This window comes from Pelecanus crispus, chromosome 2 (genome assembly GCF_030463565.1).
Source record: "Pelecanus crispus isolate bPelCri1 chromosome 2, bPelCri1.pri, whole genome shotgun sequence".
Classification (NCBI taxonomy): domain Eukaryota; kingdom Metazoa; phylum Chordata; class Aves; order Pelecaniformes; family Pelecanidae; genus Pelecanus; species Pelecanus crispus.
Window position 1 is genome coordinate 131,253,460 of NC_134644.1, and position 132,168 is coordinate 131,385,627.

General features: G+C 40.2%; 3 protein-coding genes and 1 pseudogene across 3 annotated transcripts; 2 read left to right on the forward strand and 2 right to left on the reverse strand.

Moving 5' to 3' along the window:
* Window positions 1-31,173: 31,173 nt before the first annotated feature.
* LOC142592886 (uncharacterized) lies at window positions 31,174-69,097 on the reverse strand. The gene is given in 6 exon segments (XM_075705064.1): window positions 31,174-31,447; window positions 31,449-31,545; window positions 31,548-31,580; window positions 31,583-31,658; window positions 68,607-68,863; window positions 69,043-69,097. Coding segments are annotated over 6 exon segments (792 nt in total).
* A 3,307-nt stretch (window positions 69,098-72,404) lies between these two features.
* Window positions 72,405-73,864, forward strand: LOC142592941 (transcription factor SOX-17-like). The gene is made up of 2 exons (XM_075705643.1): window positions 72,405-72,702; window positions 72,918-73,864. The coding sequence occupies exons 1-2, from the start codon at window positions 72,405-72,407 to the stop codon at window positions 73,862-73,864; spliced, it is 1,245 nt and encodes a 414-aa protein (XP_075561758.1).
* Window positions 73,865-80,875: 7,011 nt separating this feature from the next.
* On the forward strand, window positions 80,876-82,335 carry LOC142592955 (transcription factor SOX-17-like). Its single transcript, XM_075705749.1, has 2 exons — window positions 80,876-81,179; window positions 81,395-82,335. Exons 1-2 carry the CDS (start codon window positions 80,876-80,878, stop codon window positions 82,333-82,335), a joined length of 1,245 nt encoding a protein of 414 aa, XP_075561864.1.
* Window positions 82,336-93,969: 11,634 nt separating this feature from the next.
* LOC142592887 (uncharacterized) lies at window positions 93,970-94,689 on the reverse strand (annotated as a pseudogene).
* Between the last annotated feature and the right edge of the window lie 37,479 nt (window positions 94,690-132,168).

The following is a 132,168-nucleotide window of genomic DNA, read 5'->3' on the forward strand; positions in this document are numbered from 1 at the left end:
AAGAAGGTGCGGATATGTTTGTGAGATAAGAACGAGAAAGGAGTATTATGTGAAGGACGATTGATGTCACAATGAAAACATTTGCAGTGATGTTGTTAACAGATGTAGGAAAATGTGAATAATTTTTTTTATTGTTCTCTAATTTAAATTCCTGTTGTTTTCTTTATAGTGCCAATAATTTCTTAGCCTTCCCTGTCCTTATACTACATGGGATTCTCACAGAAGAGATGCTTTGTGCTATGTCTCACTTTTATGCTGCAATACCTATGTTTGTTACACTCTGGAATGTGTTTCTGGCAGCTTGCCAGGCATGGATAGAGGGAGGCAAAGAAACCCTTTTTGGAGGGGTGAGGGTTAGGATAAGGACTGGGGCTGGTAAGCATGGGCATGGAACATTCTTTGCTACAATTTTTTGAGAGTTTGTAAACAAAATAGGGTTCCTAATTAAAGCAACCACTAAACCGTTTAACTTGCATAACTAGAACTGACTCAATAGATTAGCCCAGGTCTCACTGACCCTGGCAGAGTGACAGGGCTTGTATTTTGTGTGGATGAAACGTTCAATAATTTCTCAAGAGCATTATGTGCAAATAGGCTTTTCTTTAACAGCAGGCATGCATGTCTTCTCCTTCCACCTTCCTGCTTATTTTATCAGTCAGCAGATCTTAGGTAGACAATGTGAGAAATCATTACTTTCTCTTCATCTTTTTGTTCCTATATGTCAAAAAAAGGATTGGACATTTATACAAAAAATATGATCATGTTTCTCTATAAGGGATGCAAATCCTGCCATGTACTACCTCTAGTTTAGGGGTTTAAGTGGAAACTCTTTCTGCTCTATGCACTGTGAGCAACTGGGGGTTCTTTCACTGTTATTTAAAGCATTTGGTGCTCACTCCCTTTCAGAGGAAGGATTCTGGGTGGATCCATGCCCACATCCTATATGGCATATTTGAAAGACATTTCAGCCCCTAGTAGTCTGAATTAAATATCAGTAACTTTAAAACCTAGAAAGGGCAAGCAAAAAGTGACAACAAGCAACCACCATGTTGCTACTGAGCTTGGCAACCCATCTTTATCCTTTGTGTTTTCTGGACTTTAGTAATAGTACGTGGAGCTTAGATAGCATTTCCATGCAAGCACCTCAGAAGCACGTTGGAAGCACCACAATGAACACCTTTAGAACAATAAGAATTTCTATGTGATTTCTTCATTGATGGAGATCCGGAGACCCTATGGAAGTTCTCCAAAGCCCTACATGTTCCATTTAAAATCTTAATTCCCTTAGTCCTGCAGCTATGCTGGTATGAGTAGGGAAAGGGTGAATGAAAGGTCAGAAAGAAAGGGAGGGAGAGGACAGAAATATAAAAGCAAGCTTTTATTTTCTTCAGTAACAAGTGAAGATAAAAGATGGAAGAAAAGGAGAGAGACATCAATTAAGGGAAGTGATGGACTATTTATAATGGGAAGAAATTAATGATATTTTGGTTTGTTCATTCATTGCATTTTTATCTGTTATCTTTCTAATGTGAATCCCTAGGTCCTCTCTGTTTCACAGAAGAATTGAATGCCAGGTACTTCAGGTACACATATCCTAAACTTCAAGCCTGTGAGATTGGTCTCACTGAAATCAACAGAATTCCTTGTGGTATTTAAGATTAAACATGAGTGCATCCTCTTTTGGGGGTAGCGGAGGAGGGAAAGCTGGCTGATGGACATCACACTTTTCTTGTATGTCTAAGACTCATGGTTTAAACTAAGAGGAAGGAAGATTCACTGACTGAAGAATCTCCTATTCAGTCCTCATGACATAACATGAGAAATGCCCTACAGGGTCAGAGCACGGTCTGTGTCCACAGTCTGTCTCCAATGGGACAACAGGAGATGCTGTTTGGAGAAAGGCCTGAAAGCCCAGCCATGTTCTGTGGTTCTTCGCCCTTACACTTCCCAACAGCCATGATTGTTGCATGAAGGATGTCTGGGGGCATGTCCCTGTCTGTTCCATTCAGAACCTGTTTATGGAGCTGTTTCCTGTGAATTTGTCTAACCCCTTTTCAAACCTGCTACCACTGCCTGCTCCACTGCCTTCTATGGCAGCAAATTCCCAAAGTTTACTACCTGCTGTGCAAAGAAATATTTAACCTCTTTTAAATCCATTTTCTAATAGTTTCAGTAAGTTTCCTCTCATTCCACTGCTGCAGAACTGTTGATTAACAATTTCACCTTCACCACATGCACCTTATCCACCATCTTCATGAAGATCTCGATCACATCTCCCTCAGCCTTCTCTCTAGCCTGAAGACATTCAAACTATTAGGCCTGGTCTCCAGATGAATTTCATAACAGTATAGCAAGTGGATATTAATAAACATTATGGCAATGAAGACATTGCTTAAATGTCTCTGACCCAAGCCTGCAGTCCCACTTCCTCTGAAGGTCATATCTGGAGGTAAGAGGACTGTCTGGGCTGATGGGTTTCTGTTAGGGTTCACAGTAGCTACCAATTCCAAAACAGGGATTATTTTCATAGTTGTTCTCTACAGATTTTTGTAGGTAGAGCACAGTCAGTGCACAGACAGTGCTTTTCAGTGCTTCAAGCATGGCTTCACATTAAAAAAAAAAAAAAATCACTTTGAAATTCTAGTTAAGGAAGTAGATAGCTCAAAAGGAGGTGATAAAGATTTCATGCCAAACCCATAGCTGATATCACTGAGCATAGGAAACAGTCTTAGTTTCTCCCATTTACAATATTTGAAGGCCTTCAATATATTTGTCAGGTAGCACTGTGCTTATATGGAGTTATAAGGCTATCATTACATAGCTTATGCTCTCAGCTAGGCTATAAACTACAGAACAACCAGAGAATAATTTACTGACATTAAGGCTAGTGGTGTCTTGTGTTTTGATCATATATTAAAATTCTATCAGGTCTCAACTTAAGAAACATATTTCTCTACCCTCTCTCTCTCTCTTCAACTGCAGGCCCCTCAAATGGTCCTGTTTTCTGCAAACAAGACAAAACAAGGAAATGAGCTATCATCCCTGCCTTTCAATGAAGCACGTCCGCTGTCCTCTTGACAGGTAAATCTTGTGAATGTGTTCACCAAGGCTGTGATGTTATTGTTTCACATTCCTCTTGTAACAGCATGTGATCACAAGTGAATCTGAGATACTTCAGAGCAGTACAATAAAGACCCTGTTTGTTTGCTGCTGTACTGTCAGAGAGAATATTTTAGCACCTGATAGCACTGCATAGATTAGGTTTGAGAGGATGTCCATTCCTAACTAAAACAATAGTAATCTACATCTTTTCTATTGATGGCTTCTCCTTGCACTCGGTACCTGATTCACTTCTAATCAAGAAGGCATTGTATTGGTGCTGCATGTATAACCAGGAAGGTGAGTGGATTGTGGATTAGCTTTGCTTTCATCTCCTACACTTTTTAGAGGACTAGCAAGCTAAATTAGGGTAAGGTTGCATAATAAAGCCTTTGAAGTACTTGTTAGTAAACAGAATTTTGATGTATCGGTCCCTCACCAGAAAATGTTATGCCTTTCATTAGTGTATCACCTGAACTAAATCTACTGCTTTTTATTAACTAGGTATTTCTTGAGATATGGCCAAAAGTAATTTATTTCAAAGAAAGAAGAATTATCAATGTTATATGCATGCAGAGTCAAATGAGTTCTCTGAAATGTTACCTGGAAAATGTTTTTCAACTGTGAAACATATCTAATGCCTTTTTTTCTTTTTAAAACAAAACTATTATTCATTTCTATGGTTTATTTCTTAAAGACATAAATATGTCCATAACAGTGGCTGTTCTAGGTCAGACTAAAGTCTGCTTAGCACAGTATCCTGTTTCTGGCAGTGGCCAAGAGCAGATGCCTATGGGGAACTGTAAGAACAGGGCAAGCATATATCTTATTTTCCTGAATGCTCTCCCAGCCTTCAAACATCTGAAGCTCTGGGATTTCCTGAGCTAGACATGGTTTCTATGTAGGTAGTAACCCTTTATGAATTTCTCTTCTTCTGGCTTTCTCAGGCTCCCCTTGAACTTGCATAAGTTGCTTCCATCCAGAAAATCTTTGCAATTTCAACATACTTTAAGAGTTCATTGGCTCAAAAATTTGTCTGCTTTTCCCACAGTTATATCAGGTTATTATAAGGTTATTAAATCTCTGTGCAAACCTTGTCTATCCCATAGCTTTAATGCTGTGATGACAGCATTGGCACTACAAATTAGAATACATAATGAAATGTCTTTCCTAATGGTATTTAAAGCTGTTTATACTATCTGTTTAATAGCTGGAAGAGCATTCACACTATCCAGTTTTATTCATCTAATTAAGGTTTCTTACTAGCTAATCTCTTTAGACTTGCTTTGTATTCAGGGAGAGAGGTTCTGATACAGAATTATGTAAATTAGAAATGTAATGCAGTGCTCTGAATTGTCTGCTGGAGCAGCCAGTCTACTTCTACAAAAGGAATTTATGGAATAGCTGAAGGACTTCAGGTTGCTTGGAGTGAGTACTTCCATACATGACAAGAAGATACAATGGCTTGACTAAAAATGAACTATGTATTTTCCAACCATAAACGAAGAGACAATTTTAGATAAGCAGAAGTCTAAACAGGAGTACACCAGGATTAATATTATTTTGCTTACAAATCATAAAATAAAATTTCTGCAGAACTTAAGAGATCAAAATCTTGTCTTGATAACTGCTATATTTAGAGCTATTACATAAAATAACAAAGGGAAAAGTAAAAAAAAAAAAAATTTATGAAGAATCATATGTTTTCCCTATCTTCCCTACAGCATTCACAGATTAAGGAGGTAAGAGGAAAAATTTACAGAGGCAATATTTTTTTATTAGGACAACTAAAGAATTTGAAAAGACAGGCAATCTTTCAGACACACAAAACTTCCAAGAGAAATCCCTTATATGCCTGGTATCTTGTTTGTTTTCTGGCTACATTAATTGGTATGTTTATTGGCCTATTTTTAGTAGGGACACTGTTTATCCCTACAGAGTCGTATGCTACTGTTTCCATTTCTCCAGCCCTTTTCTCTCTCACTTGCATGTTTTCTAATTATGATGCCATCTCCCTAATGCCTAGCCTTTGTCTTGGGCTGGACCTTGAAAAAGGCCCTAACACCGTGTTGTAAGGGAAAAAGGAAATCTGCTTCATCAGAAACTTCTGAAGCTTAATAGTCCTTCTATGTCCAGAGATAATTTGTGTCTCAGGCTGAGAAGAGGGTAGGTGCCTAAATTGGGGGAAGTGGATCTCCTCTTTGCTACAAGGAAACTTGGAGTGGGTAACTATCCCCAGATAACTAAATTTTGATGAGATGAATACCACCATTTAAGAGGAGGCACCTGTCCTCAGTGACCCTAGGGGTCTGTAGTAGCCCTATGTTTCTTTGTTCCTTAGTAAAAAATTATGAAGCTAAATACTTATTTAGCCCAAGCAGAATTAGGTATCCAAACTTGAACTTTTAAGTTTTATCGTAAATGTTGAAAATTCATCCATTAAGAAAAATAAGTATTTTTTTCTTTGATAAAAATTGGTTATTTGATAAATAGAAGTTAGGGGTATTTGACAAAACTGTCTAGTCCTTTTAAAGCATATTTGAATACAGTTTTACAATTAGTGGTTGTATCAAAAAGATAAATTAAGTCAGTGCTGTTAAAACTGTGTCCTTTAGGGGCAGTCATATACCAACATTCTGTTTTAACAGAAATAATGAGGAGTATCTGCATATGCTAGCAAGGCTTTTTGAGAAAACAGCTGTGTGGAATAGATGCCAATGAATCTTGTTCAAAACAGCATGGAGATTTCTAATTGTTATTTAGATTCTCTTCTTAGTTCATCTCTGATTAACTGATGAAATTAAACATCTACGCAGTGGGGACCAGCCTTCCTTCTTAATTTCTAAAGACCATAATTTTGAAATTAAAAACCTGAAAGTTTGGCAATTAGATAATCTTTTAGAAGTTGACATCTGCTCTTCAGAAGTAATAGTTGTACATTCTTTTTAAACAGAAGTAGTGTCTGTATAGGTATTTTAAGCAGAATTTGAACCTCTAGGGTTTGAAAAAGCAACCAAAGTCATGGATATATTACTAAAAGTTATATTCCATTTTCAGTTCATCTTGGAGGAGAGTTTTTGGTGCCACTTCTTCCTTAGTTGTTCATCCTCTTTCTCTAAATGCACTAATGATTTGAGTTCAGGGATGCTGAAGGATATTACTTTTGTACCACAGACCTACCGGTCCAGGACGCATATTATTAATCCCAAATTTCAAAATATAGGAACTGCTGGTGGCGATGAATAAAGAGTGAATTTAATACCAAATGTCCAGTCATACTTGCATGCAAACTAACGTGTTGCTCTCAGCTTGGACAATGGAACATTTTTCTTCAAAGACTTAAATTTCATTATAAACTTTTGATATATTCTGATAGTCACACTAATTTTTACTAAAAGCGAGCTGTATACTGATCAGTGTTACTATCACTGTTAACACAGGAAGAAGGCCTCAGGAGGTTAAAGGTATAATTTTGTATAAAGACAGTGAACTCAACTGGGCACCTTCTGAGCCTTTTGGTTTTAAAACTGACATGCAGAACTCCACACTTCAGGTCAGACTTCTTGCTGAAGCATGAATGTCACAAGTTTTATACTCTTTTGGAAGCACAAGTTCATTTTCCTGTTATCCTGTGGCTGAATTGCCACCTGAGTCAGGAAATAAATTATTTATAGGATGGAAATACAGCTGAAGTTGTTGATAATCAAGATGTTCAGCTGTTTTACTGTGGCTGGCAGCCAAGGACTAAAAGACCTCTGCAGAAAAAAAAAAAGGTAGCAAACTTACACAGCTAGAGATAAGAAAGACCTTATAACATGCTAAGACCTTATAATGTGCTAAGATTTGACTTTTTTTACAGAATATACTGTCCAGAATTTCCTTCTATGGACTGTAATGCTTTTTGTGGAGTGGAAGCCAGAACTGGTTTCTCTAGGAGATATTCACAAAATCTACTTTCAAGCACCTGCTCTGAATGGTCCTCAGAAGGAATCTATTATATAGGGAGCCTAGGGAGGCTGTCATCAACAATCTAATTCAATGCCTGAAGTAGGTTACGTATACATATATAGGTCCCTGAAAATTGGGGCTGGCCTGTAGGCCTTACTGTAAAACGTATAATAGCAGGAAATATATCTGGCCTGCAGCAAAAATTCTGATTTTGTGCAAGAGAGGAAATTTGGACATTTCTTATTACATTTTGAGAAACAAAACAAGTATTAGTCAAGTCCTTATTTTTATTTGTATTTTATAATATTGTTAAAATCAAATATAAAACTACTTGATGAAGTATCTGAACAGAAAGGCATAAAAGTTCTCATGAGATCAAAGTAATTCACTTTTAAAAAATACAGTATTGACATTCTTGTGAAATGTTTTACTATCCATAAATCTGTATATTCTGTCACAAGTGATAGAAAATTCCTAAACAACTGTTGATAAAAGTTCCTGGCATATACCATTTTTACTGAACCACAGAACACAGCATAATTCATTAAAAAGTGTCAGTCATTCTTTATAGATAAATTAAATAATGCAGATAGTGTGATAATTAAATGAAAGCAAATCCCAGGGGCTTGAAAGATATCTGACCTCTGCTGCCTCCAAATAGAAGGCGACTTTATGCTGAAAGCAATTAGGAAGAGACTTTCCCTTGGGTATATTATTCTATAACTGGATATTTCAGGGTTTCTTAAACTGTCTGTTCAAACCGTAACACCTGCCTTTTATGAGTACTGCCATGCTGGGTTAGGTAGACTATTGATTTGATTTAGTTTGTCCCTACTGCAAATCAACAAATGCATTCTGTGATGCATTATCCAACTTGCTTTTGTTATACTTTGCATATTAGGAAAATATGGAGGAGCTAGTTGGTTTATTTTCATTAATGAAATCCTCTTACACCAGACATAAGAGCCACTGAAATACAACCTGTTCATCTTATCAACTGTTCATGTAGGATTCTGAAATGGTATTGTCAGTCTTACACCTTCATATTTTTAGTGAGGTGACCTTCCATCATATGGCCAAAGCCCACACATATGTGTTTTAAGACACAGTGAAATAAGATCCTTTAGAGTATAGAAATAAAATCCTTGTCAATCTTATCTGACAGTCATCTAAAATAAGTTATAGGAGGCCAGGTATTTATTGTCTTCATGACTTGCAGTCAAAAATACTAAAGTGATTTTATCACATTCTCATCATTTTAATGTTTGATCTTGATTTTTTTAAGCAAAGTTTCTAGTATGCTCCTTAGTTTTGCTGATAGAGAATAGTGTGACTGTACTCTTTCACTGCACCACTCTTAACAATTTCACAACTTCTGTGTTGAAGCAATTTCACAGAGAAAAACTAAGTCAGAACTAAAGCTTGGCCGACTAAGACATTGACATAGATAGCCTTTGACACTGTCTCCTACAGCGTTCTCCTAGGGAAGCTGGAGGCTCATGGCCTAGGCAGGTGTATTCTTCGCTCGGTAAAAAACTGGCTGGCTGGCTGAGCCCAGAGAGTTAGGGTTAATGGACTTAAATCCAGTTGGCGACCGGTCACAAGCGGTGTTCCCCAGTGCTCAGTTTTGGGCCCAGTCTTGTTTAATATCTTTATTAATGATCTGGATGAGGGGATTGAGTGCACCCTCAGTAAGTTTACAGATGACACCAAGTTGGGTGGGAGTGTTGATCTGCTCGAGGGTAGGATGGCCCTGCAGAGGGACCTGGACAGGCTGGACCGATGGGCCGAGGCCAACTGTATGAGGTTCAACAAGGCCAAGTGCCGGGTCCTGCACTTCGGTCACAACAACCCCATGCAACGCTACAGGCTTGGGGAAGAGTGGCTGGAAAGCTGCCTGGCCGAAAAGGACCTGGGGGTGTTGGCTGACAGCCATCTGAACATGAGCCAGCAGTGTGCCCAGGTGGCCAAGAAGGCCAACAGCATCCTGGCTTGTATCAGGAATAGTGCGGCCAGCAGGAGCAGGGAGGTGATTGTTCCCCTGTACGCGGCACCGGTGAGGCTGCACCTGGAATACTGTGTCCAGTTTTGGGCCCCTCACTCCAAGAAAGACATTGAGTTGCTGGAGCGTGTTCAGAGAAGGGCAACGAAGCTGGTGAAGGGTCTGGAGCACAGGCCTTATGAGGAGCGGCTGAGGGAACTGGGGTTGTTTAGCTTAGAGGAGGCTGAGGGGAGACCTTATCACTCTCTACAACTACCTGAAAGGAGGTTGTAGTGAGGTGGGTGTTGGTCTCTTCTCCCATGTAGTTAGCGATAGGACGAGAGGAAATGGGCTCAAGGTGCATCAGGGGAAGTTTAGATTGGATATTAGGAAAAATTTCTTTGCTGAAAGAGTGGTCAAGCATTGGAACAGGCTGCCCAGAGAGGTGGTGGAGTCACCATCCCTGGAGGCGTTCAAAAAACGGGTAGACGTGGCACTTTGGGAGATGGTTTAGTGGGCATGGTGGTGTTGGATTGATGATTGGAATGATGATCTTGGAGGTCCTTTCCAACCTTAATGATTTTATTCTAGTTTTACTTTCATTAAAAAATAATCCAGCCACCAAGCCAGGAAACATAAATTATTTATACTCTACCCTTAATTGGTTTAGTGGTGGACTTGGTAGTGTTAGGTTAATGGTTGGACTTGATGATCTTGAAGGTCTTTTCCAACCTAAACCATTCTATGATTCTATGATTCTATAGATATTTCAGTGAATCAAGGTGAAGAATTCATGGCCCCACATTACCCATTCTGACTCTTTGCGGCAGGTTACCACTTCCCCAGTGTTAAATGGGTTATATACATGTATCACACTTACTTCAGTACCAAATCAGCCAATTTTGATTAAAACCATATTTTCCAAAAGTTTAGGCTGGATAATCTATTGAAATATCTGAGGCATCCACATATATTCTGTTTCACTGGTCCCATAGCACCACTCTGGCATAAAGGCACAGCCAAACAGCAACAATATTTTGTATCAACAGTAACTTTTATTAAGTGCCAATGTGTTAGTGCTATGACAGCAGCACAATTGGTTGCTGATGTTTGAAATGCAGCCTTCAGGTATCAAGTAATAGCATCCATCTGATTACAACTGCTCCTGTAACAAAGTTTGTCTAATGAAAGTCATACAATTTAGTCATCCTGGTTGCAGTTTCTGGACTGAGATTTTTCTGTTGTTCTAACAGCTGGGTTTACACTGATGATATCCAGAAAAAAGTAGGTGAAGAAATCCTATCTGGGAGCACTGTTAGGAGAGAGGAAATAAGACAGTCCTATGGTATTTGTGTATTTTAGGGGTATACCCACAAAATTCCTGGTTTTGGACAGTTCAACTCATAAGTAGGACCTTAAAAAATATATAAGTTTTAGCAGAAAAAAAAAATTGAGGAAGTCTCAGGAAAGGTTTCCCAGAAGAGTCATGGGGGCTGGAGCCCTCACCCCCATTAGCACCACTTACTGCAGCTCGTGTCCCTGGTCGTGTGAGTTGGGAGTGGCTGCAGGACTGTGCAAACCCATCACCACTGCAGCCTCTGCCACCCCTGAAGAACTGCCTAAATATAGCTTATCTGGTCTTAATGGTGTGAAGGCATTAGTTTTCAACTATGGGTTGTTTTTTTTTTTTAATAGAGCATATTGTGCTCTATTAAAATGTGTTTTTTAATGTGCTTTTTAAGAAGGAAATGTTTTTCACTATCTATTTTAGCTCAGACTTCTATATAATGTTTCTATTCAATGTTTTCAAATGAATAAAAATGTGTTAGTAGAAGAAACCTTTATGTTTAATGGCAGGGGGTAAGAAAAGGAGAGGGTGGAAATCAATCTTTCCTGAAAACATAATACAGCAATAAAGGATACCCACTCTTGAGCACTGTTGGCTGCTTTATGATTTTTTTCTCAGTTCAAACAAAGCTGTATTCAAAACAAGGATAAACATATCAATGCTAATTTCATATAAGACTCTTCCTTGTATAGTAATTTCACCTATTCTATTCATATAGCAAAGAGCAGGATTTCTTTGATCTCTTCCTGCCATCTATGTTTTGCCGTTTAGGCTACTACTTAATGTCTTTTGTTCTGGTATATATTTGCTAAAAGTGATAGATCATTCTGTTTATAATCTACATAACTGTCTATATTTCTGCCAGATGTCAGCTACTGTTCTTTCCTGTTAAAGTTCTCAGGAATATATCACAGTAAATAACTCATTACCAAACAACAAAAAAAAGGGATGATGTCTTGGGTTCCCATGTGAAAATCTTGGTATGAATGGGGAATATTTAAGTTTCACTCATAATTATGTACTAAGAAAATAACAAAAAGAAGGTGACTGCCATGGGGTAGGATTTCTCCCAAGATGGTCACACTGGTACCGTCAGGTAGATTAGTTGGTTTTTTATACTCAGGAACATGAGACATGGTCCACATGCCTGCCTGTTATTGCTGGTTGGAATGAGGGATGATATTTCCATGACCAGCTTCCTTACTTACCTACTTGCTCAAACATCCCAAGAGGGTGTGACTGACACCTGCTTTTCTGCCAAGAGATTTCAGCTGCAGCATTCATCAGTCTTCTAAACTCAGTGCTATCTTATGGTACCCAAATCTCTATTTCTGTCTTATCAAACATAGAAAAAACAGTAACCAGCCTTTCTTTTTCTTGGGGTAAAACTAGGGGATGAATGACCAAAAGGTATCTGTGACTTCATCAAAAGGATCAGAGGAACTTTTCCAAATTAAACTGTCCTCTGCTCATTTACTCTAACAATTTTACTGTTTATCACAATACCATTCATTTCTTTTCAGCTTTTTATTAAAAAAAAAAAAAAAAACAACCAAAAAACCCCACGAAAAATAATCCCTTTTACTATTACCTGTCCCCCTAAATCACAGAAATGGTGGCCCATTCCCGACGGACAGTGATTCTGTGTATCATACCCACTGATGAACATGGGACCATGAAACATGGTCCATGTTCAACATTTGGCTAAAATTAAGTCTTCTTAGAATATAAATCTCACGCAGAATGTTGTGGCCTGTTTTGCTAAGTGTTTGTGATCGTCTGTGATCTGCACCAGGTGCTTACTGACTTCCAATTGAAATGTTAAGGTGTTAAGTTGAACAGCCTCACATGGCCTACTTGCCTAAAAGTCCTACAGTGTTCTTTTACCACAAGTTAGTTCAATGGGGGACCCTGCACTATCAGAAAGGGAGCCGTTACCATGGCCTTTTCTGTAAGAACCTCTCAGGTCAAGGTGTCCTTCTCTCACCTCCCATGGTTTGCAATATCTAAATATGATGGTCTTTGGTATGTTGTGAAAACGGCCTTTTTGAAGAGGTGTCAAAAATGTGAGTTTAGGCTGCAGACAGGAGGAGTCGTCCATAGAGTGTGTAAGAGGCTGGAAGAATTTGGTGACTCTGCTGGTGCAGTTTCTTCTGTTCTTTTCAAAAAGTAAGGTACTCCAAGCTTCCTTGCAGAAAGTTAGAGTGGTTTCTCATTGGGCACCTCACACTCCATAGTGCAGCCTTGGTCTTCATTTGAGTGGGAAGGGCAGGTAACATAGCTGATGCTGGAATAATTCGTAACAACTTCATTTTCACTTCCTCATGGAAAGTTTGTGAATGCTGTTATTTATTTTGTTACTACAGTTAGTTTCCAGTATATCAACATCCTTGCACTTTTCTCAAGCACTGAATTTCACTTCACTTCAAAACACAAAGCAGTTTGATAACAAAAACATTTAAGAACAGATTAAGGAGCCCTTTTGCTTAGAAGTAGCCAGCAGGCACAGGAGATGATGTTACTGCCTCAGGTAGTGCATAGTGGGATGAAGAAACGCCAGGAGGAATTTTGTGGCTTCAGATCATTATCTGCTAAGTCTCCTGAAAGCTCCTTAAAATTCCAAACCAAATTCTAATGGCAAACAACATATCAACTAAATCTTTCACCATACACTTTTATACCCCTCATTCAGCCAACTCTAGTCTTCAAGCAGAAGGAAAGGGGATTTAATCTTCTACAGTAAACTAGAGGAGAGTAGAAGCCACTGTGGGAATGGAAGATCATTCAGCATTTCATACTTTCTGGAAAGGTTCAGATTAATGGGCTGTGGTAGACTTATCTTCAGTGGGTTAACACCTACAGAGGTTAGCACCTGTGGCAGGGTACCGGAAGGGATGTGTGCCTGCACCTCAGCCTTTCTAATTCGTAGTAGAATACAGTGGTGCACATCATTCTTCTCAGCTGTTTCAGATAAGATTCTATAAATTGGAATTGCTAAAGGGTGGGTACATGGTCTGAGGATAGTAAACTCTAGCAGAACAACAGGAGAGGCAAACTGTTGTCATACCTTAAATTGCCACCGCTCTATCCACTATAACACCTCTGACAGAGTCTTTAACAGGAGAATTACAATGCTTAATCCAGCTGTTCAGATTTTTAAAAATTAAATTTTTAGCTGAGATTTCTTCTCGTTCTGTAAGTGAAGTAAAGCATATTTTTCAAATAATTTCTGTAACAGCGTACAAGAAGGAGCAGGTAAATAGTTATATCTGGTCTGAAAACAATTTTTAACCAAAGAATTCCAATAGCTATGATTGAAAAACTCAGCTTTTGTTTGACTTTTAGGAAGATGACAGACAAGAATGAGACCATCAGGGAACAACCCATAGTGTTTAGTCATTAGACTAAAGAATTTACGCAATGAAAACTATTTTGCACATTTCCATTTGCATAAATTTCTTTATTAAGTTATTTCTGAAGTATCCTCCAAATAGTTAACATAGTATCTTTCCTTTTTTACAAGAAGGTCACCTCATTTGTCCTCCAGCTTGGTCCCTTGAACTTCATTTCAATGTACCATTTAATCAGGTATACTCTGTATTATGGCACACATGCTAGAGTACCTGTTGCTGGATGTAATCTTATGAAAAATGTCTTTCAGCTGTCTACTTGGAAAGGTAAAAGGATGTGTTTGTGGACAAGACTGAGAAGAACTGTCTCTGCTTGGCAAGTCAGACATAGAGTAGGTTTGTACCGACTATGTCTCTCTCTGTAGCCTAGGACTCTGCTACCTGTACGCAGAGAAAAGTACCTGTAGAGGACAGGTAAAGCAGTCAGATTTAATTTAAGGAAAGAAAAATTAGGCTAAGCTTGATGCCTTTGAATATATCACTGACTGTAAACAAAATGTCATTCTTTTCATGCTGTATTAGCATTAACTTTATATAGCTGCTACATATATGGAGAGAGTTGTATGTATCACAAATGACAGCTGGCAGAGCTTTTTAAAAGCCCTGTTAGCTCTGACTTGCAGGATTTTTGGATACACTTTCAGTTCATTTATTTTGGCCTGCTCTTAAACTGTTCTTTGATGTTCAAGTTCAAGTAAGTGTAAAAATTCATTCTGAGCTTTAGGTGGACCAACCCAATTTTGCATCAGTTCCGATTTAATAAAAATCTCCAGATTGTGCCAGAAATTGTCCTAGCTTTGCTCAAAACCTGATGTAAAATTGGGCCAGATTTTGTCATGCTCCACTAACGCTCCCATTATGGAAGTGCCACATAATAATGTTGCACAAGTTTGTTGTGAATGGCAGCAACAAAGAATTACTTTTAGACAAGTGTCATGCCATGAACCAAATTCTTCTCTCTGTTACTTCTGTACAAACATGGTTAAGGTAATGGAATCACATGATTATAAAACATGTAGAATTTAGCTCTATATGTTCTCCCCTAGTGTGTTTAGCAACCTAAGAAGTAGTTTATAAGTTAAAGTTACCTCCCAGTCTGGTTCTTTTGCCCCAGCGGTACTTACTCAACCCAGGAGAGGTCTCACTGACCTTGGCAGCTCAGGTGTAGGTAATATATTTTTACAAAAGTGAACTTCTTTTCACCTTTCTCCAGCATGAATAAGCTTTGACTCTTAAAAGGGATTAAATTATACAGTGTTTGAGATGCATTTTCACTCTTCTTGAATACTGAATTTTTCTTTACATTCCTATTGAACTGATCAAGACTTTTTCTGATGAAACACATTTTTGTTTTCTAACTGAACAGAGGAAGCATTCAAAGGCTGAGAAGGGACTCAGAAAGGAATTTATCTTCCTTGTTTTGACGAGGCATGTGGACAAACACATTCGTGCTCATTAAGAAATGCCCAGGCCTCTTCCTCCACAGGAAAGTTCAAGTCTTGCCGGAGTTTTAGTTTTATCGTTAGTTCAGGTTTTGCACAGGTCAAACCCATTATTTAGGGTGCTATCACAGTATTCATAGTTCTTGTTGAGTGGAGGTTTATTCACTTCTCATTTCTTTTTCAGATATCAGTTTTCCCGTTTTGGGTACCTCCTTCATAATATAGCTATTATTTGGAGGAAAATCTCTCCTCTTGAATTTTGAGGTTTCTGATCTGGGTTCACCTTCTGAAAGTCAGGTGCTGCTTCAAAAAAAGCAGTTATTGGTGGTCTGGTGTGTGCAAAACATGAGTCAAGATCTCCCAACTTTCAGGTCAAGAAAGTGGATTTGAATTAATGAAACTTCAGAAATAACAAATTGTAGAGTTTCTTTTATTAAGGCTTCTGAGCTGTTCAAATTAATATTTTTGTTCTACTCGGCAACTATGAGTTTTGAAAACTTTTGAAAAATAATGATGTCTGAGATTTGGAAGCTTGGGGCTTTAAAAATGCATCAAATATTGAATGTTGGCTACACTCCTGAAACAAAAAAAGTCATTTAAATTGCCTCTAATCTCTTTCTAATAACTCAAAAAATTATAACTAAAATTGTTTTCCTTGTCCACCTCTTGGATCTTTTTGCTGTTTCAGTTTAATATTTCAACAATAGATATGAATTACAAAAGTAGCCTCCAAGTACCTCTTTTTTTTTATATTTGCTTATTTATATCACTGAGTGGCCCTAAGGTACTAAGATCTATATAAACATAATAAAAGAGAGCCTCTGTCTTAAAGAACGCAGTGTCAAGGTACGGGAGACAAGGCAAATAAGCAATTATGTTTTATATGGTCAGTCATAGTTTTGGAACATCACCAATAGTCATTGTTGGATAGCCACACTTCACAGGCATCCCAGCAGGGATGATACCTCCTTTACCTCCACCAGTGCATTCTAGCTTCACACTTCCCACCTCTGTTACTTGTCTCCATACCCTCTGTCTGTCATTTTGCTCCAATCCTTAGAACTCTCTTTATTTTCAAATTAAATTTCTTTTTTAAACCTGAATACTTCTCCAAATCATTTCTCAAATTTAATGCTATCCATGAAATCTTAGTGAAAATACCAATAAGCAGCTGTTATAAAAAAAATTACCAAGACCTACCAAAACCAAGCATATGCAACAAAATCTTCCTCTCCTCCTACATGCTGTCTGACTTGTGTTCTCTGCTTTGCTCAGTTGTAATCTCCTCAAAAGAAGCTACTTCTCTTCCTCTGCATTGCACTGATTTGAAAACTAGATTGACAGCGAGCAAACAATCCAGCCATCTACAATAATACTGCTGGATTTAATGGAAGAAGCAAATTGCTCAAAGTGTGCAGCCTCCTCAAGAAGGTTGGGACTCTGCATGGTCTTATTAAAAAATTCAAATGTTTTCACATTTCCTTTTAATGAATCTCTTACTCATGGAAAAGCTTTGTTTGAATTGCTCTAAAAGAGGCCCCAGAAAACAGGAAACTAATTATAGTCCTATGGTTGGGAAAAAAATTTTAAAAATTTGAAAAATTAACGAGTCAGGTTGGATTTATGTTCTTTGCTTTTCTGTTTGCTGCTGACACTGCTTTTCCTATAGAAAAAGAAATGTAATAACCAGTCTACAGTTCTCACTTTTGCTGTAGATTGGATAAGCTTCTTGGTTGTTATTCCATAATTTACAGGAGTGCAGTCCAGCAATCCCAACAGTTAATTGGGAATGAGTTCCTCTGCACCTAGTTGGGCCCAGATCCCAAAGCACGTGCACAAGTTTACTATTGTGAGTAACTGTATTTTTAGAGTTTTTTGGCACTGGTACTTTTTTTGATATCCTGCTTTCATTAAAGTCAGTGGGTACTGGATTACACCTTTTATGTTTCAGACGGCCTCGTACAATAGTAAATTGTTTGGCTTCCATTTAACTATGTATATAAAACAGTAGCAACAAAATTGAAGTCTCTCTATGCCTGAAAGTCATAGCACCGCTGGGATGTGGCAATATATTTTTACATTAACTGACTTTAAGGGTGCATAGTTAAATCTAGAGCTAGTGGGGAAAATTTGGAGGGAAACCTTTTTTTTTTAAATGCTGATTTTTAAAATCAGAGGAACATGCAAAATCCTATGAAATTCACAGTGGGACCAAGAAAGACACCAGCCCACTCTAGGCTACTTGGTAGCCCCTGAACAAGACAGTAAGAAGAATAAATGAGATCTGGGACAAATCTTCGCACTGTCCGATTCAGCATCATGATTACTGGCTCTGGTCTGGATCTGTCCTCTCCTTCATGGCTGTCCTACCAGGTATCAGCTATTCTAAGATGGTCTCTTTCAGCATCAGTTGTTTTTTAGAGATAACATCTCAAAACTACCAAAAGTCAGATTGCGAGGTTCCCTCCACCCCCCTCCCCTCCCTAATATAGGTGAGCAGCAGAGCAAGAACTTCAACCTCAGTAGGTGAAATAGTGAGTGAATGAACACCCTAGCAGGCAAGTGGCTCTCCTGCTGTTTGTCTCTCTCTCATTTTCAAAGGAAAAATGTAAAATGTCTTTATTTCATTACAGGACGGAAAAGGAAGAAAATGTAAATCCCCTCATTTCATGGGATGGGAAAACCACTTGTCAACCCAGTTTAGCTGGACTCCCTAAGCTACTTTGAAAACCTTTGGTGGTGTAATACAGAGGAACAACCCTGGACTTTTCACTGTATGTGGCTCTTTTACAAGCCAAACTTTATAAGAGCTTTCCCTTTCTCCTTAATTTGCTCTCTGACCTTATTCCCACAGGGCAGTGTATTGGGAAGCAGGTGATGTTTGGAAGCATACCAGTGCAAACTAAACCACTCGGATTCAGCTCTGACATGATGGATCAAAACCAGTATTAAAACCATTTCCTTTGGTGTGCACAGGGTCAAACTGAATTGCTATAAACAAACTGGTCTGCATCCCAGAAGAAATGTTTATGTGAAATAGTACTTTCCCTGTTGCCTTCCCCCTTCCCCTTACAAAGTTGCTAGAAGCAAAAGGCAAACACAGCAAACAAGGATTTTTTTTTTTCCCAGTAAGTTTAAAGGGACAGTAGCTGGGATTTTGCACTTGTAGCTGTTTATCTTTGGAAAATAGCGCAGTTGTTACATAGCCTAAATACGAGAGGCTCTGCTACTCCCTTTGCTGTTCGGTCCTCTCTCAGGCCTGATAGTGCTTCCTTCCTGACCTCTCATGGCTTCCTGCCTCCAGCCTTATCGCGGCAAAAAACTTGACACTGTACTGGCTGTGCCACTTGGAATGTATTTAAATTCTGTAAATGGAAATGTCCTTACCTTTACATTTACAAACAACTGCCATCTGGAGATCACTCAGTAATTTCCTACTGATACTTATTTTTTCTTTTTTTTTTTTCTTTTTCATATAGAGACCATTTTATTATCATATTTTAGGGTCAGAGATGAGGATTAATGATCGCTAATCCAAACTGTGGCATTCACAAACCTTAAACATCATCAGCTTTCAATTTGATCACAATCATAAAGAAATCAGAATATCACAATGTCATGTACTCCAAAGGGTAAATTAGGGAAGCATTCCAACTATGCTGAGTTCCATCAGTCTCCAATCATTGGAACATCTTGTGGTTTTCCTGGTACATTAAAGCACTGTCTACTATCAAAAGTGTATTCCTTTTGTACATACTTGTAGCCAAAATACTTCACTGTCTCTTGGCAAAATTCAATACATTCTTTTTTAGTCCCTTTCTCCAAAGCCTAGTTTCCAACCTCAAATTATTCCTGTACTTTTAAAAATTATATCCAAATTGTTAATGTATTTTTCTGAAGTGTAATCATCAGAACTGGACATAATATTTGAATAATTATTTCCTTAATACTGTATACAGAGGTAATATGACCACTTCATTCTTACTTAATACTCCCTGCTTATTTGTGGATTTCTGTGTTGTCTTGGAAGCTTATATTTCAGATAAAGTAGGCTCAATTTTAAGACCTTAAATGGGGAATCAATATTCAATAAAAATTAGATCTGTAGTATTATTTTGTTAATTTAATCTAGGATTTGCAATGTCAAAGGACTAATTTCTATATTTATCTATATTAGGAAAAAACCAGATTGACTCCACTAAAGTGAAATGTGTGAGTCTATGAATGTGTTAGGTATAAGTGAAAGAAGAATTTGTTCAATTAAAACTCTGCATCAACTTCTCTAAGATAATCTAATTAAATGAGTGTAAATTTTAGGGGTGTCTTAGAATATATCAACATTATTTTGAATTTAAAAGATACTTAGATTTAATTGGTTTTAGAAAATTGATTGTCTTGACATCACTCTCAGGCCAAAGAATCAGCAAATACTTAAAGGATGGTAGCACGGTTAATTACATAATCATTTTAAAATTAGCTGAATTCTTAAAATTAATTTTTCATTAAATCAATTTGATTATTTGGAAAATAAGTCTTATCAGATATTTGATAACTTCTTTTTGAGCTCTAGATTTGCTGGATAAAAATACCTATTTTTATATTCTATGTACCTCATACCATCCCACATGACATTCTGATTTTTTTTAAATTATCCTTATACAAATTCTCTATAGCCCGTATTCAGCTGAATAATATTAGTTAATTAAGAGATTTCAGTAAATTATTCTACATGAGAATCCTCCTCTTATCACATAATTTTTTGGTCTTGGTAATTTTGAATACTTAAGTTTGGTCACGTTGATTTTAATAAAAACTGTATGTCTGCATATAGACACACACATACCTGTATGTAAATGTCATTATATCCCTCTCTGCCTTCTTTCTCCATATCACTTTCTGACAGTATTAGATAACAAATATCTCCAGGAAAGAACTGTATTTTCCCACATTTGTAAAGGTGCTATGAGACTTGTGGATGCTACTGAAATACAAATATTACAAATATGGTAATAAGAGACAATGAGTGGCTTTACTTCGCAGCGTAAGCATGGGTGCAATCTACCAATGTATGCAATAAAGCAGATTGAACGGGCACCTCAAACTCCCTTCAGCTGGCAAAAGAAAGAATTCCTGAGTGGGAGTTCCCCAACCAGTCTTTCCTTAGCAGAAAAAGATAATACTTTAGAGTCATAACCTCATCCAGTTTAGGCATAGCCTCCTTCCTGATTAGTCAGTTGGAATATTGTAATCACTGACGTCATGCTAAAGATGAGAGAAGAGCATCTGTGTTAAAATACCTAGATGAATGGTCAATCCAGAGATTCAATTCTCTAAAACCAAACTCTTTTCTGAACAATATTGATTCTTTTCAACCAATTTTGCAATTAAACTACTGAGATCTTTAAAAAAAGGAATGTCCCTCACATATCAAAGAAAAATGGTATTGAGTGGCTTAAAATCTTCCATGGTCTCTTAAGTAAGCCTATCTCTAAAATGTCAAAGCTTGAAGTTTTCCAGGAACCCTTGCAAAGGCTTGAGGGATAAGGTTAGAAAGAACAACCACCATTTAAATGGAATCCCATTTATTTCCACATTTGGTAAGCATAATTCCTGAGTAATCCTTATCAATGCCACACACACTTGCTGACCAAAGTTTCTGAATTTTTATTTTGGTAATGAAACATGAATGTATTGCAAGGTTTGATCCAAAAAAAGGAGAGGGAGATAGTATGATAATCTTTTAAGACATTCTAAAGAGTAATATAAAGTGTATGCACTGTCTGCTCAGACTAGGTATTGAACATATCTGTCCCATCACTGTGCCCTGCTCTAGTTTCCAGTTGTGACTTTTAGCTGTGTAGTTGTATTGTAACCTCTGGATCCCAAGGCTGGATACAGTATGAGAGAGACTGTGTGCTTGGTCCTCCTCCTGGTTTGTGCCAGATGAATGGATAGAAAGGGATGAAAAATGAGGAATTTAAGTCTACCCATGCACTGGCCAAGGAAGATGAACATGCATCTGGGCAAATACATTGTTCTTCACAAAAAAATATTTCAACATAAGCTTAAATTAGAATGTTATGACCTTTGTATTTTGCATGCTATGTTCCTGAAAAAGTCGTGCACAGCTTTCAATGAATAGTATAAATGAGTCTTTTTGATATAGGCAATTTGTTTAATTAATGAATAGTCACTATAGTCTTCAGAGGTTATGCTGACAAAAGAACCATGCAGTTAGATTCTCTGTTCTTATCCATCCAGCTGGTTATGAAGTACCTGTCACTAAAGCTGCATAGTCATTCCTGGATTTTATTTCCATTATATTCTCATGAGGTAGGGAAATAATACCCATTTTAGAGTAAACAGACAACGATTCACTGACTTTCTGTTGAAGGTTAGTACAATGAAGTGTCATTTTTGATAAGGCAGTATTATGAGAGATTGTGAACCTAAACCACATTATGAACCATAGTAGCTGCTGAAATTAGACTACTTTACATATCTTGCTATATGGGAGAGCTTTCAAAAAATCTGGCTCCTGTTACAGATACTGAAGAATTCTGAAATTCGATAAATTTATCCTGTCATGTATGCTGTACTTTATGTATGTAAATGTAAATTTATGTATGTAAATCTAAATTTATCCTGTAATGGTATGCTGGTATGGTATCTGCTAGTATGGAAGAGTGTTTCTTGTAAGAGCTTTCTTCCAAAGCAAGACTAATGCTAATAATTAAATGACTGGTTTTGTACAAATGTCTGTGTATTAACTCATGAGACAAAATAGAATCCTATAAAACAAGGTAATTAACACATTTGCAAAAGCTAGATAAGACAAAAAGGATTTTGAACTGCTCTAAAAAGAGCACTTCAGGTGATGGTAGCTATTTAGGATAGTTTATGTCACAGGGAATGGGACTGCAATTAACATGGACTTTTATCATGTCTTACTGTACTTCCCTCTAAATACTTACTAGTAGTCTTATTCTGTGCCAGAATTCCTTGAGTTTATTAATATTTCCTACACATTGTGTTTGTTTCTGTTTTTTAAAGTTATTGCCAGATTATAGCCTGTCTGTGCCTGATAGTGGTTGTGTTTGTATATGAGCACAGGGTCATCTGATAACAAATTGTAGCACTGCGCGATAAGCAATGTTTAAAATGGGTACAAGCCAGAAACCTATGGCTCCCAGTATACTTTTAGAAAGTCCCATCAACAAAAGAAAGAGTTCAAGGCATTTCGGAAAAGGTCATTGATTACAACCAACTTCATGATCGTTCTGGATGTGTTCCTTCCTGCAGAGACATAATTACATTTGCTTTACAGTAGAACTTATTTTCAGCTTTGAGCAAGGACAATTGCTTTCAAACATGATTTTGACTCAAATGTACCAGTTTAAGAAAGCTGTTAACTCTGAGTCAGTGAAGTAACAGTAATGGCCGTGAGATCTTGTTTGGACCTCTCAAATTTAAATTTATAGCATAACATTGTGAGTAGCTGAAAAGCAGTTACCTTGCAGAATGCTGACCTTGGTTTCTTCCAGGAACTATTTATTACACTTAGAGTATCTTCCAACACAGGGACTTTTCCCTGCCTTTTACTGCAGGATTTCATGCATCTGTGTAATTTCCCTTTTTTACTTTCAGCTGAAGTACAGCATTTTCTGTGAAAATCACTATGGTTGTAACCCAAGTCAGCCTGTGTTCTCTTTGGGATCCTATGAGAATTGGATAGCCTCTTTCCTCTGCCTTCTTTTGAACTGAGTTACACATACCGGCGATAAATATTTTGAACCTAACACACAAAGGCATATGTTGTCATATTTCCTAAGTATTACAAGTCTGTACAAAAGACAAATGTTTTTCTTAAGCGAGTCTTTTATCTAAAATGTGCATTTATCAGTAAGGCTGTGGTCTTAACAGCAGGTAGTTTGTGCCTCAGGCTTGTAATATTTGGGGTTACATCCTTGTTTGTGGTTAATCTGGCATTAGCATGATATCACGACTGTTGTCCTAGATAGCAGTGAAAATAGTTTCCAATGTGAACTGGAGTAATATAAACAGTATTTCAGATGCTTTCAGAGACTTTATGCTCACCGTAAGCCTTCCTTACATTAGGTAAGTCTTCATCTACCCTGTTACAGTGCCTGTGCACAGCCTATGAGGATTGAGGCAAAGGATGTGGACTCAATACTTCATGTGCCCCAATTCCTCTTCGTTAATTGAAGACCTCAGTGTTTTGTTTTGTTTCTTCTTTTTTTTTTTTTTTTAATCCTGTACATTAGAAGTCAATCTGTTTATTAGCAACTTTACTACTCCACTGTTTGAAAGAAGGGTTGACCAATGTTTTTGATAGTCAGTGGGGAAATCCTGTCATGCTATGGGAAGTTAGTTTATCCAGAAAGAGGATATAAGACAGAGTTCTTTGCTTTTCTTTTAAAATGACAACAGTTTCCACAGGTACAAGTTTTTTCATCTTCCTTTTAGTTACATTTTACTATGACTATAGGAAAAAAAGAATTCTGATTTTATTGGGTTTCTGAATTCCCTGAAGCATGTATGAAACCTGGGTAGAGTCTTTAATAAGATTCTGTTTATTTAAATAACTCTCAGCCACCAAATCTTTTTCAGCTTTTTTTAGAAAATTATACTTCTTTCAAGACATTGGGATGGCAAGACTGCCAACAGACTCTTCTCTGACACTGTGCTGTCTGACACTGTTTAGAAATAGACCCTGCCCTGTTCTGAGTGCTGTGCAGTGTCACAAAAACTCTGATGCTTTTTTCCCTGCTCCAGCTGAGTGATGACCAAAGGAATTGCCCGGATTAGAAGAAATACAGGGAGCACAACAGATACGTTCTTTCAATAATGCAACTGCAAAGAGGAGGGGAAATGCCAGTAGAGGCACCTATGTCTATAGTGGCAAGCAGCCCTGGCCTCTGGTCTGAAGGGAATATTCTGTTCTCCTTACAAAGCAAAGGAAATTTCATCTTCCCAAAACAACCAGGAAGATCTACACATATGTTGTAATTCAGGGTCTATTAGAGTCAAGGGGAAGACTCACACTACCTTCAGGACAATAATAATACACAATCTACTTTGAAAGAATTAAACCACTAGTATTGCACGTTCATTTTTTTAACATTTAACTTGTGCGTTTTGCTTTTATGTTTCAGTGTTAAATTACTCCATATCAGGACCAGTTGCTACAGTTTCCTCTACAAACTCCTTTTTTTCTTCATTTCTTTCAAAATAACGTGCCATCCTTCCAACATAAACACTGAGGGGAAATAGATGAGTGGGTACGTAATTGCAAAACTATCTCAGGCAGCAGGCTTCTGAGATGTGTTAAAATCCCAATCACAAAAACCTTTTGCTCCTGCCAGTGTCTGATGAATATCCTTGCCATTTATGCTCTCTCCTGGCCACTTCCCTTGGAATACTTAAAATATAACTAGCTTTTTTAAACATAGTTTCCTATAAAACAGCTGCAGTCAATGTGCAGTTGTCCAAAAATAAGGTAATACATTAGACAAAATATCCAAAAGGATTTATGCTATGTTGTGCCTTAGTTAACCGAAAGCCAAGTGTGAAATAAAATAAACTTTATATCCTATCTTTTTTTTTTAATTGTATGGAAAATCTCAGGAATTTCTGTTGATGTTTTTTTCCTCCATTGAAATATTTATGACAAAAAAAGGGCACTGGGTGCCAAATTTTTAAGTACCTATCTTAACATGATTTTTTTAATAACAAAATTGAATTAAAAACTTCCCACAAGGCCGATTTTGTATTGAAATAGTAAATTTGGAGGAATGCGTGCGGAAAAAAAGAGGTCAAATGCCAGATTTAAGCGCAAAACTGAGGCACCTTCAACCCTTCCTGTGTATTAATGTTCATTTTACTTCATATGCCAGCATCGCTTTTAATCAGCCTGCACATTTTAATGCACTGGATAGAGAAGGGAACCCTTCCTGCTCTGCTCAGTGATCTGGCAGCGGCTGCTTGCCAGCGGCGGCTAGGCCTCTGGCAACGGATGGCAGCCCGCACCCCCATCCTCTCAGATTTATTTACGCGCAAGGAAGCGATATGGTCCGTTTTTTAATGGCCAAGAGGCCCAGTGTCCGCAAGCGCAGTCAGTTTTCAGTTCGGGTTGTATTTTGGAGCAGGCAGCAGGGCCCGGTCAACGGCTGGAAGTGCCTCAGCTGTCATGGCTGGTCCCTCCTTGCACCCTCCACACCCGCTGGTGGCTGGGCCACTCAGGGGCTCCTCTGAGTAACGCCTCTCTGGAAAGGTCTGTGTTGGGGGACAAAGAGGCGAAGAAAATGGAGGACGAAGATTGATCCCAAAGGGAAGCGATGGTGGGACGCTGGGGAGATGAGAGCCCCGAGCCTGGCCGGGAGGTGAGAGGAGAGAGTGGCCCTCTGTGCCTGTGTGCTGACGGGGAAGATTCAGTCGCTCTCCCCAAGATGGAAGGTTTTTGCACGTTTATGTTGTTTTTCTGGATTTGAACAGAGTTCGCTCAGGAACGAGACTACAAGCACGATTAAGCCGGTGAGGCCAGTCGTGTGGCTGGCGCCTGTGAAGAGTGGGGGAAGACTTTTGCAGAAGCTTCCAGAAGGAGGTGCGCCAGGAGGGTGAGTCTGACCCGGCTATTCAGCCGTGCCCCTTTCTGCCCTCCACAGAGAAAATGTGATTTCTAGGGAAGAGAGGATTTTGTTTATAGTCGCCTCTGTTGTAGTTGTGGAGAGGGGAAAGATAATTTCACCTTTCACGTAGCCAGACACAGGCTGTCTTTCCAAGGGCGCCATGAAATTCTCATAGCAGCACGTCCAGCCGCTCTCCGCGGGGCCTTGGTAACAAAAAATAAGCAAAGCCAAACCCACTAAAGCCGGCTTCTAAGCTGCTGAAAATTGGTATTAAGTGACTTCCATATCATTTTAGGAACATAACTATGGTTGTAAAAACATTCTTGTGTAAACAGTGTACCATAAGCATTTAGTAAAGAAAGTGGTTATTGGATATGCTCTCTTAAGAAACATTTGTTGCTGATGTTTTAAATCCTGTTGGTATGTGTGAACTGGTGTCAGATTGGCCTCTTTGTGGTGCAGATAAATGCTCTAAAAGATGCCAAAACTTTTGGTAACTTCATACAGGTTCTACTTATGCTGTCAGAAAAACTTGAAGAACATTTTTTATAACAAAGATAGTTTCATAGCCTAAATTTTCTTGTGGATTATAAAGCTAGAATGTATGATAATCAAGTTTAAATACCTATAAAACATGTTGTGGGTTTTGCTGATTTGTTTTTTTTTTTTAATTACGTTGTACTTCTAGATAAAATACTAATGAAAAATCAAATCTGTGTAATTTATGTGCTAACAAAGGATGAAAAGAAATTAACAGGATAGCAAAATTGCACAAAAAATTTTTAGAAGGTGCAAACTATTGCAGGCCCATCTGATTTTTTTCCTTCCACTCTCCTCTGTCACATTCCTCTTCCCATTGCAAACTCCTTCCTCCTCCTGACTTTTATGTTGTCTTTGCAGTTGACCCATAAAAATATTGAGCCAAGAAAAACCTTCGCATTTGTTTCTTTCAAAAGCTGAAATTGTAGTCCCTGGAACAGCTTTCACTTTCTCAAGATAGCTATAGATACTCTTTAATTTTTCTTACTATACCCTTTAATTTTTTATAAGGTTTCAAATTACTATTTGCCATAGTCTCACAACTGGTTTGTGAAACACATATATCTACTTTTAACATATATCAAAGGGAGTACTGTAAGGCTGCAAGCTAATACGTTCCTTGAATTTCTTCTCGGAAAGGCTTTTATCTCTGTCATTTGTAGCACGTACGCTTTGTAAATAAACTGGAGTTTTCACTTCCCTGCTTTGTTATTGAAAGCTATGATTTGGAACTGGAGCCATTCTGTCCCTCTGTAAAAAGACACTTGTTTATGTGTTGTCTAGAATATTGGGGCCTGCTTGCCAGAGGATGTACAGTAGATGTGTCATCTCAGCACAGTATATTTTGTCTGCTCTTGCCCTGTTTTAAACAGTTGGGTTGAGAGATTTTTTTTTCCCACAGCAGGTTTCTGCTAGCAAAGAAAGATAACATGACTTTATGCTGCTACTCCGATCCACTGCAATAAACTTTTTGGTTTCAGTTCTGGATTTTCTCCATAAAACTGATAGCCTTATTTGGAATTATGTCTTTCAAGACTAAAGTGATCAGATTGAAATTTCTCCTTATAAAGTTCATTTGATCCAAATTCTGTAATATATGGTGTATTGAAAATGCATAACGTCTAACTAGTTACTGGAAACTAATAATAGCTTGGTAGTACTTTGTTTTGGTGGGAACATCGGTTGCTTATGGGGTGATTTATAGAAAGGTGGTGTTTCAATCCTGAAGGAATATGATCATTATCTCCTTCCTACTTGAGGTTGCTTATGATTTTGGGTCTGTTAATGAAATGCTGTGATAACACAGGCCTTTCCTCTGAAAAAACATTGCTAAAGTAACACAATAAGTAAGAGAGCTATTTCAGGTGTAATAATTGTGTTTAATTTGCCCTCTTCTGTAGGCCTGACATTCATAGCATAATTAAGGTGAAAATGAAGGTTAGAAATCTTCCTCCACTCAGCTCAGGCTTCATGTGAGCCTCAGTCTGAACCTTTAGAGAACCAGCTTCAGCAACCCAGTACGCAAGTCTTCAGTAGAAGGCTCTTAGAAAATGGCCTACTACCAGCATGGTAATTGCACTCATGCAAATTCTCTATTAGATACCACATGTTCTTTATGGCACATAAGAATCTGAACTTTGAAAACAACTGTGTATTTTCTGTAAACTGTGAAAAATATATTTAAAGTTAAAGATATATTTCATCTACCCCAAGTATTCTTCAATAGAATTTGCAGGACAACTGCAAAATTGTATCTTGCAGTACAAGTCCAAATATTCATGCATCTTCATATCTTTAGAAGTGATGAGCAAAACAGCTACACCATAGGGCTTGCACAAGGGTCCTGGGTGAAAACAAAAGATTAACTAAAAAAGTGTCTTGCTATAAAGTGATTATGACCTCCTAAACTGTAAACTTTTTAAAATGAAAATTCTTTATTTTGTATTTGTACTAGTTCTCTCACTTGGCCTCTCACCAGGTCTACTAAGTGCTGCTACCTTATGACTAGAGATAATTATTTAATAAAATCCCCGTATGATTTCACTTTTTTTCACATTTTTTCTGCCTTACTGGAAAGTGATTTTCATATTAAGGTGTTTGGTTTTCCTTCATCAAGAGGAAGAGAAAACACTTTATAAGAGCTTTGTTTTCTCTTTAAAAATACATAAATAAAACCAACAAGTTTTGATGACAATTACAAATAACTATATTTCACTAAAACCACTCAGGTTCAGTTGACCTGTCATTTCAAAAGTACTGCCTTCATTTTGACATAATTTTGAAACTGGGTCTTGTGCCAGTGTTAAATCAGGAGGAGGTATATTTTAAAGTGACAGGTATAATTTCCAAACACAGCCTCATTGTTCTAAATTAAATAATTATCTGAGGACATAACCTAGCACTCTTTAACGTGATCTTGCTTGTTAAACTCTCTCAAGCTGTGAAGTCAACACCTAAGAAAAGTCTTTTTCTTAATGCCTTAAAATATGTTTCACCTGGAATAGGTATTGAGGAACACACTGAAAACCAAAAGAAGACTAATTCTAACATTTCCTCGGAAAGACAGTGCTGGTAGCATTCCAAAACCAGAAGTGAAGGAGGGTTTGCTTTTCTGTAGTTGAGAGGCAAGTAGTTTGAGACAAGTGATGGCTTGCTTTTCATGGGTCCTCTTGTGGGCACCTTTGTTAGCTCCTCATGTGAGGAACCTCTGAGATTATTTGTTCAGATACGTGATTTTCATGGTACAAAATCAGATATTTTACTCTAATATATTAATCATTCTGTTTTTACGGCTTGAAAAAGTAAGTGTTGTCCCTGTATTTCTAAATCAGTTTTCCTGTATTTCTTTTACGAAACACAGATTACTGTGACAACTCCAGTCATGGCTGTTGTGATTCGGCAGGACACTGGTGGTCCTTAATCAGTTTTGTAGAGGTAGGAGGGATTTTCTTTGCAGAGCAGATTTGCTCTCTCTTAAAGTACTCATAATTTTGCTTGAAGTTAATTCCCAGGATATCAGTACCAGTTGTTGTTTATTGAGATTTCGCCCAAGAATGCTTAACAGGAAAAAAAAGCCACACAAAAAAAGGAAATTTGTCATTATGGGAGTTTTTCTAAATGGGAACAGGTCTAATTGCATTCAAAGAACTTTGGTGTATTGTAAAGTTTCCTCATTTACACTGTGTAGGGCCATATATCCAGTCCTACAGCAGGTAATTTTGCATACGGCTAGGTTAGGAGATTCTTCAATATTTTTAATTGCCTGACTTCTTTAAGTTAACCTGGGAAACCATGTACACACTATAGAAATGAGCACCTTGTTCCAGTTGATTACTAAAAGAGGTGATTACAATGTCAACCCCCACAAAATTCAGTGTGAATTTGTTAAGTCCCTACCTTATCTACTTTGCTTTCTTAACGTTCATTATGTTTGTGAACGGTCTGAAAAGGGAGTGTTAATAGGTGAAGTACTACTTGAAGACAGTGTCCAGTGTTGCTAAGCCAGAAAAGACACTTGTCTTCTAATCCTAAAGGTGTGGGTCTGGAAAAGAACAGGCTCATCCTTAGCTAAATGATATGTGCAACAGAAAGCAGAAATACTTATTTTCCTGTGGTGTGTTAATGTCACAAAAAGGAGTAAATGGTAAGGCTTGTATTTTCTAGCCATAAAGAATAGACTTACATTGCCAATCTGCAGCAACCAGTATATGTAGTGGAACTGTTGTATTTGTCATGTAATATACCTTCCAAATGGGTGAGAGAGTTCTAGCCCAATCTCTTCTCTTTAAACCCATCCAAAGAAGAGGAATAAATCAGTCTGACTTTTTTTTTCAGTGCCTAAAGGACTTAATAACTTACATATCTAGATTTTTAGCATAGATTCTCCATGGCACATAATACTACACCTCAGTTTGTTACATTGTTGTGAGAAATGCTATTAAACATTTTGTCCCGTAACAGTTTTTATTGGTTTAAATCCCTATTTTTCTGTTGCTTAGTTAAATAAGAGGGATTCCACTGGTCTTGTATAACTCCATGTACAACTGAGAAAAATATCTATTTACAGTGGAGTTATATGACAAGGAACTAGTTTCAGCAATCATTGATTCTGAGATACTCATTTTGAAGCAAGAAAGTCCCCAGAGGAGTATATCTTCGCCAAGTACTATCCCATTTACTTCTGTCATTATATCTACATCAGTACAGAACTTTAGGGTAGGCAGTCTGTGCTATTCAGTTTAGCCTGCTTGAAATGGGAGTAAGCTACAGTGATGAAAAAAAACCAAACAAAAAACCAGTTTCTTTTCCTGTCAAAACCCAAAAATGTGATGCTGCTCTACTGATAGCTGAAAGCTGCAGCATTAAAAAAAGAATAGGATTAGGTCTTTATCATTCCAGTGAACTGCAGCTGATTGTTTCATTGAGATCCAAGACTGCTGACAGAAACTTGTGATCATTAGACATAACCTGCCAAAGTTGGCTTTTTACTAAAGCAAGGTCAGAAGAGTCTGAAAAGTAAATAAATTATTTTTGTTAAGTCTGACTAAACAGTACAGCCTGTGGAGGTATTTGTTTAACTGTTTTTCGTTGGGGTTTTTTTTAGAGTAATGCTTGTGTTTTCATGTAATGTAAACTCTAAGTCCCATTGACTTTCAGTGAAGTTTGAATTTCATAGAATAGAAAGAATCATTTATGTTGGAAAAGACCTTTAAGATCATTGAGTCCAACTGTAAACCTACCACTACCAAGTCCACCACTAAACCATGTCCCTAAGCACCACATATACATGTCTTTTAAACACCTCCAGGGATGGGGACTCAACCACTTCCCCGGACAGCCTGTTCCAACGCTTGACAACCCTTTTGGTGAAGACATTTTTCCTAATACCCCATCTAAACCTCCCCTGGCCATTGAGCCCATTTCCTCTCGTCCTATCACTTGTTACTTGGGAGAAGAGACCAACACCCACCTCACTACAACCTCCTTTCAGGTAGTTGTAGAGAGTGATAAGGTCTCCCCTCAGCCTCCTCTAAGCTAAACAATCCCAGTTCCCTCAGCCACTCCTCATAAGGCCTGTGCTCCAGACCCTTCACCAGCCTTGTTGCCCTTCTCTGAACACGCTCCAGCACCTCAATGTCTTTCTTGTATTGAGGGGCCCAAAACTGGACACAGTATTCCAGGTGCGGCCTCACCAGCACCGAGTACAGGGGGACAATCACCTCCCTGCTCCTGCTGGCCACACTATTACTGATCCAAGCCAGGATGCTCTTGGCCTTCTTGGCCACCTGAGCACACTGCTGGCTCATGTTCAGACGGCTGTCAACCAACACCCCCAGGTCCTTTTCGGCCAGGCAGCTTTCCAGCCACTCTTCCCCAAGCCTGTAGCATTGCATGGGGTTGTTGTGCCCGAAGTGCAGGACCCGGCACTTGGCCTTGTTGAACCTCATACAGTTGGCCTCGGCCCATCAGTCCAGCCTGTCCAAGTCCCTCTGCAGGGCCATCCTACCCTCAAGCAGATCGACACTGCTGCCCAGTTTGGTGCCATCTGCAAACTTACTGAGGGTGCACTTGACCCCCTTGTCAATGCCTAGGACATGGCTGAAAATGGAAGGTAGGTTACGAAATAACCCAGATATTTTTGAAAGTAAAATCACCCACAGTTTCAAAAGTGAAATTCCAGTATGTTTCCCATTGTCAGTGTTTGGGACTCAAGAATTAGGTTCTGACACCAGAGTACCAGCCAGTCAGCATCAAAGTATCTGTAAAGCAATTCAATTATTAGTTGATCATGGAATCACCAAGAACTTTTTTCTTCATGTAACACAGGAAGATAAAACATGTTTGTGTTGCTCTGTTTTTTTGCATGTGTGTTGCTCATGGTTTTTTTAATATTGGAAAGGGCTTTGTGTGACTTCAGGGTAATTATAAAAAAGAAAATACTGTATCACAAATGAAAAAAAGTGCTACATTCTCCTTATAGTTTTATAGTAAACAGGAAGCTGGTGTGGTATGGATTTCTTCATGCCTGCTGTTCCAAAGTTGAAAAACTTGCAACTCCTTTTAGGAAGGGTTGTAGTTAAGATGCTTTTCCAAATTGGCAGTTACTGAAAATTTGCTGCATTTTGTTTTTTAAACTGCTATTCTTTTTGCATTTGGCTCAGGACCGAAGGTATTCTAAGTCTTTAGAAGGTCTTTTAGAAGTTCTGCTTAATTTGAGAAGCTTTTTCTTGATCAAGCAAGCAGAATCAATATATAAGATGTTTCTAAGATCCTGGAATGTAACTTTAAGAAATTACAACAGTTACAAATCATGAGCCAAATCCCTGCCTTGCACAAAATGTACCAGTGATAAATGAAGGTCTTACTGACCTAATAAAATGCTACAGATTGATATTCCTTTTGTTGAGCAGCCTGTAATTTCATTAATTTTATTGACAATAATTATAACAAGTTGAATTTATGGTAGCCATAAAGAAAAGTTAGTCAACCACACGAAAATGTCAGCATGCTCACTTTGGTATGAGCAGGCTGAAGATTTTTTTTGGGGGTGGTGGCTGCTAATCTGTTGTCTTCTTCCTGCAGTTATGTTTGATGGCAGTTTATAAAGGCCAGGGAATGGTGCTTTCAGTGTCTCTCTCACAGTTCTGTTTGTAAAATCAAAAATAGGTTCTTGTAGCCTTGTGACTTTGGACCTGTGGTCCCATTTTTTTTTTCAAATTATTGAGACAGCAGCTGTAACTGTATGACACATCAAACTATCTATTCAGCTGGATGAAAAAGCTGAGAATATAAGAACTAAACTTTGAGTGATGATTTTCAGTTCTTCTTTCTGTATGTATTAAAGTAAGAATGTAATGAAATCACTCTCTTTTTTTTAGCCAGGCAAATTGCCAGTTCACTGATTTGTTGGAGACTTGCCTGTGCTGGGAATACAAGACCAGGCCTGCTTATATTAAACATGTGCCAAGATTTTTGTATATACCTGCACAAAAATTAGCACAGGTTGCCACTGTTGGAGGATTGTACAAACAAGTAGGGGTAATGCTACTATAAGTATCCTTGCCTAGACAGAGCAGCACCTCTTCTAAAGAATACCTCTTCTGATTATGAAAACAGCATATAGGACCGCGTGCCTACTTCTTCAAAATGAGCTGCTTTTCTTAATAAACCTATGACCTTTTTTAGCGTAAACTGGGAGGGGAGTGTGTGTTCTGTAGGCTGAAATTAAGAGTTTTGTGCCTCTTAACTAGAAAATAACTGGAGATAACAAATACAAAAATAAAAAAATAAAATTTCATAAATGTTCCAGTAGAAGATTGCCTGTGTACTAGAGATGCTATTGGGTAGTAAAATATTTCCAAATGTCACCAGACCTCAGAGACAAAACTGTAATAAGCATGTCCTGAAAAGAATGTAGGCAGGTACATGAAAGTTTGAAATAAACTCCAGCAGGTCAATGAAGTCAATAAAACATTTTTGGTGAGAAGATTTTAAAATAACATTGCTATAAGAAAAATACTTCTAAGAATAAAATATTTATAATATTTATAATTTGTAAATCTTAAATATAGGAAAAAATAAAGGATGATTACCCACCACAGCTATGTCATGGAGCTGGTTGTGCTAATGCTCAGTTATAGGATAAGAGACATGAAAATAGTGATAAAAGAGTATGAATAGGATACCAAATTTTAGGAAACCTGAAAATCACAGAATCTTTGTTCAATTTCCATACTTTTACCTCCAGTACAAAACAAGTCTTTCTTGCTAATTAAGTTGGACGAATTCAGTCATTTCTTCTGTCATTAAAACTTCCATAGTGTAGCACATCTTGTTATTTCAATGTAAATATTGGAGAGGCACAAAAAGTCCCTAAGCTTACAGCTGAGTTTTAGTGTATGGGATCAGTTGCAAGCAAGAGTCTCTTTCCTGGGAAGACTTCTGGACTTTGGTACAATCTAGTATATTCCACCAGTAAAATATTTGTGTTTCAGAAATGCTTTTTAATAGTTTACAGATATGCCATAAAGATATATAAGCCATAAATGAAAATCCAAAGGGGAAATCACCCAAAGAGCACTCTTTGTTATGACAGTAAAAGTTGATTTAAATCCCAGAGTCCTGGCTTCCAGGATTTTGAAGCCTCAGTTGAAATTGCCTGTCCCTGTACTCTTTTTCTGAATGGAAGCTGTCCCTAAAGCTCCCTGATCAGCAGCACAGAAGGAGATACTGTTCTTACCTTCCTAACATACGACAAAGTGAAGCTGGCAGTGGTTGAGCTTGTTGTTCTCTGTTCTATGCTCTTAGCTTGGAGGACTGTGCTCTAGAGGAGAATTTGGGCAAAACTATGGAGGTTATACTTGGGTCTTTCTGAAAAGACTTTTCATTTCTATTTTAACTTGATGAAGAGAAAAAAAAATTGGTTTAATGTAGTCATTGCAGTAGCCATTCTCTTCCAGCTTCACCTCTCTGAGTATGTATATATCAATGGGTCAGCTGAAATACACCAGCCTTGCACCTTCCTTAGTGCAGTAGTACAGAGGGTTGCATCAGAGGAAGTAGTAGTATACGCAAGTGCCAATTTAGTAACTGTTGTTTTATAAGCTTGGTATTATCAAATCTTAACAAGACTTTCCTAAAGCAGACTTCTTGGTCGCCTGTCTTCACCACCTCTGCAGTTTAAGAAAATGAAATTAAATTAATAGTACTAATTGTTATTAAGTAACAGGTTATCTTTAGTCCGGAGGTTTAGTGCTACGATGTAGTGGATCTGGAAACTATGAAGATGTAAGGAGGAGAGAAAATTGGATTTGCATGCATTTTAAAATTTTCTGGGAGTCCTGAGATGGACATATTTATTCAAATATACAGCTGTTACTCCTAATCAAATACTTATTATTAGCTGAATTTCAAAGATTTTATAAGATGGGTATGTCACCAATAAGGTCCGTTCTGCACAAGCCTATCCTTTGAGCTGTAAAAATCCTCTTAAGATGAAAAACTGATTGCTATTACTTTTTTTCCTAAAAAAACCCAAAACATTATCCATAGCCAAAACATTAAATGTGCTGTGTATGGTGTCCATGGGGCATTTGCATCTGAAAATAGCATTTGTAGGCATGAACTGCCGTAATGTGTGACCTGTTCATATACTGTGTGAAATGAGTGTTAATTCATACGCATCTGCAATCTATTAGTTTTTTGTTGCCTAAGGAGTTACCCCCAGTGCAACTGAAAACAGGCTTAAAGGATGGTGTGCAGTTTATGTCTGGCAAGTTAACTAATGCATATAATTCTACATGTGAACGTTGTGAAAAAAGAAATAGTTACTCCTGGACTCTTGGACCTTTAGTGTGCAAGAAGAGTAAATTGGCACTGCGACATTATAGGTGCTGTTTAGAGCAATAGGAGATTTGGAGTAGTGCCTCGAAAAAGATTTCAGTTAATCCTGCATTACTTTATTTCCTTACATTGTAGTGCTGCAAAGTCTATCAGCAAGAATGTGAGTCAGCCTCCCCCTCGCCTGATTTCATTGTACAGATAAGGTATTTGAAAGCCAATTACTATTCAGTAGAAAGCAAGTGCATGTAGTATGGCTCCTATAGCTAGATACACAAAGGATATAAAAATATACAGTGCACATAGAATGAAATTATCATCTGTTACAAATTTGATATTGTTTATCTCAGTTTACACTAAGCAAGGATATGTTATGTATACAGGGTTGTCTTGAATCATAGGAATACTGTTGAAAAGCAGAAAATACGCATCCTCTAAGTCATTATTTTTGCCTTTAGACATGCAAATATTTTTTTTCCTCACCTAAACCATCATTCAAATTTACATTCTTGCCATTCTGCTTCGTTTAAAAAGAAAGTTTATTTCCCTTGTTTCATTACCTTGTTATGGGTTTGTGCTATTCTTTTGATTTTTATTAAATAGGACACTTTTCCACTAAAAAATATCATCCTTCCCAAATGTGATAGGGATGAATTTTTATATATATATACTTTTACAAATTTAGCTTGTCCTCTGTATTAGTGAATCGGCACAATTGCATCTTTCATTGTACTGTGGGTTCCTTTTTCCAGGTACAGACTTCCTGGGAAGCATAGTTACCCTGCAAGCCCCACTCCATGCTCTGGCATTCAGAATTCACCTGTTCCTAGAGCAGCAGCATCTTCTCTGGGACTGCTCAGTTCCAGGTATCTGTCCCAGGGACCCAAAGATGACCAAGTGCAATGCAGAACTGTATGTTTTTCCCCTCTGCCATCATACTACAAACCAGCTCTTTTTCAGTTTCTTCCCCTCATCTCCTCTCTTATGTGAGGTCAAAAACCAGGGGAAAGGCAGTGTCATGGTCTGAGACTGCAGGATGGCTTTTGCTGCTATTCAGTCACCTCAAGGCTATGCCTCTTCTTAAGTATCCTTGATCTTGGGCAGCTGTAAGATTGCTAATACTTTGTTTTTATTTCTGAGGAATAAGATGTTGAGTTTTGAACAAAGATTTTCAAAACCAGCTGCATTTTCAATATGGGGTGCAGTATTAAGAGAAGAAATTACCCTGCAGGTCACATCTTTGAATGGGCAAAGAACCCTGTAATTTTATTTTCCTGCTGGAACTTTCTTCTGGAATTTCCTTCTTGGATCACATCACAGTGACCACGCTGGAACTGATCACACTTTGCACTTTCTCAGGCCCCAGCCCAGGTTCCCATACCTCCCATTTGAAGATCTTCTTTATGTTACCATAGTTAAATAGTTTGGATGGAAATTTTCCTCTGAGTTTCTGGCTCATTGGTGAGGGGGGGGATCTAATTTAATCAGAATATAATGAGTCTTCTGAAGATGAGATTTGGAAAAACACATTCTTTAGTCATGTTGTAGTGTTTTGATGTTTAATTAATACTAAATTGCAATAAACCAGCAGCTACATTATTTGGCACAGGGACTTGAAATTTCAGCTGTTTGGAGGGAGGCAGAGAATTACTATGGCTCTATACCTCTTATATTTTTCAGGAGAAAAAAATAAGAAATTTTAGTTTTCACTAAATTTTAAGCTAACATGTAGCCAGAGTGTCTGCCACTACTGAGTGTGCCACAAAATACAGTAGCAGGGTTAAGGAAGGCCTTTTTCTGCAACTAGTCTTGAGCTACTTAAGTTGGACAGAGGCAGTTCTTATGTTTTTCTTCTCCTCCTTCTGGCATCCTGGAGAAAGGAAGGCAACTTAAGATGCAGAGTTGTAAAAAAAGAGATGGCATAGGATGAGGGCAATCCTAATGTTGGGGGAGGGACAAAGGAGAGTTATGAAAAGAGGAAGAGAATAAGAAATGCTTGAAATTATTTAGGAGTAGAAAGGGAATTTGTAGGAACTGTATGCTGTGTAAGCGAAAAGTCTACAGAGTAATTAGAAAAGTCTACAGTTGCTGTAACATACCACTTTCCAGAGCCTGGAAATAAATCCAATGCTGTCAAGGTTCCACACTGTGTTCACACATGGAAGGTCAATCATTTTTTGGTTCATCCTGCTCTCCTTGCTCCCATCATAACAGTCCACAAGAGGGCTTAATAGCTTGGGCTTTCTGCTGGTGGTGCTGAACCTACTAGCGGGCAGATGTGGAAAAGGCAGTAGTACTAGAGAAAAATATGGGGCAGAGATCACTACTGAAGTGGGTGGGGATAGGTGAGGAAGCAGCAGAAAGACTGGGAGGATGGAAAAAAGTGCTGGCAAGAGGACGCAACCCAGGGAAACCTTGGGAACATGCAAAAGAAGATATAGTTGTGACACTGATGTCCAGCTACAAACAAATTGAGAAATATTAAAAAAATTCATTTGATAAACTGCCTCTTGTTTGTAATCACAAAACATATTGAAGCTTTGGCTCCCTGGCTTTGCTCTGATCCCATTCTGTCATGTGCTGTACAGGGTTTTTTGTTCTTGATGAAGAAATGTAATCTTTGTTACTTGCAGATCTGAATATTGATTTCTGCTCTGTAGCGTGTTACTTCCTGACAGTCTTGAAGCCACCAACCACTGCAAGACATTGATCACAAAATTCCTTGCCAACCACTTTGGTCTAAAATTATCCCTCAAGCTGTCACACCTGAACCCTGTAATGCTCTAACTGAGATTCGTGTGGGTGAAAGGGCAGAGATGAAAGAATTCCAGCTGCTTATTGTTCTAATCCTTCTTGAGCTCATGACAAACATTTATTTTTACACCTGTTCCCTTACTTGACTATGGCTTCTTTTTATTAAAGAACCTTCCTTCTTTCACCATTCCAGCCCTCATCTTTCTACCTATTTTGCTAAGGATTTTTTGCTTTCTTTCTGCATGTTTTGTCAAGCTGCTCTTCATAATTTCTGCAGAAGATGATAGAACAGAATCTGGCTCTCACATTCTTTTGAATTCTATACAAATATAGTCTGCATTGTCATCAGGGCTGTGTAATGCATTGTAATAAAATGGCTTTTTGGAGTTGCTCCAGTAGAGAACCAAAATTTGCCAAAAAGTACAAGGGTTTCACTGAAGTTTCACAAACCTGGGTTGTGTTCGCACTTAGCCTGGGCTAGGTTGTCTTTTTTGTCAAGCTATGAAAATCTTCATTTTACATAAATGAAATAGAGTGGGCAAGGAAAAGGATAATATTTTCTGGCCTCCCTCTGATTGTTCAGTTTCCTTTAACTTTTATTTCAAATTAAGACTAACAGTTTTAAAATGTTGATATTAAGATATTTAGCAATGTGGATCCTTGGTGAAAAGTAGTATATGAGTAGATCAATATGAAACCAGCCCAAAGTGCTTTCTGCAGGAGGCTGCAGAAAACCAGGCAATTAATAATGTTAATGCATTAAGTCTTAGTTAAGGAATTTGCAGGACCTGGGTTTGATTCTTTTTGATCTCAGATTAGTTAGATAGGTTCTTGACTCTACAAAGCCCATATTTTACAGTACAGAGCTACTTCCCTTCAGCGAAGTATTTCTTACTATTTGAGTCACGTATAATTTACTGAAACACAAGTTATGCTGCACTTGTTTGGAATGGATGGTAGAACTGTAAGGCAGACCAGGAGCTTGAGCTCAGTTAGAGAAAACATTGCCGCTATTGTTTAAATAGGATTCTTCCTGGATAGAAAAATAGGTGCACGTGGTAAAATGCTGTATTCAGGTGTTTCATTAAATTTGACTGCATTTTAATCTGTTCAGTGCCTAAGCTTATAGTGCCCCTTGCTGCCTAATTCTTCCAACTCCTACCACTAGGAGTAGTATGTGTGCAACCCTCATGTTTGTCCTTGGACTGCAGGCTGAATTTTAGAGTTGGCACATGTTTTTGAGATCAACAATTACATAGATATGTCTGATAGTTATATAGGTAGTTTCTGTCGTGTCCAGTGGTAAAGTGGTAAAAGGGATCTGGAAGAAACACGGAGAGGACGACCGACAAGATACCTTTAGGACCAGAGAGCCCACAAGGCTATGCTATGGGCAGCCACCGCCGAGTCTCTGCTTTCACAATGCAGATCGAAGCATGATAAAGTGTGTAGGTCACGGTCATGAGTACCTGAGTGCTGACTGTTGCATGAAAGTTGATGTTCTCCACTAGCAGCCACTGTTTGTTTTTCACTGTTGACACAGAGCTGAGATGTTGTGTCTTGTTACCAGCTCTACACGGAAAGTGCCACTAACTTACTCTGTGCATGCAAATATTTACTGGATCTTTGGACAACCAGTTGGATCAGTCCAAAGGAGACAATCAGAGAAGTGCATACAGCGGGGTTACTACAGGGTCATGTCCAGGCTCCTACCAGGTTTTCTATATTGTCACTGCATAGAAACAATGGCTGTGACAAGGAAGAGGTTAACCCTTTGGGACTTCATCGCTACTACAATTTTTAGAGGAATCAAGAGAAACCTGTATGTTAGTTTTCTGTTCTCAGTTGTTCAAAAATAAGCAATGGCTTTTTTGTATTAATTGAGCAATCACCTCCAAAAATGAGACTTAAGATGTGTCAAGTTGATGTCCAGAATTACTCAGCACTTTTGTTTAAATGTTGATACATCACTCTTTAAGTGAATATGTTGATATATGCAACAAAATAATTCATTTTAAATTTTACTTCTTTTATAATGAGTCACTTTTTGATGCCCATATTGGTTTGGCTGAGAAATGTGTGATAGTTTCATTGCTATTATATTATTCTGGACTATATCTGTATAAAGTGTTTTAATCAAACCAAGCTTTGAATAAGTTGTTATTTTGTTTTGCTTTGAAGCCTTTTCTTCTGAATGTAGTGTGACTTCAAAAATATTATGTGCTACTGGAGTAGTATTCTCACTTTCAGCTTGCAAATGCAAATCCTAGAGGTTCCAAATTCAAAAGACAAGTAAAAATATTTTTTTAAACATTAAATTTAAAGTTAGTGTCATTGTTTATTTTTGAGATCTGTCTCAAAATGTGAACTGTTATGAAACTGAGCCATAACAGTTTTAATTTGGGGACTTTTGCTACTTCACAATATATAGATTATACCTGTCATGAACAAAGTCTTACTCTACACAGCCCTTCTGTAGATCCAGGTTAAATGTAGTGCCTTAAATATAAGACCACCTTTGCATATGCTGTTTAGGAACAGAAGGCTTGCTGCTGTGGTGATTTTACTTGATAAACACATAAAAAGAATGTTGCAAAAATAAAGTGAACTCCAGTTATGTTGCTAGCCAGAGTTACTGCTGTATCAAATATTACTGCTATACCAATTAAACTCGTATTATTTAATACTGATAGGTTCTGTAAAATATTCTTATAAAATAAGTACAGGAAGGTAATTCGCCTGATGAAATACTTGTTATTTTATGATAAAGTTGTGAAGTACGGCATACTGTTTGAGACTTTATTTAATGTTAACTAATGTAAAAGCAGGAATAGATTTATTTAATGCTGATATAGAAATCTATTCCTAGACTAACACTAGTTTCCATCAATTTTAATAAATACCTGATATTTTTGAAAAGGCAAATATCGGCATTCTCACTAATTAGCTGTACCTATTGTTGTTCCATTTGCTACCTTTTCAACAGAATGCTTAAGGACATACTTAAATCCAGCATGATGAGCTTTTATGTATATGTGTAAATGTATGTTTGGAAGGCATATGGAGATGCTTTTGGGGAAGCTGCCTGGACTGTAAAATGTTGCTTCTCTGGAACAAAGGTAGCAGATGCTAGTTGTGCTATATTATATTTTATTTGTTGGTTGGTGGTTTTTTCCACATAGATTTTGTGAAGGGAAGGCTTTTATTCAACCTTGAATATTTTTGATTTACCATTCCTGAAACACGTAATTTAAAAATATACTCAGCACAATACTTGCACTGGGACTTGCATGTTTTTTTTCAGAGAATCTAACACCATCAGAGCAAATGGTGGGTGGGAACACACTGATGCCACATCCTTGAACTCCTTTGTGTGTTAAGAACAATGTCTCTTTTAAACAGAACATGTATCTTAAATAAACCTGGTAGAATTAAAGGGGATAGAAATTAAAAAAGATTGGAGAACTTGCCTGTTGAAATGAATCTTTTATTCTGTTTGATGGGTGGCGGTGATAGTCATTTGCCACTGTTTAAAAAGCGAGAGAAATGTAATGTGCATTTTGGGGTAGCAAAGTACGCCTTTTCCCAATAATCCTGTCATCAGCTCATGTATTGCTTGTGACTTTAAATAGTTCCCTGAGAGCCCAGCGTGAATACCACTACCAGAGCGAAGTGGAAAAAAAAAAAAAAAAAGAGGGGACTCGTAAAGAAGAAGTCATAAAGTCTGGAGCTGTGGCCAGATTTCCTTTGCAAGGTGAGGCGTGGCCCGGGCTGTGCGCGGAGCTGCCGGAGCGCCAGCCGCCCTCCCCGCAGAGCCCAGGGCCCGGCCTGGCTGGGGGCCAGGCCGCCAGACGCCAGGCCCCGGGCTCCCAGCGCTGGGAGAGGCCGCTCGGCCGCCTCATACAATGGTATTATCTCAGGCCAGCCACCGCTGCAGAAACTCTCAATGCTTCCTGTCCCTAGAGCGGCAGCACAAACTGTCCGCTTTCCAGCCGCTGGCTGACACACTCGCCAGCACTTGGTCGCCAGACTAGCTGTATAAATGTCTAAAGCTACTTCTTTCCTGGGATTTACGGACGCTGCATGCAGTCATGTATTGTATTTTTAGTGTCTCCTGTCATGATTGACAAGCTCATGAGTCACACAGGGAAAGAGAATAAGCTTCTATTTCAGGTTCTATAACACCAGCAGAGTCTCGTAGTAAAAAGAATATAAATTCTTTAATAATCTAACCCTTCTTCGCAATAAATGTCAATTTTAATTCTGTCTAAAGGGAGCAGGATATTTAAAATCAATTCTTCTGTTCTTCGGCTTCATTTTAATTATAGTAAGTATTTGAGAAGTTACGAAGAATAATTTAATGTGAACTATCTTATGGGGAGGAAAGGCAGGAAACCTACTAGAAAAGAATTTTTATTTTGCACGGCATCTTTTTCAAAAAAACTGAGAACAAGTCAGATATTGTCTGTCATGCATGCTCTTGAGGTATGTTACGTGCCCGCTGGTGATAAGGAATAACATGGTCTCAATTTCTGTAAGATGTTCATGAAATATTAACAACTTATGAATATTTAATAAACATTCCCATTAATTTTAATTTAGAAAATGCAATAGCTGTTTAGTATTTTAAAGACACAGTTGGTTTAGAAAATCTAATTCATGATTGAGATAGATATGTGTGTGTATTGTGGTATGATGGGCCACATTCTCAGCTTCATTTGAACTACGTATGTGTCTGGTAGAGTATCTTCCTGGTGGAGTGGGGGAATAGGATAGTATTGATACTATTGATAGTAGCTAAAAAGCTTAACTTTTTACTTTGATTTTTGTGCCATAACCAAATCTCATTGCAGGAAGAAGGAAATATCTTTCATGCTTACCAGTGCTTAGTCTTAAATATTCCCTTACATAAGTAAGTAAGGGAATGTCCATTATGTTTAATGAAGTGTAGAGAGAGGGGATAATTCAGGTCTTATGAAGTCCAAAATTTTTATTAAGACAGTAGTTGTAGTTTGGGTAAGGACTATAATGCCAATGCTGGGTCTTATGCAACAGTGAGATGTTAAAAAGATAAAAGCCACAAGTTTTAAAATGTTTGCCTTTCTTTAGAAAAAAGTCCATTATAACCATCATTCATACCAGTCAAGCTGGTGCAATCACCATAACGTGACATGGTTTTGTCTACATAGTTTGACTCAGATGGCATTATTTGGAGGAGGGCAGTTTTGTGTTAACACAGGAATGTTTACCAGATGACACCAAGCATCTTAATTTGACATACCAAAGAAATAGAAAGAAATTTTGCATGTAGGTGTTTCTCTATACACTGCTTAATGTCCATTAGATTTTTTAAAAAAATTTCCTCTGTACTTTTCTTTGCATATTTTATCTTAAAATGAATAAATGACTGACTGACTTATATGTCAGGGAAGTTTTAATAGAATTTCAGGTGTAGAAGGTTTCCTGATAATCAGGAAAACATTGAGTATTTGCCATATAGCTGTCATTTGATCACTGTCTAAATCCATAGCTCCCTTTACTGAAAGGAAGGCTGCAGTGCTTTTTCTATGATCCATGGGTATGACAACCTCTCCCAGTGCTGGTGCTTGTAAATAAAAATATAGGATGCAGATAATGAAATCAGCTACCTAAATGCACAGTAAAACCAGTGCACATAGAGTTAAAGCAAGACCTATAAATTGAGGTCCTGCTTGTTCTAAACTGATAGAGAAGATCCTGTGGTGTTTTATCAGTTAGTTCAATGTGACCTACCATACATTCCTTGCTCATGACTTTTATGAATGCGTTTTTTACTAATTTCTCTACTGGTCCCATAGTAGTTTATCAGATTTCAAAGAATTTTTTTAGATTTTAAAAAGGCAATTTTCCTTTAATTTTCTGCAATCCTGTTGGCTGAATTACTTAGAGTGAATAAAGTACAGAAAAGTAGTTTCTTAGCTGGATACATCTTAGTTTTGCAATTGCTTTGATACAGAAATGAAGACCCTAATTTAATAACAGATGTCTTCACATGTATTGCTGGTTTACTTAAAACTCGTTCCTGCAGTTGGATCTGTACACGTAACCCTCCCATCTGTACAAATCTAACTGTAGTTTTAGAATCATGTGCGTGCCAGTAAGATCAGATCATTAAGCTTGCTTTAAGTTAATTTTACTAATAAAAGGGAAAAAAAACCCCCACCATCATTGTCACACAAAAAGTTTATCAGGAAGTTGTTTCACATATTGTTACTGGTAGAAGTGTAGTTTCTGCACTGTTATTTCTCCATCAGACTACTTAGTCCCCCGTTCTGAAGTACCAATTTGAATGTTAATTCTTCAGTAGGTTTCGTTACAAAATGTGAAGCGTTTATAACTGCCTGTATATCAGAGATAAGCAAATATTTTCAGCAAAGAATTTATCCATACAAAAATTCCATGTGTTTCTATTTGTTTTCTGGGAAGAGTCTAAAATAAAATTTGAAAGTTGACTGGAAAACCGTTCATAAAGTCACATCCAAGGCTGCTTCCAGCTCACCAGATAACACACAGTTTTTGTATGATTCTTTCCCTAGTTATAATTTTTTAAAATGTGTAATATAAAGGATCCTCAGACTACAATATTAATGTCACTTCGAAGTGGAGAAGTAGTTCATGAACATAAGAGCTCTTACGTTTTTGTTTCTGTACTTGTACTTTAAACACATAAGTGATGGTAGTTATTTTAATGACTGTATGTCTATCTGTCTGAAAAGATAATCTCAGGAATGGATGGGTATTTAGTATGTTCATAGATTTATAGGTTTCCTGTCATAGTAGGGACCTCACAAGTTGGTCTGTTGGCCAGCTTCATACAGACGTGTCTGTAATGTTCACATGTGCAAGACTGGTGATAATGAAATAGCTTAGCTCTTTGCTGAAGCATGCTAACTGCCAAGTCTGCTCATATGAGTGAGAAACTATGGCTATGACTTTCTAGCTTCACCATCTAAATGAAAGACAGAGCTTATCCCATGGGAAGCCATGAGCATTTCTCAGGAGACAAGTTAGACCTAGAATTTATGACATCAGTAAAAGCAGTTTGGCATCATTTTGTTTTGATTTTTTTGTCAGTGTCAAGACTTATAATGCTGCTTTTCTTAAATTAAGACTTAAAGAGAGCTTTTTCACTGATCTATGAAATTCTTCCCTCTTGAATTTCTGTCAGTGTACTTAGCAGTGTTATGTATGCATAAGCCCAAACTGTAGTTCTCTAGATACTTCTTGTCTTACTGGTTGATCATATGCATGACATTCTGTAAGAATAAGTACATAGATGACTGACATCCCTATTAAGGTGTATGTCAAAATGAAAACCATATTTACAAGGTCTGTAGAGGAATACTTGTGTGGCATAAAAGGGAAGCAGTACTTACCATCTAAATAATTAATCTACATTGATCAGAATACAGAAAAATTAATTAAATTAATTAAGGGTGACAAGTTTCCTTTTGTTCCTGCTGTAGAGTCCATTTTAATATATGAATTGTGTTTGTGACTTTCCCTTCTGCCTATATGTGCCTTTAGTTCTTTCTGAAGATGTCATGTTTGTTCATTTAAATGTACTGAAGCTTATTTTCATGTTGCCAGTTTGGGAACTGGTAACACAGGATTAGCCACTGCTTACCTGGAAGCTTAGTTAGACTTAGCAGCTGATGTTGAACTTTGTGTTATCGGGCTGTACTGATACCTGGCTTAAGCTGTTTTAATCTGACTCTTGTCTGCCAACACAAGCTAGAGTTACGTGTTGGATTGTAGTGCAGATATATGTTGTGACTGCCTTTATCCCTGTATAATATTTACATACAATATTTTCTAAATATCAGTGGATTTTTAGCTATTGGTTTAAATATTTAGCTAGAAATAAAAGGGAATCAGATCCATTAGAACTGACAGCTCCATATGATATGCTAGAGCTGATCTGAGGCCTTTCAGTGGTGTATGCAAACTCAGTTTTTGCAGCACTGGATAAACGGACTTGGGGGAAAAAAGGAAGGGAGAGAAATGGATTAGGAGGCATCAGTGAAGACTTTGAAGCTCTGGACTTGGAAAATCAGAGTTTCAGATGGGAAGGGTAAGGGATCAGGTCATATTTCAGAGAATGAGGATGAAGCAGCATGAGGGAAAGTGGGTTTCAGAGGGCCATGGAAGCTTTGGGGAGACTACAGACAGGTATAGCACTCTCCTGGTCTCATTCTGCTGAGATACAGGATCTTTACTTTTTCTAGCACTTCCTGACCTTTCCTTCCAGTCTTGTATTGGCCCTGACTTCCTAGGCTGCTGGGAAGGAAGGGAAGAGAATGAATTCCTACTGTGAGGAAAAAAGGAGGTTTGGTAACACCAGAGGCAGAAGGATGGGAGAGATGGAAGCATGGACTGCAGCCACCTATGAAGTCTGTTTTCTGTCTTGCTCACAGCAGCAGACAGCAGAAGAAAATGGTAGGTGTTTGATTCTGGAAGTGATCTCTCCTGGAACAGGTGAAATATTGCAACCCTGCTGCATAGGCAGCATAAAGTTGTCCCTGGTTCAGACAGTGCCTCTGTTGTAATTGTATTTGCAAGTACCGCATTTTAACCTTCAATAAATTGAGGTCACAGCATTCTGAAATGAGGATTTCTTTTACTCATACAAGTCCACATTCACTGTGGTTCCTAGCTGCTGGACGAGTGTTTTTGAGTTATTACTTATATCTGCATAGCACACACTTTAATAACTATTATAAAAGTGATCAGACTTTGTATCCCACTCTCACATTGTCCTTGGTACAGTTGCATACAGCATTGTTTTCACAAAGACTTCCACAGAGATGTTGAAATCATAGAATCATAGGATCGTTTAGGTTGGAAAAGACCTTTAAGACCATCCATCATGACACATTAGGATGATAACTTCTGGTCTTAAAGGAAAAGCTTGTATTATGCTGCTTAAGTTAGAGATCCTCCCTTGGAATAGAATATTTTTCCAAGGGGGGAATAATAATTTCTGCTGAATTTGTGTGACTGTCAAAATCTTTATAAATCTGCGTATTACTCACCTCTAAAGTCAAGTCAGGAAGGGAAGTGGTCAGACTCATTACCTTACTATTTTCAGTCAGTTAAGAGTTGAAAGATTTTAAGAGGAAATTCCAGGAATTATATTTTTTTTAAGTTGCGGTTTAGATTTTTGTTTTAGTATAATAGTAAAACAAAAGAATGGTTATACAGTTCTTTGGAGATTTTGTAATTACAGACAATTTAGGCTGGCAATTTCATGGATGGCTTGATGTTCACTAGTGAAGCCTCCTGCTGTGGTGTTACCTCCCTACCCAGGTCAAGGACAAGTGCAAAAGACAGTCTTCATGTGCCTGATGAAGTCACTTTCGGATGGTTCCTGCTGCTTAACCAGTGTCTTTGTCACTAAGTTATTATTATAAACACATCACTATAAATGAAGATAAGAAAGAATGAGGGAATAAAAGGAAGAGGAAATGACTGAGATCTCATATTTCTGCAAAGGCTCCAATAAAACAATTTTCTATGTATGATGATGGAATACTTGAAACTACTTTAAAATCCCTACTCCAAATTTATCTCTATTGAAAATTTGAAGTCAGTAGTGTCACGTTATATGTGAATTTGACCACCAGCTTTAAACAAACCCATTCCACACCTCCACCCTTTCCTCTTAAACGTATCTCCTTAAAATACACTTCTTGCAAAAGGCTCGTAATGTCTAGTTGCCATAGACATTTATTTGCCAGTTTAATAGTTGATCACCTAAATGCAGTACATGATAAGTTTAAAAATAAACCAACATAGCACTTAGATATTGACTATAATATTTAGTCATTTCCAATCAACTTCCCAGTAAACATATGTTGATTTTATGCCTTTCTTCTTCACCTGTGCATGTAAATACATGTATTGCAAAATTATTCACAGATGAACACTTAGATGATAAGGTTTTGGGGCCAGCATTTTTCATTTTGGGGCCATTTGTTTTCATACAGTACAGCTTTATGAAGCACTAAATTGAAATTAATATTAATTGAAATTATTTGGAAGAATGGTAAAACACTTTTAAAAATGTACAAAAACTTTAACTACAAATAGGGAGTGTTTCCTCACAAATTCTGGAATTTGTATTTGTTTGTTAAAACATTCGAGCTTTTTGCATAACGTCCCAGATGGGAGTGAAGGAGCAGCTTGAAATCTTAGGCATCTCGAGAGAGTCAGCTAGATGTGACACATTTGGGTACAACTGTCCTGTGCCCATGCAAAAGGCAGAATGGAGGTCCTTTAGTGAAGAAACAGAGAACCCTCTTATCTGTCTAATGTTGTCCAGATAACATTAAAGCAAGGGTAGCTTGGTTATATGCATGAGGTTATATTGCGGAAATACAACATGCTGGGAATTATTCATGTTAAGGGTAGATATATAATTTAGGATATTTGAAGGTCTGGGAGAAGTTGTGGATGCCCCATCATTGGAAATGTTCAAGGTCAGGTTGGACGGGGCTTTGAGCAACCTGATATAATGAAAGCTGTCCCTGCCCATGGCAGGGGGGTTGGACTAGATGACCTTTAAAGATCCCTTCCAACCAAAACCACCCTATGATTCTATGATACATGGACTTCCTAGTATTTCCTAAATATGACTGCAAGCTGTTAGATCCACGATCTAGAAGTTTGACAAACATGTTATTTAGCCAGATACTAAATGAAAATTAATCTCTTTCACTCTGCCCGGATGTATTCTGTCATTTTAAAAATAACCTTCCAGTTGTAATTATTCAGCACAAATTTTGAGTTATTAAAGCTAGATTTTGTCTGTCTAGGTCTATAAACCTGTAGAAGCTAAAGCTGCTAGCTATTGTGATTGCCAGTTGACACTGTTGTCTACGTATTGTAGTGATTGCCATTTTTAAAGTGATTATTTTAGATACTCTGTTTTGTGACTGAAACCATGTAACAAACAATTACAGAAAGTCAAAAGATAACTCAAAACATGACTCCAAATTTGGATGGAAAAATATGTATTGGGGACTATGATGTACAAGGATTAATACCTCAGTCAGAGATGGAGAAGCGCTACATGATTTAGATTGCAAATCTGTGTTTTTGTTGGATGATGAACATAGAATTTTGGTCCAAATTAATACAGAGGTAAGTCTAGATCATGCAGTTACACTTGGATATGCTCTTCATGTCTTCTGTCTCCCAAATATTTTCAGAACTTGAAAGGGAGAGCAGATGACAGAGGAAAGGAAAGGGAGTTCAGAGCTGAGGCTTCTAGGCCTCCATTTTACATATGAAACAGAACATCTTAAATATTTTGTTCTATTTCTGTGGAAAAATACCTAAAAAGAGGGATATATGTCATATGAGATAGACATTTTATTCTTCTAGATGTTACCACTTTCCACATTTGTAAAATGTCAGATCTTGTACACCTTTAGTTGTTTTCTTAGTTGTTATAAGATAGTATTTTTGAATCAGTATCAGTAAGTGTTTCACTTCTATAGCAGTTTTAATGGAAGTAAACTACAAATGTTTACATTAAAATTCAATCTGTTAGGTACCTTAAGTGTTTTAAAAGAACAAAGCCTTATAAACATGCTCAACTACAACTTTAAATTAGTAACACCATTTGTATGTTTATCCAAGCAGATATATTTTCAGGTTTGTTGTGTAGCTTGTAACTGAAACCCAAAAGCCTGTGTTTGGATAATACCTATTATGTAATTGGTATCGTAGATTTTTTTTTTTTTTAAATCAAGACAATAATCAGAAGTTCAGAAGAATGAGTGTAAACCAGAACAATCTGGTAAAATTAAACGTATTAATATTTTTTGAAGATCTAGATGGAAAAATAACATTTACATACTAATGGGCAATGTCTCTTATTTCATGCACAAAATTATGGACACTTAAAATCTGGAGAGAGAACAACATTTTAATAAAGCTTTTGCTATTAATAGTAAGTTTATCTCTTCTTACATTTCGGCTTTAAATTAGAATATAGTAATAGGAAGTAATGAAAAATCTGACCAGCCTCTTTGAAGATCTTGTAGAATTGAGGTGATGATGAGGCTCAGACAGATAAGAGAATTCAGCACAAGAACGAGCCAGAGATGGACAAATGCCAAGAAAAAGAAACCAGTAACATTATACAGAGATAATATATCTTTTTTTTTTCATAGACCTACACTTATTCACCTTGGGATACTCCCAGTTATTTTAGGGACCTTACTCATTTCCTAGATGACAGATTAGAGATGTTACATTGTCAAGTCCTTGTGATTAGTGAAAGAAAGTTATGGAAAACCCCTGTGTCCTTCTGCTTTCTCTAATCTCCTAGAATATAACTGTGATGTCTTCAGACTCCAGTCTGAGGCCAAGAATTGTCCAGTATTTGGAATTGAATTAAATAGGTTTGTCCATCTGAGGAGTCATAGTTAAAAACATTAAAGATCTTGCATTAAAATATAATTTGGAAAAGGTCATGCAGATACCGTTTGCCATTCTTAGTAAGGAAGGTGATTGCATGTTTCAACTTTCAGCTTTAAGCCAGAAATTGTAACAGCCAACCTCAAACAAAGAAATGTCATCAGTAACAATACGCTACTGTAACAGCACCTTTATCTTTCATGTTGTTGTTTACAGCTAGATTAAAAGATGAAACTTCACTTTGTAATCAGATTGTATCATCTGCACCTCAGTTTCTTCACTGGAGCTAAATGAAGTTTTAACAAAGCAATTCAAATTTCTCTGCTTGTATTTGGAAAGTAGATTTCTGTAAAAATATGAATAAGAATCCAAAAGTGAAGTATCTTATTTTATTGAATAGATGTTCAGTTTGATACAATTATTTTGGAAGGAGAGTAGTGCTAATTAAGGAACATCTACTGAAAACATCAGTATGTTCTCAAAACAAAATCTCAGTCTGAATACAAAGTTTGCAGTTTAGGCTTTTTATATGGAAACTCGGAAGCCTGCAGCATTGAACTGTCTGGGTTATTTTCAGTAGCATTCATGCCAGCAACTCAATCAGCTTTTCAGAAGGGTTTTTCTCAGTATCGCAAAGCAGCCTTCAGCACACCTATCCTGCATAGGACAGATGCTTTTATTTTATGTGGTTTGTAAAGGCATTTTCCAGAAACTTACAGAGCTGGCAGTCTTAACTGACTTTAGATGTGACAAAAAAGAAAGCAGTAAACAAAAGATGCTATGGGGAAGGAAAGACGGAGGATGTGATTATACACTGTAGTAATGCAGGAAAGTTTTATCTTGGCACTGAAGTAATCAAAATGCAAATCAAAACTCATATCTGCATGAAGATAAACTCATTTTTAAATTAAAAAGCATCTTACGATTTAGGTGAAGTCACAGTTGGTCTTTTTTTTTTAAATAAAAATCCTCATTTTGACTTTTTAATTGATTTCTCTCCTGTATGCAAAATGGCAGTTTAAAAAAAGAATAAATCGAAAAACTTCTTGACAAATGGAAGTTATGTATGTTCTTTGTGAAATAATGGTCTATTTAAGGGTGGTGAGGAACACAAACATGTAATACAAGCAGGGAAAAATAGCTACTTCTACTTCACCTTCCCAGTAGCCTGCTGTAATTTATCACATATGAAGCAGATCTTGCAGGATCTTTCTCCCCAGGAGTCACATTGCCATTGTGAGGGTCATTTTCAATTCCTGGTAGAATTTCTTGTAAAGGCTGTTCCCCGACGAAGGCTTTGGTTCTCCCCTGTGAATGGACAGTTGAAACAGAAGTCTGCCCACTCACTATTTAAAACAAACAAAAAAATGACCTGCATTGAAAATGACGCAGATAAAAGATATTAACATTTTATTCTTTTAATGATTATAGATGGCCTTTCTTTCATATGAGACAGTGAAAACTGACAAGTTAATTTGTATTTTTCTGTTCCATGTTCCTGTCAAGGTATTGCGTACCATCAGAATGCTGCAGGCACTTCAGGGGAATGAGGTTTTCTTTACTTATTCAGAAATAGTTTTTCTTGGTTTTGTGAAAACTCACTTTTACAGCATATGCGTTTTAGACTAGACTTGTGGTCTGTTAAAGGTTAAGGAAAATACAGTTCCTAAAAGTATTATTTTTCCCTTTTATGGATGAGCACCAGGCTTTAAGACATCAGTGTAAATAGAGTTTCCTGTTCCAGGGAAGTTTGGCTACTGCAGGAGCCCAAAGGTCCTTTGGGAAAAGCTTGATAGGAACTATGAGTTGAATGTGACCTGAGGCTCCAGGAACCAAAGAGCCAGAACTGAGGGAAACACATTTCACAGCCCTTTTGTGCAATCTTAAGTCCCATAAGCACTTCTGGGAAAGTAAACCCTTCATCATACACACAGTATTTATTGCTAAAGGAGAAGTCATGCTAATGGCTTTCAGAAATCATTCTGTTATCTGTAGATCTGTGACTTCTTTCCTTGAAGCTTGCTGTAACTTCAGAAAAATCTGCAGATTTGCAGAAATGCTGAGCAGGAATAGGAACGCTAAACACTTCTCCATGGCTGCTAGGTGGCATGCAGGATCCAGTCCAAAATGCAGTTTTGCATTCAATATATTTAGGAATTTTCTGAAAAAAGTATACTTGAATTACTACATGAATTCTGTCGCATTAGCAATGTTAACTTATCAGAACTGTGTGTTTATTTATTCAGAAATCAGTGTTGATTCTTTTCTCCTCCTTTGTTCACCCTCTCGCATTCACAGCTGGGCAAAATTTGTGCATGTGAGGAAAGAAGGAGGAAAGCCAGCTGGGTGGGTGGGATGATTTACTGTGATGCAGAGCAGCCACCACACATTTATGTTAATACGGTTGCTTGTGTGAATATCACTTGACTGCATTTTTTTCTTCATCTGACCAAGTTTTAATTGGACCTCTGCCACAGATTTTCCAATGTGACATGAAGTGAATCATCTAACCTCTAACTCTATTCTATATCATTTTAAAAGGAGTAATAATACTTAGTGTATCTTCCCCCCCCCCCCCCCCCTCCCCCCCCCCGGGTGTGTTTTGGTAAAGAAAGGCATTATGTCTTGTCTCTGAAAGTACTGCTGTAATGCAAATAATTGAAGAACAACACTCAGCTGTTTATTTAATTGTTTCCATTTGCTTTCATATTTCCATTTGCTTGTCATTTACCATTATCAGAAATAACAGTTTAAAAAAATGAATTAGCATTGTTGAAAAACTCAAAGGAAATACATTTTGAAAAAATAAAGCAGATAAATTACATTAATTGTAGGGATTGAAATGAAATAATGCATTCCTCCTTTTCTTCATAACGATTCTTTCTTTGTGTTGGAAGAAGTTGTCCTTTGGAAGTCTGGAGAATAGCTTTCATAACTAGAAATTAATTCTGTTAGATTACCTCAATTTGATAATGCTGAAATTAAGCAAGTATCCCTTTTAATGACTTAAACTTTAAAAAGTAATGTTCTCTCTCATTCTGCAAATTTCGTGTATGCTAGGCAGTTTGTCTATAAGGGTTATTCATGTGAAGCAAAACATTGGGCGTGTGCTTTCTAAAGACCTCTGTAAATCAACAAAGCTATACATAGCACAGTCTGATGTAGTTACCAGCTGATATTTCTGCAAAGACACTCCAAATGAGAGAGGAAATTCCAAACTTCCTTATTATTCCAACATGCTGAGCTTGCTAGTCAATAAAAGTTTTCCAAGTTTTATTTAGTATATTGGTGGCATTTGGCTGGTTCCAGTGGCAGGTATCCTTTGTTTCCTACTTTTCGTTAGCTATGAACTTTTCATTAGTGTTGTATTTCTGAAACACTCCATTTTTATTATATGAGGTATAGCAATCAAGCTATTTCCATTTAAGCATCCCAACTACATCCCCTTTTGGCTAGCCGGTAGTAAAAAACAGTATTACAGTGAATAGTTTCACAGAGAGTGTGCCACTTCTGTGTATGGAATTTGGAGAGCTCTACCTTCAGGATCTTGTTTTATAGAAGAATATTGCATGTGTAAGGGGCTTTTGAGTCTATGTATTGCACAGCTTTGAATTTCTCTTTTCAAGCTTTGCTACCATCCTAAGTCAGTCAGCTTCTGCAAACCCAGGCAATTGAAGGTGAAGAATAACAAAAAAAAAAAAAAAAAAAAAAAAGGAAACAAATCAGGTTGATAGGAAAGAAACGTGGTTAATAAATAAGCATACTTTACACTATAGTGGAAAAACTGTCATGTTGGAATAACAGTGAATAAAACAAAAGCCAAATCAGAATAGTCATGTTAGTAACTAGAATGGGCATATATTTAAATATATGCCCATTGGTTAGAATGGGCATATATTTAAACAAAATCAGAAATGTATCATCCTATTTTTAATATACAAGAACAGAATTGTGGAAAAATGCTAAATAGTCTGCATAGACCTGATTAGGTTAGGATGTCATAGGAAAGCATCATCCATAGTGTGATTAATAGGTAGTGGAACAGACACCCAAAGAAACATATCTAGTGGAAGGCTGTCTCTTACCCGGAAAGAAGATGCGTGTTCTAATTTTGGTATTCAGCTCCCATCTCTGCTCTCCAGGCTGCAATTTTGAAATCTGGGCTGGGGCAGGTTAGCAGCCCATTGCCAGCTATATAACTGTCAGCTAAGCAGATGTAACTTTTTGCATTCTTTCTTTTTTTTTTTTTTCCTGCTTAATGGCTTCATTTTAAAAGGTGCCTTGCTTTATGTAGTGCATAAAGGTGTTAACATCACCTTGCAGTCAAATTAAGAAGTTGAGATGACAAGGTTAGGAAATATGAGAAGACGTGGAATGGTACTGACTGAATTTTCCTTTCAAAAGTGCAGGGACAGGTTAATTTTTCTGCCATGAAAACATCCTAGAATTGTTGTGGTCTTAAAAGTTAAAGGTTCTGTGAGTTAGCTGTTAGATTCTTTTTGTTAACTTATCATGAGGATCTACATATGACAGTTCATTTTCATTTCCTTTTATTTTATTCCTTCTCAGATTTACAGGCAAAACATTCCTTATCAATTTTGTAAGGCAGATGAGCAGTTAGTACTTTTGTGGTGTGTTTTGCTGTTATTGATATAGGTGCTCCAAAATAAACAGCTAATTTCTGAAGTTGGAAGTTTTTCAGGATTCTTTGTATGCATTGCAGTCCCGGATAAAGGCATGTTTGGCTAAATCTGCTTATCTTTTACACAGATAGTCTGGCTGGAATTGCTATACAGCATTGTTGCCAGATATTTCTCAAACAAGAATCTACATATATTTTTCATAAACTCTTTTGATTAAAATTCAGTGATCTCTCTCCTAAAGAGCCTTGGAACAAGTTTTTTATCAGAAAATCATACCAAACAGTAAAGCTTGTTAATAGTTCAAGAAGACAGCTTTTGACCATGGGGGTCCAATTTAAAGGCTGTTTTTCATAATAGTGTATGTGTTAGAGTATAATATTTATTGAAGCTGGGGTGAAAGACCTCTGTGAAGTCTTGACTTGTCAGGTTTCATGATACTTGCAGAAAATATATACTGTTTGCATAACTATGCAATTTCAACTACTTAAAAGGAATTTTCAAGGAACTTCTCTTTTATTAATACCCATGAGAAAATAAATCCTGTGGGTTTTTGCTGTTTCATTTTCACACTATTGTTTATAAGGCTGTTACCAAACATTCTACATTGTCTTTGGTCATAGGCATGGCTTCTCTGGGGAAGGGGTGTTTGAGCATGGCAGACTATAGAGTAAAACTCTCTCTTTGTATCCTACTCCAGGCCACCATGGTACTTGAAGTTCTACAACTTGAGAGAAATTAGCCATGCCCGTTAGGAAATGTCACTGTCTATTATTCATCTATATTTCATCATCTGGGATACTGAGTTCCCTTCACTCCTTCAGAGATGCAGTATGTGTTTCCTTATTCCCATACTGGTATAAAATAAACAAAATTCCAGAAATATGCTGTTTCAATGTCATAGAATCATAGAATGCTTTTTGGGTTGGAAGGGACCTTGAGAGATCATCAAGCCCAACCCCCCTGCAGTGAGCAGGGATCGAACCTGTGAACTTGGCGTTATTAGCACCATGCTCTAACCGAGCTGCGTGGCAAAGTGCTCCATGTCTATCTGTTTCAATAACAATTGTTGTGTATTTTACATACTCTTCCCAGTTAAACTCATCACTGACTTGATTCCAAACACCTGAGAGCAGTATGCTAAAATAGAATTACAAACTTAAAGTCATAGGATTCTGCTGAAGTCACGTTTTTATGTGGGATTTGGCATTAGTCTGTTTAACAAGTGGAAAAAGCAGTGGTTGATGCTGTGAAAGTACATGCCTAAGTATAGCAGTGAGTTATTAAAACTGTGACTATTGCCAGAACTTTTTTTTTAAAAATTACTGTATTCACTAGTTTTTGGAATCATTCTTGGTGTGCTCTAGGAGAGAAAAAAAACCCCGCAATTCACTTTTTTTTTTTAAGAGAACTAAAAATTCTCACTAGAAATTTCTGTACAGTAAATCAAGTCGGTACCCTTTCTAAATAGTCGACAACATCCTCAATGCCTGTGTATTCTTCCATTGTATTTATTCCTATGCATCCATCTTCTGAAAAATATCTAACTTTTGCTAATTTACAGTTACATCTTCATAGGCCACTTTTTTTCTTTCACTCTTCTAATTATGGGAAGCATGAGAAAGCTGACCTTCCCTTTCCTCACTCTCTTCATTGTAGATCAGAAGCCAGTATTCTTGTCTGCTGGAGTTCAGACAATGTCAAAGTTGAGGGAAAAAAAAACCACAAAGAAAAAAAACAATAACTGGGGCTGTCTGCCCATCCTTCCACTGTGTGAACAGGGAGGGTTTGAGACTTAGCATTTTTCATGGGATAGGATTGTATCAAGACTTAACAAATTAAAAAATAGTGTTTAGAAACCTCTTTAAAGGGAGTGATTTTGGGGGGAGACTTTTAGAAACATGCATCAGTTATGGATTACTGTACATAGAACTGGTACCAATTAAATAAATCTTTTTTTTAAAGTACAGATATGAATGCAAACCAGGCTTTAGCTACCAATACTTAGATTCACAAGAACAGTTTTAGGTTCCTACTTTAAAAGGTTGGCCGATAAATCTGGGCATATTGTTTAGTGCTGTGAATTTCTCAAGGACAGAGTTTCTGCAATGTAATTTACTTTATTAGGTAAAGTTCTATATTTAATGTCTGTTGCTCTTCATCTTGGAAAGAGAGATGCGCTAACTTGAGTAGAAAACCGGTATTTATTTCCCAAAATTCTTAATAATGAAAAATAGTTTTACTGTTATTCTCCCATTTTATGATAATTGGGTTGTTGGGGGGAGGTGCGTCTGTGACTCAGTATGATTCCATCTTTTCATTACTTTGCTGGGATATTCTTTTAAATGTTTTAAAATATGTGTCTAAAATGGTAGTTATACATTAAGGTATGAGGTAACTTCAAAGATAGCTTTAAGAAAGAAATACAGGTTTAAATCTTTATCTTTGTCACAAAGTTTATTTGTTGATTCTGAAGGAATTAAATTGATAAATGCAGTGCTCAGGTAGCACCCTGTGACATTTTAACCCGGGTTCAAAGCTTCCCTTGTAGTTCAGCTCCCTCAGAGAACCTTTGATGTTCTTACCTTCATTCACCCCTCATTTGCTATTGTCTTAAGTATTTACCTTCTGGAGTTTGTTTAGGAAAGGTATTCTAGGATGTAGCAGAATATCTTAAAACAGAACCATGGTAGGATAGAGATACTTACAGAGATGTTAATCACCTGTGATCTGTCATGTACTTAGATATGAATTGCAAGGTCAATACTAAACATACAGGATTCTGGGTTGTCAAAAAGTGAGGAAGAAACTGTATGCCTCCTTGAAAGATATCTCTGTCATTTTCTTTTTGTAATGTTTTTCAAACTTGAGTATTGATTTTAATTTTTTAACTCCAACATTTGAGTTAGAAAGAATTCCTTGAAACTGGCTTGAAAAATAAGCTTTTCAACATATAGTTACTTTTGTATCCCTTATAATTTTCAATATTAGTTTTTCACAGCTGTGTATGAACAATTAGTAATACGTGTATGCAGAAGTTTTGTTCTGTCCTGTTCACTGGAAATATTAAATAGCTCATGAGGAATTTGATACCTAAAATGACTGGAACACCTGCCTTCTCTTCATTGCAAAGCTGACCAATGGGACTAGTGTACTTTATGGATGAGGTTGAAAATTAAACTGTGAAGAAGTAGCATAATCTGAGTGAGCAATATGAAATCAGAATTGCATAGTTATAACATTTTCTTGAGGGGAACACCGCTGAGAGATTATTTGTTTGCATACTTCCTGGGTATAATATTTATTTATTGAATTTTATTTTAGAAATTCTTTTTTTAATTCCGTGCAAGAAACATTAAGGTCAGTTTGGTGGATTTATTACTTTGTTTTAGGGATATACAGAGGGGGATTATTAAATATTGCTGAGGGCTGAGTGTAACACAGGACATGATTTGTCTTCTCTGCAGTTTCTGAATAGCAATTCCTAAATGAACAAAGCCGTACTATGAAATTAAAATGGTGAAACAAGGACTTAAGTATGGAATGAAGAAAAATCAGCAAGTTAGTTTTAAAGTCAAAGCCAAATATTAGCATAATTTTTCATTAAAGTTTAGGAAACTAAGGATAGAAGGAGCTTCAGGGGCTGACTCATCTGCCGCCTCACAGGTTGCCCAGAGAGGTTGTGGAGTCTCCATCCGTGGAAGTATTCAAAAGCCTTTTGGACACGGTCCTGGGCAACTGGCTCTAGGTGGCCCTCCTTGCGCAGGAGGGTTGGACCAGATGCCCTCCAGAGGTCCTGTCCAGCCTCAACTGCTCTGTGATTCTGTGACCTGATGCAAGATCAGCTGTAGGTGTGCCATTCTTAAAGGTGTTTGTCAGCCTGTTTTTAAAACATATTTGTTCTCTATTTATAAAAACTGGAGGGGTTTGTATTTTCCATAGGCAACACATTCCAACACTTCACTGTCCTCACCTTTTTTAGACTATTTTTCTTACCATTAAAGCTAAATTTTCCTTAATGCAGTTTAAGTATGTCATGATTTTCTGTCCTGCCCTCAGTGGATATTACTCTATACTGCACCAACCATCTAGGAATATGAAAACTGTTATTTTGTCTCCTCTTCCCTGAGGAGAAAGGAAAGTTTGCTTCACAGGCTGCAGAGAACATACATATCTACATAGCCCAATGTGCTGTGTTTTTTCTCTTCTTTTCCTCTCAGCAGCATGACATTGTTGACTGCTGTTTAAACTGTCATCTACAATTACCCCCAAAATCTTTTTCTTCAGTATGGCTTCTTGCTTTTAAGTTCCTAACCCTTAACATAGATTATTCCTACCTCACTAAAATACCTTGCATTTGTCCATGTTGAATTTTATCCTGCTATGTTTAAGCCATTTGTGTAATTTTCAAGATAATTTTAATTACAGTCTTGTTCTTGAAACTCCTTGATGCACCTCCTCACTTACTGGAAGTTTGCAAGTTTAATAAATATACACCCTCTTCTATCAGTCAGCTTGGTTAAAAGTTTATTTTTGCTGCTGGTTGATCCATATAAAACTCCAGTCTATTTGTCCTTCCATTTTGATAGTGAACCATTGATAAGCAATCTCTGATTTTTGTTTTACAAGGAAAATACTTACGAAAAAATTACTCTGGAAATTCTTCTCTGTGTAAGTTTTACTACAAGAAAAAAAAGTATCTGTGAAACTTAGTACAAGCAACATGTGTATCTCTAATGACTATACACATTTATAGAGGATCTTATGCTGAAGGATTCGAAATTTCTATGCAAATTATATATAAGGGAATCCTTATCACAAAAATGTAGTTGTTGCTTGGAGGGAGCATAGCTGCAGTTTAATAATTCACAAGTGGAACTACCCAGAGCTTAAAAATGCAAAATAAAAAAATAGAGCATTTTTTTCAGGGAGGTTCTTCGTACTTGTCTTTAATAAACTGTCTCGAATCCCTAAGCTAAGAGCCTGAAATTAGGCAGTATGAAATCACTGTGTAAACAAAACTATAAAGAATCAAAAGAAATTATCCAAATTCGAATTTGACCTATACTTAGTCAGCAGTATCTATATCTTTATTTTTATAAAAAGGTAAAAATGTTTTCTTATCAAATGGCCAAGATTTTTTGTATTATCCAAATTTAAGTGTTTAGATGTATAAATTAAGTTTTAAGTATTTCTTAATTTGTTTTTCCTAATAGTTTGTATCTTGTATATTTTGGTATCAAATTGAATTTATAAAAGGAATAATTATATCTGATTCATTCACTTATTTATTAGTAGACTAACTATAAAATGACAGTTGACTATCATTATTTACTAGTTTGCTTTTCTTCTAGTCAGAGATGTTGATACTCATTTAAAATCAAACTTCAGCTTGTCATTGCACTTTTTGTAGTGAAAATGAAAAAAATCAGGTACCTTAGTATTGGTTATGTAGTCATGTGTACTATACAATAAGTGCTGATTTATATACATATATAGCCATTTTTGTTCTGTCTGTATGATTTGCCACTTTACAGTTTTCTAGGATCAGTATGGAAAAAGGTAATGAAGCTTAGAAGAGAGTTAAGCTGCAGTTCCAGAGTATCTCACAGAATGCACAATAGAAGTGAATGTTTAAATTTGGCTTAAATTTTATTTTGGACCATTGATTTACCCTTTTCCCAATTGACTGTAATCAGTCTGTTATTGCTAATCCCTGACTAGTCATCCTACCAAAGGTGAATCTGCTGAAGAGTCCTAATGATGCTCGTATTCCCCTGGAGTTTTAGCAGGAACGTGGGAGAAAGGGAGTCTGAGACCAGTATCTTTAGGTTCAGCATGGAACTGCGCTTAAAACTAGAGAGGGGAAAGGGAGAGGCACATGGTCCTTGGCCTTTTTCTGCTCTGCTGCAACTTTAGACAGGTCAGTGAGAACATCTGTTTTGTCCTGAGTTCCCAAAGGTGCAGCACAGTGTTAGTAATATTAACATACCTTTGTAAAGCATTTATTGGATGAAAAATAGCATATAAATACCATTTGTAGTGAGATGGTATACAAAAGCTGGGTTTAGAAAAAGTAAGAATTCTTTTTTTCAGAATGTCCTTAATTACAAGGTAAGAGCAGTAGGTAGAGGCCTGATAAACACAACTTTAGTTGATCATCTAGTGTTGCAGTCACATAGGAACTCTCAGAGAGTGCTATACCCCGTTACTGTCTCGCTTTAGTTCTTGATACAATGGCTGTTCAATATAATGTCCAGTTTAGCTTGTGACAAAGCGGTGAAGCTGCAGCTGCTTCTGTGATCTTGACTGACTCAGTTCTCATCTTCAGAGTCTTCTGAAATGGTAGTTCCCAGCTTCTTACTTCCTGGATCACTCTTCTGTTTAGCCAGGCAGTTATTCCACGGAACTTGGGTCTGGTCAGAGCTCCTCCTTTTAGATTTACCCAAAAAGGTGGTTAAACACTTCAGATTGAGAACTTTGGCTTTTTAATAATTTGTTTCTGTGAAATTTATACAAGTGATTTTAAATCGTTTACTTTCTGGAAAATTGTCTTAATACTATTAACATTGCATCCAACCCTTCTTCTAAGATTCAAGTTGGTTAGCCTTTTTTCAGTTATTTTTAACAGAGCAGTGGATAATAATTGGTTCTTGAAAGAAAACTTTCCCTAGTGAATGTATCATGCTTGTAAAGTAACTAGGATAGATTTATTGATTCTGGCTAGAAATTTAAAACATAACCTTGAACACTTTGTGATCTTCCCAGTGATATGTCCAAATTACTTCTGGTGGCATGTATTGTGTTTAATTCATATTATTATTAAAATTCTTTCTGTAAAAATATATTTAACTAAGTTATTTACTAAGATATATCACTGACATTTGCTATTAAATTCTGTCATACAGAAGATACATCTTTCTACTCACCTCTTATTTCAGTGTTGCAGGATAGATTTTGACCTACACCTCTATAAATAAATGACCATAACCTATGGCTATTCTGTGGATGAAATCACTCTAAATATATGTGAACCTATAAACTCTTCTTATGTGGGTACTAATGAATAATAATCTGTGTGTTGTAAAAGCAGCCAATAATCAGCTGTTTGTGTCCCTAATCTTTATAATAATGGTTTTTAATCCTAACTAAGTATACATCTTAGGCAACTGTATACTTCAGTATTACATGTTATTTAAAGTTTTTGTAAGCAGTGCCATTGCAGCTGTCTAATCACTCGCTGCTGCAACACTACTAATTGTTAATTTTAGTACTATAAGAAGAAATGTGTCATATACGTCTTCTCATCACTATGGTTTTAATGCAATAAACTCAACCTGTACAAGTACACATGTAGCAAGCTAGGAAGGTATTTCTGCAAGGGCTGTGCAAGTAATCTGCTGCTTCTGTTTGGGACAGCATCTGAACACATATCACAATCTACTAGTTTTCAAATACAGATTTCTTACATTTTATTTTATTGAAAGTCTCTAGCAAAAGTAAAAATAGCTTTGAGTAATTTTTTTCTTTGAATAAGAAAATGATAATGCATGTTTACTAACCACTTGCAAGTAACCATGAGCAGCTGTGGTTGCTTTTGTTTAAGGAAATTTTGAAATGTGAAATTTGACATTTCAGGCTGAGCCAATGACATAAAAGGCTGTGGTTTATAAACAAATGCGTAAAATCAATACATATACTACCAAATGTTCTGTAACTTAATTGTTTAGTGGCAAGAATACTTCTTGAGTATTTTACCATTTTGTGTGCTTAACAGTAAGAGCTCTCTTGACACATAAACATAAACCTTGTGTGCATCTGTCAAAGGGATTCCCCAGATTCCATACTCACACCTGTATGTAATTTAGTAACTGAATAACTTTGTCTTATCTTCTTGTTGCGATTTCAGATTAATTTGGTGCTCCTGTAAAGTGAAGTTCTAATAGGCTAGTGTCTGGCCAGTGCTGTGTTAAGGTTCAATATCTGGTTAGGGAAAGCTGATGGACCAGCGAGTCCCCATTAATATGGAACCCTTCCAAAGACAGGTGATATATCCAGCCTTAGTTCTGTAACCACATATTTAAATAAAAATGAGTTGACTGTATTTCAGAATGCTTCTGAAGCTACAGGCTGCAAAGAAAATCCTAAGAATTCATTTGAAATAATTCATACGACTATTAATTACCAGCTTATGTACAACTGTTACTTACCCAGATCAAATCTTTGTTGCTTGGATTTTGCTATTGAATTAGCCTGACAAGTGGCAAAAAATGTGTGAATGCACTGTTGCAAACCTGAAAGGGAGATTTAAAAATCCCCACCCCCCAACAAAAACTGATTGCACCGATAGATTTGCTTTTTATGGAAAAGAGATAATCCATGCAGCTTGATTTTTACTTATCAGTAGTTCACGTCTGTGCTGTGGCATCTACTGACTGCTGGCTAGGAGTATCTGCAAAAAGAAAAATGCTAAGAAATATATTAATCGGTAATTAAGAAACAAGCATGCGAAGAACAAAGAAGACACTAAAAGCAAAAGTAGTAATTTAATAATATTTCATGATATTGAAGGAAAAAAAGGACAGATACCAGGAGGTGTGCAAATATAGGTAATCTTTTAGTGCCAGAAACACATGCTTGCTGATGTAACTACATCTTCACTAGCAAGGTTTTCCTGTTTAGATAGGCGGCAGGGTAGTTTTAGTGCTAAATGGATTGGTGTTTAGCTGGCCTAAGATTAAAAAAAAAAAAAATCAAAAACCAAAACAAAAACCGAAAAACAACTTTTGCAGCTCTGCCGATTTATGAAAGCTGCCAAGAAACCTCTGTATTATGCCCTGTTCCAAACATTGATCGTGCACACGCAATCTGGCCCTGGAAGGATCTGCAGGTCCTTCCTGAACAGGATATGTTCTAGTGTTAGCTATGAGCTCAGACTTTTTTCTGTGCTTAGTTGCAATGCAAGTTAGATTACTAAGGTTTTTCAGCTGGACTTAAAGAATATATGAGAATTACTAATACACTAGAAGGCTGGTTCTTCCCCTTGAGGAAAGATAGTGAGAAGAGTTTTCTTTGAAAAGTTTTTATTTTTCTATTGAAAAAGTAATACTTTTCTTGCAAGAACCTAGCTTAAAGTATTAAATGGCAATATGTCACAAATATAGTCTAACACACAGTAATGAGAAGGCTACCTAGAACAATATAAAATGTTTACATCTGTCAGTGACATGCTGCAGATATATGACTGGTTTCCTTTCAGAAATGTTCCACTTGAAAGGCAAATGTAGCATCTTCTTCATTAAAATACCTTTTGTGCTGCAGAAAGTATCAATCAAGCAGCTACAGAATGCATTACAGCTCTGTACTTTCCTGTTCACGGTATGCCTGTGGGGCTCCCTTGGCTGGCATCTGCTTCTCCCAGCAGCTGTAGAGTTTTTAGAGGGGTAGTTCTGAGACCCCAGCAGGTTGGCTGTACTACAGATGTTGGCTTTTGGCAAAAATGGGCTCCCTCTGATGAGTGGTTGAGTGGTTGTCAACTCAACTGCCTAGGTGTTTTGGCTTGTCTTAGTTCATATTTTATTTTTAAATGAACTATTATAGCACTTGAGCACCCACATGCACTGGCATATAAAATGTTGCTAGCAACTGTCAACACTCGTCTTTATTTCCTGAAATGGCATAGGTCTTGCAATAGTAAGTCTTGCAATTTTTTGCTAACCAGGAGGGAAGGCTAGGAGACTGACTGCTGGAAACAGATGCCTATGGAAAGTTAGGTATTACAGTTGTGTAAGATAATTTTGCTGTGCTTCAGTTCTAACTCTGGGTTTAGTAAATCGCCAGTGTAGTTGGTTAATATCTCCTAGGCATTTTTCAGTTTATCCTGTGTGGAGTGACTTACCACCTTCACTTTTTGCAGGGTGCTAGTCTGAACCAAAAAAGCACAAATATGCTTTGGTTTTGTAGCAAGTGTATTTATACCCATGTAAACCCAGAAACTAAAGCTCTGTAGTCATCCACCTTGCTTCATTAATTCAAACCTCTCCAGGCTTTAATGGTAGAAGGCAGTCAACACAGTACATCTAGGTACTACACAAACTGTCTGCTAAAGATCTGACTGAATTTTTAAAAGCTGAAAAAGTCATTAAATTTATCATTGAAGCAAGGTTTCTAAATTGCATGTTCTCACAACATTTACATCTAGAGTCCCGTTAAACAGGTATCCTATCTTAATGGAACTGGTAAACTGGAGATAGCTGGGTAGAAATCATCTTAGATCTTGCACGTTGTTTGCAGTAGCAGTGAGGATCTCTAGTTCTTGATCTAGCTACAGAGTAGGTTTATTGAAATTCCTGGGTCTTTTTTTTTTTTTTTTTTAGGTTTTCAGTTCTGTGTGATAACTGCTCTCTCATCCTTTCAGTAAATACCCTTCAAAGAGTGTTGTGAAGATAAGAAGGTGATGTTAAGGGGACAAGGGAGGAGGAAAGGGGACTTTCGGTGCTTAGGTTTTATTCAAACAGAAATAGTCCACGCAAGTAAAATAGGTGTGACTGCTGAATTGCAGGTTAGATAAATCTAAACATATTGAAGCCCAAGTAATAATGGCTGGATAAAAAAAAAAAAAAAAAGGTGTATTGCTAATTTAGCTTGGAGGTTTTTGCAGCTTAGTTGTCTTTTTTATTTAAAGTTGCTAGCTGTGTCTGGCGTGATCCCATGAGGGGTTGAGTTCCCTTCTCTCTCCCTGCTCAGTAGAAGTCAAAGGTGTTCATTGGATACTAACGGATTCTAGGCAGAGAAATTGTAGACTTCATTGTGCGCTTAAAGCAGGCAGAGGTCTGCCACTGAAAGTGCTGCAAGTTGGTAAATAGAGTTAGAAATGTGATCAGATTGACTACTTTGGATCTGGAAGATGTGCGGGTGTCTTTTTCTTATCATCTATGACTTTATATGATGTTTCAATGGAACATTATTGTAATCTTAATATTAAAATAACAACTTAATATTAAAATAACTAATATTAAAATTAAAAAGTGCTTTGTGTATTAAGAGTAATCAAGGAACATAAATATCAGAAAACTGAACACTTGCAGCTATCAAGAAGTGAAACCAAATTAATTTCCCGAACCTTCTAACTTCCCAATTTATTTCTTTTTGTAGTTTATTTATCTAGATAAATGTCAGATGTCAAAAGTTGTAGTGCACTTAATCACCGAATGCAATGGCAAGATACAATGACAATCCAGAGCATTTCCACTGGGCAAATTTCAAAATTATAACCTTAAACAATTTGATATTTTGATTTGCAAAAACAGCATCAAATTTTGTATACCTATGTCTGGGTTATAAAGAATGCACTTTTTGGTCATGTAAGAACAAACATTTTTTAACAACACTACCACTGCATCTAATATCAGGGAAGGAAAGGACAGCAGTGACTCTTTTCTGAAAAAGAAATGTATCATATTATCCACCTTGGAAAAAGGATTTATTCAGCTTTAGTGTTGTTGAGGGTTTAAATCCATTCTTAATTTCTGTCTAATCTTACTTGTTCATCACTGTTGATTCATCAGAACTGCAGATGGCAAGCCGCTGGTTTCGATTTAGTCATTATTGTTTAATTATTTTGTTAGTATCGCTAACATACTTCTGGTAAACTGCTAGCATAGGATTATTTCCATATGCTAAAATCCCAGATCATCTCTTCTGTGACTATAAGTAATCGGTGGAACAGTAACTGCCCAGCTCCAGGCCCAGCTACTGCCTCGTTTGTATCATGTAACAATTTTACTCTGGCTGAAGACAAAGAACTTTGCACTTTGAAATTACTGTGAAATATTGCTGCCTACTAAAGAAAGAAATTTAGAAATATACACTACAAGACTACAGTAGCGTAACATACGGTAGCATAGCCCACCTTCTAGAGAATATCTTATTACATTCATTCTTCTGGCTGTAATAAGGATACTCTGGGAGCTGAGTGATGCCCAAGATGAAATTTATTTCATTCCTGTGTAACCAGGATCAGCTTTTTAATCGTACAGTTACATGACTTGCATCTAGCATGTCAAAATAAATCTTACCTTAGTACAAGTTTGCAGTAGCTCCGCTGACATAAAACCAGCATAAATACAGAGGCTAGGCCAAATTGTTTAGTTCAGTTCAGATCCCTGATCTTTTGGAGTGGCTCCAGCATTGTATAAAGCTTTTTCTTTTTCTTTTTTTTTTTTTTTTTTAATGACTTGTATGTACTTAAGTATGAAAACTAACAGGATTTCTGTTCTTGGAAATTCAAGTGTAGGGGGGTTCTACCTGGCCCCAGCTATTGTACTGCTTCGTGGCCCTATGCAACTCATTCTCAAACCGAAGGGCGCAAACCCGTAATTAAATTGGGAACTCCTTATGTAATCAAACTGTTGTCAATTTATTTTACAGAGAAAAACACAACCGGTCTGCGATCTTAGTCTCATGAATCAATCTTTATGTTAAAGGAGTAGACAAATTTATGAATATAATGGGTGGCGAGCGCTGGATCTAGATTATGGGGTTTTTTTGAGGAACGTGCCATTTCTAGGCTTCCTTTCAATGTCGTTTAAACCGAGTAGCATTTGCTGCTGACTTTATTGGGATTTGTCTGGGTCTACGCATTATCTGTCTGGGATAGATATTACAGAAGCCCCCAGCACTCGTGTCAGTTAAACACGTCATGTCCCGTCGATTCCCATACATTGATTTATATCTTCAGGCGGGAGTAGGGGAGGCGTTGCAGCCGCCTTGAAGCCCAGCCCAAGCAGCCCCGTCGGCGGCAGAGTTAACTCCTTGCTGGGAGGGGGCACGCCGGGGGCTCTCCCCCGCACCTCGGCTCCTCCAGAGGGGGCAGCGGGCAGGCGGGCCGCCCCCGGGGACGCCAGCGGCCGCGGCGGGGGCGGGGGGGGGGGGGCTGGCCGGGGCGGGGGGCCCACTCGCGTCCGCCGGGAGCCGAAAGCGCCCTTACCTCGGAGCGGGAGTCGCGCACGTCCCTCTCCCCCCGCCGGACGCCCTTCAGTCCCCGAATGCGGGGACGCCGTTGCTTAACACACCCCAGAGCAGGCGCGGGCAGCTTATGGTGCGGGACCGGGGCGCTTATTGCCTGTGCCCCGCAGCTGCCGCGCCCGGGGCGATGGTCCGTGTTTCCACGGAGGCGGCTCCGCTCGGGGTGCTGCGTGCAGGCACGAGCAGCTTTTTGCGGGTTCGGGTGTTCCTGCGCGTTTGCTAGAAAGCAATTTGCAGATTAAACCCACGCAGGCGAACCAGTAACTATTTAAATGTTGGGGACTATTACTTTGTTGTAAAGTAGTTAACGTCGCTTCGATCGTTACAGAGTTTCTGAAAGGGACTTTTTTTTTTTTTTTTCTTTTTTTTTTTCCTTTCAAGAGTGGGTCATTCCCGACCAGGGCCTCTCTGATCCATGCGCTTTCCCGAGGCGAAGTCCCGAAAAGCCTTCATTCGGGGAGATTTCTTGCACTATGCAGCGTTGTCGGGCTGGGCTACTTTCATTTAGTGGTTTTGAACTGCTTTAAAGAGGCAAAGCTTGTTGCCTTTAAATACACGTTTAAAAAAAAAAAAAAAAAAAAAAAGGCTCTTGTCTTGAGAAACTGCTCGATTCGCAGGAAACCCTCCGGATGTTTGCTGCTTTTCATGTGGCATTTGTGGTCGGCTCTGATAACGCTGGGAGCACCACTTCCAACACCGCATTCTGTAATGGACCTGAAATAGAAACACATCTCTCGCCGGAGGATCCCCGCTCCGCGCCCCCGCGCTGGGTACCGGCGGGTTTAAAAGGTCAATAAATCAGAAGGATGAACTCTCGGCGGCATTGTTACGTTGGGAAAGTTAACGAATGACCCCAGGAGTCGTGCGACCACGAAGGTTGCAGGAGCGTCAGAAGAAGCTCTTTACGAAGCGCTTCAGGGAAGTGAGGCATAAGCAGAGAGCGCAACTTGAGCCAGAATCAGTGCCGTGCGGGGTGCTTTAAAGTTACAGTTCAAAAATACCTAAACAATCAAAACAGAAGGCGAGAAAAGCGGTGAGAGAATCTATTTATGACACCAGAGGCACCGAAAGGGTCACAAACTGCCAACATTTTCTGTACAAACCGAGGAGCTTTTACTTTCTCGGCTTAGATTCAAAACACACCTTGCTTTCTTTGATCCCAGATCAATGAGCTGTGGAAGCAGTTTGCACAAATCTCCCAAACAAAGTCAGCGGCAGTTTGCTTAGTTTATTACCTCATGTTCATTATATAGAAAAACATTTTCTTTTCTCCTGGAAGTGACAGCCCCAAAATTGCTGTAAAGTGTATTTGTACGCAGTCCCTCTACTCGCTGAACTTTTGCAGTGCAAGCTCTTGCAGGATTTGTTCCCTTGGCTCACGAAAATGTTTCCGCTAAATAGAGTAAAAGGGACGGTTTGGCGTTTTAACAAGATCAGCTCGTAAAAAAGGTAATACTCTCTTCTGCGCGTTAAACTCCTAGGCGTTCCGTTTTATCCGGGTCAGTAATACGGCGTGAGCTGGGAACTGATCTGGAAGTCACTGGCAATGCACCCACTTCGTTAGGGCAGCGCATTCTTGCCTTCTTGATTTTTGTTTTGCTTGGAAGTTGTCTTGCTTTCTCCCCTCAGCTGAGTATTCTGTTCTCTGCAGGGAAAAATAGGCACACTTTCCTCCTGCATGAGCTGGCTTCAGCCACCCTTCGGATTCTGTTGAATTCAGAATTTTCTCTGGGTATCAGCCACGCTTCGGTGCGTGACCCGTCCTCGGGCAGCTGGCCTAAGGATTAAGGGCTCTGAGTCCCAGCACGTCGGGTCGGGAAATGTCACAACCTCGGCCATAAAACTAAAGTCACTGGCACACCAGCCTTAAACCGGTACGCCCTCAGGTAGTGTCCCAAAGGCGCTGGACTAAAACCGACTGAAAAAGCACTTAATTCCTAACGAGCATCCCTGGTTATTGTCGCCTGTTTTGTGATAGCGGTCGGCTTTGCAAGGGAAGCGTGTCCCGATGAACTTCGTTCACAATCAATTTTAAATGCATTATACTGCGACAAGAATGGTGTTACTATATACTAGTATGAGACCAATATACGCATACTTATGTGTAGGATCATTGTTTTCGCCTCCGCTGCTTTTTACGGCATCTGGTATAAAGGAAGAAAAGCAGAAGTTCGAATCGCTGCCTCTCGTTGTGTTGGACTAGGGCGTGTGTTTGAATGGGGGGAAAAAAAAAACAAACTACAACCCTCCCTTTGCTTGGTTTTAGACAGCTACTAGTCTTTTGGCAATGGTTTCGACTCCTCGCAACAGGGATAGGTACAGGATCCCGTTAGTCTGGAAATATATCCCTCGTTTATCATCTGTAACGAGCAGAGGGGAGCAGAAAGCAGGAATGCACAAGTGCCTGGAGAATTATCCTCCCCGGTGTTAGTCCTGGGCAGCTACCGTTCGCCACTGCATTTTTCTTCTTTTTAGGCTATCTCCTGGCTGTCAGGTGTAAAGGAGCAGGCTTTACATTGCACGAAACAGGAAATTCAACGTTAGAATGAGTTAATGGTGATGTTGGCTACGTTCATTTAATTTCAGCCAGAATTCTTACAATATTGGTTTATTTGATCGAAGTGGCTACCCAAACAAAGGTGTCCTTAACCAAATAAACCGCTTTGATCTTCAGTTTAAAGCTCAGCGGTTTCTCAAATAAGCATTGATGCATTTAATAGCACCGCATAGCAATGCAAATATCAATCAGAGCGCCCGTGAAAACGCCGTGTTTTACATTAGTTTGTATGTCAAAGAAGGACATAAATGGTAGCGAGGCAGAATTTGTGTTAATTCCGAAGTGACGGACTTTTTAGAAAGATCTGTTTGTATTTACAGTTTATTTATTCAGGCAAATGAGAGGGGTCCCGAACAAGGCAGTGCAACAGGCAATACCTGCTGCAAAGCGTAGCTGAAATCTACGCTAATCAACTTATGCTACATACAATAAATACTTGCGCTTTTGGCAGGTACGGAATAACTTTATTACGAAGTAGGAAAAAGTGGGATTTGATATATTTCATAGGCTTTGCTATGGATTCAGTATCCTACTGTCCCACGCAGTTTACATCTTTCACGGGCTTAGGAGGTGAAATGTGCTAAGGCAGCACCGGCAGGTGGGAGGCTGCAGGGCGAGATGCAGAAGATGGCCTGGCTTAGTCTTCCCCGGTCACTAGCCAAGCACTTGCCAAGCACTTGCCGTGCCTCCGCGGTGTTGGGGGTACCGCGGTGCGGTTGGAAATAGTCTGCCCCTTCCAGCCCTTTCGTGCCCCCTCTGCGCAGGGCTGTCCGTCCCCGGCCGTGCCGCTGGCGGGCGGGCACTTGCCCGATGACAGCCGGCAGCGCACGGCCTCGCCGGGCCGGTCCCCGCCGCCGTGCGGGGAGCGGGGCCCAAGCCCGAGGGCCGCTGCCGGACGCGCTGCCGGGCCCCCCCGGACGACCCCCCCGGCCCCGCGGCGGGGGGGGCAGCGCTGCCCGCCCGGGGCCCCCCGACCTGCTCAGGTGCCGGGGCCGGGCCGGGAGGAGCCCGGGGGCCGCCCCGCGCCCCACCGCCGCCGCCGCCGACCCGCGGCCGGGCCCGCCCCCGCGGCCCCATTGGCCGCGCCGCAGCTCAAATAGGGCCGGGCGGCGGCGGCGGCGGCGGCAGCAGCGAGCGGGGCCCGAGCGCCGAGCCCGTCCCGCTGCCCCGCCGCAGCTGTGGGCCTCGGCGGCGCGTCCCGAGATGAGCAGCCCCGATGCGGGCTACGCCAGCAGCGACGACCAGGCGCAGGGCCGGTGCGCGCTGCCCGCCATGATGCCGGCCGTGGGCGCCTGCCCGTGGGCAGAGGCGCTGAGCCCGCTGGGCGAGGCGAAGGCGAAGGGCGAGGCGGCGTCGTCGGGGGCGGCGGGCGGCCGGAGCAAGAGCGAGGCGCGGATCCGGCGGCCCATGAACGCCTTCATGGTGTGGGCGAAGGACGAGCGCAAGCGGCTGGCGCAGCAGAACCCGGACCTGCACAACGCCGAGCTCAGCAAGATGCTGGGTGAGCGCGGGGGCCGGGGGGGCCGGGGGAGGCGGCGGGCGGGAGGGCGTCGGGGCCCGGGCTGCGGGCGGCGGGCGGGGGGAGCCGTGGGCTGGCGGGGCGGGGGCCGCGCTGTGGCGGGGGGCCGGGGGCCGTGCGGGGCCGGGGGCCGGGCCGTGGGCGGCGGCGGCGCGTCGGCGGGCGGGCGGCCGGTCTGACGGCGCTGGTGGGCGCAGGTAAATCGTGGAAGGCGCTGTCGCTGGCGGAGAAGCGTCCGTTCGTGGAGGAGGCGGAGCGGCTGCGGGTGCAGCACATGCAGGACCACCCCAACTACAAGTACCGGCCGCGGCGGCGGAAGCAGGTGAAGCGCCTGAAGCGGGTGGAGAGCGGCTTCCTGCAGCACGGCCTGGGCGAGGCGGCGGCGGGGCCCGGGCTGGGCAGCGAGGCCGGCGGCGGCGGCAGGATGTGCGTGGAGGGCCTGGGCCTGCCCTACGGCGAGCAGGGCTACGCGGCGGCGGCGGCGGCGGGCGCGGGCCACTACCGGGACTGTCCGCCGCTGGGCGCCGGCTTCGACGGCTACAGCCTGCCGACGCCGGACCCGTCGCCGCTGGACGCGGCGGAGGGCGAGGCGCCGTTCCTGGCGGCGGGGCTGCAGGAGGAGTGCGCGCTGGCGCCCTACGGCTACGCGCCGCACCCGGCGGGCGAGTTCCCGGCGGCGGCGGCGGCGGCGGCGGCGGCGGGCGAGGGCCCGGCGGGCGCGGCGCTGCGCCGGCACCTGCCGCCCGGCGAGGCGCTGGGGCCGGGCGGCTCGCTGCAGGGGCTGCTGGGCTGCCCGGCGCCGCTGCACGCCTACTACGGGCAGGCGTGCCAGCCGCCGGGCCCGGGGCGCGGCCCGCTGCCGCCGCCGCTGCCGCCGGGGGCGGTGGGGCAGCCGTCGCCGCCGCCCGAGGCGGCGCCGTGCCGGGAGCAGCTGGAGCACTTGCCGCCGGAGGAGCTGCTGGGCGAGGTGGACCGCACCGAGTTCGAGCAGTACCTGCGCTTCGCCTGCAAGCCCGAGCTGGGGCTGCCCTTCGCGGGCCACGACGCCGCCGGGCTGCCGGCGCCCGAGGGCGCGGGGCCCCTCTCCTCGGCCGTGTCGGACGCCAGCAGCGCCGTCTACTACTGCGGCTACCCCGACGTGTGAGGCACTCGCCCGGCGGCGCGGCGCGGCGCGGCACGCCGCGGACTGGCAGGGAGGCGCCCGGCCCCGCTCCTATTTATGTAATTTATTTGAATCTTGAGAACTGACAGGGTACCCGTGACCTGCTCGAGGTTTAAAAGGCGACGCGCCGTCTCGCTGTCCAGGTGGTGCAGGCCTTTCCATCGCTGTCCGACAGTGACATGTAAAACTGTTCCTGCTGTGGAATCGTGATACTAGTTACACACGTGGAATACAATTTCTGCGATGTTGTTAGACATCCTTATGCTTTTGTAATGTTGTACAGAATGCTGGTTTTTATATGTTGGATTTGTACAGAATAATTTTGCACTTTTACAAATAAAGGGAAAATAATAAAACTGGTTGCTGGTATCTCCCCAAAGAGATGTTATGGTCCTGGGTAATCGATTATTATTGCTTTTTAAACTACTTTTACTAAATTCCCTTGCACTAAGCATTAGGGCCTGTCACCCTTTCTGTAGACATAGTCTTCTTCCGTTTCTCTTGCTCAAATTATAAACAGCACTTTAAGCCTTCAGAAACTGTCTACTCCCCGCTGTTCTTTTTTTTTTTTTAAACTTTATTCGTGGTTTCTTAGGCCGTTGATTAACATGACTGAGTTTAAAAAAGAAAAAAATGCGGGCGAGCTATTTTATGCTTGAAGTATGAAAAGACTGTAAGGAAGCTCTTACCGAGGTAGGTTAGGGTTTGGGTCTGGTTTTAATGTAATCGTGGACACCTTGGATGCCATTAAGAATAGCGCCTTGCTGAAGTGGCCAGATAAGCGCTAGTTAAAGCACCATCTTTCGTGTCCCGGTAGCTGCCCTTGCTTCGTCGGGGAAGGGGGTGGCAGCGGGGGATGCCAGGTCTCCGCTGCAGAGAACGAGAGCAGTAAATCGGGGTACTAAGTAGGTGAAAAATTTCGACACGAGCCTCTAAAGGGGGAGGCCGGCCAGGGGCAGCCCGCTCAGGCACCCAGCCACGGTGGCAGCTTCAACCGGATGGCAAAGGGCCTTACCTGTTCTTTGCTAAAGAGATTCCTTATACTACGGCATCGCGACTACAGGTAGAAATGTCTTTGTGATTGGCAAATACGCGCTCTGCAATTGAACTTCCGCAGAAAAAAAGGGGGGTTTGTTTTTTAGATGGTAGGACTGAGTCAAGCTGTGGGGTGGGACTGATAAATTCATTATGTTTATTACTTAAATCGGGGGAGGGAGGACCAGTCATCTGGGTCGTTTGCTCCTAAGATAAAGCTGTGGAATTGAGCCCTGGGGAGGAGGGGACCAAGGTCGAAGTGGCAGACTTGCCCACTGATTAATCTGTCTTCCATGAACAGGGGAAATTAAATGGAGTACATTTTCAAATTGCATTGAAAGAGGCTTGTTTGTACCGGTGAAAGATAAAATAGGGTACACAGACCCAGATGTAAGCTGCCTCGGTCAGTGAGTTTCAAGCATAGCCTCGTTGACAAAAATCGACTATGTAATTGCATACTCTTAGCGTGTCTTGAATTAAAATGCATTCAAACCCTTAGTATTCTGTAAAATAGTCTACCCTCCAGTTTCTTAATCTTCCCATTTTACTTTTCAAAGTCTTCAGTTCTCTGAGGTATACCTAAAATATGCACTCTGACACTCTCTTCGCTCCTCCTCCACGTGTACATGAGAAAAATGATGTATTCCTGAATGAGGTGGTATCTCAGGACAAGAACATTAGATGTCTTCTTGATACTTTAATTTGGAAAAAATTGTAACATGTTCCTAGGCATAGATACGTAAACCCAGTAGAGAAACACGCCTGAGAAATGATGGGTTTGTATTGGTTGAGTTTTCCTTTTATTATACGGTTTTAACTTACAGGATTAAATTCAATTCATTTTGCCCTTTTCACACACATTCACGGCTTCCTCGAGGAAAATCACTTTGGTTGTTTTTGGAAATAAATCATTATTATGCTTTTGACAAGTTTGCCCACCATTTCTTGTCATTTTTCAATTAGGTGCAGGTTTTGCTCCCCTCCTCTCTCTTTCACCCCAACTTGTCGGACAGCTGAAAGCTGAAGAGAACTTGAAACTGTAAGTGGGTTCATGACGAAGGCTGAAAACCTTCTACTTCTTTTTTATAATAATACCAGAAGTGATTGACAATAAATTGGATTATATAACTGTGTAGCTTTTGGAAAAAGGGTTGGCCAGCGTAGCAGTCCTGGGTGCCAAACTGTGTGGAGATGGTGGATGGGCAGGGCTTACAACAACCCTTTGCATAGAGCTTTTGCAGACTCAAATCTAAGGAGCATTATTCTCCTGTATGTATCCAGATGTGTAACTCTCCCCACCACCCCCACCCCTTTCCTGTAAGAAGAACTGTCTGAATCTTCTTTAACATGTCTAAAATGTGCCAGGTTTATGCACTGCCAATATACTTGGAGCAAAATTTTCTGAAGCTCTGTCCAAGCCCCATGTTCCACAGAGCATGTCTTGACTGTCCGATTTGCAGTGCTACACATCCAAATCTGTCCTGTGGGCCTTTTGAAAATGTTAAACCTTCCTCATGTCCCATGAGTGCCCATGACAATCGCGTGTTAAAAGAAGGACCCAAAGCTGATTAATCATCTTTCGCAAGTATTTTCCGTGTCACGGTTCTGTCTTCACTCCGCCGTACTCTTCGTGCAGAGTCGGGGTCTGCCACTGCCACCCCATTTCTGGCACCGCACCCAGGGCAGGTCGCTCCCTGGAAATCGCATCTGCTCTTCCCTTAGCGGTTCTGGTTTGCTCCTCGCTTCGCCAAAAAGACAGGGTGACATCTTTAAACGCCTCTCTAACCTTCCCAAAACAGCTGCTCTCCAGTTAAACAACGGCATTATCTGGGCACCACGTTCAGGACCTTTCTCCCAGGGACAGAGTGCTCTGTGCAGCTCACCCAGGCCACTTGTGCCCAAAAGTATTCACCTCTTCTTTTTTGTCTCTTTCTTACCAATTCGTCGCGTTTCAAGAGGCCCCTAGCCAGATCTCTATTTTTCCTAACACAGCCAAGTTCCTTATGTGGGTGTCGCACTGCAATTAGAGGAGTTTTCTTTTATCTTTTTTTTTTTTTTCCCCCTTGGTGTGTGTGCGCCTGTGTGTGCTCTCTATTCCTTAGGCAAATCGGTAGAAAAGTAAGTAGGCCTAGTCTGAGAGAACGAGGTTTTGGACAAAGGTGCTGAATTAAAACCAGCTTAAGGTTCGTCTGTACGGGGCAGGTGGCAGGGAAAAGTCAGGAAGGGAGAATAAAAACACACTCACTAGCGGAGAGTAGCTGGGACTGGAAAAGTCAGGAAGCAGTGGTCTTGGGCTCTGAAAAAACAACCTTAACTTAGCGGATTTCTATCCATTTCTGGTAGCTATATGTTTTTCAAATTAGAGAGTAATCCGTAGTAGACATCAGCAGCAATACTGCTGCAGAATTTCTCCTTGTAGACAAGTTTTATTTATTTACTTGGCGACTCTGCTCTTGTTTTGGAAAAAAATACCTCTCCCGTTTCCCCCGCTGTTTACATTGCCTGTGAAGGACATTAAAAAAAAAAAAAAATGCTGCTTGTAGCATACCCACAGGGAAGGTGTACCGCAAAGCACAGCCGGCCACACGGGAGCGGGCAATGACAGGGGTGCAAACAGCCTCCGGGCTTTGCTTTCCCTTGAGACCCGCTGCCAGATTCGGTTGCAATTGCCCAGCCATTCCAATCGGACAGAAAAGCAGTGCAAATACCTCCTCGCGTTCTTTACTTAGATATTAGTGTGCATCGGGGCCTGACAGCGGCTAGCGCTCTCTGCGCTGCTGCACCGAGTAGCTTGTGTTATGGGCAGGTCTGTAAATTCCAGTCCTTACATACCCACGTACGCTTAACGTTAAACAGAGAATTAATGTGTTGACTAATTAAATGCCTGCAAGATCAGAGCTCCATCGCCCTGCTTCAGCTTCCCGTCTACAAAAAGAGGACAGCGTCTTTCACTTTCCGTGTGTTTGAACAGAGGCTCTTAAATACGGTAACTGTGCCTGCCTCTGACACAGCGCGCTGACCAGGCAGACTTCTCCTAGGCTGCTGCTTTTTGGTACTTGAAGTGTACGTATTTCACCCTGAGTGATTTCCTCAGGAGCTCACAGGAGGTCCGTGGCATAAAGAGATTTCAGCTAAGGTGTGAATCCTGGCCCGGAGCAAAAGCAGCTATGTAATTTTCCTTGCTCCCGTTGTGGCAGCTGAGTGACTTCTCTCCGCTTTGGACTCTGCTGAATCTATCCTCGGTTTTATTCATTGGGCTGGGGAAAAAACCACAAAACCCACGCCTTCTGAAGAAAAAAAAAAAAGAAGAAAATGGTTGTCAGCGGGAATAAGCAGTTTCTACCCTGTAAAACGGCAGGTGATGAAGGCGTAGGCACTCGCGTAGGAAGGGGTGAGTTACTTGTTTCCTCTGCCCGCTCCTAGGGGGGTGCAGAGCCCCCCGGACCCCGCCGCCGTCGGCACCGATGGTCTGTTCTCGCTCCGCATCGCCGTGTCCCGCAGGCGCTTGTGGCGTCCCAAGACTGAAGAGCGGGTGGAATTACGCGTTTACAACACGTTACTTCTGAAACTCCTTTCAAAGCCACACTTAGGTGGAGGAGTATGTGATTTATTGGCCGCCTCTCCTAATGTCCTTTCTTTATGCTGCCGAATCTCTTGGGTTTGGCGCTCGGAAGCCGTTAGCACCCAGGGCAGCTGCTGATGGCGATGATGATGATTAGAGCGGCTTTACGCGACAATCCCTGCAAACTCATGCTGTCACCTTCTTGCGTGTTGTGAACGCGTCGCGTCCTGTCACCCCAGCTCGCCGGGCGGTGCTCTGGCCCGCTCAGCCACCATTTGCCCCGGCTGACCCGCTTCGTGTCCGCCGAAGAAAACCCGCAGCACGCTGCTGAGATTGCGCGTCTCCTGCCCAAACGTTCGGCACCCATCTCTCCAGCGCCCGCCGCGCAGGGACAGCGGGCGCCCGTTCCCAGGCTGACCGGGGAGGCGCAGGCTGCGGGTGGGGGACCCACGGGGCCACCCGCTGCCGGCAGCGCTCGCCCGGCGGCCTCCTGGCCAAGCCCCGCGGTGGCCCCCTCTGCCCGGCTGCCGAACGGGACCGATGGCGGCCGCGGCGGCGGGCGCCCAGGGCTGAAATAAGAGGACGGGGCCGCCGCCTTCTCGGCGGGCGTCCGAGAGGAGCAACGCGGAGCTGCAAGACAGGTCGCGTCCCGTCCCCCGCCCCCCCCCCCCCCCCCCCCCCCGAGGATGTCAAATTGTCCCCTAAAAGTCGACTCCGCGCTACAGCAGGGAACGGGACGGCTGCATACTTCTATACTGGGGAATTTTAAAATCCGTATCTAAAGAATACAAGTGATAATTTCTCTGTGTGTGTGTCTATGGGTGTGAAAAACTGGAGCGGAGAAGCTATTATTTCTCGCAGTCTAAGGGGTTTTAATGTAAATATAGTCAGCTAATTTCTGTCCGAACGGATTTCTGTCAAACTTAAGCTGACATCATTACCATTATTATCATTAAAAGGCCGCTTGATCGTTCATCCAGTATGTATTCCGTCCCCCCCGCCCCTTCCCAGCCTGCAGGCATTTCTATTCGCTTTTCCAGGTTCTCAGTTCCACACCTTATGTGGAAGACGAAGCGCTAAGTTACTCACGTCAGCGCTGTTCTTTATTACGAACCAACACAAGATTTTTCGCTCTGGACTTCAAGCGAAACACGGACACAGACGTACCGGGCAAGAACCTGTAAGATGCCTTAAGAAACTCCCGCATCGGTCGGTGGAGAGGAGAGAGGGGGTTCCCCGAGGGCAGCGAGCTGTCGGGGGTGCTCCCGCCCCCGGCCCCCGCCCGGGAGCCCCCGCCCCGCCCCGCCCCGCCCGGCCCCGCCGGGAGCACCGCCCGCCGGAGGGGCTGAGAGAGGCTGGCGGGGGAAACCGCGCCTTATTGGAGAAAAAAAAGGCGTGATCTGCACGACCGGCAAACTTAATTAAGGAGGGCACGATTTACTGAGTATCCTACCCCCCGCCCGTAACTGCACAGCCTTTTTATTTAAATAAGAAGCGGTAATTTCATGTGTCAAGGCACGGGATGGTTTCGGCTCGTACAGTTCCGATGCGTAACAAAGCCGTCCAACAAAGACGCTCCAGGTCATGCCAAGGCTGCAGATCTCTCGGGTGCTCGGTTGCGGGCAAATTTGGGGTGCATTCACCCTGCATGAAGTATGGCAGCTAAAAAATACCTTCCGCGGCACGCAGTGAAAAACAGGGTTATCGGTACGACTGAAATACGATCAAATGCTAGAAAGCTTAAAATGGAAGAATTATTACAGCTGACGAGCACGTCCCTTTTATCAGGACCACGCTCACAATGGTGGCATTCGGACAGTAATAAAAATAATTCGCAAAACCCCGCAAAAGACCTTTTTAGGAAAAACAGACGGTATTGTCTCCACAGCCTTTCCAAATATTGCCATGAACTTCCGAGGCTCGGCTCAACTTTGAACGCGCCGTGATTTCTTGAAACCAGCTTGCCACGGCGGCAAAGCACGGGCCGACAGGCAAGAGGCGATCCCGCGGGGCAGCCACGGTGACAGCCGGGGGGGAGGGAACCCCTCCCGGGGCGCGGTGCCACGCCGCGGCGGCGGGGAGCGCGGATGCAGCGAAGCATCCCCGCGCCGTCCCGGCGGGACAGCCGGTCGGGGGGGAGGGCGGGGGCCGGCAGGGCCCCCCGACCTGCTCAGGTGCCGGGGCCGGGCCGGGAGGAGCCCGGGGGCCGCTCCGCGCCCCACCGCCGCTGCCGCCGCCGACCCGCGGCGGGCCCGCCCCCGCGGCCCCATTGGCCGCGCCGCAGCTCAAATAGGGCCGGGCGGCGGCGGCGGCGGCAGCAGCAGCGAGCGGGGCCCGAGCGCCGAGCCCGTCCCGCTGCCCCGCCGCAGCTGTGGGCCTCGGCGGCGCGTCCCGAGATGAGCAGCCCCGATGCGGGCTACGCCAGCAGCGACGACCAGGCGCAGGGCCGGTGCGCGCTGCCCGCCATGATGCCGGCCGTGGGCGCCTGCCCGTGGGCAGAGGCGCTGAGCCCGCTGGGCGAGGCGAAGGCGAAGGGCGAGGCGGCGGCGGCGTCGTCGGGGGCGGCGGGCGGCCGGAGCAAGAGCGAGGCGCGGATCCGGCGGCCCATGAACGCCTTCATGGTGTGGGCGAAGGACGAGCGCAAGCGGCTGGCGCAGCAGAACCCGGACCTGCACAACGCCGAGCTCAGCAAGATGCTGGGTGAGCGCGGGGGCCGGGGGGGCCGGGGGAGGCGGCGGGCGGGAGGGCGTCGGGGCCCGGGCTGCGGGCGGCGGGCGGGGGGAGCCGTGGGCTGGCGGGGCGGGGGCCGCGCTGTGGCGGGGGGCCGGGGGCCGTGCGGGGCCGGGGGCCGGGCCGTGGGCGGCGGCGGCGCGTCGGCGGGCGGGCGGCCGGTCTGACGGCGCTGGTGGGCGCAGGTAAATCGTGGAAGGCGCTGTCGCTGGCGGAGAAGCGTCCGTTCGTGGAGGAGGCGGAGCGGCTGCGGGTGCAGCACATGCAGGACCACCCCAACTACAAGTACCGGCCGCGGCGGCGGAAGCAGGTGAAGCGCCTGAAGCGGGTGGAGAGCGGCTTCCTGCAGCACGGCCTGGGCGAGGCGGCGGCGGGGCCCGGGCTGGGCAGCGAGGCCGGCGGCGGCGGCAGGATGTGCGTGGAGGGCCTGGGCCTGCCCTACGGCGAGCAGGGCTACGCGGCGGCGGCGGCGGCGGGCGCGGGCCACTACCGGGACTGTCCGCCGCTGGGCGCCGGCTTCGACGGCTACAGCCTGCCGACGCCGGACCCGTCGCCGCTGGACGCGGCGGAGGGCGAGGCGCCGTTCCTGGCGGCGGGGCTGCAGGAGGAGTGCGCGCTGGCGCCCTACGGCTACGCGCCGCACCCGGCGGGCGAGTTCCCGGCGGCGGCGGCGGCGGCGGCGGGCGAGGGCCCGGCGGGCGCGGCGCTGCGCCGGCACCTGCCGCCCGGCGAGGCGCTGGGGCCGGGCGGCTCGCTGCAGGGGCTGCTGGGCTGCCCGGCGCCGCTGCACGCCTACTACGGGCAGGCGTGCCAGCCGCCGGGCCCGGGGCGCGGCCCGCTGCCGCCGCCGCTGCCGCCGGGGGCGGTGGGGCAGCCGTCGCCGCCGCCCGAGGCGGCGCCGTGCCGGGAGCAGCTGGAGCACTTGCCGCCGGAGGAGCTGCTGGGCGAGGTGGACCGCACCGAGTTCGAGCAGTACCTGCGCTTCGCCTGCAAGCCCGAGCTGGGGCTGCCCTTCGCGGGCCACGACGCCGCCGGGCTGCCGGCGCCCGAGGGCGCGGGGCCCCTCTCCTCGGCCGTGTCGGACGCCAGCAGCGCCGTCTACTACTGCGGCTACCCCGACGTGTGAGGCACTCGCCCGGCGGCGCGGCGCGGCGCGGCACGCCGCGGACTGGCAGGGAGGCGCCCGGCCCCGCTCCTATTTATGTAATTTATTTGAATCTTATCGGGAGACTTTTGCAACCCCCCCTCTGGGCAGAAGTACGCTACTGTCGTGCAGATTAAAAGCATGGTTCAAACTGTTTTTCCATGGGTGTGCCAGCATGTTTACACCTTTTTTACGTCCATGCCTACAATTATCGTTATTCTTGCAACATCAGCACCGTTTCTTGTTTGCCCAGAACAATTTTTCTTAGCTGGTTTGAACTGTACTTTATTTATCCTTTTTTTGTACTTCAGGAAAATAAATTTATGTACAGCTGTTTCTGTGATTCTTTTTGGCCTCATAGCCCTTTAGGGAGACTAATCTAAAGTCAGTCATGCCCTAAGGTGGAGTAATGCGAATGCAGATACTGTGTGACACTTTCTTTCACCATGACAGTGGCTCTAAAACAGTCTCCAGGACCAAAGATGTTCGTTCCCAGGTGTGGCTGTATTCCTTTTACATAGCTGAATGGCTAGACCTGGGCTGCTGTCTGTCTCATGGAACACGTGACTGTACTTCACTCCTTTTTTTTGTAGGGTTTTTTTTTTCCTGGTTTTTAAGTGCTAGCTGGAATTTGCAATTGTCATTAATGCATTGGGAAAAACCTCCACCCTGAAACTATAGTCTCTATAACTAAAGAAGCTAGGTAAGTTTGAGATGCTAATTTTAAAGTGTGCCTGGAAGCCCATTGGATTTGGATACTTGTAGACATGAAGGTGGTTTTGCTTTACATAGTGATTTCTGTTTGAACCAAACAATTCACAAATAGCATTGGTACTGTATTTACAAATTCTTTGACTTTGTCGCCTGCCTTCAGGTAGCTTCAGGCCATTTTGTGTCATGGGGTTCAGGCTTATTTCAGTAAGGAGAAAAAACAAATTAGCCCAAATGCTCATCTCGGTCGCTCTCAACCAACTGCTGGTATCAACTAGCCATTAAAACAGGAGGTGTTCAGCATGTTCAGCTGTACTGCTCTGTGACGGTTCTGCCAGTGCAAGAGTACAACTACATCTCATTCTCATCATAGCACTGTCAGGTAAGCATAAAGCTAACAACTAAATGGGAAGTCTGAGATTAGGTGCAGGCATCGCTACCTGTACCACATTCAATGTCATCTAAGTATAATACTCAGGCATTTGGGCTATTTACCAGAGGTGGGCACTAATTTAGGAACAGGAACGTAATTTGACTTCTGCATTGGTTCAAGCATAAGACAAATATTTTTCAAAAAACCCTATGTAGGGATAGTCTAATTCGTCATATATTCACAGGCCACACTGAGCACTTTCTCAGTTATGTGTAGTGTGGTTAACAGTTTCCCCTTGTGTGCTCTGGGTACCAAGCTGGTTTGTACGGCTGCCTGGCTCCATGTTGGGTGGTTGGAGCTTGCCTGTGCAGCGCCTACTTTGACACTGATCAAAAGTGTGGGCAGTGATGACTGAAGTACGATTCCTCGCCCTGATTCATTGTTGGTTTCCTGGAGCTGCTGCATGAGGAGTTTATAGGCTGGTAAGTGTTGTGCATGTCAATCTCTGGTGGTTCTGGCTGTCCTGATCAACTCAGATTATCAGAGCGCATTTCTGGAACTCTTAAAGGGACTGTGTTTTCTTCTGTCGTGCTAAATCAAGGGTCATCATACATCCAAGGCCACCAGTATGGTAAGCTGGAAATCAGGGTGTGGATGCTCTTAAATATTTTAATCATATTAAATAATTTTATTGGATTTTATTACTTATTTTATTCCCTAGAGCTGTTCTGCAGAGGCCACATTGCTTTCATTAGTTTCCATATTAATATAGTAAGAGACACATTGTTTCCTTTGCAGATATTCTTAAAACTATTGATTTACTCATTGAAAATCTTAATCTTTCTTAAATGAATATGGATTTTCAGACAAGGGAAATATTAAGTGTTTTAGGAACCAATACATTTATAGCTGTATGTGGAATGATTACTACATTAATGTAAATTGATATATAGATTTTAAATTCTGGGTTACAGTTTGCAGTATAAAGTGGAGAAGCCTAGGATAGTTAGTGGAACAAAACCAATTAAACTATGGCAGCACAGTCCTAAGTAATGGCTAATTTAGGTGTTTGTCTTAGATTTGATTAAAGCATGAATATAATTTATATGTATCTCTACAAATTTGAAAGGGCCACAGCTCTTAGAATACTAATGACATAAGTTTCAGACTTTTGAGAAAAAGAAACTGAAACAGCAAAAGGTTATGATGTATGTCACCTGACACAGATAAACCTGAAACACTAATCATGATCTCACAAGTCCTCTAGTAAAAGGAATCTCAAAATGAAGAGCACCAGTATAAACCATTTCAATGTGCGTATAGAAGTGCTATTTGAGATACTAATAATTTTAAAGCACTGGTTGTCCTGAAACCTGATGCAGTCTCCAGGAATTTCACAGTGAAATAAATTCTAAGTTTCTGTTTCCAGCTGTTTTCAGACTATTTCAGAACACTTGCTATAGAAATGTATTTCACCTATAGTGAAATAGTAACAAGCAAAGTAAAAATTTTTGAGATGCTGAGGCTCTTTTGTTATGGATATCTCCTCTCATTATTAAATAATTAATTTGTATATTGTAGCTGTACTGTGATACAAAATAATTCCATGTACCTGACATGGAAAAATGCTGAAGTAAGGGTTTAGAAACAAAGTTCTTCATTAAAATCAAATTTTACTGTGTAGTTGTTTAAAGTAGGATTCTAGCATCTTCTGCATTTTTAATAAGCAACAGTTCAGAGAAAACCGATTTCCATCCTTTTTGTTATCAGAGAGAAAACTCATTTCATGGAGTATTCTATGGAGTTATCAGGGGAATATAGTTATTGTTCATATTCAGGGTGGCTGCTCCATTTACCCATAGAGCATATATTTAGGTACCAGCAAGTCTTGGGTTCTTTCCAAGGCATTGTGGAATTACTTTACGGTGTCTGATTTACTTTAAAGCTTCTTGTTATTGCCATTTAGAAACAAAATTTATCCTGCACACATCCTGTTTAAAACAAAAATTTGTCCCCTGTTGAGCAAAGATAAAGAATATTAGAATATGTTTTTGTGGCTAAAGGTTGTGTTCAAATTAACTGCAAAGGTAAACCTATATTTGTGAATTCATTGTGAATTGGACTTGGATTGATTGATACAATACAAATTCTGGTTTCAAATGCACAGATTAGTATTACTTACTGGAGAACTAAGTCTAAGGTATAGTCAGGTAATGTAGTCTTGATTTTGTTTTATGCTTTGATTATTTTAATGAAAAGTATCACTTCTGTAAGTTACTGTGAGCTAGACTACATGTATTTCCTTGATTACATGCGTATTCTTTCAAGATGTCAACGTATGATCATTTTGCTCATTTAAAATCAACAGTGAAAACAGGCAGTGGTTTCCATGAGCCAAGTGAAGCAGATTTGGCAGCAGATGGATGCAATATGTATCGATTTTTCATACTTTTGAATTGGGTATGATGTCTGAAAGTGTAACTTTATGAAAGTACTCGCTAATATTGATGTAAGAACCTTGATTCACAGTGTCCTGGGCTTGCTTTAAAAAGAATGGACTTAACTCACCATTGATTGGGATTACAGGTTAAACCTGTAGGGAACTATTTCATGCAAGGAAAACTTGCTAGAATTTGTCAAGATACAAGTGCTATTGCTTCTATTCTCAGCTGAAATTTCCTATGTTATTTCACTACAAATATTCTTGGAAAGCAGAATGGGAAACCCACATGCAAAGCTGAGGCAAAAAAGAGAAGATCTATTCTGCTATTCCTGAATAGGTCAGGACAATGTCTTGGGGAATAACCCACTGTTTTATACCTACTCAGATATAGTCTGGAAATCCCCACAGAAGATGTGAAAAATAACAAGGCTGTTATTTTGTTGCCATAAATTGAAATGCCTAACAAAGATCTTCTACTCCTTCAGCCTTTTCTTAACATCCTGTGAGGAGTCTGAGAGACACGTGTGTTTCATCCATGTGAGAAGAGTCTGATTTCCCATTACAGCACCTAAAGCATTCCTTACTAGCTTCCCAGCAAGGGTAGCATCACCTATACTCCGTGTCATTACTGTGGGGGATAGCTACCTCAATCCAGATGGGTTCGCTTTACTGAGTGGGTTGGCGTATTTATGTGAGTAAGCTTATGTAGTCACTTACAGTCTGTTCTCGTTGGAAGATGTAGAGAAATAGGCTTTGTCTTTCAAAACTCACAAAATTTTCATCCAGATGAATTTAATCTCAGGACAGACAATTTTCCAAACAGCCTGTCACTCAGTGAAACACTTTCTTTAGAAATTTGAGAGTCTTGGCAAGATGGAAAGTAAAAGATCTAAACAAAAATTTGCATCAAGGAGGTCAAGCTCAGAGCACCACTGCTGAAAGAGGAAAACACTCGGTTTGAAAATCCTGTGTCAGAACTGTGTCACCTTAAGTGACAAATCTGAGGTTGTAGCTCCACAAACTTTTTCATGGTGACAAAACCAATAACACCGATCCAAATTAAATTATTAGGTGTTGGGTTTAGTCCAGTTTTCCTCTGAGAGTAGTGTTCGTGGAACCGTAGCTGGAGCAACTTGTCTGCTTTGAGTTTATATCAGCACTGGAAGCTTTTCTTGTGGCTTGTGGTATATACATAAATGTCTAATGCTTCAGGTGGCATCTGAGTTGCAGCTTTCAGCACGTTGTTGACTAAACCATCAGAGAAGCATCTAAGTGCCATTGAGGGTTTGGGTCTACACAGCACTTCCCTCTGTTTATAATCCTAGTATAGCAAAACTGCAGCAGCTTACAACTTTTTCTGGGGCGACAATTGCTGTTACTAATTCGGCTTCAAAGTTTGCGCCTCTTAAAAATGTGGAGCAGAGTTCACAACTCCTGTATTGTATCTTTTTCATAACAAGAAAAAATCAAATATGCACGATGGAGCCTGAATAACTGCTTTCCCTCAATAAGCTTCATGCTGAGAATGTTGTTAGGTTGATGCAAACAGCCATGCTGCCTGCCTTCAGGGGGAGGTCTCGCCAGGGAACATGACCACTAGATGGCTGAGAAAGGAAAAATAACACTTGGTAACAATTTGTAGCAGCATAATCTTCATTCCTATACTTTATGAAAAAATGAAAAAAATTGCAATGTCTTGTATGTAATCTATGTTTAGAAGCAGAGAGCAAATCACTTGCTTGTATTTATAGATAATTCTCTAGTTTTAGCAGAATTTGAAAAATCTGATTTGATACACAACTGAAACTCTTTAGGGTAAGTTGGACATGCATATTCTTGCATTCCTAACAACCTTAATGCTTCTGCCAGTCAGGATGAGCTATTTGGATTGACTTGGTATATGTGAAGTAGTTCAGGATGACTACTCGTTGCTATCAAAATATATGTCCTGTTAATAGTTCAGCCAATATGGGCTTACTGCTGTAGAGAAGCTGCCTACTGCAGTAACACAACATAGCATGTTCAGGCTTGTTCTGTTGCCTGACAACCTTGACATAATTGTCCTATTTCCTCTATTTGTGTAACAGTCCCTGGCTACAACACACATCCTTGGGCAAGAATTTTCATTTTACTGTTCCTGAATGGCCTTCATATAATTTGCTGTGCACGCATGACCTGGGTATTGTAGAAAAAATTACAGAAATCCTAAACTTCAGCAGGGCAGCTAGCTGCCCTTTGTAATCCAGAATCAATTTGTTTATGTACTTTAGTTTAGATTTGTGTAATGCCATAGCTTTTCACTTTACACAACACTATAATACCACTGCTAAGAATTTATTTTACATAGGAAAAGTATTGGCTGCTTTTAGTGTCCTTTGGTTGTGATCTGCTGATGGCAAGTGTGGATAGCAGTGCATCTAAGATTAGAATTTTCCCTTAAGTGAAATATTAGAAATTCCTGGGATTCCTTCTGCAGTGTAACTTACGCTGTTCCCCACCTCTGCAGCCTGGCAATTAAGCAGTCTCCTCTTCCTTGAGGAAAGGTTTGATTCCTTCACGGCTCTGTTTCCTGCATTACTCACTTTTACATTCAATACCTTCAGAAAATGTTGCCAGTTGCTCTTGGTAGTGACCAGCAATCTGCCTTTCATTTTGGTTTTCCGCTATCATAACAAGATTATTGCTCATCTCTGTAACACTGGTGCTGCCATTAATGACACTCCTTTTTTGGTTAGAGTCTGAAACATGATGCTGGTGGTCTGTAACCACAATAAATACATTTTCATGAAGTTATTAGAGTACTTTTTTAACTTACCAGATCTTTTTCTGTCAATGTGAACATTTTTGTATGTTACTGGTTAGAGATCTGAAATAAAAGCCAACAGACTTTTCATTATGACCTCCTATCACATGTAAAATTGTATTCCTGTTTCATAGAGAGAAGCTTAACAAACTGACTGTATAGACAAATACATATTATGGTATGTACTAATCTTTTCAGATGCTTTTTCAGACTTTTGGCCTAATCAAGAATGTTACAATATTCTGTTCACTTTTATTCATGGTTTAGAGGATCTTTACTTCTGCTAAGGACAAAATAACTTAACATCTCAAAAAAGGGACAGAGTTTTTGAACATTTTGTAGCTAGGTGACAGTAAGATTGCCTTTAACTTTGTCTTTGAATTTACATCAACAATAAGGCCATAGCATACCCCCGAGTTTTGGAAAAGTTTGTAATCATTCTTGCATGCTATGTTCAGCCTGAGAAATATTCACTCAAGTTTTTCAATATATTCATCATTAATGGATTTTGTGACCCTAATACCTTCCAAATAATGCTATACTTGCCTAAACTTCACGGTCTGATGCCATTTGAGATGTCCTAGGGGTATTCAAGACAATATCACAAGACTGGCAGATATGACATAGGACCTTGTTGAAAACCTGCATCCTTGTAAAGCAGCACCTTGGTTGAGAGCAGGGTCTTGGTTGGAATATGTGATTGCTCATACAGTATAAATAGCTTCTTTTGGAGCTGAATTTATTATAGACCTGAAGTGTTCTTAAATTGACACCTGGGAGTGAATCTCAGTGTCTGAGCTAGATAAAACCCCATTTCTGATGCTACCTCTTCAGCTGCCTCAAGTGTTACGTGAAATTACTCCAGTTTGTAGATTGTCTGGAAATACTCCAAACCTCCCTTTGTGCCAAGTAATGAATAACAATAACAGTGTTGTGACGTCCCGTGTAGACAAACCACATTAACTTCACTCTTCATACTTCCTAAATTAGAACTACAGTAATATCCAGGAATTACAGATATTTTCCAATATCTGTAACCTCCATGAGTTCTCATGATTTACGTTAGAGCGAGAGAAACTAACTGATTTCCCAAGTTTACCTCTGTTATCCTTGATAACAGGAAGGTAAACAGTGTCAGTTTTAACTATGACTGTCACAGCTTGGAAAGCTCATTTGTCAAACAAGTTTTCCCTCCTCTTACAGCATGAGCAAGGAGACCATCCTCTGAAACACTGTGCTGTATTTATAGCATCTTAAATACAAAGCAGTGAAGAAGGACAACTAATGGAAAAAATAACAGTAGTCAAGAACTGAGGGAAAAAATTATTCAAGTGGGAAGGTAATTGGCTTTTGTCTGTACTTGGCCTTTAAATCAACGGTTTTGTACTGCTAGGTGTAAGTAAAATTTTCAAAAGTGATACTTATGCAATCTCCAATTTTCTAAAAAGAATAATGCTGGAACTGGTAGAAACTCATGGTGGAAAATCTAAAAATCAGAGGTAACTTAGTGAGAGTAATCATGACATTCTATTTCACAATCCTGAGGAAGATTCCCTGGAATGAAAAAGAACAGTATTTTTCTTAAGGAAAGCCTGGCCTGGAGGGTTGCACATCATTTGGCCTAACTTTGATAACCAGGAGGATATTAAAAGAAACAATTAACACTACATTACAAGGAGTGAGATGATAAAGAAACTAAAAGAAAGCAGACAGATTTTTCGAGAACAAATTTTGTCAATTCAACATGATTTCCTATGTTGGTAGAGTAAGTGGTTGAGTGTTTTAGGGAGAAGCAGTAGATATAGCTTGATGATAGTAGAACTTTTGATGTTGTGTCATGGTTTAACCCAGGAGGCAGCTGAACACCACACAGCCATTCGCTCACTCCCCCTGCAGTGGGATGAGGGAGAGAATTGGAAAAAAGGTAAAACTCGTGGGTTGAAGTAGAGACAATTTAATAGGACAGAAAAGGAAAGAAAAATAATAATAATGATAAAGGAATATATAAAACAAGTGATGCACAATGCAATTGTTCACCACCCGCTGACTGATGCCCAACCAGTTCCTGAGCAGTGGCCATGCACCCCACCCCAGCCAACTCCTCCCAGTCTTTTGGTTCAGCATGGTATCATATGGTATGGAATATCCCTTTGGCCAGTTTGGGTCAGCTGTCCTGGTTGTGCCCCCTCCCAGCTTCTTGTGCACCTCCAGCCTCCTTGCTGGCAGGGCAGTATGAGAAGCTGAAAAGTCCTTGACTTAGTGTAAGCACTGCTCAGTCGCAACTAAAACATCAGCGTGTTATCAACATTACTCTTATACTAAATCCAAAACACAGCACTATACCAGCTACTAGGAAGAAAATTAACTCTATCCCAGCTGAAACCAGGACACCAGCCAATTGTGGTAACAGTGACACTAGCCCTTGGTGTGATGAGAATGGTGAAGAAACGGGCTATTGTAAAAAACTGCCTATTGTTGAGACCTTAGGTTGTTGCAACAGGCAGTGGGACTCACTTCCAGAAGAACCTCATCGCTGCCTGGGCCAAAGAGCATGGCATTGAGTGGGTATATCACATCCCCTTATCACTAGCCTCAGGGGAAATCGAATTATATGATGCAGTGTTAAAGACTAACCTGAGAGCAATGGGTGGTGGGACATTCAAACATTGGGATACACATTTAGCAAAGGCCGCCTGGTTAGTCAACACTAGGGGATCTGCTGATTGAGCTGGCCCTGCCCAGTCAAAACTTTTACATACTATAGAAGGGGATAAAGTCCCTGTAGTGCACGTAAAAAAATATACTGGGGAAGACAGTTACTCTCTTTTAAATTGAGGACATGTGGTCCAGATTAAATCACAGTTAAGAATAGTTATCAGTGCCTTCACTTATGAATTGAAATGTTATTTTAGATGGCATGCTGATACAGGTCCATTTCTTTATTTTGTGCTTCTAATAATGAGTCAAATGAATATAGATTATACTTAACAAAATTTCTGGATTTTATCAACCTGGGAAGGGCTGCAAGCATTATAAAGGATAAAACTAGAAGTTATAGTTATCCTGGTAATTTTGAGAAATAACCTGAGATCAACAAGAAGAAATTCAATTAAGAAAAACACAACTAATAAATGTGCAAATGTAAAGAAAAGAATAACTGACTTTATGAAGGGGGAGAATCTTAAGGCAATAGTAGCATGTGAACCAAGCCACTTATCTAACAGAATACTGGGGGTTAGAAATGATTCAGCCAGAACAGTTTGAGCAGTTGCTGTTCCTTAGCGGGGAGTTACTGCACCTCAGCTGAGACATAACTGACTGCAGTTACATTCCTAGTCCCCTGCAGTGTAAAATAAAATACATTACCTCAATCTCTTTCTTTTCTCATCACGTTCTTAATGATCTGGGTCAACAAAGCTGCTGTGAAAAAAACCAGAGGTCATCTTGGCAAGCATGAAGAAGAACATGTGTGACACCCAAGAGTTAATTATTTCACTATACAAAGTAGCTATGAGACCTCAGGTGAGTACTGCATCTATGTTTGCACACCACACTTGAAGAAAGATAGAGATAAGCTAGGGGTGGGTGAAGAGGTTTGAAAACATGATTTATGAGTAGAGATTGAAGGCTCAATGTCTACTCACAAATGAAAAGATGGTGATCAGCTGTTCTCCTTGGCCACAAGGCGAAATAATTTATCTCAATTTATTGTCCCCCCAACATAAATAAAGTATTATTAAAAAGCACTTTAATAGTGTTTTCAGTGCAAATGGAATTGTACTAGATGTAAGCAATTGCTTTCACAATATAAAATATGGTGTGAACAAACAGTATTTCAGAGATTGTCATAACATGCATTTTGATATTTTCCTTTATCAACAAAACAGCATGAAGTTCTCAAAATGTGTTAACAGGGTATGACAGTAGAGCTGCTCCCTCGTTTCTTGAGTTGGATCCCAGCAGTGAGGGAACGGTTAGCAATAGACTGTGCAGGAAAAGAATGGAAGTAGGTGCAGCACCTGAACACCACAGGGAGTTCCTCTCCGTTGGCTCCTCACAGACATTCCCCTCACCCAGCTGTATGACAAATGACTCCACCACCTTCCTTTTCACTTCCTCCTCTAAATTAATCCCGGGTACTCAGCCCCCTCAAACATCTTCCACATTTCATCCATCAGCAACCTTCAGTAACCTCACACACTCTTCCCCATCCTGAGAACATCTGTACAGGAGCAGGCACCTCCTTTTGGCAGTGGTAGAGAAGGTACTGTGCCATTCATGAGGTGATGTGTAATTTTATGGAAATTAGTTTATTAAACAGTTCACAGTATTTCCCAGGGAGTGCCACACACTGCTGAATCACCATCATCCATTCCTGCAACATATGCTCCATATGACTCCATTTTATAATAGTATTTTCATTTTTATTATCTTTATATCAAGATTTTTATTAGTATGAAGACTCATACATTCAGCATGATACCTTGTCCTTAGAGTGTACCCAAACTCACCAATCTCTGTAAAGTGGTCAGAAAGCTAGGGTCATCTACTGCGTGGTTGTTTCTGCAAATTTAAAGTGAAAGTTTTTCTAAAGCAAAGATCAGACTCTGAATTTACACTTGATCTTGTACAGCAAGTGGGAAATTGTCTGAACAAAACTGACTTGGATTTTATATTTTACTCATATAATGTGACAATTGTTTTAAGATTATTTTCTGCATTGTGGTAGAGGACAACCAGATGACAGCCCCACACTAGATACTGTATAATCAAACACAATATAAAGGTCCCCCCACCTCAGAAAGATTGCAATTAAGAGACCAGCCATACCAGGTGACTGGAACAAGCCTGTAGATGAAAGTCAGAGCTTTAAGTGAAGGGAGAATAATACTCAATTCATACCTAGTTAAGAGGAGTTATGATATTTGGAAACATTTAGCGAGCAAAACTAAGTCTCATAAGAGTGCAGTTTTCTGTGTGCATTACAGTGGAAAGGAGTGTGTATGTATGTGTATAAAAATATAAAAAAATCACCTTTCATATTTTTTTCCACTGCAGGCTACCTGGAAAATTTATTGGATAATTATTTTCCATGATTTAGTGCCTATTAAATGAAGTACTTGGTACCTCTGTTAGATGTCAGTCTCTTGTAGAGAGTTCCTTAATAGCAAAGTGCTAGCTGTTGAACAAGGAAGAGCATGTCCTTAGAATCATAGGATCATTTAGGTTGGAAAAGACCTTTAAGATCATCGAGTCCGACGGTAAACCTACCACTGCCAAGTCCCACTAAACCATGTCCCTAAGCACCACATCTACATGTGTTTTAAACACGTCCAGGGATGGGGACTCAACCACTTCCCTGGGCAGCCTGTTCCAATGCTTGACCACTCTTTCAGTGAAAAAATTTTTCCTAGTATCCAACCTAAACCTCCCCTGGCGCAGCGTGAGCCCATTTCCTCTCATCCTATCGCTAACTATGTGGGAGAAGAGACCAACACCCACCTCACTACAACCTCCTTTCAGGTAGTTGTAGAGAGCGATAAGGTCTCCCCTCAGCCTCCTCTTCTCTAAGCTAAACAACCCCAGTTCCCTCAGCCGCTCCTCATAAGGCCTGTGCTCCAGACCCTTCACCAGCCTTGTTGCCCTTCTCTGAACACGCTCCAGCACCTCAATGTCTTTCTTGTATTGAGGGGCCCAAAACTGAACACAGTATTCCAGGTGCGGCCTCACCAGCGCCGAGTACAGGGGCACAATCAGTTCCCTAGCCCTGCTGGCCACACTGTTTCTTGTGGTTATAGGACCAGTGCAGTAACAGTTCTTTATAAAGAAAAATAATTGTTGAATTTTAGGGAAAAATATGATGGTCCTAGAATTGTTTTCTACTGCTGATAAACCCTGTCCATTGTGGACGTTTTTCTTGACTCTACCTCCCATGCGTCTGTGAATTTTTCCGTAGTCATACCTAGTGAATAGATTGAGAAATGGAGATGACTTATCGTAAGTCATTCAATTTAGTATATATTAGAGCCAGAGACACTGACTTTGATACACTCTAGCCATGAATCATAATTATTGCTCTAGGTGAATGTTCAGACAGCAGTCAGTGGAAATCAAATGGCTGTGTAGTATTTTGTGATATGAGAAATGGAACATGGAAAAGCTGGACTTGGACTGTGCAAACTCTTCCCAGTTCCTCAAGGTAATTGTATTGCCATGAACACAGCTAATCCTAAAAGCACACACACACCTGATAACCTACATGCACCTCAGACTAGGAAAGAGGATCTCTCTTAATTGGTGAGAAAATAGAAGAAAATGTTATTGGCTTGCCTCAAGATTTACTGGTTGTTTTCACAACTAAAAGCTTTGTAATTGTTGATTTTAACCTTTCGCATGGACAGCTCATCACGTCATGTTCCTAGCTGCCAACTTTACTTAAATACATTGCAGTAGGGAGCAAATCTCTAAATCAAACATGGTAGTTGATTCGTATTAGAAAAACCAACAACTTAATCAAGTATCTGACATAGCCGGTTGCAACGGAATATTTAAATCTGGAGGCAGTGTAAGTCAGGAGTACATTTTCTTAAGAATAATCCAAATATTTTAGATTGGATTAATTTAGTTGTTTTCATCATAAATGCATTTGCAGAAAAGGTGATGATACCATGTCAAATTTTACTTAATGCCGATTTCTTTGGTTGGAAACTGACTTTGTAATATTTGACTCCATTTACAAAACAAAGCTATTTTTTGACTTTTTTTCCCTTGATTGTTTTATTTTCTTAAAAAGAGCATTGGGATATTTTCTGGAAATTACATTTTAAAGTTGTGGTTTTTTTTTTTTTTCCAAATTCATGGATAACACACTTCTTGATTCTTCCTACTCGAAAGATTCACTGAAAACTAACCTTCAAGTTAAAGCTTATTAATAAGAAACCTGAAAATAAAGTTCCTATTAATTTTAAAATACTCTTAGCTGCGTTTATGCCATATATATGTGGAAATTATTTTGTCTGATTCATTTTTCTCAAAAAATGAACACTTGGTCTCCTGAAAGTAAGGCATTACATTGATACAAATAGGCTGACAATTGCTAATCAGTTTTGAAAGCTTTGGCCTGTGTATAACTGTTCTCACATAGACACATACACATCATTACAACACCTTAAAGAACTTTATAATGCTTATGGAAGTGTAACTCTGAAATTAACAAAATTAGTTTTGTATTGTTTGAAATGCAGTAAATGCAAATGCTTGTCCTGTAGTATGCCTTTATTTATTTTCTTTTATCTGTACAGCCAACTTTCTGTAATGTTTTCCATTTGGAGAGTGGCCACCTATGGTGGCTGTTTATCCTGATATGTACGCCCATGTGTAGGCAGCTTCAGTCTGTAATCCAAACAGAAATTTTCATTTAAACAAACCCAAGTCTGCTGATCCTATCTCAGCAGGTGTAAATTAAGAAACTTGTGGAGTTGATGGTAGCTTAGGGGCTCACAAGATCCAGAGCTAAAATACTTTGCAAGATTGTATTAGGGGACTATTCTAATTAACAAAGGACATTCTAATCCCAAATAAGGGTGTAATTGCTGACAAATTGTATTTAACTGGTTTAAAAACATGTTTCAAGATGACATATATAACATATAAAATAGGATGCCACCAATACAGCAATTAGAAAATCTAGAATCACTGCAGAACCTTTTAATTAGTAGAACTGTTACTTTTACCTTAAAGAGGGGATGAGGAAGTTTGTGCAGAAAATGAGTATAGGGCCACTGGGAGGAGGGACAGTCAAAAAGCCTGTTAGTTCAGCATTTATGGGTCAAGTATCATGATTCTCAGGTTTGTAAGGTTTGTCTTCCATCTCTGCCAGACATCCTATACTTGTATTCAGCAAACTCCCAAGTTAAAAGCAGAAGTTAACTTAGTGTTGAAAAACTATTGACTAAGAAGATGCATTTTCAGAATGCTGCAGCATTTTTTAGATAGACAAAATATTTCATTTGGTGTTATTAACAGAAGTCCAAAATGAAAAATTAAATAATGTAATCCTTCTAAGAATAAAAGATACTCCTGTGAGAAATTGCTAACAGGTGGGATAGTGTAGAAAAATGCAGTAGGGAAAATATTTTTTTCGTGTTTCATTTTGATACCTTTTCTCCGTACATGCAGATTTTGGCAGATTTTGGGACTGTGGGCTATGAACCATAAAAAAGCTGAAGTCAGTCTAGCTATGTTTATTTTACATGTCTGAGAAGACAGAAATTGCCAGGAACAGAAAGCCAGGAATTTTCTCAAAGTGTACATACTATCTTGTTTTTCTGTGCTTTGTCTGCAGTGTATATCCTTTTCAGTAAAATAGTTTATATGTTGTAGATAATAAATGGAAACACTGTAATGCAGCTGAAGAGTTATTTTGTGTAGTGGCAATTATTTTTACTGACACAGATACTTCCATCCCATTTGCAGACATACACATAAACACAGACATATATATTTTATTCCTGTGCTTTGCAACCCCCTTCCTCAAATACTAGATTGGTGTCTGCCTTTAATATGGTGACAGTAGAAAACAGTATTACTGTTTTCAAAATGGGAAGTTTTTCAGTAAGTTAACTACTCTGGGTTGTATGTTTAGCAGCATTTCTTCCTTTAGGTTTTAGTTCAGCATGGGTGTTAAGAAAGTTAAAGCTTGCTGCTTGTCTGGAAAGCAATGCCTTCAGGAGGAATTTTTCTGTGAAGACTTGCTAACCGATGCCTTCAAAGTCAAATTGGGTGCCCAGATAAAGACCTTCCATGTAATGGAAAGCCGATGTGAAAGAGAAGGAGCAAATGTGCTGTTGGAGCACATTTAGGTGTCCCATACTGTTCTGATGGGTTGTGGGGAAACCCGGCGCTCCTTACTGCACTGGTGTTTGAGGCCGTGGATGCAGTAGATCTGCAGATGTTGAGCTGAGTAGCTCATGTGTCATTATACGTCCAAAGCAGGACTTGCTGCTGCTCCACATCTTTTTGTTAAAGCTGGGAGCCAGAGAAGGTTTCCACTGCATAATTTGGGTGATACCTACATTGCACGCTGTGGAGCTCAGTAGAAATCCAGTTCCCGATTACTGCCTAAATGAACCAGCTCAGGGAGTTTAAGTACAATCTTGGCACAGTAGCTCCATGTGGACTGGCGTAACCCATTTCTCTCTGCTGCTGCTCTTGACTCAAGATCGCTCCTACAGACTTAGGTCCCATATCTCCACGCTACCTTGTCTGCACAAGGACAAACTATGCTTTGTTTTCAGAATCACTCTGTCTTATCAGGATATGAGGAGTGTGGTACTACATATGGTCTGTCTCCTGGAGACGGCTGATGTGCTATGAAAAAGGAGGAGTCAAAGACCTTCCGTTTATGGCTGCTTTGGCGACAATGCTGCCATGCACTGCATTTACATTGAGTCACATGGCAATGTACAAAACTAATAGTTAACAAGTTCTTAATGATTAAAAAGTGTTACTTCATAGAATAATAATTTCATTCAATTACATTATTAATGATAAAGAATGAGGGGCGATTGTCATCACTCGCTGACTTTATGTAAATACGTTTTTTAAAAGCATGTTGAAAACACAGAAGCCCAAGTGGGTGTTTTCAGGGCTGGGGTGGGGAGCCTGAACAAACCTGGATTCTTCATTTCCTGGCGTAACTCCTTGGGAAAAGATCTGTGGGAAACAGGGAATTTGCTGCCCACCTTTATCTAGGAGGAAGAACTGTTCTGCAAGAAAGTGTTTCTGATCAATGTTTGCCTATTCTTTTACAGAGCTGGTTTTTTTTATAGTGTTAGTGAAATAAGGTACAGTAAGAAAATACTTGGATTCCCTGCAATTTAGTTTAGCACAAACTGCCAAAAAAGTTTAGGTTTCAGGCTTCTGTTAGGCCACCTGTCTTGGTTTCCTAGCCTTCTGGCCTCTGTCTGCCCTGTAGATGACAGATTAGCTGTGAACATCCTCTATAAAAGGAAACAGTGTTCTATAAAATTCACACCAGGGTTTCCAATTTAGTATCAGAGTCAGGACATCCTAAAATAAAATTTGTTTCAAAAATAGGTCGGGGGGGTGTCAGGATTAAAAGCAAACAATCTACTGATGTCAGTTTATTCTGTGAGAAAACATGCATGGAAAAGGGGTTTAGCGTCTTGTTCAGGTGCAGTAGTTTTTTGCTGATGGGGAGTAAAGCAAAGCAAAACAATAATAGCATGTTCCGTGAATCGAGTGTGATAAAGAAGAGTTCCTATACAGCAAAACAGGAAGTTTAAAAAAGGCCAAACAATTGATCTTTGAGGACAGGAATGATATTTTAATTTTAACCTTTTTGTTTTGGCTTTAAGTTAGAATTTACAAAGTGATGCAAATCATTGCCAGTAAATAGCATTTTAATGCTTCAGTGCACACATGTTGATACATTAAGAGATATGAAAATATTTTTAGATATTTAATTTTCTTTCCAAAAATGAAATACTGAGAGTTTTAGCTATCTGAGGGGTGTAAATCAGGATGTTTATCTGCTTACACTACTCGTTATCTTCCCAATATGTTTTTTTCTATGAGTCGTATAGCAAAACCTTTGTCTAAGCTTTCCCAAAAATTTTATTCTGAGGAATTTTTCCCCCTCCTTTGTTAAAATGTATCTTTTGGAAGAATTATTTTCCCAATCTCATCTATGATTGAGGATGGTTTGCTTTGGAAGTGTAAGCAAAACCAATCAACTGTCTGACTTTGTTAGTAGTCTTTGGTCAAAAATTGAACTGTGCCTTGACAGAGACCTTATCTAAGCATTTTCATCGTGAATCAGTTTATTTTTACAAATATTATCACTGTCTGTTTATTTTAATAAAATAGGCCAACTTTATGTAATTGATAATTGGATACAATACAATGTTACGTATACAATACTGTTACATATACATATAGTATATACATATAGTATATACATATAGTACAATGTTACATATACAATACTGTTAATCCAATCATAATTTTAAAACTGCCCAGTAATGAAAATTATACTAACACAGAATTAAATAATACATGATCCAATGTATTAATGTTTTATATAAGTGCACCAATTTTTTATTTACATTACTTCAACATTCAGAATAAGCTTACAGTCTTAGATATTTACTATTCAATATTGGAAAAAAATGGTTTTAACTAACAGGCAAGTACTCTCATTGTTAGCATTTATGTTCTCTCTCTTCTGAATTTTTGGCTTTGATTTCCAGCCATTGGGTCTTACTGTGTCTTTGCTGCTAGCCTGAAAAATGTTGTAGTGCCAGTGTTTTCCATCTAGGTACTTTAAGAATGTGATCAAATCATTGCTTCAGCTTTTCTCTGTTAAGCTGAAAAGATTGAGTCTCTGGAGTCCTGCACCATCAAACCTCTGAATCATCCCTGTAATGGTCTTTGATGTCATTGTAACTGATCAATGTTCTTTTCAACATATGAACCTGAAAACAGGTTATGCTTTTCTGAAAGAAGATGCAGCACTGCCAAACACAGAGCTAATGGAACCTCTGTGCTCCTATTTTCCGTTCCTCCTTCATATTCCTCTTTTTAAACATCCCAGAATCACAGTAGCCCCTCTGGGCACAGAATTCTCTAAAAATCCATGTCCATTTGATAATCCTTTTCAGTGTTTCTGATTACCAGAGCAGAAGTCATTGTCTTTGTTCCTATGCATGACTTTACATTTGCTTATCTTGAAATGCATTGGGATTGCTTGTGTCCACGTTACCATGTGATCTTGATTGCTCTGTATCAGTGAACTCTACCCTTTCTGTTATTTGCCTTTTCCCTAGCCTTCACATCTTCTGTAATGACTTTGTTTTCTTCCAGAAGTGTTAAGTTGGAGGAGATAAGAACTGATCCTATGGAATCCCATTAAAAAACACAGCTTATGTCCAGATACCATGTGGCTGTGCTAGTCCAGTGCTGAGCAGTATCCTGATTATAAGCACGTGCCACTGCTTGCGGACGGGAATTACACAGCCAGCCTGGCCTTTGGCTGGCCAGCACAGAGTATGGGTGGAGCAAGTATGAAAGTGCCTTCATTTGATGATCTGAGTATGTTGCACTGACACTATTTGTTATTATCAGCTCGACTTGTAATGCCATAAAAAAAATCTATCAAACCAGTTGCCATGATCTAATGTAAACACACATAAATTAGCATGTAACTATCATTCTTAGCATTTTTATTGACTGAGTTCTGCTGCAGGCACTGTTTTGTTTTATCCAGGATTTTTAAGAGGTCGGCAGGCCCTATAGTATTGAAGTTATCCAAATTATATTTGTTAATACTGACACAGACTAACTTTCTTTCAGTGTCCTGAATCATTCACAGCATTCTCTGACCTGAAAATCGTGAAGCATTCTTCAGAGTTCCTCTGCCAGCTGTTTTTCTAACCCTTTTTCTAACTTTTCTAATGGTCCCAACCTGTTGATCAAAAAATATCCAACTTCAGTAAGCTTTTTATAGAAACCTCCTTCATTACCGCTGAAACAAAATAGAATTTCATCAACCTTATGGTATGACTGCATCTGATTATCTGTGCATAAAACAGGTTAGCGAACTATTCACTTTGTACATTTGTACATTTCTGCTGTGTCCCCATTATCACTGAGGATTTATAGTAATACCATTACATTGACTTTATTCTTAGTTTACTTAAAAATCATTCCCAATCTTTTCTCATCACAGTTCTTTTATTGCTGGTTTTTATGATTGTCATTAGTTTTCTTCTATGCAATTTTATTTACTTTTAAAATTATTTGTCTCTCAGATTTTGGCTTCTTGAGCAACTGGCTCGTTTCCAAATTATTACACATTAAAAAAAATATTTTCTTGCAACTAGTTTCACTAAACTATGTTTAGCTTTGTGAAACGGACCCTTTAAAGTAGCTGATACATATATGCATCTCTATATGCATGTGCATGCATGTGTGTACATATATATGCAGATGATCATTTTGTAGTGCCTTGGGCAACATAAAATATGAGGTCTCCAACCAGCTTCATTTGTACCTTTTGTCTGGTCTTTAATTTCTGAATATAAATTTCATAACACTGAGCCCTGTTTATATTTGCTATTGCTAAGGGCAGTGTAATGAGTATAATTTTTCTATGCCAAAAATTCTCAATTTTCTGTTGTCAAGATCTAGAAGCTACAAAGCCCATGTTATGGCTCAGCTCTCCATCATTGGTAATGCCTGCTAATCCCGTTTAAGATCCCTGAACACTCCCACAAGATTTTGTAACTCATCTTTTCCTAACTTTAGTTGCAATTTCACAACCTTCCCCCCTCTTGATGATGTGTAGGATTTAGAGGAGAGTGGATAACAGCAAAGGACACCTGCAGCCTTTCCGTTTGCATCCTTGGTTTGCTCAAGCCTTAGGCAGTATCTCAGGGAAGAATGCTGCTGGGAGCCTCAAAGGAAGCTACATAATAAATAACGTAGTTGAGCTTTGAAAGACCGAAGTGAACTCTAGCAAAGATCATGTTCCTGCTTCTTTGAGTCAGTAGATAACACCCTGTAGTTTGGTACAGAGCTGTACACTGCTGAAAGGCTTTTTCATGTCTTCTTGAGATGCAGGTTCAGCAACATGTTCCCCCCCAATCACAGCGGGATCACTTGTCCCCCCGGGAGCGGCAGGGGAACAGCCCTCCCCCTGGGCGGATCCGGGAGTAAAAGCCCTCAGTGCCCAGCCTGGCATCCAGGCTGAATCTGCTTGAGGACATGGGGTTCTGACAATTGCTCAGCTGGTTTAGGATCACAGGCTACATGATATTCTGATTTAGCCAACCACCCGAGCTAGACAAAGAAGCCAAAGAGGGAAATCTCTCTACTTGCTTTATTAGGGGGGTTATCAATCCAGAACAGCCCAAAAGGCAGAAGACCTGTAGTATTTCCGTTTCAAGTAATGCAAGTCCTTTGCAAAAGCACAAATAAAGAGACCTTGTAAGAAGAGTTTATTAAAAGAGGAATATTGGGGAAGTAGAACAGGTCGCCCTCGGCAACAAATGCTTGACCTCTTTGTATCCTTTCAGTCAGATGACTGCATTTTCACCTTTATTTATTTACTTAATGCACTTAGACAAGAACAAGGGAACCTTGATGTTGCCTTTTCTTTTTTTTTGGTCATTGTGTAGCTCACAGATATTTGTTGCATCTGTTTCCTGTTAAGGAAGCTTACTGCTGCCTTTTGTCCAGCAGGTGGAAGACTTGCTGCAGCATGTATAGCTCAGCAGCCAGTCTATATATAAACATTTTAAAAAGAATCCAGGGTTTTTAAGCCATCATGGCAAGCAGATGTTACTAAATAGGCAGTTTTTAATTAATACGTTGTTTGCAACGACTTTTTCAGTCAAGGAAATGTAATGGTAGAGTAAAAAGAAAGGCAATCTCTGCACTAAAAAAAAACCCCTGAATCAGTAACTGAACATGAGAGATGCCACTAGGGCAAATCCCAGCACTATAAATAGCTGTACGAGGCCTGCTGGGTTTTGTTCTATATTTGTACGATCATCACAGCTGTAGAAAGTAACTGCCCTTGAGTTCAGGCAATACACTTTCCCAAAGCACTGCACTTGGGAGTGTATTGGGTTTGCGTGGCAAGGTTTTGGTCGTGGTGGGACTACAGGGGTGGCTTCTGTGAGAAGCTGTCAGAAGCTTCCCCTATGTCCGATAGAGCCAATGCCAGCCGGCTCCAAGACGGACCCACTGCTGGCCAAGGCCAAGCCCATCAGCAACAGTGGTAGTGCCTCTGGGATAACATATTTAAGAAGGGAAAAAAAACCCAAACCAAACAACCTGGGACACAAACTGCAGCTGGAGTGAGGAGTGAGAATATGGGAGAGGAACAACCCTGCAGACACCAAGGTCAGGGAAGAAGGAGGGGTGCTCCAGGCAGTAGAGCAGAGATTCCCCTGCAGCCCATGGTGAAGCCCATGGTGAGGCAGCTGTGCCCCTGCAGCCCATGGAGGCCCACGGTGGAGCAGATATCCACCTGCAGCCTGGGGAGGACCCCATGCTGGAGCAGGGGGATGTGCCTGAAGGAGGCTGTGTCCCCGTGGGAAGCCCGAGCTGGAGCAGGCTCCTGGCAGGACCTGTGGACCTGTGGAAAGAGGAGCCCACGCTGGAGCAGGTTTGCTGGCAGGACTTGTGGACCTGTGGATGACCCACTGTGGATGACCCACACTGGAGCAGTCTGCTCCTGAAGGACTGCACCCCGTGGAAGGGACCCACGCTGGAGCAGTTCGTGAAGAACTGTAGCCCGTAGGAAGGACCCACCTTGGAGAAGTTAATGGAGGACTGTCTCCCGTGGGTGGGACCCCACGCTGGAGCAGGGGAAGAGTGTGAGGAGTCCTCCCCTGAGGAGGAAGGTGTGGCAGGGACCACATGAGGTACTTCTGAGGTACTTAACGCCTTCTTTGCCTCTATCTTTAATAGCCAGACTGGTCATCCCCAGGGTACTCAGGACCCTGAGCTAGAAGATAGGGATAGGGACCAGAATGCAGCCCTCATAGTCCAGGACAAAGCAGTTAACAACCTGCTATGCCACCTGGATGCTCACAAGTCTATGGGGCCAGATGGGATCCACCCGAGAGTACTGAGGGAGCTGGCAGAGGAGCTCACCAAGCCACTTTCCATCATCTATCAGCAGTCCTGGTTAACAGGGGACGTCCCTGATGACTGGAGGCTTGCCAATGTGACGCCCATCTACAAGAAGGGCTGGAAGGAGGACCCGGGGAACTACAGGCCTGTCAGCCTGACCTCAGTGCCGGGAAAGATTATGGAGCGTTTCATATTGAGTGAACTTAACAGGCAAGTGCAGGTCAACCAGGGGATCAGGCCCAGCCAGCATGGGTTCATGAAAGGCAGGTCCTGCTTGACCAACCTGATCTCCTTCTATGACCAGGTGACCCGTCTGGTGGATGATGGAAAGGCTGTGGATGTCATTTACCTGGACTTTAGCAAAGCTTTTGACACCGTCTCCCACAATATTCTCCTTGGGAAGCTGGCAGCTCATGGCTTGGACGGGCGTAGTCTTCGCTGGGTAAAAAACTGGCTGGGTGGCCGAGCCCAGAGAGTAGTTGTAAATGGAGTTAAGTCCAGTTGGCAGCTGGTCATGAGCGGTGTTCCGCAGGGCTCTGTTTTGGGGCCAGCCTTGTTTAATATCTTTATCGATGATCTGGATGAGGGGATTGAGTGCGCCCTCAGTAAGTTTGCAGACGACACCAAGTTGGGTGGGAGTGTTGATCTGCTCGAGGGTAGGATGGCCCTGCAGAGGGACCTGGGCAGGCTGGACCGATGGGCCGAGGCCAACTGTATGAGGTTCAACAAGGCCAAGTGCCGGGTCCTGCACTTCGGGCACAACAACCCCATGCAATGCTACAGGCTTGCGGAAGAGTGGCTGGAAAGCTGCCTGGCTGAAAAGGACATGGGGATGTTGGTAGACAGCTGGCTGAACATGAGCCAGCAGTGTGCTCAGGTGGCCAAGAAGGCCAACAGCATCCTGGCCTGTATCAGGAATAGTGTGGCCAGCAGGAGCAGGGAGGTGATTGTGCCCCTGTACTCGGTGCTGGTGAGGCCGCACCTGGAATACTGTGTCCAGTTTTGGGCCCCTCAATACAAGAAAGACATTGAGGTGCTGGAGCATGATCAGAGAAGGGCAGCAAGGCTGGTGAAGGGTCTGGAGCACAGGTCTTATGAGGAGCGGCTGAGGGAGCTGGGATTGTTTAGTCTGGAGAAGAGGAGGCTGAGGGGAGACCTTATTGCTCTCTACAACTACCTGAAAGGAGCCTGTAGTGAGGTGGGTGTCAGTCTCTTCTCCCAAGTAGTTAGTGATAGGACGAGAGGAAATGGGCTCACGCTGCACCAGGGGAGGTTTAGGTTGGAAATTAGGAAAAATTTCTTTACGGAAAGAGTGGTCAAGCATTGGAAGAGGCTGCCCAGAGAGGTGGTGGAGTCACCATCCCTGGAGGTGTTCAAAAAACGGGTAGATGTGGCACTTTGGGACATGGTTTAGTCTAGTCTACCCTTGATTGGTTTAGGTGGGCTTGGTAGTGTAGGTTAATGGTTGGACTGGATGATCTTAAAGGTCTTTTCCAACCTAAATGATTCTATGATTCTATGTGATGAACTGACCACAACCCTAATTCCCTGTCCCCCTGCACCACTCGGGGGGAGGAGGCAGAGAAAATCGGGAGTGAAGTTGAGCCCAGAAAGGAGGGAGTGGTGAGGGGAAGGTGTTTTAAGATTTGGTTCTATTTCTCATTACCCTACTCAGTTTTGATTGGCAATAAATTAAACTAATTTTCCCCAAGTTGAGTCTGTTTTGGCCGTGACAGCAGTTGGTGAGTGATGTCCCTGACCTTATCTTGACCCACGAGCTTTTTTGTTGTATTTTCTCTCCCCTGTCCAGCTGAGAAGGGGAGTGATAGAGCGGCTTTGGTGGGCACTTGGCATCCAGCCAGGGCTAAACCACCACAGAGATTTAGAAAGGCTTTCTTAAAGTTCAGTGGGACAGTAGTATTAGTATTAACATTTACCTTTTTTCATCAGGGAAAATATATTTGAAAACTTTAGAGATATCTCAGTCCAGGTCAAGTAGAGAAGGTTGTAGGACTTACGGTGACTTACGTGGAACTGAGCAGACAAGATACTGCTTCTGAGCCTGTGACTATTACCCAACCTGTTGTGATGCATTGCTATCATAGAAATGCTCTAGAATGCATCTAGAGATGTCTGAAAGGCAGAAAGAGATGTTAATAGTTTCTTTTAATAAATCATTGATCTATGTGAAGAAATTTATTTGTATGACGAGGCTAAGAGTTACTTTAAATAATTTGTAATATATATTATACGTATTAAAGTGAAGGAATGTATGAAGAGGTGAAATAAGATCTAAAGAGATTTTTTCGGCTATGTACCTGTTAAATTTCTTTATGTCATTGGTATGAACTAAAGGAAAAGATTGTATACGGATGTTTTATGGATATAGCGATGTTAAAACTCTGTGTTTTAGGTGTACAGCTACTTTGACAAATTAAGCCTTAGCAGCTATACAAACAGGCTAGCCTTCACCATATGTAACCAGTGAAAAAGTGAAATTTAGTACATTTCTGTACTGAGAGAAAGAAACACTTATCAGTGTTATTGTCCTGTGTCTTTGAAGACCATGAACAGGTCAATGAATGTAATGTTGAGACAGCCACACAGTCTTCTTTTCAACCTTGACACTGCCACTGTAGGACTTAAGAGTTCTTTGTCTTCCTGCCTCCATCAGTCTGCTATTTCTAAACACAGTTGATGTTTTTTTCAATCCCACAGCCCTAAATACCAGCTCACTTCATGCCTCTGCCTGTTGAAAAGCAGATCTTCCTTGCTATCTTTCACCTGTCATTGGAATGGTCAAGCATCATGCTTGGTCATCACAGGGTGTTGTGCAGAGTACTGGAATGAGAACCAAGAAATAATGAAGTTAACAGACTTAATAATGTATGTATACTTTGGAGTGCCAGGAATATGTTAAAAGTTGTGATCTTTGGTTTCAGAGCTCAATGCCTTTGAGTATTTCAACAACTCAGTGATTTAGAACTAATAATTAGAGACAGCAACGTCTTTTTCACGTGACAGGGTACAGTTATTTGGGAGATGAGGATGGTTGGGCTGATTTCAAGTGGACGAACAAATACTATAGAAGAACGGAATTTGGGGTAACAATGACATAGTGAGTCTTTTGAAAGACCCTTTTTGAGAAAGGGGGAGACAAAGATGATGTATTTCTGTTAGACTGATGAGCTTGGCTGAAATTGCAGGACTAGGTCTGGCACGGGATAGGGTGTGAAATTCTGTCATGACTCAAGCAAATACACTTGTTTGCCAAGCCTGACTGTTTTTATCAAAGGTCTGCAGGCATTACTCCTGAGGAAATTCAGAAGTAAGATTAATGAGTTTCCCTACTGAATGTCATGGCTGCAAGCTAGATGGTTTTTCTAGTTGTACAGAAGTCTGGTCTAACTATTCAGTGGTTGTGTGCCTGAAACTATTATCACTGTTATGCTACTGTTTGCTTGCCAGAAATATCAGATTTTGATCCTTTGGATTTTGCTGTCCTGGGGTAGCAAAAATAGTGAAAAAGTATGTGTAATAGGAAAAGCAGCATGTTAAGAGTAGACTACTAAAGAGATGCTCCTAGCACTTATTACAATTCATGATGTAAATGTTGGGTCTGCCGTAAATACATACTGTTCTTCATTCAGGTGAATTACTGCTTATTTTTAAACATAGTCTCTGTTTGACTTGAAAAGCTTGTTCTTTCTTAGTAGCTGTTTGCAACGTGACAATGTACTATAGCTGAGCAAGCTGTTGTGCTTGGGCAGGCCCACTGCTAGCAGGGTCTTATAGGTGTGAGACTGAACGCACAAGAAGGCTGAATGGCTCACGTAGGATTGAGTAGTGCCTCTGCTAGTTTTTTTGCAAAGAGAGAGAATTTAAAAGGCCTAATGGAAGGCATTAGTGGAAAAAACTCTGCTTGCTACACCTGATGGAAGCTATTCAAATGTGATTTAGGTGATTTATGACATGTTTGTATACAGACAGAAGTGTGCAACCATTGCAGATAACTGTGCTGAAGTGATATGTATGCTTTTCATCTTTTAATAACAAAATAATGGGAAACTCTTAGCTATTTCATTTAACTTCATCACAGCTGAACTGTTCTGTGAGGTGGAAAACACTGTATAGGCAAAAACCAAAGCCTTTGTGGTACTTGCTTGTGGAAGTTTTGTGGACTAATCTACAGCTATGGAAGATGATCTTTGTTTCAGAGAAAAGGTTTCTCTTCAGTGGCAGCAAGCTAGGATCCCAGCTCTGCCTTTTCTTAGATGAATAAGCCTAGACTTGTGCCAGACTCATGAGAATCGCTTAGTGGGATTCTAGAGTCGGAACATATTTTTTCCTTTACTTGTCTTGGCATAAAGCTCTAAGGATGCATGATAGATATCTGTGATACCGATTTCAGCCGAAGAGGAAGAAGAAAGCATTTGGAGAGGCATTTTTGTCCGACTACATATTTTCTCTGAAGCAAAGAGTGATTTATGAAGGAGAAGCACTTACTCTGACAAGAGCGAGGCCTCCCCCCTTAAAACAGTGGCAATAGTGTGTTGTTCTTCTAACAATTAAGATGAATGTTTTCTCTGTGTCTGCTCTATGCTCCAGCCGTTGGTTGGGTTGAAGGGTGGCATCGACTGAGCTGTAAGGAATTTTGTGTTGTTTTAAGTGCTGGGTTCCACTGTGGCGCCGAGTCAAGTATCCTGATGGAGCTTAGTGTCTTCCGGACTATTTGAGCTGTTTAAAAATTGAGGTGGGAGGATACGTCTCCCCCCAAGTTAGGGTAGGGAGCAACAAAGTGTTTTTAAACAGTTTTTTTCTGAATTCTGTGTCCTGCCTTCTCTCTTAGCTGCTCTTCAGCTATTCCAGTGTACTCTGCTCCTTATCATCAATACCTCATCAATAAAATGAGAGAAAATGAACATTTGGGATTCATTGTTTCAATACATGTCACTTATGCTAGTTTTGCCACTGTACATGCCACTGTATGGCATCTTACTGATCCTACTACTTACTCAAAAAAAGATGATATGTAGGATCTTTACTACTTAGAGCATAGAACCTCAGCATATTATAGGGGTGATCCTAATATTAATTTTAAAGTCTTTATAAATCTGCACATAGTCTTTATAAATCTGCACATAACTTTGTAGTGACAAAGGAGAGACATTCTAAAGCCATATAAAACATGTCTGGTTTTATGCAACTTGAAATCTTGAATCTAAATATTTTTGATTTGGGTGTAATCCTCTTTTAGAAGCAGATTTCTCTCACAGTTCTGGAATTCTGTGCCGTATGGGCCTGTCTTAATTTTTCTCTTCTTTATACTTTCATTGTGGTGTAGCAGAACCTTCAGAGCATAATTAACACATTTATTTTTGGTAGCATACTTTTACAGGACTGTAGAAACAGTCTGTCTTGTATAGCTGCCTACACTGCAGAGTGAGCCAGAAAACTTTTTAAATAAACAAAAAACAACTGTACAGTTTAACAGAATATATGTAAAGATTAACTCTCATTGTAATCAAATAGCCTTCCTTCTCATGTTACTCTGCCTTCATCTTTCCTGCATTTGAAATACTCGCAGTGACAGAGACTTGAGATATAGCACCTGACGGGCGATAACGTCTCTGTGCTTGTGTGCTTCAGTGTTGGCTTTTACGGGAATTGCACAACTGAGACTATTATGCCATTCATTGATTTTAAGTAGATAAATAGTGCGGTAGCTATCTCAGTAGATTGAAGAGGTTGTCTGTTTAATTTCTTATGAATGTCAGGGTGCTGCATGGGCTGGTGGCTCCCCGGGGCCAGGACATCTGGAGCTGCAGGGTGTCCCCAGGCTGTCCCCATCCACCGCCCTGGCCAGGAGCAGGGCAGCCTGGGGCACTGGGGCAGCCCCAGCCCCGGGCATCGGGCACCTCCCTGGGGAGGGGATGGGCCGAGGTCGGGCAGGGCAGGGCTATGGCGAACTGGAGACCATCCCTGCTACAGTGTCACAGGGGTGGGGGCTGGTGGCCCCAGCGGGTTGAGATGGTCCTGGGACCTGGGCAGGGTGGGGGTCCTGGGTGAAGCTGGTCAGGGCCAGTGAGCCCTGTCAGTGCCATCAAAGCCCCAACGTTGAATGGCTTGGCGATACTTGATTCTTCATATTTTTTAGGTTTCATGCTGTTGTAGTTCTCAGGATAGACCTTGTTAAAAAGGCATAGGAAGAATTAGATTTAGAAATCAGCTTCAAAACCATCTGGCAGTTTTGGAATATGGAAAAGCACAGAGCAGCTCACTACATTTCTGGTAAAAACCACAAGTTTCTTCTGGAAGAAAACAGCTGCTGTATGAGACTTTCACCCTCATTGCAAGAGATAATTTGAAAGGTGTTAAAAGTGCCACTGACTTTGTTGTCTTCTGTCATTTAATATTTCACTCCTGCAAACAGGTATGACTTTGTATGCTATTTACTAGAGTTCAGGGTATCAATGGGATGACTTGCTACATCAGTTGCTTAATGGGAAGTGCTTGAGGGCTGAAGCCTAGCAGGGGGATAAGAATCTCCATTTATGTACATCCCTGAGTTTTTACCTGTTAAACTGGTGCAACTGTGCTTGATAATCTTCTCTTTGCTTGAAATTAATAAATACAAACCCAGTGAATTTGTTTCTAATATCAGTTGACTATAATTTGAGGCAGCAGGCATTAATGTTTAAAAAATATCTTTTGCAAGGCCTAACTAGAATTTCACAGAAAAATATCTGAACGAATTTTTTTTTAAAGAATTCTGGTTAATTGAAATGGGAACATTCTCAAAAATAATGGAATTTCAGTGGAAGTCTGGCAAAAAGTATTTGTGTCAAGTGCTTGTCCATATATACATTCATACTGGGCACAATCTCTTTACATATTTTGAGCCCAATTACTCCTGCCAGCACATTACACAGGGTTTGCACACACTCTGCCCTCTCTCATTAAAGGGCAATGTGCACTGTACAGTTCCTCTTGATTTTTATTTGGCTAAGTAGGAGTTGTCTCTTGGCATAGTAAATTGACTTGATGCATCAGTAGACTTACCCAGATAACTCCTCTTTTACCTTAGCATCATATTTTACTTATTTTATTCTATCATTATTTTACTTTCATTCCTATTTTTTCATTGCACTGTGTTGATGTTTACCTCATTGCATCAATAGTGAAGATAATGGGAAGGAGTTGTTTGTTTTCTGGCAACATGGAACATTTTCTTCCTTTTTTTTCTTTCAATTATTTATGTTTTATTTCTATTTTGTTTTGTTATGACTTTTTCTAAAGATGACTTTAAGATGTGTTTGCTATGTGGTAAGCCCACAGAGGGAGGCCACAAGAGGTATTCCTAGAAACAAATCATGCCACCACACTTTGCTATATGACACAGGTTGCACTGCAAAAATTGCTGCTGCTTTGAGTTTTTATTGGAAACAAGCTTTGATGGGGTGGTCAGTGCATGTACCTTGTTATAGGTGCTGGACATAGACTGTTCTTTGGGAATGGAGTCCTACGTAGGGGTAGACCTCTCCAGACTTCATTTTTGTTAGGGCATGTATATTATACTGTACATCAGTCAGTGTCAACAGATGGAGGAGGAACCTCATGGGGTTCTGCAGTTTCCCCACATGAATGCAGGGTCATTCCTGGCAGAGTTTATCTGGCTTGCAGCTAGAATACTGTGTCCTTTTTTGGGATCCCAATACAAGAAAGACAACAATAGACTGGTGTGTGTTCAGTGGATGGCCGCTAAGGTGGCCAGGGGGCCAGTTTCATGTGACTTCATTGGGGCAGCGTGTTTAAGGCGGAAAGGTCTGAACGCTGAGTTTTCTATAGCACAGCACAAATGCACAGCCCTCCGACAGAGCAGAGAGACTTATTTCCTGTGGCAACTATATGAACTGTGAGATTCTGCCCTTACTGTAGCTCTGGGACTCAGACGTGTGAAACTGCATTTTAAATTTAGGATAGGACTTGGCTCAGTGAAGATTACACTCCTCCCCCTACCTACTGGTGAGCTCTCTGAAGGACCATTTCCATTACAGGACTTTAAGACCATTAAGGGATTTTTGCATTTATGGTATTGTTATAGCTGGTGTGAAAGGTAGAAGTTAGATAGATGTGCCTTGATGCCACGGGAGATGAAAACCTCTCTTTCACCTCCGGGTGGCACTGCTTAAAAACGCTTCTGTTTTCTTTAAGGCTCTTTGTACGAACTGTCCATCACACATTTTGCAACTACAGTAGTTTGCATCATCATGCACAACAGATAAACTGGTAAGCAAGGAAGGTAGAGCCTTCTTGTGAAAGTTTCTGATCACAAACCACAGATAGAGAGCTCCAGGATTTTGCCACTTTGTGTCCATTTTGCATATCCTATAATTTCAGCTTGCTGTTTTTCTGAACATGTATTATTAGTATTCTGATTGTTTTTCTGCATGCTACTTGATAAAATTTTTCCTACATTTTTTACATGCACTATTTATATGAAGTTATGCTTACCTGATGATAAACGGTAGAGAGAGAATCAGAATAAGAAATACCACTTCGATCATTTACCTATCCCAGAGAGATACTCTGATATATGTTCTTACATATATCAAATATTATTCCCTTCCACTAGCAGGAAAAGTCCAGAGTTGCCATCTCCAAGCTTCTTTAAAGTCACAATTCAGCATCTGAAAATCATGATACTAAAAAGGATTTCTGTTTTTAAATTTATTTGCATCTGGGTTGTGAGTTGTCAGGGCACTTCCAGATTAGTCTCTTCAGAACTGTCTTCATGACGAAGATGAGTGGAGATGTAGTTATTCTTAATGAAGCTGAGACTCTCACTTATCATCAGACTTTATGGAAGACACCACAGGCTTTGAAAGTCATAAGAAAGCTGAGACAAGTGATGGTGTTGCCTAGACACAGGCTGTACATACACTGTCTCCTGTTACACTTTGCCTTCCCTAATCCCATCTCTTTAAACAGAAGAAAAGTTTGGGGCAGATGCAGAGTTATGGTGTTACCTAGATTCTGCAGTCATTTACTTAGACTGTGTAGAGGCTATTTTATTCCTGCATTTGAAATAGCCTGTTGCTGATCCACTGATGGAATGCAGAGGCAGGATGTGGGAGGAGATCTGAAGAGGATCAGATATACAGTGGGGGAAGGAGAAATCCTTGTTCCATTCAAAAAGAAAATCTTATGAGCAGAGTCTGCTAGCTATCATCCTACTTATTTATTTTAATGGTGGATCACTGCTAATTTTGGAACTCTTTAAAAAGATTTTCATATAGTTTTAATTTATTTTCTGCTTCTCTGAATTTTGCCTTGTCTTCTGGTGCTGGGAAGAAGACCTGCAAAGAATATTGAAAAGAGAAGAAAAAATACCTCAGGATTTGGCCAGGATATATGCTTTGGTATTTTGCTCTTCACAACCAGTTTCTATTTCAGACAAGAAGTTGTTAATCTACACACTAACATATGAATATATTGTGTGGCATATTTTAGGCATTATATTATGTCCTGATTCACCAGAATGTTCCTCCATTTTCATGTAATGGCAGCAATTTAAATGAAACAATATTCTAAACTACAGTGCTTCTCGGTAAGGTTGTCAATAATATCTTATTGCATGTGTCCAGTAATTCAAAATGAGTAATAAAACATAGCTTTTTATTACATAATTTGATAATTTACATAGATTGTTTGGCCTGGGTGTTGGATTTGGAACTGTTCCTAAAGTCTCCTAAATCTGGTCTTGGATTTCCATGGTTCCTGAACCTTCAGCAAGTCATATGTTCTTGAAACAGCAAAGCCCTTTACCTGACATCTAACTTAAGCAAATAAATTGGTACCATGATGGTCAGGGAAATACAACATTTCTCTCAGTCTCTGTATCCTCAAATTGCCTCTCTGATGTGTTCATCTCTGCCTTTTTCCACATTTAATACATCTAACACAGTTTCTCATGAAAATGTTATAAATCTTCATTAATTAATGTTTGTGCAATGTTTTGCATGCTGTCTTTGCTAGTGTAATTGATCTATCTCATTAATAAGTAATGTCAGATTCTAAGAGGTGCCAAACTATTTATGATACTCATAAACTGCTATGCAAGTATCGGAGGTGTAGAATAAGATCTTAAACAAACTATGTTTTTTAAAAGCTTAAATCAAATATTTCTCTACAGTGTTGAACTGTATTGCGAAAGAAAATGTTTGTACAAGGGAAAGTTTACAGTACAGAAGACACTTGTTACAACATATCAGTCATTTACACACCACTCAAAGATTAACAATTGAAACTATGATAACGGAGCAATCAGTCTGTTGCTTAAGTGTTTGCTAATGTGTTTGCTGTTGCTATAGGTACTATAGAAAATGGTACTAAACTAACATCAACATTTGTTTTCAGCGAGTGCGATAGAGTCTGGAACACACTGTAGCTGGAATATATGTGAGCGGAAAGAAGCAGTATCCATCACTTAAATACCTTCTATGTAACTTTGATTTTTCTCTCACATATTATAGCACTTCAAAGGCCTTGGCAGCTATTAAATTCCTTTCCAGAGGGTCAGGTAATACCTCTTTCGCTTTTTTCCTGATGATTCTTTCTATAAAGTAATAATATATCAGGATGAATTTATATTCTGATTACACTGAAGCATATTGTATTTGTGGGGTTTTTTTTTGGAAGAGTTTGGGCCAAAAAGATATGTTTGCAACATTTTGATAAATGTTAAACTTGTTAATGCATTCATTGTTCTACCTGGCATTTTCTCTGTCAGCCTTAGGAAAGATGTGTACCAATATTTTAAAATTTGGCTAGGACAGTTAATCACATTACCTCATATCTGTTTTTCTTACTGGTTAATTCCATCTTCACAGGATCAGAGGCCTTGCAACTTTCTTTGACTTCAGTGACAGACTCTTTTTTTACAAAAAGATGATTTTTATTTAGAAGCTTAACCTTAAGTGCCTATCTTTGAAAAATTTTGAGTTAGTGATTATGAATACACCTTAAACATAAATCAGATTAAGAGATGTCACTTAAAAAGGTTATAGGGCATGCTTGCATGTAGCACATTCTGTTAGAGCATAAAACTGAGGAAAATACATAAATGAGAAAGAACAGTTCCATATTTTCCTTTGTAACTGTCAACTGCAGTCCTACCTACTCTTCCTTTGCATTTTTAATCAAGATAAAATACTTTGTCCTTGTGAAAACTATTTTTTTCAGAGTTGTTACCAATTCCACCACTTGTACAGCTCAAATGAAAAGAGTTTAATTTGCAGAAAATTTGATTTAAAATTTTTGAAAAATCCTATGAACTGCATTGGGATATAGACAAACTGAAACCATTGACTGGCTTATGTGGCCTATCTTGTAAATTTTCTCTCATGTTTTACTGAGTTAATGAAAAGGATAGTTTCTTATACTTATGGTGCCAGCAGTGAGCCTGAGCACAGTAACTGTCTCTTTTGTTCCCTTTTTTCCTGCCCCATAGTGTTATTGGCTCTTAGCTGAATGTGGGATCTACGTTACCAAGCAGTGGTAGTTAGCTGTCAGTGTTGTTATATATTTACAGTATTATAAATTCAGGTTAATGGATTTTTCCAACCTGGCAAAATATATTAAGAGTATTCCACCCAAAATCCATGAGAACAACACTAGGGTATTGTTGAGTGGCCAGATACGTCTTGAAAAACAGACACCAAAGCCTCTTCTTTCTTTCTAGAAAAAAGCCCCGGCTGGAAGTTTTGCAACAAAATGCTCCATCTCTGTGTGTCCTAAGCTCTAATTCTGGGAGATTGCACCTGTGGTTATACACCTCCTCTAGGAATAGGAGTGACAAAATACACAAGCTATGGCTCTGTGTGATTAGTGGAGGAAAAACCTTGAAGCTCTTGAGATGCCAGATATTTGCTTTAGAAACTTCTCAATTCAGACATTATGATTAGCATGCTGTATTAGCTGGCTTTTACCCCTGATTTCCAGTGGTCTGCTTGAGGTGTTCTGTACTGAACAGCAGCAATTATATTCTTTCTATTGGAATTTATTCATGTTGTTTTTTAAATTTCACAATCCTTGCTTTACCAATTGTTCACAGCTTTCACACAGCACATGCTGATACACCATCCTTGTCTACACATGAAAAACGTAACATTATAAACAAAGAGTAACATACAACTGCACTTGTATGTATTTGTGTCCAGCAAAGCCTACATACTACCAATGAAATCAGGGTCTTACTGTGCTAGGCACTGTATGAACAACTTGTTGAACATGGTTTCTGTCTCAGCACCCACGGTCTAAATGTGCAGAGGCAAAGTGTGATGGAGAGAAGCTTTTTTTCTGCCATACCCTCTAGATCCTATTTTTCAGTTTAAGTGACATGGTTTAGAAACATTAACACATACAGAACCATAAGGATTAAGATTGCAAGGGAGACTAGGAGATCATCTAATTGGGTAGGTGGAACGTCTTCAGGCAGCTTATCTGTTTGTGTTTTACAGTACATGAACTCAGTTTACCTTAAATCAATAAGGTATCAACTTATGGCTAAAACATACAGTGGTTTCATAAGATGAAAGACATATTTGACTGAAGGAGTTGCTCTTATGTAAAGAAATAATTTTTGTTGATTTTAATGTGGCTAAATGGTTGCAATAAGTTATTGTATACAAGCCTACAAAGTGCTTGGCTGGGAAAACTGTGCCTTTCCTTACATTTGTACTTGTGTTCTGATCATTCTGTTTTGTTATCCCATTGCCAGAGAACAAAGATGAAAGAGCATGTTAAGATGACACAATCACTGAACTCTCTTTTGCAGACAGTAAATTAAAATGGAAACCAGTACACAAATGGTCTTAACTTTTTATATTGCTTTTGAGTGACATGACTTGAGGTTTGTTTGGGAGCCAAACTTAAATGTCTCTTTTAGAAAATATGTAATTATTTTTGCCAAGTAGGACAAAATCTAGCAAGAAAAGTCATGAATCACTCCAGAATAGGCAGTAGTGAATGTATTTTACTGGGATGTGTGATGGTATGGACCTGCCTTATTGCAGAAGTGAATCAGTAGTACATTCTTTCTAATTTTGCTCCAGCTATGCCATGCGGACATAGATTTGGAGCTGACATACGTCTCAAAGCTGAGTGTGTAAACACAGCAAGTTTATGTTTGCCTTTAAAGACAAACCCAACAAACAATTCTGGAGATGTTGAATGCTTCCATGAGGTTCCTAGGACTGCAGATGTGGTGGCTAGGTGGATTTAACTCTTACTGATATGCTTAAGGGGAAAATATGTTCTGCTTCTGTTGATTGTGCCTAGGGGTCATTGCTAATGCTAAGGGGACTGACATAGCTATATCCATGTTTATAGTGCTGAAGTTATCTTAACTAACCTAATGTTAGCAAAACACACACTCTCAACTTTTGTTATCTTATTTCCTATGATGTAAACAATTTTATTCACACATCAAAAATCAAGTGGCTTATTTGTACAGTTATAACCCTTTAAAAAATGTCTTAATGAGCCCCTCCTTGTTGAGTGAGTGTTCAATGTAAATTCTATAAAGCCTTCAACATGGTCCCCCACAACATCCTTCTCTCTAAATTGGGGAGATATGGATTTGATGGGTGGACTGTTTGGTGGATAAAGAATTGGTTGGATGGTTGCATCCAGAGGGTAGTGGTCAATGGCTCAATGTCCAAATGGAGACTGGTGACAAGTGGTGTCCCTCAGGGGTCCGTACTGGGACTGGTGCTGTTTAATATCTTCATCAATGGCATAGACAGTGGGAAAGAGTGCACCCTCAGCAAGTTTGCAGATGACACCAAGCTGAGTGGTGCAGCTGACATGCCAGGAGGACGAGATGTCATCCAGAGGGACCTGGACAAGCTGGAGAGGTGGGCCTGTGTGAACCTCATGAGGTTCAACAAGGCCAAGTGCAAGGTCCTGCACCTGCGCTGGGGCAACCCCCGATATCAATACAGGCTGGGGGATGAAGGGATTGAGAGCAGCCCTGCCGAGAAGGAGTTGGGGGTACTGGTGGATGAAAAGCTGGACATGAGCCGGCAGTGTGCACTCACAGCCCAGAAAGCCAACTGTATCCTGGGCTGCATCAAAAGAAGCGTGGCCAGCAGGTCGAGGGAGGTGATTCTGCCCCTCTGCTCTGCTCTGGTGAGACCTCACCTGGAGCACTGTGTCCAGCTCTGGGGCCCTCAGCACAAGAAGGACATGGACCTGCTGGAGCGGGTCCAGAACAGGGCCACCAAAATGATCCAAGGGCTGGAGCACCTCTCCTACGAGGCCAGGCTGAGAGAGTTGGGGTTGTTCAGCCTGGAGAAGAGAAGGCTGCGAGGAGACCTTATTGCGACGTTCCAGTACTTAAAGGGGGCCTATCGGAAAGATGGGGAGAATCCTTTTAGCAAGGCTTGTTGTGACAGGACAGGAAGCAATGGTTTTAAACTAAAGGAGGACAGATTTAGGCTGGATATAAGGAAGAAATTTTTTACAGTGAGGGTGGTGAGGCACTGGCACAGGTTGCCCAGAGAGGTAGTGGAGGCCCCATCCCTGGCAACATTCAAGGTCAGGTTGGACGGGGCTCTGAGCAACCTGATGTGGTTAAAGCTGTCCCTGCTCACTGCAGGGGGGGTGGGCTAGATGACCTCTAAAGGTCCCTTCCAACCCAAAGCATTCTATGGTTCTATGATTCTGTAATTCAATGCATTTACTGTTTGTACCATGGCAATGCATGCTTTCTGTTTCTTTGTATGTATTGTACTGCCTTGGTATCACTTGTGTCAGCAGAATGTGCAAAATAAATAGTATCCTTAGAAACTGTAAACTAAACATGGGAACACAATTGGTACCATATAGCTTGTGATTGCATTTTGTGTTCTGAAATCTGATAAAGATCACCTGGGAATGACTTGTCAAGTCATAGCTGTACAATATGCAGTAACACAGATTGCCATCCATGAGATTTTACCCAAATAACGAAATAGCACAGAAAAAGTATTTACTGTTGTGCAAGGAACCAATTATGTCATAACAATAGAACTATGACTAAAAATAGATCATATAAGAATTGTAAGATTGGGCTCTGTTTCCTTGTTTTCATCATGAAATACTTCAAATGAGTAAATAGTTGTGGAATTTCATTATCTTTCTATCTAACATGCACATTTTGTGTGGACAGTTCAAACAGACAACTCAAACTAAACCAGGCAAAACTTGAGGACACATGGAAGAAGTACCTTCTGATGTACCATCACTTGTTTTGCTTTTTTATTATTATTATTATTATTACTACTACTACCACTATTACTACTATTGTATTTATTTTATTTTATTTTATTTTATTTTATTTTATTTTATTTCAATTATTAAACTGTTCTTATCTCAACCCACAAATCTGCTCACTTTTACCCTTCCAATTCTGTCCCCTATCCCACAGAGTGGGGAGTGAGTGAGCGGCTGTGTGGTGCTCAGTAGCCAGCTGGGGTTAAACCATGGCAATAACGTTATTAAAAATGTTACCATCATAATTCACTTCTCTGTGTCTGTCCTGCTCTGCTGAATTGTGCTGGCCATAATCCCCCAGATTTCATAAAAGTGATAAATTTAGTGAGTATTTCAGGAATTCTTTTCTGGTCTATTTAATGTGTATATTCTTCACTGTACTGGAGAGTAATAGGTGGTTTGCACAGCGCTTCAATCTCACTTCAGCTGTGTTGTGCTGGTTTAGTAGAGGGAAAGGGATGACGAAAAGGAATGAGAGAGAAAAGTCAAATCAAATAAAATTAAGTCAATCAGGAATTATGTTGAGAATTAATTGCTGTTTCCCATAACTAGGCCCATGTAGTTTTCAGGCAGTAGATTTGAAAGGAAAAGCTTGTTTTTTCCCACAAAACTTGAAATTGTGAAAATCTTTGCCATAAGCTGTCATGAATGCTCAAAATGTATAAACAGAGAAAGGAAGAAATGTGGAAAATCTAATGGAGAATATATTCATCAGCAGCTGTTGAACTTTATGGTCTGTAAGCAACCTCAGACTCAGGATGCCACTCAGTCGTGGAATCTGGCAAGTTTGGTGGGACAAAGAAAGTATCTGTAGATGCTATGTTTATGGCCTTCCTCCCGAAGAGCCTTCTGCAGGCCATGATCAGAGATTCTCACTAAGGTGATGTTTTGTCTGGCTTAGCCCCAGAGTTCTTAAGTTCAAAGGTTTTTTCTTCACAAAGACGAAAACCTTGCTTTTGCCATCCTGGTGTAGGAGGACAGTGGTGCATGAAATTGATATTGTAGCTGTGAAGATCCAACTCAGTCATGGTATTTTATCATGCTGACTTAAAACAACCTCTCTTTCCTCCACCCTCCATTTTTGTTACTGACAGATGACACAACAGGGTTGTTTTATTCTACCCACATACCCAACAACTCTGCTGCTGAAGGACTTCTGAAGACTATATGTCAAGGTAGAGCTAAGAGATACTTTCTACCACAAATTGTTAGGGTAAGCTCTTTGAAACATAACACATTAGCAGCAGCCTTTCGGAGTAACACTCCATGAAAGCAGCACTTTCCGCATAATTTCTTTTCTGTACGTACCTCCTCTGCTCCTTTGCCAAAGCACACTCTGCAGTGTTTCATGTCATCATTGCTCATTGTGACACATTTCTTTGGTAGATTGTATGTACTTCAGTGTCGGGCCTTATCTTTTTAAATGCTACAAAGATGTCATGAATATCTTTTGCGCTTCAATAAAAACATAGTTATCAGGAGTACAAAAATTAATGGGAAACAATCTAACTGAAAAGACCAAAGACAATGCAATAACATAAGAAAATATTTTCCTCCCACAATTTCTTTATCTACCACCTGCAGCTGAAAACAGCAAGTCTGTGATACAGATTTTTTTCCCAGTGATTTACATTTGCCAAGCAGTAAAAATGTACTTTTCCTAACTGTTTGAATATGCAGGCCCACTCATCTTAAAAATAGTTCAGCTTTGAGTTTGTCTTTTTGTTCCTTTGACAGCTGTCTCTTACAAAGCAGTATTCTTCTCAAAGCGAGGATGCTTTGGTCCCATTCTAAATGAGTATCTACTGTGTGTCTTTTGTTAGTGTCTTCAGTCAGCAAATGTCCTATTGTTACATAGTGATCTAGGTCCCCAAATTCATAGAGTACATTTTGACAAATTCAGAACAAAACTTGTGTTTTGTTCTAGTAGAAGAGCCAGTGTAATATGTTCAACATAATATTTGCACTTTATTCTAAAATATATTTTGACCTCAGGTCTGTGCAGGAAGGTGCTGAGGGCTTTATTCAAACAATATGCTTCACTGTTCAAATCAGGTACCTACATTTATTTTAAATCTCAAAATTTAGAGGAAGAAAAGATTGAAGCAAGAACTAAGAACTAAAAAAGATAATCTTACAAAGCTTTAGAAATGAAATGTATTTTCTCATTCTGATCAGCTTAAGTTGCAATTATTTTCTAAAGAATAGGTTTATCAGCCTCTCATATTCCCCTGAACAGGGGATTCTCTAGTGCATTGTAACAAATTACGTAAAAGCATATTATAATTTTTACATCATTTAAGATATTACACTTTTAGAGCACCATTCCATGTACTACTTTAGTAAACAGAACATACTGTCTACTGTGTTATTTTCTCCCACTTAATAAATTTACTTGTCTGGTTTAAGAAACTTGCTTAATCAGTTTGTTAAATATAATTAGTCAGATCAGAAATCTAGATATTCCCCCTTAGTTTTGTATTTCCCAATCATATTGGCTCTGGTTGTTTACCATTTACATAATTTTGATTTTGAATTTTGAAAATATTTATGAATTTGCATTTTGACATTTTAATGAAAATATTTAAGAAAGAAATGGTGTAGAACTTCATTTATTTCTTAAAGCTGTTAAATTTTTTAAAAAAATTTTACTTCTGAAATTTTTCTGCAATTAGAAATCAAGCAAATACTGCTATGGATAAACAGATGGGAGGCATGTTTTATGGGAAGCCTGAACAGAGTAACAGCTAGAAAAGTTTGGGCAGGGAAGAAAGAATATTGTAAGACCACAATTGAGAGCTGCTACATTAGACAAGTTGTGCTAAGTTTGATGTTAGCTGAAGGTGTTCATCATTGCATATGATCTGCCTGCCTAGACTTTAGGCTTTGACCTTGTTAATCACTTAAGCGTTTGCCTCCCTTTAATTCTGACTTCAGGCAGGCCAGGCTACAAACATAAAGCTACCAGGTATTTAAGTACTTTATTCCACTGGGTCTTTCTGTCAGATAATTTTATCATGTATTATAATAGAAGTTGAACTATTCAGATGGTAGGAACTCTTATATCAATGCTGGGCATAGTTCTACCTGTTCTGGTCATTTACAGCTCTACATTTATTACCATGTTGGCCCAGAAGTTTGAATAGGATTAGTCTGTGGATAAAACCCCAGGTAACTGAAGCTGAAGCAGAGCAAGATGGACGTGATACTGGTGAACAGGAGATACTGAGAAGCTCTTGGCCATGATGCAATCTTCTTTGGATGAAAGATACACATTCATAACCTACCCTTTACCTTTGTAGTTGAGGAATTCTCCTGTATTCCTTGCTGATTCCAGATTTTTTCTATCTTGGTGGACTGAGGCCTGAATGTTGGTCTGTCTGTAGGCACGTGATAAACTTAGACATCATTGCTTAGGAAAGTGGCCTGTAGTCCCTTGGAGACCTCCTCAGCAGCACCATGTATTGTGAACATGCCAGCTTGCCTTCTGCTGGCTTTCCACAGAATTTTGAATCAGGTTATCTAAAATACACTTTATGGCCTAGACTTAGACTATCTTAAATATAGATTAAAGCAATAACATCTGGATAAAAGAACTCCCTAGAAAAATATTGGAATTGTGCTGGAAATAACATTTTTTTAGACTCAGCTCAAATATGTGAATAGAACAGCTTCCACCTTTCTCACTTTCCATCTTCTGAAGACAAGGTTTCAGTAGAAAAGGCACAGTTTTTCACGAGAAGAAAGCTTGTTTTTCCAATTCAGAATTTACTAACTATTTGTAGTATTGTATATAAAAGAAAAGCCTGTTTTAAAGCTTGTGATAAAGCAAGAGCCTGCATCATGCATAATTCTGCCTTCAGGAAGAGGAAAACAACATGGGACACAGGAAATGCAAAGTATTCATTACAATACTGGGGAATGTACATACAGTATTGTGACAAGTGCAGTTTCATACCTTTGATATAATGGACAAATATTGACATAACAATTACATTCTGGACTGAAGGAAATTTAAGGGATTTTGATCAGTCTTGACTACCTTACTCAAACACAGCAAATTCCAGTTTTTGTACTAACTGGGTTAAAACTTAATGGAAAGTTTTTGTCTGTGTAATTTTTTTGCACCTAAAATGACTCTTAGTGTTGCACTCCTGTAGAAATCCCAGAACATTACCTTTACTTTATTACATCCTCCTCTTGATGAATGAGAAATGTAAAGAGTATTTCCAGCTTCACTTTTAGGTAGACATAAGGTTTTGCTTGAAGTAAGTCTTATCTACTAATAGACAAACTTTAAACAACCCAAAATATATTTTGTGGTTTAGGTTGTGACATTAAATTGTTGACCTCTCTACCATGACAAAATTTAAAGAAATAAGACTGTGACCATTTCATAACAAGGGAGGGTGCCCATTAAGCCAGATGGCTTACCAGTGTTCAGATAAATCAGTCATCAGGTTTTTTTGAAGCAGCATGACACATAGGAGCTTAGATGATGCATACTCTTTGCTTTCCAATTAGTCTTTCCAAAACTAACAGAACCAGGATTTGAATGTTCATTAGCCTTGTTGTGCGAGCTGCTCAGGCATCAGCTTTTAAAGGCTGGGACTGCAGTTATTTCAGTGAGAAATAAGAATCAAATTGTGGGAGTTGCCTGCACACTGTTTAATAATGGCATCAAAATAACAACAAGGGTAGGGGGAAAATAATTAGCTAATTTATTTGAATTCAGACACAGCTTTTGTGGTCACAGGTTTGCTGCTGTTCTCAAACTGAGCTCTGTGGTCCTTAGTTTCCAACAGCTGTTATATAAACTCATCTCTCATGACAAAGCCTATCTTTGTCTTTCTTTTGCAGGGTTGAAGGTTGTGAGTGAGTGTGTGTCAGATATCTAATGCTTTTAATTGATGATTTTGTGTGCTAAAACCCCCAGGCAATAAAACAATAAAACTCAAAACAAAAGCTGCTGCCATTTGTACCTTAGTTTACTTGCTGTGTGATTATGGATTACAAAGAATTTTAGAAAGGATTATTTGGACTCCTGGAAGTGGGCTGGTCATTAAACAAATTTCTTTCTCTTATATGCCAATGTCCATGTTAAAAATCTTTGTGTTCAAATCCTCTGTCCAGTGTCAGCCTGTGGAAAGGCAACTCCAACAGCCTGTCGATAGCAACTCCAGCGGCAATGGAGAGGAATACTCTCTCTTCCTCCCGTTCCTAAGGAAGCTCTTGGTCTTTGGCTGTTTCTGTGGCCCTGACACCTTGACCCTCATCTGATACATTTGCACCAGAAAAGGACATATGAAAATGTGATTCCACTTCTGGACTGTTACCTGGACACAGATGAACAAGTGAATGCCTTAAAGCAGAGATCTCTGCTGTGCTGGTGTGATTACTTCAATTTTTTTTTCCCTCCCAGGTACTTTTTGCAATAAAATTGTACCAGTTGGCTTGCCAAGAACTTTTCTTTTCTGTAGCATAAGGGGGAAAAAGCCCTGGGAACAAAGTTTCCTCAGCTGTAGTAGATATTTTGTATGTGAAATGTATATTTCCAAATCTAAAGGTAGAAGGAAAAAAGTAAAAGAAAAAACAGTTCCCAGTACAAGAAAGACATGGATGTCCTGGATTGAGTCCAGCAAGGGGTCACTAAGATGATTAAGGGATTGGAGCATCAGCAAAGAGAGGCTGAGAGAGCTGGGGTTATTTAGCCTTGAGAAGAGAAAAGTCAGGGGGATGTTGTCAGTGCTTATAAATAGCTGATGGGAGGGGGGGTGAGGAAGACTGAGCCAGACTCTTCTCAGTGGTATCTAGTGAACTAAGAGGCAATGGCCACAAATTGAAATACAGGAAGTTCCACTGGAACATAAGAAAAAACTTTTTTAGTCTGAGGGTGGTGAAACACTGGTAAAGGTTGCTTAGAGATTGTGGTGTCCCATCCTTGGAAATGTTCCAAAGCCATCTGGACAAGGTTCTAGGCAACCTGCTCTGGCTGACCCTGTCCTGAGCAGTGGCTTGGACTAGGCAATCTCCAGAGGCACTTTCCAGCATCAGCTGCTCTGTGATTCCAAGCCAAACACCTTACAAACTATGTCTTAACAGTCTGTTTATAGTGATCTGAAGTGACACTAATATCTGCTTGTTCATATGTCTCAAGAGGCGCTTGTAACAAATAAATTAATGTTTGACAGACAGACAATTTAGTCTGGATATTAAAGGACTAACTGGCACTTGCTTTCTTTATTGTAAAAGAGGACAATATTCTTTATTCCATATGTATAATTCGGTGCTTTTGACTGTATCCTCTAACCTCATTTTTCATCTATTTTGGAGTAACGAAAGACTGTAACTGCCTTTAAATTGCAAGAGCTTGCACAGCATTCATCATAGTTGAGAAAGGTGTCTGCACAAGGACCTTCAGTGCTAGAGAACTGGAATATTTCCAGAAGCTTGTGGGATCTGTATTTGTGCTATGATGTTCACATGTAGAATCATAAATAAATTTGCAGCTTTACAATATGAGTTTCTAAAGTCATCATCTGAAGTTTAACTATCAACTTAATCTGAACACATGCAAAAAGTGTATTTTTCTTCCTTTTTTGCCTGGCTCAAAAGCCACTATGCTCATTCATATGAAATCAGTAAATAGTTGCTTGCATTTATATGTAGTTAAAGAATAATGCTACCAATCACTTCTGAAAATTGAGCTGCAGTTCTAGGTTTGTATCACACAAGCATTAATTCTCTTGAAGCTAACATTCCTTTACAGATCGAGTCAGACTGAAAACCATATGAAAAATGTTGAAGTCGGCAAGTGATACACTGGGAAGTGATTTATCTCAGCTGGGAGGGAGCTAATCTTTTTCCAGTTTTTGTCTGGAAATTGATGGGTTTGTTTCATAGATAAGACTCCGGCATGAAAGGCAAACTGAAATGAAGCGCTGCAAAAGGCTTATGGGTGGGGACAATATTAGTCAGTATTAGCACAGGAGCAAATTTTGTCATCAGTTATAAATATCTTATTTGATGACGTTAAGTGATATGAATAATTTTATATGACATTTCAAAATTGCCCATTTACAGGTGTTCTGTCAGTCTGATATTAAAAATATGAGCAAATATAGAATCATAAATGACTGTGAAATAAGACTTATCAGCTTTATGTGTTTTGAGGTGTGTCTTTGCCAGAGGTGGGGGCTGAGATAGAAAATATGCCTGAGCATCGCACAAGCTGGAAAATTTTGCAATAGAATGTATCCCAGAAATATTACAAACTTTATGCTTTAACAAGTCAGTCTCATTCTTAGAGGTTAACAGAGAGCTCTTGGAAGCACTAGGCCAAATTCAGTGTTTGTATAACTGAGTTTACTCAAATATCTCCTTTTTATAAAGAAAGAGCAGAAGATTGGAGGAGAAACCAAAAGGGCTTCTTTTCCTTATACAGATTTTGCATCAGCATTTCTTTTTGCTGAAATGAATTCACTTTTGCTTTTCCTCCCTAGAATGGACAGCGTTGCTCCCTCATGTCACAGATCTCTTAGGTGTCTGTTCTGTCCCTATCAGGCAGTTTGTTTTGATATAACCTTTTCTTTTGCAAATAATTAGTTATGCTATAGGACTTTCTACTTCAGGATATAAGAACGAGACAAAAGCCCAGTAAATACAATGCTACTACTTCATCATAAACTTTGGTACAAAGATTTTTTCTCTGTATTTGTCCATTCACCTCACACTAGGATTCTGATCTGAGTAGAATTTATTGTTCTTACTGCACATGTTCTCAAAGCAAATGTAGTGGCTAAATTTGATTCTTATATGGGTACATATTTGTTATGCAGTGACTTCATGTGAACTTAAACTCAATTTTCTTTAAATAGAAAAAGTTACCTTTTTAAATTGAAATGTATTGGTGTCGTGGTTTAGCCCCAGCCAGCAACTCAGCACCACGCAGCCGCTCGCTCACTCCCCCTACCCCGATGGGATGGGGGAGAGAATTGGAGGAGTAAGAGTGACAAACACTCCTGGGTTGAGATAAGAACAGCTTAATAATTGAAATAAAGTAAAATAGTAATGATAATAATAACAATATAATAATGATGATAATAATAATGATATACAAAGCAAGTGATGCACAATGCAATTGCTCACCACCCGCCGACCGATACCCAGACAGTTCCCGAGCAGCGATCGCTGCTCCCCGGCCACCCCCCGCCCCAGTTTCTATACTGAGCATGATGTCATATGGTATTGAATAGCCCTTTGGCCAATTTAGATCAACTATTCTGGCTGTGCCCGCTCCCAGTTTCTTGTGTACCTGGCAGAGCATGGGAAGCTGAAAAGTCCTTGACTAGCATAAGCAGTACTCAGCAACAACTAAAATATCAGTGTGTTACCAACATTCTTCTCCTCCTAAATCCAAAACACAGCACTATGCCTGCTACTAGGAAGAAAATTAACTCTATCCCAGCCGAAACCAGGACAATTGGCTAATTACTGACATTGTTGTGAAAAGGAAAATATTGAAGCAGTGGTTTGACATGTACTTTGCTTGCATAAAAGAGACACTACTGTTTGCCAGCATAAAAATATTAATCTATCTTTCAGCAATGTGCAGTAAACATTTTGCAGAAGTACTTTTAATACTGAGTAATGTTTGTTGGCTTTCTTTTGAGCGTATCTGTTACTATAGGTATGTACTTTTGAAGTCATGTTTTAGTTTTTCATTCATCAGCAGTATTGAATTCCTTGTAGACATTAATTGAATGGCATGGTTATAATATAACAGAAAGATCCACTTGATCTTGTGCTGGCGCAATTTGTTACAAGTTCCCGGACATTAGGAGAGTAACACCAACCTCTGTTGGCTGGCATGTGGCAGTCTCCCAGTTACTCAACATTTATATTCTAGTGTTAGATATTATGAAAAACAGCACTGACTTTATAAGATGTGATCATAATGCTGATTGTCCTGTTAAATTCTAAACATGGCCTTTTCCCATCATGCAAGCATTTTTGAGATTTTGGGGTTTTTTTTCTCATTTTCAGTGAAGCCAGACTTAAAATCTCAAAAGAGGGGAAAAAAGGAAATTGGGAACCAACCAAGAAGACAAAGCTCTGATCAATATTTGAAATAGTTCATTTAAATTATTTGATATGTTATTTTGATTGTGATCTTTTCTTATTTTACCATTTTAAACATATGGTAAGTTTCTAAAAGAAAAGTGTCTTCAAACCACGGAACTGAAATTTCATTTAGAAAATACCAGAATAAGATATTTGACAGCTTGATTTATTTTTTTGAGCATTCAAGTCCTGAAATGCTCTGAACAGTGCATTTCATCTGAATGCTTTCACTTTAGCCAAGTTTGAGCTCCAGTTATGTGGCCTGAGGTTATAAACCCTTGGTCACACTATTAGCTTCATTTACTTGAATGGGATTACTTGGTCGAAGGACGCAGTTTGTGTCAGTGTGCGGACCAGTTGTCTGAAATCCACCACTCTCAAGGAAAATGTTGCTATGACTAAAGACTTACTATTATGAGACTGATGATTTTAGCTCTGAATCCTTTGAAGATAACTAAGGCAAAAAGTATTTTCAGCCTCATTTGTCTCTTATCTACATCTGCTGCTACCAGGCATTGTGTTTAAAAAAGGAATATTTATGAGGCAGTAATTCTTGTGAAATACCTTGATTTTCAGCTAGATGAATTGCACAAGCGAGGAGCTGCAAATTCTGAATTCAGGGATTGTGTTTCTCCTGGAAAGCTACAATGGATTAGCCTCAGCTAAGGGCCAAACGCCCACCCAGCTGCTCGCCCACTCCCCTCCTCAGGGGGCAGGGGGAGAAAATAGGATGAGAAAGCTCGTGGGTTGAGATAAAGTCAGAGAAATTGCATACCAATGACTGTTCTGGGTAAAACAGTCCTGACTTGGGGAAAATGAATTTAATTTATTGCCAATGAAAATAGATTCAGGTAGCTAGAAAAAAGACAAACAGTAAAACAATACCTTTCCTCTCCCTCTTCCAGGCTCAACTTCACTCCTTCACTCCAGACCCTTCCACCCACCCCATGCAGTGCAGCAAGGGATGGGGGGGTACAGTCAGCCCATAACAGATCCGCTCAGCCTCTCCTTCTATCTGATACTTTTCCTCTGCTCCCCAGAGTGGGGAGCTGTAGTCTTCCACTGTAGAGTTGTGGGGGGGAGCTGTAGAGCTTCCACAAGCTGTAGTCCTACAGGAAAAAAACCTGCTCCAGCGTGAGGTCTCCCCAGGACACAGTTCAATCTCTGCTCCAGTGTGGGCTCTTCCAGGGGCTGCAGGGGAGTCTGTTCCAGTGGCTGGAGCACCTCATCCCCTCCTTCTTCTCTGTCTCCTTGGTGCGCATACTGCTATTTCTCACTTTTTTTTTTTTTTTTTTTTTTCTCCTTCTTCCCCTACCTGTCCAGCATCTTTGCCCTTTCTTAAATATGTTATCACAGATGTGCCACACGTGGCTGATGGGCTCAGCTGTGTCCTGTGGTGAGTCTGTTGGAGCCAGCTGGAATCAGCTGTGCCCTACATGGGGCAGCCTGAGCCTCCTCTCACTCCTCTTTGATTCCCCCCTGCTACCAAATCTTCACACAGATACCCAATGGATGAGCTTGTCTGACTGCAACCCTGACAATCGTGCTTTTAAAAAGAAATCAGGGAATATACCTTTGCTGTATGCCATAAAAGATAGCGTAGTCTAAGACTGTTGTGGAAGTAACCAATCTTTGAACTTGAGAGCATATAAAAGCGCTTCTATTATCTAAAACAATTTAATTAATTAATTAATTAATTATTCTGAGTGTATATATATAAATTTGGTCCCTTTGAAAGAATAGCTTTTATTATTAACTATTAAACATGCTGACAGCAGAAGATCAATTATGAGTCATCATTATCCCTTCCATGATCCCATTCTCCAACTTTGAGATTTACACTTTTGCTCTCACTTAAAGTGATCACCAAAACATTTATATCACGATATGTCTTACATATTTGCGTAGTGTATGTAATGTGATTGACAGCACGTGCAATACAGAATGAAACTGAATTACTGAACATAGATAAAATATAAATCAAAATTAATCAGTTCAACAAAGCTCTGATGCATTTAAAATTAAGAAAATGCACAACTGCACTTGGGAAGGGTAAATAATAGTGGTAAAATTTCAAACAGAAAGATATAAACTAACAGCCAGAGGACACTGATAAAAGAGAAGACTAGGAAAGTTTTAAAATTAAACTGTGACTCTATTTGAAAAAGGCGGGGGGGGGGGGGGGGGGGGGGCGGGGGGAGAGAATCTCCTTTTTTTTTCTTCCAAAGATATATTCAAAATTTCTCACTTGATCTTCAAGGTTTATAAATATTGATCCAAAAATAGGCTGACCTTGCAGACCCTTAATTTTCAGAAAACATACACTAAGTAAGAGGAATAAACCCTGGGATCTGGATAGCATACAAATATACTATCACTGCAAGTATTTCTGACTACTGCATGTAGCAGGCAGATCTATATTTGTGCAGATGTTTATGCTAAACCTATGTGTAATTGTTCTTCTGGGTAAGGAAGGACTTATGCACATACTTAATTTATTTGCTGAATTGATAGTGTACTTAATGGCATCTTCATTTCCTTAATGTAAGTTTCCAGGTGTTGCAATCTGATCTAAATTTAGTAATTGCTAGGATATTCAGCACAAATGACTGTACGTCTATCTCTCGGTGAATAAACTTCCATCTTTCAATGGATATGCTACTTCTCTCTCTCTCTTGATACATATGTGTATATATTTATTAAAAAATTTCAAATCTATGAAGTAAAATAAACTTAAATGGTTTATGATAGAGCAGATTGTGAGAATGCGAGAGACTGACTGTGAGTTACTTTAAAACCAATATACAGGTAATGTTTAGAAAGGCAACAAAGAGAAACTTCAGATGACTGTAAGAAGGACTTTGTAGCTGAGCTGCATTCACAACAACTTGGTCTCCCAGAGAAAGCGAGGAATCCATCATGAGGTTCACCTGAAAACAGTCTAAACAAAATTATCTGTATTCTGCTGTAAGCAATAATCATGATGGGACTAAAATGTGTATCATTCTCAGGAATAATGCTTTTCACTTCTAACTTGCAGAAATATACTTCCTGTTGTACTTTTTTTATGCCAGGATGTGAGCGCGTGTGTGCATGTGTGTGTGTGCACATGTGTGGAGGGGGCTTGGGTACCGTTCTTGTTTAGCATATTTTTTGTCAAAGTGGTAGAAATGGTTCTCACAAATGAAAAACAGCCTATTTTGAATGTACTCCTTTTGTAGAGTACAAACATGTTGCTATTAATTAGTACTCCCTCATCTTATCTTTTTGCCTCTGCAGCTATTTTAGGTTATGTCTTGATAGGGGGCTTTTTTCCCAGTTGTAAACAACTTTGTTGTTATTTATTGCAGTATAAACAAATCCAGGTATGTTAGAAAT

Coding starts and splice junctions, on each gene's coding strand:
- LOC142592955 (XM_075705749.1), top strand. CDS start 80,876: ATGAGCAGCCCCGATGCGGGCTACGCCAGCAGCGACGACCAGGCGCAG. Junction 81,180..81,394: donor CGAGCTCAGCAAGATGCTGG/GTGAGCGCGGGG, acceptor TGGTGGGCGCAG/GTAAATCGTGGAAGGCGCTG.
- LOC142592941 (XM_075705643.1), top strand. CDS start 72,405: ATGAGCAGCCCCGATGCGGGCTACGCCAGCAGCGACGACCAGGCGCAG. Junction 72,703..72,917: donor CGAGCTCAGCAAGATGCTGG/GTGAGCGCGGGG, acceptor TGGTGGGCGCAG/GTAAATCGTGGAAGGCGCTG.